Source organism: Columba livia, chromosome 2 (assembly GCF_036013475.1).
Source record: "Columba livia isolate bColLiv1 breed racing homer chromosome 2, bColLiv1.pat.W.v2, whole genome shotgun sequence".
In the NCBI taxonomy this organism is placed as follows: Eukaryota; Metazoa; Chordata; class Aves; order Columbiformes; family Columbidae; genus Columba; species Columba livia.
In genome coordinates, this window is record NC_088603.1 from 38,351,760 (window position 1) to 38,495,938 (window position 144,179).

Sequence of the window (144,179 nt, forward strand, 5' to 3'; positions counted from 1 at the left end):
CGGGGGGAAAGAAAAGGAACTTTAAATGGAGCAAAACCCCAACATCCTCTTTCCCCAGAAAGTGACTTTGTTAAGTACTGAAATGACTGATGTCAAATAGTCAAGAAGGATGCATTTAGGCCTCAGCTCATTCTGCTGGACAAACTGCATATGGAACATATCAATGTTAGCAATTAGTGTGAAAGAGAAAATCCCTTCTTCAGCCTGTGTCTATTACTTCTTCTTTGCATCTGAATGTAAGGAGCTCTTACATTCATAATAATTTAATGAGATTGGTCTAGTTTTCTTCTTCCCCTGTACAGTCATAACCCTTGACAGCAAAGCAGGTTCTTTGAATTTTATTGTAATATTGTATCTCAAGACATTCTTTGCAATAATGTATTTTTCTTCCATCTGATCAACTTTTTTTTTTTTTTTTAATTTTCTCCTGGCTTGTCTTCAACCCTCTTTTCCAGTGGCTAACAGTTCTTACTCCCTTTCTCCTACCATGGCTTTTCATTTACCTGTTCCTTGTCTTTATCTCCCTCTCCAATTTCACCTTGCCCTTTATCTCTCAGTTCACTCTTTTTCCCTGTCACTACATTAGTGCTATGCAATATGATGACAGTAATTCTGAAACTTGTTATAAGTAAATGTTGTTAGTTTTTACCATTATGTCCTTTTGTTCTTCTCTGCTGTTTCCCCTTTCAATTTATTTTCTTTGTTCATCCATTTTCCCTAAATACTACTTTCTAACATTTCCAGGGTTTCATCCTTTTGTCCTTGGGCAGTGATTTAGGAATGCTCAGAGGATTGAACTTGGTTGTAGATTATTATCTTAGCCGAAGAAGGAAGACGCAATTTGTACAATGAGTTCAAGAAAAGTGAAACATATAGATCCCTAACAGAAAGGAGGAGCTGACTGGGAGAAAGAAGGATGGAATAATTTTTTCTGTACAAAAAGAAGTTAGAGCCAAGTGCCAGCTGTAACAACTTTGTTTTCCCAGTCTCCTGATACATACAGGCAAGAAAGGTGAGAGAACTAGAAATTCTTCATGTCCTGCTTAGTCTCACCATTGTCCCACTAGAGATTCTCCCTTCTGGCAGCTCTTCTTCCAGGAGTACATTACAGAATCACACAGAATTACAGAGTGTTAGGGATTGGAAGGGACCTCAAAAGATCTAGTCCAATCCCCCTGCCGGAGCAGGAACACCTAGATGAGGTTACACAGGAAGGTGTCCAGGTGGGTTTTGAATGTCTCCAGAGTAGGAGACTCCACAACCCCCCTGGGCAGCCTGTTCCAGTGTTCTGTTACCCTTACCGAGAAGAAGTTTCTTCTCAAATTTAAGTGGAACCTCTTATGTTCCAGTTTGACCCAACTACCCCTTGTTCTATCATTGGTTGTCACTGAGAAGAGCCTGGCTCCAGAACAGAAGTGGGGCATTTCCCTTCTATTTTCTTGGCAGAAGAAAACTGGTTCTTTCTCCTTACTTTATCTGCTGTTTAGTCAGAGGATGAAGTCGCCAAATATTAACAGTGATGTTTTATATATATATATATGTATATATATATATATATATGAAAATCCAGACAATACAGGAAAAGCTACATTAACAACCAGTACCCTGATTTTAATGTATGGCTTATACAAAACATAAATGTTTCAGAGAAAAAAAAGGAGAGTATTTTCTGCCTACTGCACTCCTATCAGTTTGTGATAATGGCACAACAGATGCTTAGTTAAAGTCTTCTGACCAGATGTTTCAACTATAAAGCTATTTCTAGTAAAGAAGTTTTGAATATGGATGTGAAAGCATCTATAAATACTGTAACTTATTAGCATTTTTAGATCTGAAAATAAAGAAAACAAATATAACTGTTGACTTACGCTTCAGAAGTTGAAAGATTAGGTAACAAATGAAATGTTGAGGTTGACTTCTGTTAAGACCTGTGCTGGTTAGTGCAACATAGCCAACCCTACCATCGCTATGGGACAAGTGCCAATGTTAATTTTACATATGTGAGCAATAAGAAAGAAATCAATGGGATTAAGGAACTGCATTACAAGCTTTGCTACAGAATACTATCTCACTGGCTGTCATGAGGCATTCCTGCAGTCTCCATGTCAAACAGCATGAAAAACTATGTTGCACCATGCGTTAGTAACCCTTTTAAAAACTGTTTCAAATAAATTATACTCTGTGATTTTTCTCTGATTACTAAAAGAAAACACATTTGTGTCTTGGGGTATGACGAGTTTAATCAGCTCATGTTCTCCTTCCACCTATTTTTGTTGGCATATGTTAAAAATACTATATGATTTCTTGTAATTCAGAAAAGTTACTAGGCTGAAGTGAATAATGTGGATTTTGACTGCCATTCATTAAAAGAATATTCCTCTTTTATATAGATCTTTTCCTCTTTCTGTGGTATTGTCTGTTGTAAGCTTTCTAACAAGAGACACTGACACCAGCACATTGTTAACTGTTTATCAGCAGAAGTGTGTTCATGTTAACTTTCTTACTATATCTTTATAGTGAAGACATAATACACTTCAATTCCAACTAAGCCAGTGTAAACCCAGTGTTTACCCTCTTGCACATAATAAAATAAAGACAATTTTAGAAGGATCTTGGCTGATAAAAATCAACTTATTTCCTTACTCGTGTAATGGAAGAGATGCAATTTTCTTCAAAGGAGTGAAAGTGTTTAATAATTTGCTATGAAACGATATTGCAAAGCATATAATCCTGAAATTACAAACTGAAAGCTTTTTTTTCATTTTTTTTTCTTTTTTTTTTTTTTTCTATGTGAGAAATTATTGAAAGGTTCAGATCAGTATTAACAATTTGGTTACTTTGCAAAAGAAAAGTTTAGGTTTGAAGAAGTTATAAAAGCTCATTGTGGGCTATTTTCTTTTCATGCTCTTGTCATAATAGAGTCAGATGCCTCAAATCACAAAAATAGATGACTTATGAAATGCCTTATGTCCCAGAAGTCATATGCCTCTGTATATATCCAATAGTTACTAACAAATATAAGGAGGGACAAAATGAAATCCAATCCTTGCAGAATTCTGGCTCTCAGCCCATTTTGTAACTCTGTAACTTCTCCTTAGAGGGCAGAGTACAACACCAGGAGACAGCAAACACTGTTTGTGTGCTCTTTTTAATGATGCATCGGAAACACTTCAAGAACAGGTTTGTTGTTACAGTCTCTCTGGTAAAACATGTGTGCCTCAGCCGAAATGCACATTATGCAAGTCTTATCCACTGCGTCTGCCTTTCCTAGCAGAAGAAAATAGAAATTTTGCTCCACAGAAACTTTACCCAATATAACCTCCAATATTATTGTTACAAAATATGTTTTTTCCAAATGTGACACTAAAATTAAAAAAATATTTGATTCTCAGCCTTTTCAACAGTGGCAAACAAACAACATGTTATTAGAGTATGATCAACTCTCATTTCTGGTTAAGTTAACTTCAGAATACCCAACAGAATTATTCAAAATTACTGCCTAGGTCAAGACTTTCAAAAGAGACTTACTTTCTAGTTTGCAAACGGAGGCCTTAAGGGAGCCTGATTTACAGAAAGTCCTTCATGTCTGCTCTTTAGTTTTCCATTAAGTGTCTAGTTCACTGTTTTAAAAGGTAGGGAACACTGTTGCTCAGATTAGAAAAACCTTGACCTTTTTAAAAAACGTATAAACAGTCTTATTTTCAAAGCAACATGATTTTAAAGCTACGTTGCAACCAACTAACCCCACAGCATGGTAGTCTTAATAATAGACAGTTTAGAGAAGAACTTTTGAATGATCCTGACTTGGAAAAACACTCCTCCAGATTCAATCGTCTGTAGGGGAAGAGTTGATTTACAGTTAAGCTCTTGTTAATCCTCAACAGTCAAATTTAGTAGGCTGGTAGCCAAACTAATTGGCATGATAGGTAGGGTAGAGAGTAAACAATCCTTAGGCTGCAACCAAGAGGCTAAAATGGTTGATCTACTTGATAAAAAGAAATCCTCATACTAGTATAATGAACTTTCCAAAATTAAAAACATAATTAATTTAAAATACACAATGTTAACAAATGCTTTCTAGTAAACACATCTGTCAATTTAGCCTATGTGTGCCTACCTACATTTTTTCTGTCTTTAGCACGTATCTGTTCATATTCTCCCACTTGTACCGTCTGCTCTTTTTATGTGAGTAGGATACACCTGCACTTTACAGATGTTGTATACAATAATGCATTTTTTAGAGCTAAATTTTGCTTTGGATTAATTATGAATTGGATTCCAACTGTAATGGGACTGATTAAACGTGTACTTAATTATAAACAACTATAATAAACAAGTACGTGCAAGCCTGTGACCTTAACAATCAAGCCAGGCAATTAAAAAAATTATCACTGGAATTGTAGAGATACTTATAACAATGAAAAAACATATTTCAAGCAGAGATGTCAGAAAAGCAACATTTAAACAAGATAATTGCTAATTAAATTTTTAATGTTTGGAATAAAAATATTTAGGATTAGTAATAATCTGGTGTTTTTTTTATTCAAATACTGGTCAGTTAGTTCAGGGGTTTAAACATAGCCTGTTTCTTGGCAGGTTTCTACTGCCACACTATTTGAGTTAGAAAAGATCAATGGGTAATATTAGCTTAGCTGTGGAACTCTGATATTTAATGAGATTTTATGAAAATAGCATGACAGCAAGTTCTCACAGTTAACTATTGTCACAGAGGTCTTTTTTTATTCCATTATAATCCTTATTTCATTTAAAAATTAAACAAATAGAGCCTATTGAGGCCACTGTTGAATGATGAAAATGAGAAAGTTTCTTCACCCCATGATCTTCAAAAAGTTGCGGCAAATAAAGTGTGTGGTTTATATTAGTATATACAACTACTGTGGAACCATGAGCTCACTGGAATAAACAAGGTGTCTACAGAGTAGACCAATCTTGGTGGCCATTTCTGGGACTTCGGTTTATCAGAAATGCTTAATTTTGTATAGGGAAGTATTTTTCAACTTAATGCATTTAAAATTCATCTGAATAAGCACTTTGCTTTGTAAGGAAGTTCTGTAAAACAGAACGGGGCAATAATAAAAATCAGTGGATGGTCATCACAAGAAATCTCGGAGTCAAATAAATAATTATTTGCTATCTCTGTCTTTCTAGCACAATCTTTCTAGTTTAGAATCTCATACCATGTTTTTATCAGTAACTAACTTTCAGTAATTAGAATAAGCATAATGCTTATCGACTGATGGGCATGTGTCCTTAAGATGAGGTTCAGAAGTTTTACTGGTTCCTTTGTATTAAATCATCACTTTTACAGCAAGAAGTCTGGCAATGTCTGCAGGTGTTGATATCATTCATTACAGAACTGCCAAGGCTAAAGCTAAATGATTTATTTTTCAGTGGTGTTATCTTGTTTCTATACAAGTTGGACAGATAAGCAGAGTTGAAAAGGGAGGGCTTTTTTCTTATTTTTTCTCTGAGACAGGACTGATCAAATTTTGCTAAAGGCCTTAAAAATGGTGGTTTAGTATGTGCATCTTAAGTAGCAACATGACAGATCGCACACATCATCTTCCTCACCAGTTTACTGGAAACACTCTGTGACAAATGATTCTAATAACATTTTGTACCTGTTGCGTGTAAATCTCATCCTCCAGAAGAAACAGTGATGATCCTAATGACAAAGTGTCTCTGTAGGGAGGGTTTGTGATGCGCACATCTGCAAATACAATACCAAATGTTCCTTTAATATTCAAGGCTGTGTCTTCCTACTTAAGTGGTGAGGCAAGATGGTCAGGCAAGAGATGTTCAGATAAGGACAAACGGTAAAATCACTGTATCTCCAGCTAATGAAAACCACAAACTTTGGCTATTTAAAATATTAAGTTTAATATTAGTGTCTCTCAGTGTTTACAGCCTAAATCCTGAAAATGTCTAGGTTTTCATTTAAACTTAAGCACTGTTAATTGTTTGATTAAAATTGGGACTATATATGTGAGTGATGTAGCACTGTCAGGTTCTGAAATTTCTTGACCCACTAGAAATGACAGTGAACAAGTAATATCTTCCAAATAGGTTCATACTTTCTTCTAAGCTGGATCATACTTCATGGTCCCTTTTTCCTACAGTGATGAACACCACTGTCCAGACTTGCAGGCAGAATATTGTCTCCAAGTCATGGACCAGAGATTAATCACAGAATCTTGGCTTGGAAGGGGCCTCTGGAGATCATCTAGTCCAACTGCCCTGCTAAAGCACAATCACCTACAGCAGATTGCACAGGATCACGTCCAGGAACATTCTGAATACCTCAAGAGAAGGAGACTCCACAACTTCTCTGGGCAGCCTGTTTCAGTGCTCTGTCACCCTCAAAGTAAAGAAGTTTCTCCTCATACTCAGGTGGTACTTCCTGTGTTTCTGTTTGTGCCTATTGCCCCTCATCCTATCTTTGGGCATCACTGAAATGTGTCTGGTCCCATCCTCTTGACACCCACCCTTAAGATATTTATAAGCATTGATAAGATCCCCCCTGAGCCTTCTCTTCTCTAGGCTCTACAGATCCAGCTCTCTCAGTCTTTCCTCACTAAGAGAGGTGCTCCAGTCCCCTAACAATCTTCATAGCCCTCCACTGGACTCTACAGTAATTCCTTGTCTTTCTTGAACTGGGGAGCTCAGAACTGGATGCAGTACTCCAGATGTGGCCTCACAGGGCCGAGGAGGGGAGGAGGATTACCTCCCTTGACCTGCTGGTCACATTCTTCCTAGTACACCCCAGGATACCATTTACCATCTTGGCCACAGGAGCACATTGCTGGCTCATGGTTAACTTGTTGTCCACCAAGACACCCAGGTGGGAGCTTCTTTCCAGCAGGTCAACCCCTAACCTAGGCTGATGCATGCGGTTATTACTGCCTAGGTGCGGGACCCTACACCTGTCTTTGTTGAACTTCATTAGGTTCCTCTCCACCCAACTGTCCAACCTGTCCAGGTCTTGCTGAAAGGAAGCACAGCCTTCTGGTGTATCAGCTGCTCTTCCCAGTTCTGTTTCACCAGCAAACCTGAGGAGGGTACGCTCTAGCCCTTCATCCAGCTCACTGATGAAGAGGTCGAACAAGACTGGCCTCGGTACTGAGTGCTGGGGACCATCATGACCTGCAGGCTTCCAACTAGACTCTGCACTGTTGATCACAACCCTCTGAGCTCTCCCATCCAGCCAGTTCTCAGTCCATCTCGCTGTCCACCCATCTAACCCACACTATCTGAGCTTACCTATGAGGATGTTGTGGGAGATAGTGTCAAAAGCCTTGCTGAAGTCAAGGTAGGCAACATCCACTGCTCTCTCCTCATCTAGGCAGCCAGTCATGCCATCATAGAAAGCTACCAGATTGGTTTATAATTTATTACTTGTAATTATCAGGCATCTGAAACAGATTTATTCAGTGGGAGTGGCGTGGCACTTATGTGATATAAGAACAAGTGGGTTCCTGTACTAGATCTCTCGCCTCAAGGGTGGGTTGTTTGGTCCTTTCCTTGTTCCCAAGACAATTATTTAATAACACCCATGAGCAGATTAGTGCTAAACTGTGGTCACAGTCCCACTTGTGCTCTGTCTTCTTTGTGGCCCAGTGTCTCTTTGCTTCCTTTCAGTAGCGTGGCAGAGTTTCCCGAGGAAAATTATCTCACCAGACGCAGTGTTAAGTTTGTGGCTGTCTAATGGCAGTGGGGATGTGGATGTGCAACCCTTCCAGAAGAGAGGGAATTGAAATACAGGCTCTCACGCCCCAAGTGATCTAATCACTAAACATGGCTAGAAGAAGACATCACCCCAGCGGCTCTCCGTGTTTCAGAGGAGTGAGCTGTCCCTGGGTGTCCTAGAGGAGAAGATGGAAGTGCCTTCCCTTTGGAGACAGCTCAAGGCTGTAGGCCAACAATAGATGGAGGCACAGCTCTGCAGTCCGTGGTGAGGCCTTGGAGCTAAGGGACAGGACTGGAAATGTACTCTTCTCTCCAGCCTTTCCACTGCGTGACTCTCTGCACTAGCACACCGACAAGGGGCATTTATGCTGCTGTATACCAGGTATCTACAATAGGTGTCTGATCTCTCGTGCCAAGGCTCCAGACACAGTCAGTGATCTCCAGAGGGCAATTGGGGGAATCAAAATTAAAAGCCCATTTCTCTCATTCGACTACAATTCGAGTCTAGCTCCTGCATTAAGCACCTCAGCCAAATGCCGAAGGTCAGATGGTGTGGGTCGTCTTAGGTGTCTCTTTGCTCAGGATGACTCTTCGTGCTCCTATTTCTGCGATTCCTAATTTTGCCCATGCTCTCGATGCAGCACCTCCCCGTCTGACTCAACTGCTGAATTTCAAGCGGAGGGCCAAGTGCCTCAACTGTGGCATTTCACTTCCCTTTACTCAACTTAATCACGAAATATCAAGCTATTGCAATACACCGCAGTGTCAAGATGTAAAAATAAATGTGTGGCTCTTTGAATTATTCCTCATACACGAAGTTACTGGTGCTTGTCTCACAGCAAGCGTAAACAAGTACGTATGGAGTATGTAAGGGCACACTGGCCGTGTTCGCTTTGTTGTGGACACACTTGTAACTGTCTGTCAAGTTGCGCCTTCTTCCCTTTATTAATTAGTGTATCTAATTGAGGCCCTGCCGGCCGGGCGAGGTCCCCTCTCCGGCGGCCACAGGTCACCTCCCGCCGCGCGGGAACGACCGTTGGGCCGCCGTTCCCGCGCGCCCCGCGGCCCGTGCGATGGGCGCGGCCGCAGGGCGGGTGCCGGGCGCGGGGCCCCGACGGGACGGGAGGGGCGGGAAAGGCTCGCGGCGCGGCGGGAGCCGCCGTCCGGTGCGCGCAGCGCCGCGACGCGCCGGCCTTGGCGGGGAGGGGAGCAGCGCGGAGGATGCGGCGGGGAGCGGGCGCTTTTGTGTTAGCCCGGAGCGTCTGCGCGGGGAGGCAGCGTGTGGAGGAATCCAGCGATAACCCCGGGGCGCGGGAAGGGGCCGGGCGGCCGGGCGCGGGTCCTGCCGTCCGGCGGAGCGCCCCGAACTACCGGAGGGGGTGCTGGCGGCGTGGCCGCCCAATCCGCACGAGGCCGGCCCCCGTGATTGGCAGTGGCGGGCGGAGGGGGGGCGAGCCCGGCTCGCTTACTCTGCTTTCCCCGGAGAGTTTCCCAGCGAGGGCGGCTGGGGCTGCGTCTCCCTTCGGCGCTGCCGGCATTTCCCCCCTCGGGGCTGCTGCCGAGCGTTGAGCCGGGGGAGGCGGCGGCAGCAGCAGCAGAAGAGAGCGAGGGAAGCAACCACTTGAATCAGTTTCTCTCTGTATCCGGCTCCGGGCAGAGGCGGCGACCATAGCGGGGAGGAGGGGAGAGGGGGAAAAAGCGGCTACCGCAGCGGCAGCGGCGGCAGCATGGGGGCTCCCCGTGCCACCTTGCCGCCGAGGTGGGTAGCGGGGGCGCAGCCCGCGGGAGGGGGCCGGCTGCGGGGTGGAGGCACCGCTCGGGAGGGCTGGGGTGTTGCTGCTGCTCGGGCCGCGGCTGGAGCCGCTGTGAGGCGGCTGGATGCCGGCAGGCAGCGGGGAGAGGAGAAAAGTTGCCGATGGCGCCCGGGAGGGTGCCCCGCGGGGCGGCAGCGTTGATCGTGTTCCGCCGCTTCTCGCCGTCGCGCGTGGCCGGAGAGGGGCTGCGGCGGGTCGTCCCCGCGGTACGTGAGACGGGCTGTTCCCCGGGCTGGGGCCAGCGGGTTTGGGCTGTGTTGTTCTTCAAGTTCTCTTTTCGCTCCCGCTTCGTTGGTCTGCGATTTCAAGTTTCACTGTACCCGTGAAAACACCGCCATCAACGCCTCTCTTGTTTTCCTGGTTGAGCAGCCCCAACAGCGCAGTTCCTCCCGTCCCCCTCAAACCTTTCCCCTCCCCGCCGCCGGTGTCGGGCAGCGGTCAGGGCGGGCCGGCCCCTCTCCCCCGCGGCGGGGCTGGGCTCCCTGCGCGCCGGGTTCCCGCGCGGCGCTGCCGGCGTGCTGCGCGGCCCCCACGGCGCTGCCCTGCACCGGGGGAGCCGCCGGGTCGCGCGTGTGCCCTCCCCTCCCACGCGTGTGTGTGAGCGTGTGTGAGGGTGTGTGGTGTAACGCTCCCCCGCCCGCCGCCGCCTCCTGCGAGGGCAGACTGTCACGGTTGGTTTCTTTTTCTTCCCCAGGTGCTGAAGGACTGGTGCTCGCCGAGACGCCACTGAGAGGTTTGTCCTCCCTTCGGGAGCTACGCGGCCTCAGCTGCCAAATGTGCGGAGGGGAGAGACTTTTGCTGAAAATCCCCCGATCGTAAATACACAGAAAGCGGAAGAAGAGCCACCGCCGAGAGGCTGGAGGAGGAGGGGAGGGGGACAGCAATATTGTTTCTGCTGTAGTCAGGGAGGCTGATGGCGGAGTTTGGCAGCGGCGGCGGCACCGGCGGCGGGGGGCTCCCTGCCTCCCCGGGGCCGGTCCAGGGGAAGGTGGCATTCAAGGCAGGAGACGGGGAAGGAGGAGGCGGAGGTGGCGGCGGGAGATCCAGCTGTGACAGTGCAGGCAGCCGGGTCTCCAACGGGGACTGTGCCTTGGCGGGAGCCGGCGAGGAGCCGGGATCAGCTCCTCCGGCAAGCCCGGAGAGCAGCGGCAAGGAGAAAGGATTTTCCACCAGTCAACAACGAGAAGGCAAACCCGGCATCCCCCGGAGGAGCAGCATAATTAAGGTAAGAGCACTTGCGCCTCCCTATCGGGGTCTCGGCTTTTTCTCTGTGACAGAGGCAGGGAGATGGGGACGATAGATTTGGCTCACAGAGCCTTGGCTCTAGATGAAAGGATAGGCGGCTTTTTTTTTTTTTTCCCCTGTGGTGGGAAGACTTGATTTTTCCTTTGTCAGAAGTGGACAACGGTGAGAGGATGGCTTTATACAGATCCACGCTTGAGGGTTGGCGGGGGGGTGTCATGTTTTAAGGCTTATTAGAACAGAAGGCTCTAACTCCTGTTGGAGAAGGCGAGAGGAACTAGCTGGCTTGTAAAAAGACAACATGGGCACCAGCTTGGCAGGGAAAGACATGGATTACACAGTATCCTTGTTGTTTGGGATGCACCTGTGCAGAGCAATTTTTGTGGCTCCATTGGCTTTTGTGTGTGACAGGCACACAGCAGGTGATGAGAGACTCGGGATCTCATTGGGCTGGGGGTGGAAGAGGTAGAATAGGGAGCATTCGTCTTGTTAAAAGTGACAGCTCGTTTAACAGCAGGCTGTGTTGCACTTCACCTATAGAAACATCTTTATTTATACTTAGCTCTGCATATTCTGAATGCTAATGTTTCAGCTTGAAAAGTAGGGGGAGCATCAATGGTAGAATGTAGATTGGGGAAAAAGGAGTGTTTTTTAATACAATCATTAACACAAATACAGTTGTTCTCTTTTCTTAAATTCACAGTTCCTGAGAGATGACACTTTGTCTTGGGTTAGCTTTCCCAATTCAGTGAAAAGGTTGAGAGAACACAGAGAAATTACTCCATTGGTATAATGGCTGTACTAGCTGTAAAATAAAGTGCAACTTCAGGTACTTAAGAACTGAGTTTAAGAAAGGTCAACTAGATCAAAATCGAGCTAGATTTTTTATCTTCTCGGATATTTACATACCTCTGAAATCAGCATATGAAGTTGTGTTGGCTGGATGACAGAAAAACACGTGTGGAAATTCAGGACTAGTGGTGTATCTCAAATTGTGTTACTGTCTCCTAGGCCTTGCTATAAAACCCAAGGGGAGAGCAAGGGCAGGCAGCAGTGGAACACATTTGACAGCCGGCACCCACCCTTCCTGTTCCAGCAGTGATGCTGGGTGTGTACGTTTGTGTGTGTGTGTGTGTGTATGTGTTAAAGAAATTATAACAATAGACAAGGGGCAACTGAGCTTGGTGTTGGATTGACGTAATGTTTACTGGATTTGTCAGTGATTTTTTTTGCAGGTCTCATGTTTCCTAACACCATTTTGTTTCTTCTGTGGTAGCCCAAGAAAGATACTAGTGTTGTTTGCAGTGTGTATCATGCCATCATACTACTTGGTAGTGTGTGATTTGATTATACAGCAACCTTCTGCCTCTCTGGGGACCAAACAAGGATACAACATGTAGGGATGTGATGTATTAAGATGAAGAGGCATGAGATGAGGAAGTATGTTTTGAATTACATTTCATGAATATCTAAGTCAAGCTTCTCAGTTTCTACAAAAAATGATAGCACTTTGGAATATAAAATTATGCAAAATTCTGGTATTATTATTGAAAATTACCATTTTGTAAAAGTCAACAGTAATCTGTTTAGCTGCCAAGTACTGATTACTACAACTTTGTGTTATTGTTTGAATAATTATGACATGAGTGGAAAAATCTGACACTACTACATTTAAAGTTTTGTAGTCCATATTAATTTTAGATGTGACTATTTTAATACTTATGGGAAGAATCTCTTGTCTTCATATATACTGAATATTCTTCTGCCTGCTTAGTTCGGCAGTTCAGAGGTAGTTTGAATCTGGTTGTGTAGGTGTCTAGTTTTCAATATGAAATCCTTTGGAAAATCTGGCATGAGTAATAAACCTTAAGATGCTTCTTGGTTTCTGCTTTTGCAGAGCAAAAGTCTGTAAAACAGAGTGGAAAAAGTAAAATGTAATCTATTTTTGGAAAATGTTCCTGGAATTTTAGTACCTTAGATCAGTGATGTAAAACTGCTCTTAAAGAATATATGGAATAACCTTAGGAAGCAGGTCCGTGCCATGCAGATGCAGGTTTCATACCTTCATGCAAAACATGACATTGTTAGTTGATCTGTAAAATGGATGCTTATGGAATATCTAATACTTTAAATGCTTTGCCTACTGATTACTGTGTAGGCTTTTGAGTCACAAACAGAAAATTGATGTTTGAATAATAGTTCCAGTTGAGATGAAATTCTTTAGAACTGCCTGTTTGTGTGTGAAAATCAGGAGCACAAAAATGTATTTTATTTTGGTTTTAGTCTGTGCTTCCATTGGTTGTCTGTTTTCATAACTCTTCTCAGCAGTGGCTGCCCTTTTTTTCCTTTCTTGTAGTCTCTGTTCTTTCTCTTCTTTCAGTGGTTCCATATTTTTTGCTTCCTTTTTTTTTTTTTTTTCTGTGCACCTGCATGATATTGTTTTTTTTTTTCTTGTTTGATACAAGAGGATATACTCTTTGAGGTTGAGGTGTCATCTAGGATGATGACAGGTGGTAGGGCCACTATTACTGGAAAAGCTAATACCATTTTCATACCATGGTAGTTTCCTTGACCTTTCACTCTCGTGTATAAGCTACATTTAGGCTGCAAGTGTTAAAGATTGTACCCTTCATTTGTAGCAATTTTTATGGAAGAGCCTACTTCATTGCTTAACTTTGCTGAACCAGATTTGAGGGCTGCAGACTGCATATCAATGTTTATAGAAACTTTACCACTTTATGTTTCTTATTGTCCGTATTTATGATATTCTGTTTTTTTCAGAGGTGATAGTGACGACACGTTGTGCATTCATGGGATTTAGGCTCTTCAGACACCTGATTTGTGAACTAATTTATGTACCATTTATTTGTACATAGTGGGTTTTTTGGTCACTATTTTGTTTTTCCTTGAATTTACAGTGAGTCTATATTGCAGCTCAAAGTGGATTTAAGCATCTTGTGACCTTCTCTTAGCTGCTCTAACAGTTGGCAGTGGGCTTGCTTTGTTTTTGTGTGAGGTTCCTTTGCATCTTTCTTAAAGAGACTTTGATATGGTAGGAGTTTGAGAATTTTTAAGGTGTCAGATGACTTGTGGTGCATATTTTTCCTCAGATCTGCCTGCTTCCAGGGGTCTCCAGTAACAACAAATGCTTACAGAACCTCACGGTTTGTCAAAACTATAGACCTTCAAAACTATAGACCTAGACAGAAGAAGATCCAGTGGGATAAATATGTTTGTATTAGGAGAGATGTTACAGTAATAAAATGAGAAGAGATACACTTAGGAGAGACTGCAGTTATTTAGGAAGACAACAAAGAGAAATAAATGGAGAAAGGTGGCTTGGCATTCTGTCAGCAGGATTTTCTTGTCAAAATGTGTCTGGAAGCAAAGTCCAGTTTGTTTGTTTGTTTTGCATATAGTAATACTGATGTCAGTGTCGATAAAGTTTTTGGCCAATAACTTAAATATTCCTTTTTTATACTGCATGTAAACTCAAGCCTTAATTTTCTCAAGTCATACACTTGCTGAGCATTGCAATGTCTGAGTTCCAAAGTCTGTGAGAAGAGACGAACCAAATTTAGCAGGTAGATATTCTAGGGTATAATTTTCAGCAGAGATTTGCTTTTGAAAGTAAATATTCTTATATCTGTGTCTTTCTGCAACTGGGGAGTTCTACAGCATATGCATCGAGACCTTTTTTCTTATTGCAATGCCAGCATACATTAGTTTTCCTGATCGATCTTCTATGATCTCTAGTTCATACTGTATACCTGTTTGTATGCAGTGTTTTCTACCACTGTGACTGTTTTAAAGACTCTAATAAAGCTTTTTGGGTTCCTCTAAACTCTAAACTAGTATTTTTGGTAGATCTAGGTTCTCTGCAGTCTTAAACTACCTTAGCCACAATGTTATGTTAGCAGGTCTTCATGGAGACCCAGGAATAGATCATACATGTTCATCTTCCATCTAGAAGGATATAAAGGAGTTAAGCTGCTGGAATCAGTTTAAAATATATGAAATTACCTAATTTTCAGTCATCTTTCATATTGGGAAAGAAACCTGTGTCGTGATGCTGTTGAGAGAGATGGATTTGTACCTGAGTAGCTTTTTAATGTGCTAGACATTTTGAATTAAGCTTGACTGAGCAGTCACAGGCTCAAAGGTGCTAAGGTTCCTTAAGTTCAAAGAAAACAGCCTTATAGAGGAATGAGGGAGAAAACTAGCAGGTGCTTTCTCTATGCCCTTTCCTCTTGGAAACAAAAACCTACAGTGTGAGCTGAATTCTTCCTAGTTACAGAAGATCTCTGTGGAAGAAAGACATGAATGTCCCAACAATATAAGATACTTTGCTCAGAACACACAAGCTGATGCCAAAACTGACATCACAAAAAAAAGCAGCATATATTTAGGAAACAAGGCTGTGATAGTTGAGCTACTCCTACGCCTTACCTTGGCCAGGCTTTCAGCTAGACAACCAAAGCACAGATTTTTCTGGGGAGCTGTTTCTGGATTTGTTTTGTTTCTTTCTTAGTTTCTTCTTGGTGATGTATTGTAGATCTATCTCATTGTTTTGGTTTGTCAGATAGTGTGAGAGACCTGAATGGCTAGCTGCAGATTCATAAATCCTGGAGCTTTCTTTTAGAAGATACTTTCTCTTTGATTTGTTGGACTCTTAGCGAGACTATAGGAGGTTACCAGCACCTATCAGTATTTATATTCCTCTTTCTTCATCCTCTACTACTTGTTGCATACTGGCTCCCTAATTTTTTAAAAATATAATCTATATTTTAGAGCAATACTTAACAGCATATAGTACCTCTTCCTAAGTAATGTATTCTGTCATACAGAAGCTGTATACCTTAGATAGTTGCATATAGCATCATATATAAACATTAGACATATCACGCATTTTACTACTTGTTGACAGTGACACTGGGCTGAGATATGGGTTATGTCACACCCACTGAGTGGTTATGTTGTGCATTGCATTTGCTATATTGTTATTTGCATTAGTACTTTCTGCAGATTGCAGTAATGAAAATTTTGTTTGGATACAGGTAACACAATTTAAAAAAAGGTGTTTGTAGAAATTTATACACAAGGATGTTCACTTTACCCTGGTTCAACATGTAATTTAGTTAGCTTATGTACTATAGCCTGTGAAGAGAACGTAATTTTTTCCAAAAGGTGACTTGGAGCGGTAGCTTAATTTGGATGAATTTCGCTTCTCTGACATCTCTTCTGGAAGAGTTTATCTGTCTATTTCTGAAGAGCTTGGCTAGTGTGAATAATAACAACTCTTTCACCCCCTCCACCCCCAAATCTTTAGAATATCCACAAAACATGTAGTCTGTTCAGTGGGGAAAAATTAATTAATGGCATTTAAAAATCATTATGAATACCTGATGAGACTTTTTAATGCCGGTTATCAGGCCTGATCAAAGATAAGAGTATTAGTTTAGACTTTTTTTAAAACTAGGAATTAGAGCAGTGGTCTCATACCCACGGCTCACAGATAATACGTTGCTCCTATGATTTAATTGCACTTATGGAAGATTAAAAAATTTAAACTGAGACTGACAGGACAAGTTAATTGCATAGTTTCCCAGGCTTTGCTGGTCCATGACTGATATTGGCATAGATCTTTGTGTTATTCCCACTGACTCTATTGAAGAAACCTCTTAAATAAAATTTGCCAAGTGTCTATATTTAAGTGTCAAATGAAGTTAAAACACGTATTATGATACTATGACATTAATTCTAAAATATTTATCTTTGCACACAAATGTGGGATTATGTTCAAAATTCAGAAATCTAAATCTAAGTAAATGAGCAGGTAAATTTTGCGGGGAAAAAAGGTGGATAATAATTTTTTTAACCTACACAGGGAAGAGGGAAATACGATAAAAAGCAGCAGTGTATTTGTATTGAAGAATGTTTAAAAATAGGGCTAGAAGAGACCTCAAGAGGTCAGTCTCCTCTGCTCCACAGGATCAACTGTTAATAAATTTCAGTATGATGCTCTTTGTCTTTTAATCACCTTTTGTTTGTGATCCTTCTATACAGAATGGCTGGCTGATTATTTCTCTTTGTGTATGGGCAAAAGCAATCATCTGCAGAGTTTAAAAGCTTGTACTTGTCCTACTGACTGCATTCTAATTATGTCAGATCATATCTTCAATTTCTCAAGTTCCTTCTGTTTTCAACTTACCTTCTAACATGCATGCTGCTCTTCCATCTTCAGGTGAACAGCCAGTTTTAACTATGCTCTCGTTTCAATCATACAATGATACATTATTTTTTTGTTAAATGATTATAGGTTATGGGTTTTAAATATTTGATCAAATTCTATACTCCATGGTTAAAATAAAAATCAGATATTTTTACTCTTTACTGCCTGTAAACTAGGCAATATAATGTTGCAGAATCTAGTTCAGAAAGACAATTTAGAAGAAAATGCCTGTCTTTCTAACTATATGAAAATAATAGATAGTAAGTGCACATTTCTAATGTACTTACTAGATTGCAGTGTTCGCATAAAAAAGGCTGCACTGAAAGAGATGGTTTGTTTGTCTTTAAGGAGAGTAAGTTGCAAGTGTTGTCTTTCTCTGTTTTGCAGTTATTTTATAAAGGCTATCATTACTGTTTTACAGTCAATTTTCACATCTGGTGTGCCATTTAAAGACGGGGTAGTGCCATCGCTGCTCTTAATCTTCCTCTTGTAGGAGATGACATCTGGAGTGATCCTTTGGAAGGCTCTTGATTGTAGTACATCTCTGAGCTTTTACTGACTTAGATTCTTTTCAAACCTGTCAGTATAAACTTACCTGTCCCTTGCTTCTGAAGAGGAGCACGCCCAAGTTCACCCACCTCTTCCCTCCTAGACCTTGACCTTACAAAGCGGTGACGTTCAAGATAGTGAAGGGTGCAATACAGCATGTGACTGGAAATCAGCAGTGCTGAGGCTCCCTGTGTTAACCGCTGCAGCCTTGGGAAAGTTAAATAGATGTGATTCATTTCTGCCTCTCCTGGGATTCCTTTTAATGTCATTTGACCCTTTGGAGTAAGTAATAAAATATCCCTGAGTGCTTCAGATTGTGTACTGTGTTCAGGGATCTTTTCAGACACCAAACTTTCATGTCCTGGAAATTGTAGGACATAGTTCATGAACGCAGGCAGATGGGAAGTGCTTTTAAACAAACAAACAAAACCCTTTGCAGAGAAGCAGCTGAGAGTTTTATAAAATGAAGAATATGAAATAACATGATATTAAGCTGCATTGCCAAATTTAATGTGAACATATCTACTTTAATAAAAGCAACCTATTTGCGGGTTCTATTTTGGTATAAGAAATCGGTACTCTACAAATACATAGCGGATAATTGATATTATACGTATTAATGTCATGACTGTGCTAATACCTTTGCTAAAATTCCTGAAAATGGTTTGATATTTCATCTAAATTATGAGATAATCAGTATTGCAGAAGGGAAAGAACTGATGCTCTTTAATCAGAAAGCACTTCCACAGAATTTTCAAGTTCTTTTTATGGTTAAGATTCTGTGATTATAACTTATTTTTTCTTTCCCTATTTTTTTTTTTCCACTTGCTTTTTAACAGTGTTATTTTGCCTTCACTAAAAAAGGCAGAGTGTTACAAGGTTCTTCTATGCGTGCTTCGATGTCGTAATGTGAACATATCCCCATCCTTTAGTGCTGTTTTTAGTGTAGGATAGGAGAGGAAGATTGATTGTGAAATTCTGCAGCAGCTGAACAGTCTACATGGTTTTTGTTTTGTGAAGCAACTCTTATGATGTAAAATCCTGGATGCTTTATGTATTTCATTACCCAGTTCCCAATGACAAGAGTGTTTGACATTCTGTCAACTGTTTACTCTAACTGCATTCCTTAAAATAAAGTGTAAATTACTGTTTATTTACATAAAACGAAAATAATTTAATTGCATTATTGAAGTGTAATTTGAACTAAAAGGATAAGAATTCAGCTCACTGTCAAATCTTTTGTTTTCTTCCTACAAGTTATTGTTGGTGCTTTCAGGATAGGCAGTTTTTTACTGTGTTTAAGTAATTCCTGTAAATGGTACAGGAAAAATTGATTTTTAGGAAAAAAAAAAAGCAAGACAACCATTTACATACTCTACCATGCTTTTTCTTTTACTAATTAGAAGCAGAACCAGTATATTTCATGTACATATTGTAGGAGAAGTTAGTTTCTGAGTTCCCGAAATAGTCCTTGCATCCAGTGCAATATTTATGTGTTTACAAAGACATACATTTTTGCTACATAAGTCGGGAAAACATCAGTAATAGTGGGAAATAAATCACTCCAGGAAATAGCTTAAATCAACTGAAATGTATTTTGCCATTTACTGGGAATGGTCACCAAATCTTTTTTTTTTAGATATGTTGATGGTAAATTGTTGCAAAAAGCATTTGCAGTCTGAGTCTTGGAGTTAAAGACTAATATTAATGTGAAATGGGAATGTATTTAGACATGGCACGTTACTACCACATAGTGGAGAAAGCTAGAGCAGACGTAGGTAGTTTGAATTCAAATAGTGTTATGTTTTCTTGCCCTTGAAGAACCCCCAAGAGCATGTTATGGCTTATTGGAAGTACTTATTTGTTAAACTCTAACTGTCCTCTATTTTCTCTTTGTTCTCCTCAACTGTAATAGTTGCAGTGATGCATCTCATAAAGTTGACACTTTTCAGCTTTATTTGTTCCTCATCTTAAATAAGGCATCCCGTGTGCCTCATGCTTGGTCTTTCTCCAGGGAATGGCCAGCCTGATTCGGAGTCTGCTCTGAGACTGGTGGGATAGTGTGAAGTCACCAAGTGCTTTCGGTTGTGTTATCTTTTGGTATTTTGTAGATTTGGAAAGTAAGGCTGTGGAAGAATTCATAACATCAGTCTTCCACTATCGTGCTTGTCCTAGCTCTGGTTTGTGTCATCTTGTCTATTGTGTCTCCCTGTCTGCTTGTTTGTCCCCTGCCTTGGTGTCTCCCCATCCCTCATACAGTTTGTCTTTTCTGCTTTGGCAGCAGTGAGTCCACAGACTGCCCATACTCTGCTTTTCTTCTTGAGCAGCTAGTGGAGATCTTCTATTCCCAGCAAAGTGCTAGAGCAGAGCTCTCCGTGTGGTGTGTGCAGTACTGCCACAGTTTGTGTCTGCCTGGGAAGCCACAGAAAAGGAGGAGCAAAAAGGGAGTTCAAGTTCTAACGCAAGGCTGTTCACCTTCACAGCAGGTTTAAGTCCCACAGGGTTTGAGGCCTGCACCTACGATGAAGGCTGATGGCACAGCTTGGGGTAGATACATCTGTTTCCCCTCAGTCTTCAAAAGCTGCCAGACCTTGTGAATTTAAGAAAGGCTGCCCTGGGTCAGACCAAAAGTCCATTTGGCTCATTAGTTTGCCTCCAACAGCAACTGCTATGAGACAGAAAAACAGAAGAAGCCTCCTTTCCGGACATCTGTTCCCAGCCTTAAGTGATTTGGACCTAAGACATCTTTGTGTTTAATAATCCTTACGTGTTTTTTTCCATCATCAAAGGCCAGTTTGACTTTTGTAAACTTTTTACCGTGGTAACTCTTGTGGCAGTTTCTCAACTGTGTGTTGTGTGCAGAAGTCCTCTTCTGCCTGGTTTTACCTGGCAGCCACTTATCGTTTACGTGCTATCCTCTGGTGGTTGTGTTAGGACAGGTAACAAACAGTTGTTTTGTACTCACTTTCTTTGTGCCACAAGTTAGTTGAACAGTGTTGATCACATTTGCTTTGTGTCATTTTTTTTTTCCCCAGGCTGAAGAATTTTAATGTACTTAGTTGTTCCACTTATTGAAGCTTTTCTGAGTTTTTTTTCATTCTGGTGCCCTTTTATGCATTTTTTTCCTTCCATTTAATTAATTTTTTGCAGTGCAGGACTAAAATAGCATTCAAAATGTGTGCCAGACAAATGTGTAAATCCAGTATGGCAAAATGAAGGTTTAGCAATATTGTGATACTGAGTTGGACTGTAATTTATTTATTTTTAGTATTGTCCTCATCAAATATTTAAATGGTATCACTGTCACTAATTGGCAATGAGAGAGTGCTGTTAAAAACCTTTACTAAATATTTAAAACCTTCTCTTTGAGGAACTGTGTAGGAATGTCTGTTGGTGATGATGCCTGTGTTGGAAGTGGCTGGCATTAACATCTTTGCAGGAGGCTGAAGTTCTGTTAGAAATCTTTAAACATGTTATGAAGTCTTTTTATGGTGCTGGTGACACAAAACATTGCTGATTAGTACATCTAGCTTCTAGCTATGGTACAGTACATTTGCCTAATAGCAGAATAAAATGGCACGGACATTGCATAAAGCTGAAAAATACAGTACTAATAAAAGTGTTTTCATTTTATAAGAAGCTGTTAAATATGAAAGAAAGAGAGCGGACCTTGTTTTTGTAAATACAATCTGATAGTATTATGGATGTCCTAGATTTTTCAGTTTTAAGGTTCTTACCCAGCACTCATGTTAATGGATTATTTCAGTCAATCTTACATTTCATTTGCTTTTATAAAGTGTAAGGCTCTTCAGGATGCCTGTGCAAGAGTCCAGAAGAGCCAAGAAGGCATTTCTGGACTTTAGAAAACTCACACAAAGTGTATAACAATGAGGTCAGATAGCATCCTGGAAATAGAAGAGTATCTAATGTTTCACCTCAAAGAAGAATTCATCTGAGGATTAAATGCTATTAAGTGGTTGCAGTAAGCAATGAAGGATGAAAATAGCTGGAAGTTTTTAGGTCCCACAAGATTAGTACAACAGCATTATCTTGGAAGGAAATCCCAACACTTTGTCACTTGAGCTGTCGAAAATAGAAGTGGTGTGAGGTGTCTGTTAGGATGCTCTCTGCTCTCCTGAGATATTTTCCCCCTCTTTCTTTCTTTCTTTCTGTCTTTTTTTCTTTCTTTCTTTTTATTTATTTATTACCTAAAAAAAAAAAAAAAAAAAAAAAAAAAAAAAAATTCTCCTTCCTTTGAGGAGGGAAATTGACTTCTTCTTATTATTATTTTTTCTTTCTCCTGCTTCAGAATCTTCTGGCTGGTGACAAGGGGCATAATCCCTATTAGCCTATTCCTGTTCACTCAGTCTGCTGTGTTGAGGTGGGAGAAGACACTTTCGTTATTCCTGAATTCCTGAGTATTCCTGAATCCTCATGCTTTTGTGTGTCCACTTGTGACAGAGTCCAGTGCCCGACTCGCAATTTTTTGAACATCACTCTCAGCAATATTATATATTTCTTAAGCTTCATAGCTTTAGATAATTCTGCTACTTGTCTGATTATGTGTATTTTTCTTCTCTTTGAAAATGATATACACTCGGAGTAACAGGAATAGAATGGGAGATAGATTTACATTGTTTTACATGTGGAAATTCATATTTTTGTCCGTAAATATTGAACTTAACCTTCCAGAATAATAGTTCAGGAGTTCCTACCTTGCCAGGAGAAAAATTACCTTTTTTTTTTTGTCCTGGCAATTGCTGATTAATTTTTATAGTAAGCAGAAATCGTAGCTCAAATATATACTTTCAATGCTGTCACCTACAACAAATGTATTTTTTCCTTCCACATGTAATCACAAATTCAACTCTGTCTTTAGTGGATATGTAAAATTTACAATAATAATTTGAGGGAGAGCAAGGTGAAGGGGATAAAAAAGAGCCTTGTGTTTAAAACCTTGGCCTGTAAAAACTGATTTGCAAGATGAACCACTTGCCACAGACCTAAGAATCTTGAATTAATTTTGTTTTATAAAAAAAATTAAATTTTTATGTTTAGATTTATAGTACAGTCTGAAAACAATCCCTGCATGTATTGAAAATATTCTGAAGTGAATAATTGATTACTGAATTTATTTCAGGTCTTTCTCACTTTTTCTGATGAATTTAATAAAATTACATTCTGGAATACCATCAACTAAATGCATCTTTTACTGAGAAAACATATCACCTTGTGATTTAATATGATTCCTAATTCTCCACCATGAAACAGGTTTTGTATTAATTTGGTAGATGCTCAGAGTACTTTATTAAATGGTACTTGTGGCTAAGATAATGGAAAAACAAGAATTTTCTGATGTGTTCTGATAAAATACAGCATAACTGTTAAATGTTTAAAAAAATGTATAAAACAAATACAAGGGAAATTATTTAGTCCATGAAGCGGAAATGTAGAGCAACATTATGTGTTTTTCTGTTTGGTTCAGAACCTACCCGTATCTGCCATGTCACTACATTTTGCAAGAGTAGAAATCAGTAATGGGGAAAGCCGCTCCTTTGTTTTCTGCTTACTACTTAGAATATTTAGAATAAAGTTCTGTATTCTAGAAATGCACACCTCATAATCCTTCCACATTTTAAATGTCTGATCTGCACCAATTACAGTGGTTGATGGGTATAAGTCATGGGTTTCTATTGCAAACTTCTGTTTGCTGTTTTGATCATAAGCCAGGTGGACGCTTGTGTTTATTTACTTCTTTATTCCAGGATTTTTCAAAAATATAATACAGGTGAACTCTTTGTCCATTGATTTAAAAATCTTATGTAATTGTTCACAATGCAGCTGTATGAACACTTGTCTACAAGACATCACTAACAAACTTTTGGAGGCCCTTGCAGGACAACATAAACTGTGTTGATCTTGCACTGATCAGCTAGTGGTGATGTTTAAAGCCATAACCTTCCCTATCCTTGAATTCTGATTGTATTCAGGATAAAACCAATATTATTGTATATTCCTGTCCATGAAGCTGACGTACAGTAAGTCCTCATGAAAAGCATGCTCATAAGCATAGTAGTAATTTTTTCAGCCTTATCCTTGAACTGAATTTTCCTCCTTTGTTGATCCCCCAGTTGCTTTAGGCAGTGCATACTCTTTTGCTTACTTTGATAGCCCTTTTCTTTGATTTTAACTGTACTGAAACCTTTTGAGGTGAAGTGCTTGAAGTGCGTCTTTTGCATTCCTGTTATGTTTACCTACAGTATTGTCTAACCTTAACATTCAAAAATCATGAGTCAAGTCCTCAAACTCTTGATTTGCTTTAAAAATCATAAGACATGAAAATTAATATGTTGGTTTCCTTTCAGTGGTCCTTTGACTTAAGCCATTATGCAAAGGTGCTGTGTTTTCCAGTTCTTGGAATAGGAATGTGTGAACACATAGAAAATTTGGAAATTATGAGGTACAGGTATCCATAAGGACTTTAAGAAAGAAAACACGACATTTACCATACATAGCATTTGGAAGACCATTTGATTATTACACAGACTGCCATTATGTCGGACAAATAACAGTAGATAACAGAATGTGATACTGATAAGCCATTTTACTTTTTATCAATTTACGTGCTTGGTCTTATTATTTTATTTCTTTAGTTGTTTTTTATTATCGAGATTAGCAAGGTGCTAATATATATTTTAAGTAGTTTCAAACTCTTCCTCTTGGCAGAGATTTCTTGAGTTTTGTTAATCATCTAATGCTATGTTTAGGAAGGATGTTAACTGTTGTTTAAATTGATCCTATATTTAAAGTATTTGTTTCAGTAATTTGAGAGCAATTACCATATATTTCTGAATTGTGTTAGAATAGAGGCCTTGCAAGCTTTATCCACATACTGTGGTGATAAGAGGAATCAGATGCTCACAAACTTCTGTTTAGCTGACTATTTATGAAAATGTCTCTGGAGGAAAAGAGAATAGGATAAGTAGTTCTACAAAACTCTCAAAACTTCCAACCAGATACAGAAATCTGAGGACCTGAAGTATATCAGTTAAAAAAAAAAAAAAAAGTTCTGATAGTTAAAATTTCTTAAAATGCTGTTCTTGAGAGGCAAAGCTTCAGAGTGGGGCTTCAGTTCAAAACTTGTAATTTGTTATCCTAGAAAGGAAAAAAAAATAGTTCTGTATTATTTCAGGCCAACAGCTTGGCAGGAATTTAAACCTGAGTCCAGGGTTTCTGAAACTGGAAGCTTGGGAATGTTAGCAGGTTTCAGGGCTGGTAACGAAGGGGAAATACAATGATTTCACAGATAGCTGTGATATAAGTAATTAGTCACAATGTTTAAAGGAGTTACTTGAAAAATGTAGGTTTGCATATGATAACAAATAGAAAGAGGTGTGTGAAGTGCTGCAGATGTTCCTTGTTGCTAAGTAGTTTTTGAGAGCCAGTGGAAAAGAAAGAATTTCTGGTCATGGATTAAGATGAGTTTTATGCCAACAGTAATGCGACTGAATGAGGTAAAATATTTTTGAGTCTTACATACAACTTTGGCAGCTTATAAATGATTTCAGTATGGTATAGCACTGTGGAAGGCTACACTTAGTATTTTGTGGTGGTCTTCCTTCCCTTCCCTTCTTCCCTTCCCTTCCCTTCCCTTCCCTTCCCTTCCCTTCCCTTCCCTTCCCTTCCCTTCCCTTCCCTTCCCTTCCCTTCCCTTCCCTTCCCTTCCCTTCCCTTCCCTTCCCTTCCCTTCCCTTCCCTTCCCTTCCCTTCCCTTCCCTTCCCTTCCCTTCCCTTCCCTTCCCTTCCCTTCCCTTCCCTTCCCTTCCCTTCCCTTCCCTTCCCTTCCCTTCCCTTCCCTTCCCTTCCCTTCCCTTCCCTTTTTTTTTTCTTCTTCTCTTTCTTTCTTCTCTCTCTTTCTGGGATGCCAGTTAATTTCTTGCTGGGAAATGTCTTGGGAGATCTTATTGTGAGAGGCAGTTCTTGAGCAGCAGCAAAATCCCTCTGTGACTTGACAAATCATCTTCTCTCAGCATTACAGTGTATGAAATTAATGTGACATTTCTTAACACTCCTTCTGGAAATACGGTTCTTTTTATGGTGGTTCTTAGTTTATAAGATTTCTCTATTAATATAGGTTGAATACAATTTTGCGTCTAACATATTTTTCTTTTGTTTCTACCCTTCTTTTAATGAAAGTCATTGTCATCCTGGGGGGAAGCTGCATTTTCTCTCCAGTGTTCCAGTGAGAAAACAAACAGGACTGCCATTCTTGCACCTGCTGCATTGAGAAAAGGGAGAGAGGCAGCACTTTAGAGAAAATAAAACATGTTTGGACCTCTGTCTTACATTGTACTACTGCTCAGGAAACATTCTCATCCACCTATGTTTATGTAGATGATGCAGGAGAATTCTCTTCACTATGACTGTGGTCATTCTGTGTGTTACACTGGCTGCTGTTCTGTGAGGCAGAAATTATACTGCTTGAAACTTCCTCATTTCCATCCCTGTTGTTTTTGTAGCTTGCCAAACTCATTATTTGTTTTAAATTGGCAGTGAAAAGCCATTTCTCCTTGCCTTAAGGAAATCTTTGTTTTAATGTAATTTGTTACTGTAAAACACAATAAGAAATGTACTAAAACTGTAGGAGACTGTGAGCCAAACTGTTACTGAAAAATGTACTTATATCACATTTTTCATTTTCTTTCAGTGTTCATAAGAATTATTGGGAGAACTTGACACCTGCTAAAATTTTATGGCCCTGTTTGTTTACATGTGATAATTAAAAAAAAAAAAGCTCTAGTTTTAAGCTGTAACACAAACCATGAATACTAGAAAAATTTCCAGGTTTTTCTTCAGTTCCTTGACCAAATTATTTTGAGATTTCTTATTAAAGGTATTTGTTATGCTCAACTTCTCACAATCTCTTTTCCTCCAGTACTTGCAAAGCTTGTTAGGACGGAGACACTTGTTTGCACTTCTGTATCATAAAGAAACAAGGTCTTTGAAATCAATGTGAGGGACAGAACCGTGATCAAGAAAATGTTTCTTAACAAATACTTTTGAAAGAAATCTAGCAGTTTATCAAATAGAAGGAAATAAGCACTTGATACAAAAAGCTGTGTTTTAAAATGGCATCGTGTAACTCCATTTTTAATTCCATCCACATGTTACCTTTTTTGTTTGTATGTTTGTGTATGTGTGTGTGAGACTGAGGGGAGTCACTTCCCTGGCCTGCCTGCTATTTGAGTTCTAGCAGTTGACCTATGTTGGTAGCTAAGAACAAAAAAATAATAGTGTTATTTTATTTTTCTCTACTATATGCATAAAATTATTTGATTATATGCATTTCCTCTTCTCATAGCACTCATGTCCATTGTGTATCACTTCATATTTTTGGAACCTTTTCTTTTAAAAGGTAGTAGCATAAAGTTACTGTCATTTTCTTTGGCCAAACTTGTATGTTTGTTCTATTTACTTCAATGCGCCGGTTTAATTGAATAGACTACTCTCGTTTTGGATGTATATATGTATTTTAAGGGGAAGAATAGTTTACCAGGAAGACAAAATATCCTATTTAATATGAGTGTCATCAAATAAAAATTGTGGGTTTCATTGTATTTGTTCCTGATTCATAGGAATTTTCTTGATTTATGGGATTAATTGGAAGAGCCAGATGTGTGAATAAAATAGAATTCTACTTGCATTTAAAATTGTTGGTACAAACTTAAAAGCAGAGATATTGAAAATATTCCTTATTTAATTTCACAGTAATTAAAAATACTAGTTTCCCTTCAGGTTTATTTTGTGGCTTGGAGATGATTAACTACACTGGAAGAGAATGTTGTATTGTGATGGTGTTCCAAATGCGCCAGCTGGCTTCTGGTCACCTAGGCGAAGTATGAGGAACGGGACAAAATAAACTGATGGGCGAGTGCCCACTGAATAGATACTAGATGGAGACAGCCTGCTCAGGAAAGTACAGGGAGTGAAGTTGGCACAGCATGGCAAAGGCTTAGTAACTGAAAAAGACATTTTAGTGCTGAATGTCCAGGCTGCCCTGTCCCTAATCTGCAAGCACTGCCTGGATTCTAGCACAGGGAAGGACAGGTTATCACACTGGACCTCCTCCAGCAACCCAGGTGTTTCACGATGAGGTCACCTGGGGTGACACGGTCACGCTAGGGCCAGTGCAGCCATCACTGCTGCCTTTGCCTAGGCTGAAGCTGGGTGAGAGACACAGCAGAGCAGCTTTGTGAAGCCAAACATCCAGCTGTGTGGCCTCGTCACCTCTGCAGGGTTTGAGAGGCCTCAGGGGGTGTCCAGGTGCTAGAACAGCCTCTCAGGCTCCACAGCACTTGGGAGCAGGGACAGCATCCCCTGTTGTCTCAGAAACCTCAGTGTGGAGGAAGGAGGAAACAGCCAGTGAATACCTGGTCTGTGCTTTGACTTCAAGAATAAAAAAGTTCACAGTTCCTCCACTCCACCCCCAACCCCACTTTTTGCAGAGAGATGTACAAGGATGAAGTAAATACGTGTCATTATCCCTCAATATTGACCTAGTATTTTTCAGTGACCTATTGCTCAAGGGTTTTCTGAGTCAGAGGTTGTATTCTCTTATTATCTACATTCAAGGACAGGTTTTGCTCCCATTATTTTTCCCAACTTTCTTTTTGAATCCCGTATGTTTTGGTGTCTGTAGCACGTATTTTGGCTCTGTGTGTGGCTCAGAGTTTCATGTTTTAAATGTGTTTTTAAGGAAAAAGGTGCCATCTCTTTATTTTGTGACTACCACCTGCTAGTTTAATTCCATGTCTCCTTAATTCTTTTTATAGGATGAGATGATGAGCAATCATTCCTTATTAATATTATTTAGTTCACTTTTTAATTAATGTTCTGATGTCAAATTTGCTCTCCTGTAAAGTAGTCATGTATGGTGTATAACTTAGAAGATTTCTTGAGATCTTGGAATCATATTTTTAATATAACAGCTGTCCAGTCTACTTGGAAAGGATTGAAGTCTTTTATTAATAATGTGCTGTGTCCTCAGCCTCTTTTTCATCAGTATATGAAAGTATCTTGGCCACACCTGGAATCTGAATTCATAAGGATCTTGTGTGTTGACAGTTAGTGTATCTGATTTAACTGTGCCGCCTTTCACTGACAGCAGAACTCTTCCATGCTAACAGCTTGTTCTGACTTTGTGAACTTGTGTGCTGGTAGTAATTTGCCACTGCTTATCTTCATTGCATTGCGTTTCTGAAACATCTGTCACATCAACATCCCCATTTAAAGTCTGGCATTCCTGTTTCTCCATCTTGTTTGTCTGTTTTGTTTAAATGTCTCTGTTCTGTTTTATCCTCATCCACTATCGAAGTGTAGTCACTTTCTATCCTCTTTCTTATTTGAGTATATACAGTATTACTGTGATTCTTCCACAAAGGATTAATCATCCTAAACTGTGTGCTATTCAATCCTTAACGGTTTTTCTCAGCTATTAAAATTTAAAAGGTCACAGAAAAGTATTGAATTAAGTTGCTGACACTGTTTCTTTTTGGTTTAGATAAAGCCTTCTTCCAGTATGTGCTCACTCTGTTTCTTCTAGTTTTGGCAAATCTGCTTGGAATTATTCTTCCCCAAATTAGCCTCTCCAGGGAGATACAAGCTCTATATTAGTTTATTTGTTCTCCTTCCCTTCCATTCACCTCTTTTACCCATACAAAAAAGAAAACCCTTCTTAGTTCTGAAAATGATTGGAATGATCTGATGACTTCTGCCTGTTGGAGAGAGGAAGGTTATTTTCTTCATTCACGATGCCTTTTCAAGGAGTTCAAGCTGGCCTTTTGTTAGCAGAAATTGCTTGCTGGTTGAATCCATTAACAAAGTTCTTGCACTGAACTTAAGATACCTGTGGCTATCTCATGGTGGGTGCTGGAATTATTTCTTCATGCTAAGCAGGAGGTAAATATGGTGTGTATGAAAGATGAAAATGAACAGAAAACTGCTCTGTGATTGTCCATAGAGTTTAGTAATATACTGATGGGCATTGATAAAATTCAGTTGATCTGGAGGGTCCTTAGTAGGTCAATCTGAATCATTTGAAACTGGAGAGAATTTTGCAGATGTGAAAGTGACAGTTCTCAGTGTTCATCCCTAAAAGCTGAGGCTACAGGAGAGGATTTCTTCCACAGCTCATGGTTAGGATTCAAGCTTTGTTGCTGCCATGTTTTTTATTACTGATTGAAAGAAAGATGAAAACTATTGGTATTACTTGCTTGCTTTTAAATAAATTATATTTGGATTTTTTTTAATTGTAGATTCAAGTTAGAACACGGAATTAAATGCAAACCCCCAAAACTTAAGGAAGATGACCTTGTAGCTCTGGTTGCTCAAAATGGCAGAATCTCCACCTGGAGGATTCACAGGAATTTTAGTTTTGTTTTCAAGTGACAATTCTTTTGTTACTTTTGATACTAGTTGGTGGCTTTGAGGTTTCTGTCAAGACCTTTGGGAGAAATCTGCTTTTCTCCCAAGGGATATATGGAGGGTAGGTTCCTCAGAAGATTGTTGGACACATTTTCTGTCTAGAGTACTAGAAGCCACAGGTAACTTGGAAGTAGAATCTAGAGAAAGCAATCTAGACTGTGACTGGTTAGACTAAACAAATGGCAGTTCCTGGGGTACTGAGAAAAATTTGGCATTACTTTCAACACAGCTGTTGAACAGTGTATTAAAATGACTCTTTCTAGCTTAAGAATCTAAAATTGCTCCTGTGACGTATAGAAGTGTATACAGGTTTAGTAGCAAAGTAATGAGAATACAGCCTCAGAGGAAATTGAATTGGTAAGTTTTCTTAGTCAGAAATGTACCCATTTTATTGCTCACTCTGCAGCATTTTTCTTGGCTATTTTTTCTCCTTTTCATTATTTATTTTTCTTTTTACCTCCATATATTGGTCTTTTAAAGACAGCAAGGACAGAGTTGCTACTTCCAAGAAGGTGCTAGTGATGATCCTTTTAGCAGAAAACAGGGCTGGAAAGGATCTTGAAGTTACTATGTGTGGTGAGTTGACCTTGGCCAGCAGCCATGCACCCACATAGCCGCTCACTTGCCCTCCCCTCCCACGGCCAGAGGAGAGAGTAGGAACAGCAAAAATAAGAAAACTAGTTGTTCAAGATAAAGACAGTTTAATAAGTGAAGGAAAAAATAAGAAAAAAAAAAATGATGCAAAGGAAATCACTCACCACCTCTCACAAGCAGACCGATGACCAGCAAGTCTTTGAGCAACAGCCACATGGGAAGACAAATCCTCCCTTTCTGCTACCTGAGTTTTATTCCTGAGCATGATGTTATATAGTGTGGAATATCCCTTTGACTTGTTCTGGTCATTTGTCCTTGCTGTATCCCCTGCCAGCTTCTTGTCCACCCCCAGCTTCATAACTGGAGTGGGAGCCAGAGTGAAGAAAAAAAAGCCTAAACACTGCACAAACATCAACCAAAACGTTGGTGTGTTATCCACACTGTTCCCCCTCCCAGATCCAAAACACAGCTCCATACAGGCTGCTATGAAGAAAGTTAACGCTTTCCTAGGCAGACCATGGTTCTTCCATGTCCCAGAGTAGAGTCATCAGAGTAAAACACTTCTCCCAAATAAGTATGGGTGTGTATGCTTTCGAGTTTTTCCTTGTGTGTATTTTGGTTTTGTAGGCTGATGTCTTCTGATTCAACCACGTTTTGTGGTTTGGTGTTGACGAACATAGGGAATACAACAGATTTGTGATCAGAAAATTTGCATACAGCTAGTATGGCTTTGAAAAGTGATTTCCTTTAAATGCTTAGCAGCTCTGTAGAGTAGTTAATTTTTTAAGTATTTGATACATTAATTAGAAAATTTGGCTCAAGCTGTGATAGAGATTGAACCATTGAAAAACTGGCGCAGCATGCAGACCATCAAGACTGGCTTTACAACTGCTTGGCCTTCAAATTTCCTTGGCTGCTGCTAATACCAGTTTCTGTCTCTTCCACAATTGTCCGTGCCTTTTCCCATCTCATTTTGCCAGCTGAGAACAGCGTGGTGTTAATAAAAAATCTCAAGGCCATAATGTGTTTTCAGTCTTAATGAAAAAAAGACAAACACTGGTAATTTGGAAAAGGGTGACAGTTCAGTGCCAGAGAGCCAAAATCTTCATGAGTTTTTCAAAGTACAGTTTAATTTTAGTAACAGGGAGAGATTTTGATCAATTCTAATTTTCATCTGATAATCTACTCAATGCATCAGACTTCCTTATAATTTCAGTAATTGTATGTCAGTTTTTAGGAAAGATGTAGTACATGCAGGTCAAAAAGTCTGATAAGATAATAGTATTTTAATAACTTTTTAAACAATTAATTGCTCCTGAACTGTCAAAAACTTTTCTTGAATTCAAAGAGAAAATGCTGTGGCTTGTGAAACAGTACTAATATATTTGAGAAAAGGAGGTTTATCTTTCACATAAAAACTGTCACACAGAAACTGTAGAGAGATGACCATAAATATTGTTCCATTGTTCAGACTGATTTATTTCCTTTGTTACAGAGGTGAGTAGCTTAACAAGAGTTGGTTTGAGAAACAGGTTCTAGATTTTGTGTTGCCTAATCTTCTTTTTCTGTGTGTAGGTATTATATTTAGAACAGGAACTTAACTGCTCTTGGAAGCCCTTGCTTATTTTTGTTTGTATAAAATTTTGGTTTAGATGGTTGACTTAATATAACTTAGAGGTGAGCCTTAAAGTTCTTATCTTTGTGTAAACAAAATCAAAGATTTTTGATTCTCCTCGTTGTTCTTCAGTTTATGTAGGGATATTACAAAGTAAAGTATTAAATGCTTACAGAAAATGCAAAGCTTGACTTTAAGTGTTTTCCTGTAACTAGCTACATTGGCACAAATAGTTGTAATTTTATATATGGATGACTTTGAATTAAATGAGAGATACACCAAGTGCTAAATTAGCATTAATTAAATTGGCATACATGTATTACTACTTTCTGTAGCCATCAGAATATTGTAGCTAAAGTGTTTTTTTGTTTGACGTGTGAACATATATTTACATTTGCTGACTAATGTTTCTTTGGCTATTTTAAAAAACAAGGCAGTGTTCATTTTACATCTGTATTGTCACAGAGCTTAGTATGTGAGTGCCCTTAGTATCTCAGGCTCTTCTTGTGGTTTTATGCAGCATCAACAGAGGAATTGGGAAGAAAGACCTTCTGCTATAGAAGTTGCACATTTTTTTACCATGGAGGGTGTTGGCCTTGCATGCAGCAGCTGAACATGCCAGCAAACAGGTCATGGGAAGACTTGAGAAACAGTCATAGACCAAACTGTTACTAGTGGAAAAATAACATTCCTGAGCTTGGCATCTGAGTCTGCCACTGCCGAAAATATCTGTGAATGGTCTGTACTGAAACACATTAAGGAGAAAAGGAGGAGGAAGCAGTGCCAGGGTAGTGTTGGATTTATTCTCTGGCCAGTTTTCTTTCTACCTGCAGTACGGCAGAGACCAAGTGTGAGCTGCAGACTGTGTTTCGTTCACACCGTATAGAAGTTGCTGAGAAAGGACTCCTCTGCAAACAGCCACTATCAAACAAGCTTCCGTCAGCTGTTACTGAGATGCCAAACAGTTGTTTTTTTTTGTTTGTGCATTGTTAGATAAAGTTCATTAGTCCTATTAAGGCATATTAGTTTTATTAAACCTGATATCTTCAAACAGGAGTGAGAAACTTTTCGTTTTGAGATTTAGGAATAGAAGAGTACTAGAGTTGTTAATGCTGGAACAAGGTTATTATGCTATTAAAAGCAATTGTTCGAAGTGGGTATTTTTATCTTCTTTTTTTTTTTTTTCTTCTTAGCAGTCTTACACTCCTTAATTGTTGAAATGTAACGTATAAAACTGGCCAAGGTTAAACAGAATGTGGGAAGAACATACTTGTTCTTAATTAGCATCCATTTAGAAGTTGGGGCATGGTGGTGGAGAAAAAAGACACTTTACAGAATCTAATATTTCTGCTAGATTCTAGTACTTCTGTCTGTTACTATGTTCTCAGTTTTGAAATATAAAATTATTTTTCTTTTTTTAAAAATGTTTTAAAGCTTGGGAGAAAGATGATGTTTAGTGGATGAAGGCAGAAAGGAAATGTGAAATGTCGTAGTATGTTAAAGAGCCAGTGGTGCTGAAATGAAGAAGCCAAACCATACTGGTATCACTCTTTGCACTCAGTGAAGTGTGAGTAAGCAGCTGTTATATAGCTCAGTGTTAAACACAGGAGTGCAAGGGTCATACCAGTAAAAGCAAAAAATTAACTTTCTGTGTTGTGCTGGAGAGCTTCTGCCTGCGCTGTTCTATGAAAATAAACCTATGAAATAGGTTTACCTGTGAAAATAAACTTTCTTTAGATTTTGTGGTCAGCTGAACAGCATTGTTTTCTTGCCTTGAAATCAGAAATAATAAGAAAATAGCGGATGAGTTTCAGTACTTCGATTTCAAAGCAAATGGCATGAACAACACCATCTCTCTAAATTGCAGGAGTATATTGTTTGAAGATACTTGAAATTAAAAATGTAACTTTTCCATTTCATTTTAATTTGTATCAGAGTGCTCATAATATTCAGGCAGGACCAGTGTGTTAATAAAACACAGTAAAATAACAGAAAAATCACTCAAGCTTGAAGATAAATGAGTTATTCTTAAGGTGCTTGCATATAATTCAGAAAAATAAGATACCAGAAATACACAAATGGAATGGCCACTTTCAGATCTTTTGTAAAAAGATTTGTACTTTTATAGAGGCAGTAGCAGGCTGGTGCAGGTGAGTGATTGACCTGATATTGTCTGTTCTTTGTCACTCTGTAAATGTACCTTTCAAAGAAGTAAAAAAAGAAATTGTAGTCTTCATTTGTTGCAGAGTTACTCAGCTAAGATGTACATGTTCAGAACTACTGATTATTAATGAATACTTATTCTGAGAAGTAAGTTTGAAAGTAGTTCTACGTTGCTGTTTATGAGTGTGCCTGCAGAGCACCATTCTAATGCTAGTGCATTTACCTCTCCAGGGACTTGTGTGCTGGAGAAGTGGTATTATCACTGTTCTAGAACACAGTTTCTAAAGATTTTCATTCTACCGTTGTGTTGTTTTTCAGTGGAAAGTGGCCCAAAGGTTAGGTTAGTTACCATGTGAAACATTGCTGAAGAAGTCACCAATTCCTCCCTTTCTTCCTCTCTCTTCCTTGTGAACATTTCTTAAGGCTGCCTTTGCCTTTTCCTCTAGTTTCATTATCTCCCAGGTCAATCAGAACTGCTTTCCTATCTTCATCTACTTGCACGGAATCCAGTCTTAATTTCTTAAAAATGAATATACAAAATTAATATGGCTTTTGTTGTCTTCTTCACCAGTGCTGTGTGTTTTCCTCTGCTTGCCCTCATCACACTACTTGCTATAGTGATAAAATACCTTCTTGTTTCCCTCACTTCTCTATGCATCATTGTCCTTTTATTTTATTTATCACTTCCCTAGTTTCTACCAGTCCCAGTGGGATACCATCAAGGACTCTTACCTCTCTAATTGTGAATACCTTCTTTGTTATTTCTGGGAAGTTCATTCTGCATGCCCTATAAGCAATGAAGGGACTATACCTCTGCATGATTTGATGCTGAAGGATCTGATCACTTAATGTATGATAAAATTCCTCATCTTGAATGACACACTCAACCTTATTGTTTAGCAGTTTATAGACTTCTGATTTATTTTTGTAAACTCGGGGACTGGCAGTGTCTAATACCTATGTTCAGGTACCTCTCCTAACTGTACATCTAGGCACTATCACAACATACTATAGTAATGGTTTAGCCGATTTAGTTTTGCATCTACTTCTATGTAAACTTTGGAGGACAGTGTAGAGGTTATGTCTCTTCCTTCTGCTGCCATTCAGGAATTAGCCAAATGTGTGCAAACATTTGTAATCTCTCACCCAAGAGCAGAACAAATTTGCTGAGATAATTCTGTAGTCAGTATGCTTGCAGTGGCTGTTAGTATTTGCTTAGATTTTAGAGCATGGCAGCTAGAAAGGGGAGTATGTAACTAACAGAAATTAGTTAATTACAAAGCAGCAGCTTGTACCAGTTGTAAATAATGATGGGCACAGAATGTACCACTAACATTAGCAGCTTGTTTTTGTACTATGTTAATGTAAACATACTGTCTAGATTTTAGAATATAATACAGCTTAAAAATATTTGCCCTATTGACATCTCAGTTTTCTTCTATTTATTTTGGTGTATCTATGGCTAAAACAAAATTGCAAATATGATTTGAAAATACTCTCACTGTATTAAACTATGTAATTGAAAATGTTGTGTTTTGAAAGCTACTCCTGCTATTCATATGGAATATCCTCCTTCACTGAGGACCTCTTAAATGGAGAATTCTAGTGTTATGTATTACAAGCTACTAGAAATAAGGATATGAATTTGACAAGGTAATATACAGCGTAATGAGAGAAAAATGGGTAGGAAATTGACTTTAGAGTTCCCAGGTACAGATGAATGAATGTGAATAAATGTTGCCCATTGTTATTAAGTTCTGTAATAGAAAACGTCCAAAGCAATACACATACTTAAATACCTTAATTAAAAATTAGAACTTGAAAATGATTTTTGAACTGGTGTTAACATTGTAGACATATTGGTATATGTCTACTGATTTACACCATGTTGTGACAGATTCTCAGTAAAATACGGGGTTCAGGCACACTCCTCACTGCTTTACTAAGAAACATCATTTTTGTTTGTTCAATTGTCAGGAGTCTCAGGAATAATTTTTTCCTCCCCTGACCAAACCAATTCCACATTTGGCATGGGAAGTCATCTGAGTTGCCCCAATGTCTCAAAGACTTGCACACCCTTTGATACTGAATCCTTTTTTGTCTTTCAGATCATTAGGAAATATATCACTAGAAAAAAATGATGTATTTGTTTTCACTCATTGATTGTGGCTGCTGCCCTTGTATCAGTACAGATAGGTAGTGTAATAATGAAAATGGAATGTGTGAACTACTGATTACTTAATAAGCATTATTACTTCAATTACTTATGTTTATCTGGGTACTTGACTGTGTTTGCTGATGCAATCAGAAGTTTCAGAACAGCTAAATATGTTGACTTTTTGTGTAGTCAAGTAGTAAGGGCTGGGAGAAGAGATCTCTGAAAAAGGTTATATAAATTAATTGCTAATGCAGGTGTGGAGGTTAAAAGGGTTATTAGAGTTCAGTTGATTCTAAACTATTTTGGAAGTATTCTGAAGTGTTTCATGTGCTTCTGAAGTATTGATAGGTATTGCATTCTGCTGCAGCCATCAAACCCTGTTGGACTGGGTCATCTGAGCGAATATTTTGCAGATGTAAACATATACCAGAAGGCGAGTCTGTGTATTTTTATGTTTCAAGAAATGAGGTTCCTGGTCAGCAAGAAATCTTGATACTGATGTTGTTCTTAGTTGGTAAAGTTTTCTGATCTCATATAAGGGTAGATGAAAGTAAAGTTCATCTTTGGCCCCACAGCCGAGGAAATCCCAGAACTTGTTGCCAGAAGAAGTAATGACAGCTGTTGACTTTGCCACATTCAGGAAGTAATTCAAAATAACTTTTTTCCTAGATTTTCAGAACATGTTGTCCTTATTTGCAAATTAATTTTAAAGAGAAGAAATAAATGTTCCTTTTTAATACTTGGAAAGTAAAGTTGAGAGAGCATTTAACAGTGTTGTGATGCAAGATTTCAGTTGCAGGTTTTATTTTTTAGAAGCCCTGGACATTTATGTGGATTCTATACAGTTGTATGTGCACAGGAATAGACAGAAATTAATAGAAAATACACAAAAGCTATAGTCAACATAACAACTGTTATTAGCTGACAAGAAACCAATGTTTGGAGTCAGCTCCTCCTCCTCACCCTTGATAAAGACTAAAGTCAGGAGTAATAATGCTTGATTATTTGTTAAGGGACTCATGCTGAAATGTTATTGAAGATCTCTGGAAACAAACCAGAACATGTAATTGGTTTTAATATATCTCATTTACCTATCACTAGTGTTCAGATGTCAGATGTACCATTTTCTGCCTTGAATAAGTAGCACTAGCTCTTAAATGTATAGAACTAATTTGTTCTGCAAATCAAATCAGGTCATTAGTTTTCAATACTTTTAGCTGACTACAATTCTGTAAAACTCAAAATATGCCCATAATAGCAGTAGTAACACAAAACATGCTTTAAAAACTGCATTGGTAAATTAGAAATTCTAGTGTAAAATGGCAATTGCATAAGCTTCAAATGGGTCTGTCATTTTTCAAAACTGCATTACCTTCATCATAAAAATACTCCACTTCAAAAATATGAGATGTAAGCCATTGCGGCATTCTGTAATCCAGAGAAACTTCTGATATTCCATAATCAGTTTTACAGCCCAGGGGGAATGGGATATGCTTTATTTATAGGAAGATACACCAGGAGGATATTCTGGGGCTGATGAGAGATGTCTGATTACCATCTGCTGCAACTACTCAAGTTTCAGAGTGGATTAACTATGTATACCGAGACCATAAGATCCTAAATCCAGCTGTAGGCTGTTTATCAGTAGTGGTAGACAATGTAAAATCTCCTTGAGCAGAATGTCTGAGCCCTTGTCTACAGCAAAAGAAACTTGGCACTTGGAAGTCACAGTGTTAATGAAATGGTTTCTCAGTCAAACCACAGATTTTTTTTCCTTAAATGCTACTTCTCCATTTTGGAGAAGATGAAAATGGAAAATGGCTCTCTTGGGTCTAAAGGTGAGACAGTGGCCAAAATGGCTTTGTAGCAGTTTGGCAAATCAGCAGCTACAGTTTTGCTGTCTAAAGAAGCTGAAGATGAGGTAGAATATACTTTTGTTTGAAATTCTAAATCTAAGACAGGATTCAATGCAGATCTTAAGATTTTTCACTACTTCTGTGCATCTTTCTGGTTAGGGACACAAGGTGTTTTATGGGTAGTAGAAAAAAATGAAGCTTTACATATCAAACTTTACAATTATAATTGTATCTTTAGAAAGTTAAGAACTTCACAATAACTATGAGAAAGTTAAGAACTTCACAATAACAGTAACTATTGTGAAGTTCTCCTGTTACGCCTCATTCTTGAAGAGGAAGCTGTGTAGGTAGCTATAGATATGCCAACTGGATGATGGGTTTTGATAAACAGCTTAATTTTGCCCACTTTTTCTAGTGAAAAATACTAATTTGAGTCTTCCTCCTCCCACTGATTTTTAGGACAACTGCTGGAATAAAATGATGTTAACAGATGTCTGTCTCTTTTTACGAATTTAATTAAGATAGGCTAATACATTTAAAAGCCGTGAGTAGGGGACTGTAAGAAGGAAGGAATGACAACTAGGTGAATATTTAAAGTATTTACATAATGTACATGATCTTAGAGAAAGGTAGTTTAAAAATATAGACTTACCTATTTCTGAAGGAAGAAACTTAATTACATCAGGAAGGATAAAACCCCTTTTTTAGAACAATGCCAAGGCCTTATGTAACTTTTGTTGTGCTTCATTTGTCAGTCTGTCATAATTTTCCTGCTTGACAGTCTTCTATGGAAATTTTCTTTCTTTTTAGGGAGTCTTTTTACTATTGACAGGTGATAGCAATGTAGCTCTGATACTAGTGAAGCTAGCTATTTTTCTCATGAACCAGAGTTCTTCATTGTAGCCTAAGAAACAATTTCTTACTTGAATAGATTTTGCCTTCCTGTAATCTACTGTTTCCTTACTAACTCATGATTCCTGGTTGCTCTGTTAGTTGAACCCTACAGCCTGAAAAGGGAGCAGGGAATCTTTTTAATCTATTCTTAAAACAGCTGCAACAGGAAAGAGAATAAACTGTGCTTAAACTCTTTTTGGCTCAGTGTTTTTCCAAGCTAATTTTAGTAAACATGTGTTGTAAAGACTGTAAAATCAAAATACATGCTCTGAGACCTGTCTTTTTTTTTGTATTTTTCTATTACAGTGGCTGATTAATGAATGTTTGTGGTATGATCAATGGCGTTATGAGTTAGAGGCTCTCGTGGTTGAGGACTTGACAAAAACTTTTAAACAAAAACACTGGCTAGTTTTTGCAGAATGAGCGGTAATCTTTTGACAAGCTGAAGTAGCATTAGTGGAAGAAGAAACACATTTTTGCTGTTGACTACAGAGCTTGCTTTCTAACTTCGTGTTATCACTGAATTAATGAAAAATTGTTTTCACTCTTTCTGTCCTCTTAGTTGCCTAGGAGCATTTTGGTTTACAACATTGGAAAGAACAGAATGGTAGAATTTCACAAATCAGACAGTACTGTGTTCAGGAAATGATGAATAATTTTGGCTTCTGTCATGATTATTGTTGTTGGGGTGCATACTTCTTCGCTGTGAAGATTTTTGTAGTGTCTGCAAGGAAAAAAAAAATACCCATGAAAATAAAACTCGTACATATTAAAGCAAATTTCCTACAAATACGAGGAAGGCCTTGGAGACTGTGATCAACAGAATAATCAGTTAATTTCTAAAAATGGCCAGAGCAAATTAGTTCTACTGTAATTTAAAGGCTGTTGAGTCGAATTCTGCCTAGTTGCACTGCATTAAAAATCCAGAATGCTTGATTTTAATGTTTGATTTGAAAGCAGATCAACAAGGAGAATTTGGATGCTATTCGGCAGCTAGTAGTTAGAGAGTGGTTAAGCAAAGAAATAGCTTCTGTTGGAATTAGAGACAGGGTGGAGTATAAATGTCATTGATTTTGAAACAAAAAGTTCTTATTAAAAAATTGTTGCGGATTTTTTTTTAAATTTCAGTTTGCCTGGGTTTTTATTTTTTATAAAATTGTTTCATGTGCTTTGTGGTAACTCCTAGAAGACCTCAGGTGAGCTTTCATTTTGCAAATTGCTAGCACTTAGCTAAGAAATTCAGTTGAAGGCAAGTATTATATGCAATAAGAAGAGAGGAGTAGATCGTTAAGTTTGATTCGTATCTAAAAATGTAATGTATTTGATTATAAGTGCAACCTTTATTATTTGCCTTGTAACTGATAATTTTTTTCACGTGTAATCATTCTTTTAAAAGAAACCCTTTCTTATTTCACTGTAGTTTGTACTTATTTGTGGATGTTGACTTTACAGGACTAGAATCGGTTGCAATGATGGGTTGCATAGCAGACATGATCTTCAAATAGCTTTGTTATTGTCTGTTTTATGTGAACTGGATAAGATTCTTAATCATCAGTAATTTTCCTTTTTTTCCTGTTTTTACAGATAAAGTTATTTCAGGTTAAACCTATAGAGTCATGTGTTAAACGAGTTGACATACAGAATTAAAAAATTATCTGTATCACAGAAGTTCCAGATCAGTCACTTACGTATGTGTCTGTGTATATGCTGTGACTTTCTAAATGCAAACACTTCTAGAGGATATTAGAAAACAGTTGTGATTCTGAACATGGATCAAAATATCTCTTCGTTTTCCCAGTCAGAATATGTGGCAAATACCCTTCAAAATGTTTGTTCCAACAGTACAGGACATTCCTTTGGCAGTAATCTGCTACTCACTTTATAGTAATTGAATATATCTACAAATATATACAGTAAAATGTGAAGGGCTAGCACTCTTGGGGGGGACTTTCAAAACTTCGAGAATGTAGAGAATGTCACTTTATGTGACAACAAAGGTGTTTCTGCTTCCAGTCCATGGCTATGACCACTTGACTGCGTATTTAGAAGTGAGGAAATATGCGGAGAAGTTTTCTGACTCTTGATCCTTGTGTGTTAGTGAGAACAATGTTAAGTATCTTCATTATTATAAAATTTAGAGAATGTATTGTACAGATGTAAAGATGTAGAGAATGTATTGGGTAATATTTTGAGACCAATCTAAAGAAACATTTACCATCTAAAGAAACATTTACAATTCTGTTTTATTTTTCATTCCTTTTTGGCATATTTCACTTTGCTTTCAGAATGAATACCAACTATTCTTTTTTATTCACTGCATATCTGGCGCTCCGATATTCTATGCATAATTTGGGCCTCAGACGTTGTGGGCAAACTTTGTAATTCAAATAACATTTTTCACTGGAAGGAAAGCTACTGTGTTTCTAGAAATCCATGTAAACTGTTTTTTACAGAGCTTACATCTATAAATTATTGAATGCACTCAAAGTGTCCATAATCTACAGATTGGATAGTTCTTGCTAGTTGCAAAGCACTGAAAGATGAGCTCGAAATGTGTTTTGATTAAGATTTTGAAAGCCTGTTGCTCTGAAATCAGGACACTACTACACGTGACATTGTATGCAAACATTCTATAAAACTCTGATGCAATCATATTTGTGTCATTAATGCCAATGAGGAGAAAGTATAGCAGACAATACAGGTGGCAATGTTTGGCTTTGGTTTGCCTTGTGCTTCTTTTCAAGGCAGAAACTATGTGAGACTGGAAGATGGATATTCCCCATCTCCTTTTATTGTTTTTGTGTTTGCGTGCTTATATGTCTGTACATGTACACACCTAGAAGCCTTTAAATTTCCCTCCCCTCCCAGACAGAATTACTGCTGTTTCATTGTACTCTTATTCGTTTAGCACAGAGAGCATGGTGTGCTATCCTTGAGAGTCATGGTTTGTTCCCACTGTAAAAACAGGTCCTTTTCTTTTTAAGAAATGTGAACCTATACTGTGAAGTGGTTTTAACTCTAATAAATAAAATGTAAATAAGAGATTATTTAAATATTGAAAATAAAAAGTATAAGAAAGCTAGAGTAGTTTATCCCTTTTTTTTAAATGTTTAAAAAGCATATTACTTTTTTTAATGAATGGAAAACTTCCAAGAGAGTCTTCACTCCTTTTTAATATCAGTTTTTAATTTTTTATTTTATTTTTTAATATCAGTTATTGAAGAGAGTGACCATCAGTTTTTTCTCTGCTACCACTGAGCTGAAGCAGAATAGGGTCAGCTATTTTGAAAGTGGTTCCAGAGCTGTGCATCCTTCTGTCTGCAGTCCAGAGCTCAGAGAATGATACTGAAACTTACTGATTATCTCAATGTATTCTGTTGGATACTTTTAGAAATAAAAGAACTCCACTGGATTTTTCTACTGAACTGATAGAAACTTCTGCAAATGAGCTTTTTTCTTTATCCTGCAGGCTTGCTTGGCTAGTCCCCTTCCAAAAACAAGACATAATAAAGAGGTGATATTGTTCTATATTGCTGGTTAAAAAACTTAGCAAGAGGCTTCTAAGCGAATCTAAATATAAAGCTGTGATTCTTTCAGAGAATAGTGCAAATTAGTTTGAAATGTAGGACTGCATATAGTAAACAAATTAGAAAGTTCTGTGTGGCAGTGTGACGTACTGTATAAACACTAAAATATTTTTGATAAATGAGAAGACACCCTGGGTTTTACTGTGTTTTCTCGAAGTCTCCAGTCTCGTCTCTCCTATAAAAGCTATTATCTGGTTTTTATACAGCCAGCAGGAGGCTGATGTTTTGTATGGGCTTCCTGTCTGAAGTGGTCAGAAAATGGAAAAATAATTTGATTTTTAACGTTCTAGGATGCTAAAGTAAACCCTTAAGATGATTTTTTTTTTTTAAAGGGCAAATGATAGTTGGAATGTATTTCCCATATAACGTGTTTTCCCTTTAATGATTGGAAGATCCAGACAGATTACAGCTCTTTACTTAAATGGAAAAAAAAAAGCTGAAAGACAATGAGATGTGTAACAAACTAGTTACCTTGATATTAGAGTTTAATCCAAAGATTCCCAGTTGTATTTATAAAATTTAGATTTGAATTCTATGACGAGATAATTTTTCCAGCCAAGTTTCCTGAGTAAGTCAGTTGCTGCATCTGCCTGCCACTGACTAATTTCTACCACACAAGGCTAACGGATAGAGGTCTCGGACGTAATTAAGTTTATCTAAATGTCATGAACATTTACAGCCAGGTGGAGAAGAGAGACACTGTTTATTCTTCATTACAATAACTGGGGAAGTGCAGCACTATCTGTTCACTTAGTAGTAACTTTCTGAGGCAGCAACACACCTGTATTACCTCACCTTCAGCACAGGTGTCATTCGTTCCACATGAGTTGTAATACAACGCCACCCTGCAAGCCGCGTAAGCAGGGCTCAAAAGGAAAGGATTGGGATTCACATGAAGTAAGAGTGTTGTTGGGATTGGGAGGGAACTACAGAAAATGGGGAGAGGTAGAGGAGAGGATTGTGCGTGATTGCGAAGATCAGAGATGCAACTAAAAATGAGACTTGCAGCAGTTGTAGAAACTGGCAATGTGAGAAAACGTGGCTTCAGGCTGTGTTCAGATGTGTTGAGGCTGGGAATGGTTGTTTTCTCCCTGTGCTCCCCTCTGTCAGTTGTGTTCAGAGGAATTCTCTCTGAAACGCCCTTTTGGGCTTGGGCTGGCTTCTAGTGCTGCAGCAGCTGTATGGGCTCGGTCGGTGCAGTGGGCTGCATTCATGCATGGCACATGCAATTTTAACAGAAATTGAAGTCTCTTGAAACATCTGTAATTTACAGTAGCTGACGGTGACTTCAGAGGTTGCCCCGGTAACTGGTGTCCCAGGAGTCTCCATAAATATACCCAAAAAGTGGCCCAAAGTCCACATGCCAGTGCAGTAAGTCTAAAAATACTGAGTAATTATGTTTATATTTTAAATGGGTTATATCAATGTGGTTTTAGTAGCCTTCTCACCCAAATATAAAAATAAATCTTTAAGATAGCATGCACTTTGAAATTCTGTGGGTTGAAAATTCCTAAAAAGACATCAGTGAGCACTCTCCCACATTATGAGCTGTTATTTGATGATGCCTTCTACTTTTAGCATAATGACATAATTAACAAATGAAGTTCATTTAGTAAGAATTATATTTAAGTCATTAGAAGAATGACTTCTGCCTTCATATGACATAAAATGAAGAGGTATGGATCAAGGTACTTTGACACTTTGGCCTCTAGATGAAGAAGCAAAGAAGATAGAATATTTTAACTGGGAGACACAAATGATATTGTTGTAGGTGGTTCTTCTATAAAAGCTTCAGTAGAAAACAATTATGTGATGGTGGGGATGTTCAACTGAACAAATTCCCCAGAATTCAAGTCCATTATATAGTGGTCAAATTCATTAACAAAATTGATGAATTCATAAATAATTAATCTTTACATTAAAATTAATTAATTAATAAAATTATTTCCCCCCATAAGGAAAATCCTTATGCATTAGTATTCACAGTTGAATGTTTCATACTTTAGCAGAGTTTTGGTAAGTGTAACTTCTAATAAGGGAATAATTATCTTCAGTGTAAGTATTTGTTTCCCGCCCTGTCTTTTAGTTGTGAACCCTGAGCAGGAAGCGGCTTATTAGTGCTGGCACCTTGTTTATGTCGTTCAGAGGAAGAATCAACTGTGTTTCCACCAACTTTCAGTTGGAAGATGCATAGTATCGCCTAAGTCATAGTGGAATACCTATTCTCTCATAGTTAACCTTGTCTTCTGAAATGCTTTTTCTTTTGTTTTGTGGATTTTCATGTCCAGCTATAAATAGGAATTGCAGAAAGCAGTCTAGTTTATTCCATTTAAGAAAAAGTGGGACTTGTGAATCCTTATTTAAATCTTGACATGTGGTGCATATTTAAATTTAGTAGCTGTTCGGCTTGGTTTCAACACATACCTCAATGGAATTTTCCTAGTAAAACAAGAATTGAGACCACTGTCATGAAGACTTCCTGATACTACTGTAATTCCATTAAAATAAGAAGATCAGAATTGTATACACCAGTGACATAATTATTGGATGATGAGTAATAATACTCAAATTACTGAAATTACCATAGGTTGCAGCCAATATGAACTCTCTGCATAATTAATTTTCATTGAATTTATTTCACTGGACACATGACCTTCAGGAGCAAAGCTCCTAAAATGGATTGTGTGTAAAACAAGCAAGTGAATAGATATGGTTCTCACTTGTGATATAAATAATCAATACTATGTATATCTCTACTCTGTTAACTCATATGTTATTTTTCCTCTTTACAGTCCTTTAGCTGTTCTTATCCTTTTAGTCATCTGTCAATGAAACATAAAAGTGTTCGTACTTTGCTGATAAGGACCTTGGGATCCTGGTGGATGAGAAGCTGACCATGAGCCAGCAATGCACCTTTGTGGCAAAAAAGGCCAGTGGTATCCTGGGGTGTGTTAGCAATGGTGTTTCCAGCAGGTCAAGACAGGTAATAATTCTCCTTTACTTAGCACTGGTGAGTCCATATCTGGAGTAGTTGGTCCAGTTTGGGTCTCTCCAGTACAAGAAAGACACAGACTTACTGGAGCAAGCCCAGTACAGAGCTACAAAGAGGGTTAAGGGGCTGGGCCATCTTGTATGAGAAGAGGCTCAAAGAGATGGGACTGTTCAGCCTGGAGCAGAGAAGGCTCAGGGGAGTCTTAACAAGGTATTAATACTTGGTGGGAGGGAACGAAGAATAGGGAGCCAGACTCTTCTCAGCAGAGCTCACTGACAGGCCAAGAGGCAACAGGCACATATTAAAAAACCAGGAAATTCCATTTGAACACAAGAAGACATGTTTTTACTGTGAGGGTGGTGAAACAACAGACGAGGTTGTGTAGAAAGGTTGTGGAATCTACGTCTTTGGAGATACTCAGCATCTAAGTGGACATGGTCTCTCTATGTGACCCACTTTGAGTGGAGGGGTTGGACTAGATGATCTCTAGAGATCCCTTCTCACCTAAAAAGTTCTGGGTATCTGTGTCAGGATGGCACTTTAGTGATACAGAAGTTGAAGTTTGGTGTGAGTCAAAACACAAAGCTTTTCTGGACCCTACAAACAATCTTAGCAGTCTAATGAAAGAATTCTTATTAGTCCAGTTATGATAGTAACACGGTTCAAATGATGTACAGTTAAAGTCCTTATAGGCACAGTTTCTGGTACATAACCCTTTTTCTGATGTTATGGTCTGACTTTCACTGCCCCTATGCATAGCTGCTACAGTCAATGGTTTCATTTGGGATGAGGCCAAGTGTCAAGGCAAATTTTCGTTGTGAGCCTTGAGTTGTTCTGTCAGCAAGCTGTCCTTTTTCAGGAAGAATACGGTGTTGGTGTTTTGTTTTGTTTAGTCTTTCTTTTTTCCTTTTCACCCTGGGATCTCCTTGGGATAATTTTAATGTGCTTTCAACATGCTCAACATCTTGCTCATACCTCATTGTGTCAAGTTTTCTACCTATGTGCATATTTGTTCTTTTTTACTTTAAAAGTGTTCTTAGCCACTTTCCAAGGTTGCATTCCTTTGGCTAACAGTAACGACTGTTAAACTCTTTAGATGTCCTGTATCATCCTGTGTGTGTACTTTCAAGGCCCCTGCTGTCTTCCCAGCTCTCTGTTCTATACTTTGTTTTTATTCTAGGGTCACAGAGTTTGTTCTACTTTATGTCTACTCCTTATTACTGTCTGTTAACAACAGAAAATATACAGTGTTACATTGTGCAATTGGCCAAAATCTAAAACAAAGCAGGTAATAATCACCTGGTTGTTAGATCATTGCTGTTACAGCAAGACAAACTAAAGCAAAGCTCCAGGCAGACCAGGGCAAATCCAGAAAAAAACTTATGTGCCTGAGGCTCTTGGTATTATTTTAGAGCAAGACCTTTGTCTCTTTAGTAGCAGTGTCTACAGAAGAACAGTTCCAATCTTACGAAGCTGTGCTCTCCCTTAAGAAAATAAATGGAGATTGGGGTAATCCGTACTGCATTAAGACAGAGAACTTGTTTCTGAAATCTCATGGTTTAATTTAGATGTTCTAATACAGACAAAAGACTGTCTTCATAAAAGGAAGTTTCATGACTCTTGTGTGTGTATCTGCCATTTGTCAGTACCTGCTAAGGCCAGTGAGATGGGTGGTTTGGTTTAGATGCAATTTACCACTGTTTTGGTAAAAAAGAGAGCTGGTTTTAAGCACATCAGGTAATACATGAATTTCCTACATTGAAACAAACACCTGTTTACCACAGTAGGGATTCTCACACAGTTTAAGGTCTGTTCTGAAACCTTTACTGTTCTGTCTCAAAATTGCCAGTATCTGCTGTGGGAAGGCAGCAGGTCATGCTCCCATGAGACAGGCTTCTCGGTGGTTTCTTACTTAGAGGAGATGAGGAGTCTTAGTGTCTGTAGTAACAGAGAACATTGTATTTGAAGAGGCAGGTACTCGACACCTGCCCTTCTTGGAGCAAGGTTTCATTAGTAATGTTCTACAATGAGATTTTGTTTTTCTTATCAAGCCCTCAGCAGTTGTTGGCAATGGCGTTATGTCTGCTGAGGAAGTCTGAGCAAGCGGCAGTACAGGAAGGTAGTTCAGATGTTTAGGTCTGAGTGCTGTATATCCTTTTCCTTTATGGGAAGTCAGAATGAAAAAAAAATGAAGGGGAAAAATTGTTCTTTGGGCTAAAATTTTGCTCACCTGTGGAAGAGAGGGCAGTGTGGAAAGTGGCAGGATCATTTCTCTGCTATGGACTCAGTTGTGTCTGCCACGAGGTTAATGGAACATGGTGTCCAGTGGGACTGTATCTTCTTGGTTGACTTGGTGATCCAAGGAAGTGTGAACTCTTGATGTATTTTTATTTAATACTCTGAATTTTATTGATTCTTTTTTTCTTCCTGGCTTCCTGGTTTTGGAAAACTTGTGGAGCCTAGTTGTCTTTAGATCTTCTCTTTTGTCAGATGTAGTTGAAATTAAAAAAAATAAATTCTAAAGTTAGGAGGAAGGATACATAAGGAAACACACATAGATTATGTGATCCCTAGGATTATTTTCCTAGGAAACCATCTAAAACATAAAATATGGTTCATTGGTAGCCCTGGAAACAGCCTCCTTCTATCTCAATCACTTTTATCATCATGAAGCTTACTGTGCCATCATTTCCCTTTCATAAATATGTAGCTTATTTTTAAGAACTTTTTTTTAATTGTAACTATATGCTGTTGTGAGAAGTGTGCAAATACTTGTATTGCAGGGAACCTGCAGGAAATGAAGGGCATTTAAATGAAAGGTATTTATAATAAATTACTGAGCCCCAAATGAGTCTTTTACCATGTAATGTGTACAACTGCAACTATTTAAAAAATGCTTAAGTAAGTAATCTGGTGCAATAGGCTGCGACCAAGTTGTTGTAGATCTTCCGAATCTGTGAAATTTGTGAACTTTTGTATTTTAAATTTGTTTCCTATTACCACATGTTCGAATAGCTAACTTATGCTTTGGTAAATGATTGAAATAGAATTGCAGCATAGAGCATGTTACTGAAATAAGGATTCAACATATATTTAATGTTACCAAACATCAGTGAAATGGTTATACCACTGTTTGTTCTTTCCTTCTAAGTTACACTTGCATTTAAAATCCAATGATATAGAAAAATTGGCCAGCAAGAAGTTACTACAGATATGAATAGACAGTTCTATTGATATTACCAGAATGCTTTTGTTGTGTTCAGTTAACTTTGTACCTCAGAGGATTGGTTGATTTATAGCATTTTCAATTATAATGTAACTAGTTCGGAATTTGAAGTGGTTAGTAGATAATGAATTCTATATTCAAATGTACAAATATGGAAGATGCAGTGTTCAAATAATTTAATAATTTTGTTAACTTTTCAGTTAACCATTGCATCAAATTAATTAAGCAGATTATTTTCCCTTACGTGTATTCTTTCTATTCTGTCTAGTACAGAAATCTAAATCTTTCGAAGCAGCGTTACACTAATGGTGCATCTGCTTCCTCTCAGTTTTTATGCTTCCCTTTGGCTCCTCTGTCATTTCAGACTTAACAGGGCAAGTCATATTGCAGCCTGAATTTACCAAAATGTGTGGAAATCTGGGTAGTTGGTTAAAGATGTGCTTTTGAAATGTTTTACATACAACCTATTTTTAAAGCAAAAAAAAAAAGCAATAGTTTTCAATTTTGATGCCAATGCTTTTCATTGCTTTTTATCTAATAATAACTCTGGCTTTGTAAGAAGTTAGAAGATTTACTATTTTAGTCTGTGTATTAGTTAAACTATTTTGAGAGGTGTTTAATATACAAAATGTAGTTCCTTCAGTTTTTTATTATAGCACTTGAATGCTTGCCTTTATTCTCAGGGTTCAAATGTAAGTATTAATACTGAAGGCTTGTCTGCTTCTGACTAGATTTATTGGTATAGATGACATGAGGGGCAGCTCTATATTTAGGGACTACCCACACTGCAACAGCAGACTTATTTTGCTGGTATAGTTTAACTAGGGAGAGCAGTAAGCTAGGTTACCAAAAGGCGCATTTGCAGATATAACAGTGTCTATTCTAGTACTTCTCTGGTGCACTAATGTAATTTACAGCTGGGATTTTCTTTATGTTACTGTTCACTGTAGAGACAAACTTTCCAATATGATCTAAATATACTCTCCACCACATATTGATTACACTATCTGCATACACTTTATGTATAAAAGTAGTTACTGTGATTTACTTTCAGTTCTGATTTACAATATTAGGAAAAGAAAACATTTTTTTCTGTAAATGTTTCCATGTTTCCATGTTGAAGATGAATATTTAAGTAATTGTGAAATAATGAAATATGAACTCTTGAAATATTAAAATGTGTTTGGAAAGTTTTATTAAATCAGTAATTGTAACAAAATAGAAAAAAACAGTTGAATGTAGTAAGCTGGGAGAGTGAGGGGCATGACTCTAATGGAATTGTAATTTCTGTCTCTTCGCTACATTGAACAAGAACAAAACTTCTCATCATGAAGTCATTTAATCACTGTGAAGTTGCATTGTGAGTGGTTATCAAGTTGAGATAAAGAATATGAATATAGTTTCTAAGTATTATCTAAACTATTCTTCAGCCTTTTCTTGACCACATTCCTTTTTTCCCTAAGCACATTCCTTTTTTTCCTATTGGTTCAGGCAGATGTGCCTTTGTGGTGGGACATTGGCATAATTTTGAAGGACAGGGATGTCACTCTTTGCTGAGAGCAGGATCAGTGGAGACCCTGGGTTTCAGAGTGAGCAGGCAGTAATTCAGTTCAAAGTAAACATATGAGAAAAATGTTTTCCTTCTATGATTGGTTTCAGGTTTTAGATGTCGTTTGAGTTAATTTTTGTGCACTAAAATGTGACTTTTTGAGTATTTCTGATGTGTAAGAGATTCAGAAAACTGTATACAGGGTGTTGAGATATGGTACATTAATATTTTAATGAAAAAATGGTATTTCATTAGTATGTCTTAATGACTTAAAAAAAAGAGTCCTGTTTTCCTAGTAATTATCTTTTCATCCACAGAACACAACTATGGTATTACCATATCTTCATTATTGCCCATACTAAGTATTAAATACAGTGAGCTCTGAAAACTAAGAGTTGGATTATCTTTACCTGCCATATTATCCTGAAGTTTGAGTGCATACTGGATCCGTAGCCCTCCACATCTAGAAGGGCTGTAAACTTTATTTTAAGATATTTGAAATCCTTGCATACCTTCTACCATCCCAAGTGCTAGGATTCTAATCTGTATTGAGAATTTGAGTTAAGATCATAAACTGCTTGCTGTGATGCTGCTGTTGTAGATGGGATTTCAGAAATTCAGAAATTGTCTTATCTTGACTTTAACTGCTCGAAAGTGTAATGTCCTGTAGTAATGTTTATTCAGCATTTCTCGCAAAAGAACCTTGTAGCAAACAATCAAAATAGACCCCTTTGAAATAGTAAAAGTCTGGAGAAAACTACTGTACTTGCTAATTTTTATTTGTTTAATTGTAATTGTTTGGTAAAGGATACAGATGACTTACTAGGTTTGGTTTGTCAAAGCTATGAACATTTATATGAATTTAAAATCTAAAGAGTGGATGCCTTGCTTATTGTTTGTCATCTTAGGATAAACAAATGCTTTATACTATTTCATTTTTGTACTCTCTCTCATGTCTTTCTGTTACAGGCATCTTTTATTAAATATTTATAGTTCACTGTTCTTTTCTAAGTGCTTGTAACTGTTATGAATGATTAAAGAAGAGAGTTAAGGGGGAAGAAGGGCATTGATGTAGCATTCAGAATTAGAATTTCCTATAATTTTTTGACAACTGTAAATAACATGCATCTGAAAATCAACACGGAAAATGTATCAGAAGCAGCAGTATGTGGTTAGCAAAGGTACTTGGGTTCACGTCTTCTCTGCTTGTGTGATTGCTGAGCAATGGTAACCCAATGAATATTTTTTGCCTAATTCATAATAATTGTCCTCCTTAAGAATAAACAGTTAATTATCAGTGTTTAATTATCATTGCCATCTAAGTAATGAGGTTGAAGTAGCCACTCAAAGAAGAATTTGCAATAGCATACTTGTTTAGCAAGTAGCTAAGTTTTAAAAAGTTCCAACTTTTGTAATTAATACTGAATTAGGTACATGACCTCTTCATGGCATTGAAGAGTTAATATCGGTAATGGTCGCTTTCCTACTTGACAAAAAGTAACTTAAACCACAAAAGCAGAACAATTGATCTTGTGAAGTTCCACCTCTTTCTTTAGGGTTATCTTAGGAAATTTGCTAGTCCAATTACTATTAGTCAAGAAGCAGATCTGAAGACACCATCCGTCACTAGAATGAAGCAAATCGGTTGATGAATAGAAAGCTGCAAGGCAGAGGTAATGGTAGTCTTTAGAATAATAAAAAGAAAAATATATATTTTATTCATTTTAAGCCTGAATGTTTACTTGGATAAAATACCCTTTAGATGGTAATTTTGCTTATGTGTCCTTCCTGGTAAACACTTGCTATCAGGAAAGGACACAAAAAGACACGGAACTTTGCAAGAGGGCAGATGACATTTGAATTGAAATTTGGATAAACTATATGAACTGGCAGTACAGGTGGAAATGGACATTTTGCCACATTGCTGAAAGTCAAATTGTGTGATTTAGTAATAACCTTGTGCTGAGCGGTTGGATGGGATGTGTGCAGAAAGTCAGTCCTTTAGATGGTTTGAACATGTCCATGGTCAATTTGCTGCTCATTTTTTGTGAGCAAGAGTTGTTTGACAGTTAAGGGAATATAATGTAGACTAATTATCATAGTAGAAGAGAGACAATGTACTTTTATGCTTTCTGACTAAATTAGTCATAACAAACACAATTGTTTTCATTTGCAGCATTGAAAAATATGAGTCTTGCCTGGATGGAGTAAGGTGTCCTTTTCCGTATATTTATTTATTTATTTAGTATTTAAATGTATATAACTTCAGTTGCATTATGGAGTATGTGCCTATGATGGCACCCCAAGATACATGCTCTACAAGCTTGTTTTTGTCAGGTGTTTTATCCTCTTGTCTCCCTTAGCTATGTGTGACATGCAGAACATCGGAATGTTGATATTCATAAAGTGACACTTAACACAGTCAATTGCAGAAGGGCTTGGGCACTCCAACTCTCACTGAAAATAGCTGCCCCCTTGGCATTAAAAATGTCCTTCAGCATGATATACCTCAGAATAATTCCTCACTTGTCTTATGTGATTCCACCATTTAAAATTATACAAAAGTGTGAAATATACCTCGTGCATATGTAGAGTTAGGTTTGTGAACTGATTCTCAAAGGTAACAGTTGCGAGGCCGGCACATTTTAGCAGTTTCCCTATTTTGTGAACAGAGGACTGCCACCTCCATCTTCGTGTTTCAAAACACCTTCCATGAGGCTTGCTTTTTTGGCACATTGTCAGATTTTTCAAAGGCTTATTTAATTCTATTTCGCTTATTGGGAAGTAATGTAGAAGCAGCAGTCTTTAGCTGAGGATCAACACATTTTGCTTGCACAGATCTGCACAGAAGTTGCCTTGTGAGTTGTGAATCAGATAGGAGAGTGGGCCCATTAGGTGGGAAAGCTGGTAAAAAACAACCAAGCAAGCAACCAAAACAGACCCAATGATTATGTCTGTGGGAGTCTTTGGAAAAGCTGCTTGGAAGACTTTACCAACAGAAGTGGGAAAGGGTGGGGAGGCTTGAGCCAGTGCTCACACTCATCTCTTGCTGGTCCTGCTGGTGGCTTCTCTTTCCTCTCTGGTGCTGGAGAGGAGCAGCCCAGGGAGAGGGGAAGCAGCTTTCTGCAGAGCCTGCGCTGCATCTCAAATTACAAACGTTTTAAATGCGGTTATTGTGTTATCTTTGTAAGTCACCCACATGGTGTCTTTTTGCTTTAGACTGTGAAGCCTGACAGCTGTGTTACAGAAGTTACTTATTTTGCCAATTCAGTCAAATTGTTGTTTATGCCTGAAATGGGAAATGGAAAAATGCTGTGCTTTCCACCAGTGGAACTGACTTGCAGCTATGAATATTTGAAAAAATCCGAGATTCATCTTCAGAATGATTGCTATACTGCATATTAAATCTTATCAATAGGTCTTGATTAAAATGTTCATGAAAGTGTACCTTACCTATATAATGTTTGCACATTTAAAACATTATTGAAGAACTGAAAATGGAAATGCTCAGAGTTAAATGGGTGGGCATGTATGCAGGAAGAGTGTCTTGCTGGTTTTAAGGGTCACAGGAAAGGCTCAGAGACTTATTCACTCCTGAGCGCTACTGAAATCTGTTAAGCCAACTTGCCTGTTGGAATCATTCAGTATCTTCTTTGGCAGTGTCAGCTTTGTCATCTGCAGTTATCTTTCAAGCTGAAAGCATATATAACTATGATTCCTTTTTCTGATTGTTGATGACTGAAAAAATAAATGCTTGTAGTAAGCATGAGTTTCTCCGTAGCAGTTGGAATCTATTTGCCATACTTCAGATATAATTTCTTAGTGCATGAGAAATTAGGAGTCTGACACAGTTTCTACATGCTTATCTAGGGTTATTAGCCTTTTCACTCCATTAAGTAACCTTTAACAACTCTATCAATGCAGTTTCCTCAGTTTAAGACTGAACAGTACATAGTAGCTACTGTTTTTCATAAATAATTCTTGTAGTTTTTATGAATTTGGTTAAAATCCTGCTTGTTTGGATCCGAAATATACAAGTTTTGCTTTTACTGAGTTTTTGAAATGTGGATACCTCTTTTGCTTCCATTGGAAATAAAACCCAGAAGCCTGAACTGTAACTGACTCAATAAAATCAAAAACTTGGACATTCATGCCAAGCGTAACTCAGGCTTTGGCTCTCTCTGTGCTCACAGCAGTCTGGGCAGTTTCCTTAGATACTTCTTATTTATTTTCTTTTGAGCTAGACTTTTCTTCTTGTCTTTCCCTTGCTCATTTGTGTTGCAGATTAACTCATGAAACCAAATGCTCCTTTATTTTACCATCATAAATATTCAGATATACTTACATATGAAAGAACACCTCGGTGGTGTTTGAATGTCATTTTTAGTATTGTATTTTAATATTTATATATAGTATTATCAAGTTCTCTCATTATGTGTATTGTTATATAAACATAACTGCACTTCTGAGTTATAATAGTTGCTGCTCTAAGGCAAACATACTTGGCAGCATGAAACTGCAGAATGGCCATGTCTTGGTTACTATATATATTTTTTTTAAATTTAGGTCAAAATCAAACAGTATAAACAGTTACAACTCCTTTATTTTCAGCAGAGTAAGCAATATCAGATTGTTTATACATGTTTGAAAGATGTGGATTTGTGTGTGCTCATTTAATGTATTGAAATATCACTTCGATTTAATATTTTGTTTTTTAAATGCTGATTAATTGATCCTCAAGAGATATGGCGTATGTTTTGCCATTAGATACATGGCCCTAAGAAGAGATGGCTAAAGTATTTTGTTATCTAGCCTCTGTTATGATTGAAACTGAGGCTCAGAATTAAAACTTCAAAACACCTGTTGAAAAGGTAGAAAACCTGGAGTGCTCTGTCTAATCGCCGTTCTGTCATCTAACTGAAGAACATTTTCTAAGCAAGCTGTGGTTTCTTTTTTATTTTTAATGTAGAACTTAACCAACAAGACTTGCAAATGCTAACAGTCAGGAATATAATACAGTTAGCGCTTCGAGACATGAACTGTGTTCATGCTGCTTTAGCGAGTTTTAGTGCTAGAGTTGGGACATTCTCTTACCTTGCTCAGCTTGTGGCAGCTTGAAGAACGGAGCGATGGGGAGCAAGCAACAGCACGAGTGTGGATGTCACGGGCATCTTGGAGGGACAAGCCTCTGTCTCGTAGCAGAGGGTCATAGGAAACTCCCTTGCGACATACTGCGAGACCATCTGAACTTTGAAGAACTGAAGGATACTTTAGACAGCAACATAAAAAACATATTAACAGAAAAGTTTCTTTACTTTTGGTAAACTGATCAAATTACTAAATAAGCACTTCCAGAAGAAGTTTTGCAAAGAAAGCCTTAGTCTAGGCTTTATTTGCAAAGCCATATCCTGTTATTTCCTTGCTCATCGCAGTCGCCGTCTTTAACTGAGTTAAATTATCTGCTCTAAAAGCAGCAAGAACAATACAGTCTACCATTTCTCTCTGCTCTTTCTAGTACGTAGTGTAGTAGTGATCTCTCTCAAATAATATAATATACTTGTACATTTTCTGGTCTCTTGTTTTCTTGAAGTGAGGCAGAACAAAATGAGCCAAAGGAGCCCCGAGAACCTAAGTTCTGTTATTTCATGGTGTTTATGGTACTTCTTTCTTATACCTTGCCTTTATGTTGAATATGCTTATGAAATTGTTGATGTACATTCTGTGAGGTGGATGAAGATGAGAGATTTTGTTTTTCCTAATGACGTTCGGTTCACATAGGATCTTATTTCAACAGAACAGTTTTTACTTCATGGATTTAAAATGAATTAATTTCTTGAGAAAAGTGAATGATTATGTTCTTTCATCCTATTTTTAGTCTCCTCTCTGTTTCTAGTGGTTATTTTCAATCAGCTATGCTACTCGCCTGATCACATTACAAATGGTTTCAGCTCACTAAAATTGCAGAAAACTTAATTCAGCAAAAAGGGATTTTTTGTTTCTTGAGGTGGTGAAGGGAGTTCACTTACTGTGTGTCAGACGGGTGCTAATACGGGCTGGAGGAGCTGGGGTGGGGAGAGGGCAGAGAGGTGCAGCTGGGACAGGAGGAGGAATACACAGGACAGAAGATGTTTTAAGGGGGTTTGAAGAGGAAATTGATTTAACTGTATCATGAATGTCATGGTTTGAGCCTGGCTGGATGCCACGTACCCACCAAAGCCATTCTCTCATTCCCCCTCCTCAGCTGGATGGGAGAGAAAATACAATGAAAAGCTCTTGTGTTGAGATAAGGACAAGGAGATACCATCATGGGCAAAACAGACTTGACTTGGGGAAATTAATTATTTACTACCAATCAATTCAGAGTAGGATAATAGGAAATAAACCCAAATCTTAAAACACCTTCCCCACACCTCTCCCTTCTTCCCAGGTTTAACTTCACTCCTGATTTTCTCTACCTCCTCCCTGCCAGTGGCACAGCAGGATGGGGGAAGGGGGTTGTGGGCAGTTCATCAGACACTCACTGTCTCTGCAGCTCCTTCCTCCTCATGGGGAGGACTCCTCACACTCTAATCCTGCTCCAGTGTGGGGAGAGAGTTCTCCATGAAATTCTCCAACATGAGTCTTTCCCAGGGGCTGCAGTTCTTCATGAACTGCTCCACCGTGATTCCTTTCCACAGGACGCAGTCCGTCAGGAGCAGACTGCTCCAGTGTGGGTCTGCTACAGATACACAGGTCCTGCCAGGAGCCTGCTCCAGTGTGGGCTTCCCATGGAGTCACAGCCTCCTGGTGCATCCACCTGCTCCAGCCTGGGGTCCGCCATGGGCTGCCCATGGATCTCTGCTCCTCTGTGGACCTCCATGGGCTGCAGGGGAACAGCCAGCCTCACCATGGTCATCACCTTCCCTCCTTCTTCATTGACCTTGGTGTCTGCAGGGTTGTTCCTGTCACATACTGTCACTCTTCTCTCTGGCTGCTGGTGCCCAGTTTGTTTTTCTCTTTCTTTAATGTGTTACCCCAGAGGCGCTACCACTGTCACTGATGGGCTCGGCCTTGGCCAGTGGTGGGTCTGTCTTGGAGCTGCTGGCATTGGCTCTACCAGACATGGGGAAGCTTCTCATAGAGCCACCCCTGTAGACCCCTGGCTACCAAAACCTTGTCATGCAAACCCAATGTAATGAACCATGCAATTAGCTGATCTGAAATAATATAGATAATTTTTGTTTGAATGTTGAAGCTAAAACTTCCCCCATATCCATATTTCTTTAATAACAGAATTCCGTTAGTTTAAAAAAAAATAATAAAATAGTTACCTGTGCAGCTAATCTTCATATTTTTCTTTCCTTCTCACTGTTATTTATAACATTGAGAAACTGGGTCTGGCTGGGGTCAACCTACCACACATTGAAACAGTACGTTTCTCTTAAAAGATTTCTGCAAACAGCAGATATGCTGTGAATACCAGTCTGGAAAAATATTCAAATGCTGAGCTCAAACATAGTGATTCACGAGGTGTGGGAAGCCTCGTGTTTTCCAAATAGCTGATGTTTTGTCTCCTCTCAAATGCCTATTATTTCAGCTGAGGACTCTTTACTTTGTCTTAAATAAAACTGTTCAGTGCTGTGTACCATTAAACAGTGGCTGCAGTTCCATTCAGAAACTATTGTACACTATGTGATTTAATATGTGCTGTTTCTGAAGTGTTTGAAATTCTGTCAGCTGAACTGCTAATTACTTTGAGACTTTTTTCTTGTTTTGATTTCCACATGCTCTGCGAGCTTTGGACAGCTGTGTTAAAGCATTATATAAAGTACGTGCTTTCTAGTGAATTTGGGTCACTGTGTTAGTCAGAATCTCCCAGTAATGGCAACTTAAGAGGTACTGACTAGGAAGAAGATAGATACTTGACTAGAGGAGAGAGGCTGAGTGGTGGCTGTCAGCAGATTCTTCTGCCAAGTTGCTGATTCCAGGAGAATTAGGCTGAGAGAATTAGGCTGAGAGAGGGTACCCCAAGGGTGTAGCCCCCCTGCCTTTGAGGACGTGGCTCCTCATGCTGAAATGCCTTTCCTGCTCTACCTTCTCTCTGCTTTCCCTCCCCCTTCTCCCACCTTCTTCCAAAGAAGAGTCTCACTCTGCCTTTAACTGCATGTAAGTTTTGAAATAAAGGCTAAATTTTGTGTAACAAAGATGAAATGTTGCTGATTTTAGTTACCTGTTATTTTCCTTCCTTTTTTTTCTACTGACTCTTTCACACAAAAGCATGCTTAGCTTCTTCTAGAATGCTGCATGTCACACTCTGGAATGAGCTGGCAGCTGTAGATAGGCAATCTGCACATAACAATTAATTTTGTTTTGTTTAGTGTGTTTGCAAAAGTAAGCGGTCCTGTTTATTGTTGCCCTGTCAGTTAAAGATATTGTTAAAGAAAACTCTTAAGTATTTTTGCAATGAAAATATTTCTAAAGAGAAGGTTAATATGATGCTGACATTGTATTTGTAACTCATTTGCTGATCTATGGCTGCATTTATATCTCTAAAACTACAGGTGTAACCTTGGAAAAGAACAAATTACCAATATAATATTTTTATTAAAATGCATTTAGAAATTGAATATTTTAAAATACTGTCTTAATATCTGTGGCTTTTTCATTTGAATACATGTAGCTATACATAGACATACCTGAATGCTTTTTTAAATGTAAAGAAAATCTATAAAATTCATGGGGTTTTGTTTTGCTGAGTTCTGAACAAAAATGCTTAGGAATCTTAAATAAACAAAACTTTTTTTTTTAAACCACTTTCTGAAATAAACTTATGTCATACGTTGTGTTGTTAAGCTAGGTGATTTTGCAATTACTGCTGAATTGCATTTGAAGAAGACAGGCAGTTTTTCATACTCAAATTGGCTACTTAAGTGTCACATGCACTATAAAACCAAGTTGTCAATGAGTTCTATAGCGTCAGAAGAGTAGTTCACTCTGTGTTCATCATGAAGATCATTAAACTGTCCTCATCATAAAGTTGTGAATTGTATTGCAACTGTTGGCTACAGATGTACCTTAAATTACTTCTAAAACAGCTTTTACACTAGTGTGATTTAAAAAAACAAAATAAAATTAACCAAACTTAGGCATGGCCTGTGTTCTCACCTACTCATTAGTAATTGTTTAGAGCATTGCCACAACACTGACCCTCAGATTCACAAGCATCTCTCACCGCTGAGTAATTGGGCTCTGGTCTGTCATCCTGGGGAATTTTCAAATGCGCAGCTCCTCATGTGCTAGCCACATGCTCAGAAGATTAGCATGGAGCTGCCTTCTAAGCTTCTGATGAACCTCTGGTACATAAGCACGAATGGAAGTTTTGTACAGTTAGAGCATAAACAAGGAGCAGCAGGATCTGTCACTTGAGGAGGTGAGTGTCCTCCAAGAGGGTTAAACTCAGTGTTCAGGTCCCTGCTGTGTGGACTGCATTGGTGCCCAATGATAGGATGAGGAGCAATGGGCACAAATGGAAGCATAGGAGGTTCCATCTGAATATGAGGGCAAACTTCTTTACTTTGAGGGTGCCAGAGCACTGGAACAGGCTGCCCAGAGAGGTTGTGGAGTCTCCTTCTCTGGAGACATTCAGTCCCACTGTCACGGTCCACTCAGTGGTGGACTCGTGATGGTTCGTTTACCTTGATCTCAGAGCGCAAAATCAAGGCAACCAAAACGCCAAGGGGTTATAATTCAATCAAACAGTGTTACTTTATTATTTTGTCCGTAAAGCGGCACGTGATAGCGAGAGAGAGAGTAAGAAAAAGGAAAGGGGAAAAGAAACAGGGAAAGAAAAAAGTGGGAATGAGGATGCGTTTACCACCAGTCAAGCTTCACAGGTGTCCCTCTGGTCTCCGGTCCCGTAGAGTCCTGCCTGTCCTCCGTCATGGTTCGGGATCCTCTGGTGGGGAGATCTCAGTGATGTCCGGTCAGGAACCATCTTTATGCTTCTTCACCCCCCCCTCGCTCCCATTGTTTGAGGCCAGTCTCCACCTTGGTTTCGCAACCCAGGCTTAAACTGTGCAGGCTCGAAGGATCTTCGCCTCTCTTGCCAGCACTTACGTGGCCAGCATTGGCCATTGTTTGAGGGAGCAGGTGGGGGACAAGGTGTGACTGAGGCAGCAGGTGAGAATCCATCTTCTGGATGGCAGCTCTTGTCCCTGGGTTGAAGAGACCCACATAACAATCCCTTTCAGGAGGCACGGTCTAGCTTGGCTGAAGCAGCAGGTGAATTCCATACAGCAGCCATTGTTAGCAGTAGCCGTCCGGGTCAGAGAGACCTGTGCAACACAATGCTTCTCCTCAGGCCCCTCTCCAAGTCATTGTCCATGCGTTCTTTCTGTCAGGGCCTCAGTTCTCTCAGTTCCTGATGGTGATGTTCAGGCAGATGCTGTTCTTTGGACCGACTCTCACACCCACTTGGACACATTCCTGTGCGATCTGCTCTAGATGAACCTGCTTTAGCAGGTGGGTTGGACTAGATGATCTCCAGAGGTCCCTTCCAACACCAACCATTCTGTGATTATGTGACTGTTAGTATGTTTTGCTTCCAGGGTCACTGAGTGAAATGTTTAAGGGGTAATGACATCAGGGACTTCAGCTTCCCAGATGAGTGCTCTAAAAACATGTCATTTTGCCACTCCCTCTTGTTACTATTGTCTTTTCTTTTTAAAGTCTTCTGCTCCAAAAGGACTACCTTAGTGGGCTAGATGCAGACAGAGGCCTTAATCTTCAAATTCCAGTGAGCATAACTACCGCATCAAAGCTGCAGTTAGCTGCTTTAGTGATGAAGAGAGGCAGGATTACAGACACCCGTCTCTGAAGTTTGCATTGGTGGCTGTGAGAACTGTTCACTGTTGGCTGGTGGAAGGACTGTCCTGCACAGTTGCAGCCCCTCACTTCCCACCTCAGGGGAGTGGCAGGCCAAGTTTCTTCGCATGATTCATTTGGGCATTTACAGGTCGTAAAGTTCACTCTCCTTTCGTAGATGTTTATAAACCTTGCACTTTTCATTGTTTCCTCTAGCAACCCTGGAGAAGAGGAGACTGAGAGATTACCTTATTGATGTTTACAAACATACAAAGGGTGAGTGTCACGAGGATGAAGCCAGGCTCTTCTCGGTGACAGACAATGGTAGGACAAGGAGTAATGGGTTTAAGCTGGAACATAAGAGGTTCCACTTAAACTTGAGAAGAAACTTCTTCTCAGTGAGGGTGACAGAACACTGGAACAGGCTGCCCAGGGGGTTTGTAGAGCCTCCTGCTCTGCAGACGTTCAAAACCCGCCTGGACGCCTTCCTGTGTAGCCTCATCTAGGTGTTCCTGCTCTGGCAGGGGGATTGGACTAGATGATCTTTTAAGGTCCTTTCCAATCCCTAGCATTCTATGATTCTATGAACCTCATCTGTTTAGGTGATCAAATCTCTGAACTCCACCACTGTCCTTATCAGTACCTGTGTTTATTGGAACTTCTGTTTAAGTAATGTTATGATAAAGTTTCATGTATTAAAAGCTTTGCTGCTTGGGAACGATGTGCATATCTCTCAGCATCCGATTCAAGATCTTTGTCATCTCCATAATTGTTTTGTAGATAGTGCCAAGTTAGTCATACAACCATTTTTTTGTCTGTACCTTGAGAGGAATAATAATAATAATAATAAAATATTATAATGGAAAAACTCTTCCCTATTTGTTCTTTTAAGCTGCTTGCTGCTGCTGTGTCTGTCTCTTAAGTGCCATAGATGTCAGCTGGGATTATTCCTGGTTTTTAAACTGCTGGTTACTTTGCTCTCTGTTGCTACAAACTCCTGGATAAACTAAACTCTTTGTGTTTTCACTTGTAGTGGATATTAGCAAAGTATCTGTGGTCTGGTCTATTTCTCAAAACTTATTGCAGGTGCTCTTGGATGTGTCACAGATAGTTTTAGGAAAAGTATTGATAATGTGATCGTTTCGGTTTCAATGATACAGTCTTCTGAAGAACAGGCAGTATTTACTTATGAGTACCTGTTGTAATGTGAAGATTGGCATAGTCTTCATTGTGTGAGAGATCATAGAATGGCTCTGAAAGTTGTTTCAGCACAAAAATTGTAGCTTCTGCTGTGGACAGAATTATTAATTTGTACTGCACAGCCAACCTCACTTCAAGCATCTTGAACAACATTAAGACCACTGTGAGTCTCTTGTATGCTGCAAAGTTGCTCCAGTATTTGTTTAGATACATACCGTTTTCTGAAGTGACAGGCTTTTTGATTCAAGGCAAACTTAAGGCCATGAGAGACCTGACCATGATTCATGAATGCCACCCCACTTTCAGGGTGAAATCTTCCACATCGTACAGCAGAATATATCTGACTCTCCATGCCACACTATATCTCTGAGGCTCACAAATCTATTTCATACAGTTTGTGCACACTCTATGCAATTACATTCTCAGCTTATGAGTGAGAGTTTCTTTTCTGTTTCTTTTCAGACAGGTGGATAATTTGGGAAAATATCTCTAAGTTCTTCCATTTATGCAGATTGATTGTCACTGCCACGTCTGTCAGGATGGAGACTTGCACAGGCAATCTGGTAGCTTGGGGTCATTGATCTCTGGAGAAGCAAAAACTAATGAAGGGTGTTCTGGAGTTCAGAGCTTTGAGAAACTCACAAGAGTATTTTAAAATTTGTCTGCATGGTCATCACATTCAGACAGTGATGTGTACCGCCAAAAGGCTTTATATGAATAAGCCAAGAGATGAGATTGCCTTAGCCTGCAGAAGTGCAGAATATTGTGAAACGGGTTTCAAATTCATCTGGCAGGCAAGCAAAATCGCCTTACAGGTGGTATATTGAATTATTCCTCTGATTCACATGTGTAAACTCCAGTTCAGTAACTAGAGTTGGGAATGGTGTTGCCTTAAGGTGGACCTGTTTACATCAGATTGCACAAGAAACAGCAGATATTTGTCTCCCTTGCTATTTAGTATCTTGGTTCAGACACAATGCTCATCATAGGGAAAGGCACAGACCTTCCCTCTGTTTGGTAAATACTGAGCATGGTCAGGCAAGGGAATACTTCCCAGGCCTGGAGGGTGCTGGTGTCAGGAGGTTATCTGTCAGCTGGCTCTCGCTGAAGAGTTCAAGAAATACCTTCCTCTCCTAGATCTGTGACTGAGCAATCTGGAGCATTAAGGGGTTTCAGCATGCTTTATTCTAAGCCCCAAAGCGCTGGGCAGGGATGTCGTTCCTCATGTCTGGGGGATGTCCCTTGCTACTTTGTCAGGTTAGAAAATAGATAGACAGGTAGCCAGACAAGAAGCTGGGCTTAAAATAGAACAAAAATATTTAAAAAAAAAAAAAAAAAAGGAAATTTGCTTTTGTTTGAAAGCAGTCCTCATGCCCAAACTACATGTAATTAGATTCCAAGAGTCAGCCCTGTGCGGTATCCATTGCAGATGTTTGATCTGGAGTTGGAAATAAAACAGTCATCCATAGGGTTATTCACTTCTACTGGTCTCTTGAGAACTTGTGTAAAGCAAGTTCTGCTGTCATTAAAGGTGCAAGAATTATGTGGTTGATTAATTTACTCAAACACAGAACAGCAAATATTAAGTCTTCTTACTTTACTAATAATTGTTTTCAATGAAAGGCTTTTCAGATGCTTATAAATTAAATTACAAAAGCAGAGTTCTGCATTTTTAATGTAATGAAATTAAACATACAGCACATATGCCCTGAACTGGAAATGCATTTTGTAATGGATGGTTTTTACTTGAACATCTGTTCAGCATAGCAATCATTCAAAGTTTTCTTTGCCTCTCCTTTCTGCCACATAAGCAATGCTGATTTGCACGGGAACATACTTCAAATCGAAAACTACTAGAGGGAAAATCAACATTCTGTTTTTATAAAGCTGGAAAAGTAATTTTTTTGAGCACTCTTGGAATATGAGAAGAATGCTTCTAAATAGGATACCTAACACAAAAAGATTATTTCATGGAAGTATTATTTTGGACTAAAAGTTAGCTTATCAAGACACATGATGCTTTTAAAAAAAACCCCAAACCACAGCATTTTTCAGTCTCAGAAAATGCAGATAATGAAAGCACAGAGGTTTCTGAAATTCATTTTTTTTCTCATGAGATTGATTATACGTAAGCAAATAGAGCTAGCTAAATTACATTAATTTTTCTTTTTTAGTTATTTTCTTTTAGTTTAATGGCCGTGTCCTATGTATTTCATGTCGTCAAGTGTGTATTAACATTTGTCTGGTGTTCATGAGGACCCTGTCAGCGTGGTATTAAAGCCTTAGATTCTCTACTGACAAAGTTCAGCAAGTATCTGTAGGACTGTGTAAGGACTCAGAGGAAATCTTACTTTCTGCTGTCTTAGCTGTAGAACCCTTTATCTCTGTAAGTAGGTTGTTACTGAAAAAAAAAAGGAATTATACAGCATTATTATTTCGTTAGCATTCAAAACTTGCTTTGTTTAATTTCTTGTTCAAACAAAATATTAAAAAAAAAAAGACCCTGGAAGATCAGTTACCCAACCAAGAACAAACATTAAGCCATTATCAGGTTGGTGGCTTTTTTATTTTTAATTTTTTTAATTCCAATAGAAATGCTGTCTTGCTGGTCATCACACATATGCTAGACCTTTTTGATTTACTTAATGAACTTTCAGCTGTAAGTTGAAACCTATTTCAGTGTTGAGCAAAATCATACTGATACATGTTTTCTTTTTTCTCTCTCCTTGTTTACCAGGATGGTACGAAACAAAAGCGAGAACGGAAAAAGACTGTGTCATTCAGCAGTATGCCAACTGAGAAAAAGATCAGCAGTGCAAGTGACTGTATAAATGCGATGGTCGAAGGCTCTGAGCTCAAAAAGATTCGATCCAACTCCAGGGTGTATCACCGATACTTTCTTCTAGACGCAGATATGCAGTCTCTACGCTGGGAACCTTCAAAAAAGGATTCTGAAAAAGCAAAGATTGATATTAAATCAATCAAAGAAGTAAGAACGGGAAAAAATACAGATATTTTTCGCAGCAATGGAATATATGACCAGATATCAGAAGACTGTGCATTTTCAATTATATATGGAGAAAACTATGAGTCACTAGATCTTGTTGCTAACTCAGCAGACGTTGCAAATATTTGGGTTACTGGCTTAAGATACCTGATTTCTTATGGAAAGCATACTCTAGATATGATAGAAAGTACTCAAGATAATATGCGGACTTCATGGCTTTCACAAATGTTCAGTGAATCAGATGTAGATAATTTGGGACATATACCCCTGTGTAATGCTGTACAGTTTATAAAAGACTTAAATCCTGGTTTAAAAACTAATAAAATTGAACTAAAATTCAAGGAGTTACATAGATCCAAGGAAAAAACTGGTACTGAAGTAACAAAAGAGGAGTTTATTGAAGTTTTTCATGAGCTTTGTACCAGACCTGAAATCTATTTCTTATTAGTTCAGTTTTCAAGCAATAAAGAATTTCTTGATACCAAGGACCTCATGATGTTTTTAGAAGCAGAACAGGGTATGGCACACGTCACGGAAGAAATAAGCCTTGAAATTATTCAGAAATACGAGCCAGCCAAAGAAGGCCAGGAAAAGGGTTGTCTTTCTATAGATGGGTTTACGAATTACCTTACGTCACCAGACTGCCACATATTCGATCCAGAACATAAAAAAGTTTGTCAAGATATGAAACAACCTTTATCTCATTATTTTATAAATTCATCCCATAATACGTATTTGATAGAGGATCAGTTTCGAGGGCCTTCTGACATCACAGGTTACATTCGTGCTCTTAAAATGGGTTGTCGTAGTGTTGAACTGGATGTATGGGATGGTCCAGATAATGAGCCTGTGATTTACACAGGACATACAATGACATCGCAGATTGTCTTCCGTAGCGTGATTGACATTATTAACAAGTATGCATTTTTTGCTTCAGAATACCCTCTTATTTTGTGTTTAGAAAATCATTGTTCTATTAAGCAGCAGAAAGTGATGGTACAACACATGAAGAAAATTTTGGGGGACAAACTACATACACAGTCTCCAAACATTGAAGAGACTTATCTTCCATCACCGGAATCACTGAAAGGGAAAATACTAATTAAAGCAAAGAAGCTTTCCTCTAATTGTTCTGGACTAGAGGGAGATGTTACAGATGAAGATGAAGGAGCAGAAATGTCACAGAGAGTGGGGAAAGAGGGGGTAGAACAACAAAACTCGATGACGGGGAAACGATTTCAGCTCTGCAAAGAACTTTCTGAGTTGGTAAGCATTTGTAAGTCAGTTCAGTTCAAAGAGTTTCAAGTTTCATTTCAGCTCCAGAAGTACTGGGAAGTGTGCTCATTTAACGAAGTGCTTGCTAGCAAATATGCCAATGAAAACCCAGGAGACTTTGTAAATTATAACAAACGTTTTCTTGCCAGAGTTTTTCCCAGTCCAATGAGGATTGACTCTAGTAATATGAATCCCCAGGACTTTTGGAAGTGTGGTTGTCAGATCGTAGCAATGAACTTTCAAACACCGGGCTTAATGATGGATCTTAACATTGGTTGGTTTCGACAAAATGGGAACTGTGGCTATGTCCTTCGTCCTGCTATCATGAGAGAGGAAGTGTCCTTCTTCAGCGCGAATACGAAAGACACCGTGCCTGGAGTTTCACCTCAGCTGCTTCATATTAAAATCATTAGTGGGCAAAACTTTCCTAAACCCAAAGGATCAGGTGCCAAAGGTGATGTTGTGGATCCTTATGTCTATGTTGAAATACATGGAATCCCTGCTGACTGTGCAGAGCAAAGGACGAAAACTATGCATCAGAATGGGGATAACCCAATTTTTGATGAAAGTTTTGAATTTCAAATAAATTTACCAGAACTAGCTATGGTGCGTTTTGTAGTGCTGGATGATGATTACATTGGGGATGAGTTTATCGGGCAATACACTATTCCCTTTGAGTGTCTACAGACTGGTTATCGGCACGTTCCTCTGCAGTCTTTAACTGGTGAAGTTTTAGCACATGCTTCCCTCTTTGTGCATGTGGCCATTACTAATCGCAGGGGTGGTGGGAAACCTCATAAGCGGGGCCTCTCTGTAAGGAAGGGCAAGAAATCGCGGGAATATGCTTCTATGAGAACATTGTGGATTAAAACAATAGATGAAGTGTTCAAGAATGCTCTCCAGCCCATTCGAGATGCCACAGATTTGAGAGAAAATATGCAGGTACAGTTTTAATGATCAGTTCTTGTGTGTATTTTTTGTATGATGCTTACAGAATATGTATTTTTTAGAGTCTTGCTGCATTTTGTAAGTTACATTAAGTCTAATGATGAATAGCTTAAAAAATGAGTTGTATCAAAGCAATCTTTTAGGTGATACCATCTGCTGAAGTAACCTTGGATGCATGTGCGTATTTTGTTGAGTGCAAGTGGAAATACAACTCTGGTGTTAGAACTCAAGCCTGTTGATTAGTCCTGTGTCTAAAGGAATACTATATACACTAGAGGAAGGTATGGCAATATTTCAGTTTTAGAAAATTAAGTTGAACAGGAATGCAAGAGGAAAATGTAGCTGATAGAATAAGGAGACTTTACTACTTATTAAAAAGCTTCTTATACGTGAAAGTGTGTTTAGCATAGTTTCACTGAGGTTTTGATTTTTCCTCCTTCCCAATAGAAGGCAGTACTTTCAGAAAGACCATTTGCTTTCCATGATTCTTCTGGCAACAAACATTAGAAATACTTGTAATTAGCGCTAAGATATTAGAAGGCATCCTCTAGAACAAATTACCTTATCTTAAAGGTCATGTGTAGTAAACACATTGAATTTCAGGAAAAAGTACAGGCTGAGGTGCTTATTTTTGTGGAAGCCAAGAGATCCCACTTGAAAAATGCCCAATTTGGATCCAATGAAGATTCTAGGCAAATAAACCCTTTTAGACATAGATTAAAGTGATCTTTAAAGTTGTGGTTTATTTAATAAAGCTTTTAACTATCTATAAACTTCTGATGGAATACTAGCAGTGATCAATAAAATTAAGCATAGTCATTTCAAATGAAGTGACCTATTAAATCCTCTTATGTAACCTTAAGGGGAAACCTATTAAAGGAAACGCCTGAGACTTGATTCTGGATTTTAAAGGCACATCAGTGTTGAAAAATATTCTTCATGAATGATCTTATATTGGAGAGATTTTAATAGTAACTCAGTTTTAAAACAAATTTTCTTCATATAAAAGAAGGAATTAGTACAGCATTATGGAGCTCTCCCATTCCATTTGGTATATGAAATTGCTGTTCTAAAAGATTATTAAAAAAATACAGGGATGATATTTTGACTCATAAGTTTCGTTTTATGAGCTACATATTAAGTGAACTTTACCTGTAGTTCACCTATTGAAGGATAGGCGTCCGTCTTGTAAAGGATTCTGTATTTTAAGATAACTTTCAAGTAAGAGCTTAACCTAAGATTTGAGGAAACAACGAAAACATACAGTTTTTGTAGCTTCTTTACTCATTACTGTGTGTGCTGCAGTATTTTTCAGAATGGATATAACAGAAAAAATGCTTTACAGTGTGTTTTCTTTGAACATGAGTTACTAAAAAGTATTTTATGTATTCCATCAGTTTGAAAGTTGTGCTGTTGACTAAATCCATCATTATTATTTCTCAAAATGCTATCCAGAAGATATTTTAGAAACATGGGAGAATATTAGTTTTGCATAGCTTTACTGACAGATTAAATAATGTGTGCAATTTAAACACTGTGTTACTAAGGGTGTACAGCTAGTAACAGTAAATAAACCAGTCAAAATAAATATCAACTTATGTCAGGGAATGTGAGATTCATCTAATTTCTGTATTACTGAAATTTCGCATTATAAATTGCTATGATTTTTATGATACAGAAATACATAATGTCCCCATAAGCCAGATTATAAAGAGCGAAGGTTTGTTTTTTTTTTCTGATACAAGGTGGAAGAAGAGAAAAAAAGAAAGCATGCAGCAGTGAGTTCAGTGGTTTCTCTAGATCTTTATACACATAGCTAGCCTGTTTTCTTCTTTTGGTTAGGTACTACATTATCATGACAAAAGCTGATGTCATAACTTGTTATATATTCATCACTGATGAAAGTATAACATGAGATGCTACTAAATGTTTACTAAAGTACACTGTGACTGTAGTAGGTGTAACTTAGTATTCAGGCGTGAATATGTAAGTCTGCTTTGGGTGTTTTGTGTCAGAAAAGGACAGCAAAACGCTCCATGTGTGGAGGTTGACATTATCTCTCTCTGAGAAGTTTGTCCACAGAGGAGTCTTTCCATGCCAACAAGATGGAAAGTGGTTTGATTAAAAATGAAAATCTGTGTCCTAAAACTAGTCAGATACCCTACTTGGTTAAGACATGAGAGAAAGGAGGACTGAGCACATTTGTAACTTAAATATACCATGTTTTTGTTTTTGTTTCCTACAGGAACACAAACTCCAGACCTGCCAGAGATCACCAGCTCCCACTTGGTATAAAATCATAAATTCATTACAGTGCTGAGAATATTCCCATCATGGAATTTCAGTGGCTGCTTGGAGTCACATTGTATTTCTAATACTGGAAATTTTCTTCACGTTTAAACGTATGGTCTTATATTCCGCCATATTGGATATAAAATACAACTATAATAAATTTTAGGGAAAGGTACAAAATTGGTATTTCTATTAAAATACCTTCAAAATTCACTTAAGTGTGATGCTGTGATAGGAATGGCGTCAGTAATGGAGTGCTGGGTTTGTGAATCACACCAAATGGGAGCCAGCAGATCCACAGCACGTCTGGACTATAGTTCAGATATGTTTAAAGTTACAAATGGGCTTAATTCCTCCTTCCACTTCACTTTGCTTCTTTGGAACATTCAGCACCTAATTTTTTGTTTCTCTTGGTGACATTTAAAGAATTACTTTGCAATGTCTTTTAGAATTTTTCAAAATATGTAACCAGTGTGTGTTAGAATTCCTTTATTTGCATGGTTACTTTTAGTTGTGATAGAGACCAGGCGTACTTGTTCTTAATAGACTTTTTTTTTTCCCATGGCGAGTATTCTGTTTGAATTTTTAACATTTGTGGTAAAATAGATGTGTAATACTGGTTGCTTTGGAAAACGAGCAGTTCTTCAGGGAAAATCTGTGGTGATGCCACATTGTAGCTCAGCTATAACGATGAAGTATTTTATCCTGAAAGAATGAGACGTTAAAATTCATATTTAACTGTAAAGGAAACTCTTTCTTTCCTTTTTGCAGAATGCAGTAGTTTCATTCAAAGAATTATGTGGCCTCTCTCCTGTAGCAAATCTTATGCAGTGCATTTTGGCAGTGTCTACGCGCTTGGTTGGGCCGGATAATACACCCTTGGTAGTACTGAATCTCAATGATCAGTATCCGACTATGGAGCTCCAAGGGATTGTTCCAGAGGTCTTGAAAAAGATTGTAACAGCATATGACATGGTGAGTAGTCCTTTGCGGTTATTTTATATGCTATCTGAAAGCCTTTCTTTTTGTAATATACAGTACCATGTCTATTTTGAAAGGTCATTTTAACCTGTGACTTCCTACTTCATGCTTCATTACATAGGCTTGAAAGTCATTCCCATGAATGTACAGCAACTGAGAGTGTTTTCATATTGAGTAAAACATGGAGATTAATATACTGCATGAAAATATGTGTTTGTACACTTCAGAAGGCAAAGTGGTTATAATGAAGAGGATTTAATGTAAAGAGGATGTATTAATTTACCTATTTTGCAGTAACTTGAAGCTTTTTGCATATCAATAAACCTCTTATATTAATTTGCTACTTTACATTTTCCAGTTTGTGGACCTTGATTTCCTTTGGCTTTGACTCAACATAGAATAGAAAAACGTCAGGAACTGCTTTTAGGAATTTTAGGTTTATAAGCACCTTGAAGTGTTAAATTCTACACATGCTTCTTTGTTTTTCTTTGTTATATCTTTCTTATAGATCTTATTTGATTAGGCATTTTTACATCTGTAAGCATTTGTAATGTTAACTTCAGCCCTTATATTTCAGTAAATATGTAAATTGTAGAGAGTGGAAATTGAAACATCTTGCAAGAAGGCAGGAAGAACTAAAACACTAAGTAAATACTGATTTACATCTGCCTTGCATTAAACTGAAGTATGGAAGAAAGATCCAGACGAGTATGATTTGAAATGTCCTCCTTACTTGAACTGCACTAATCTGGCACAGAGTAATTGAGCCTTTATTTATTTATTTAATGATTTCTTCAAGTTAATATATCATCTGATAATAAGTAAACATTTCTAGGAAAAATTTGCATTAATTTTGTGTGTTAAAATGAGAAACCTCACTTTGCAGGATCAAGTCACTGCTTTAAAAACAGTCCTTGCTATTTAAAGAAAGAAAATGAAGGAAAAGAAACCAGTAGCCCAGTTTCATATATATCTTCTAAGCTGCGTGATAAAAAAGAAGCAGCTTTAGAACAATTCTAGACCAAAATCCAAAAAGTACTCATTTTTAATTAGCAATTTAGGTAGAGTTTATGTAGTTTGGTGATTATGTCAATACAATAGAGTTTGATTGGGATGGTAGCACAGTTACAAGAAGACAGTGGTATAGCCTCTCAGTGGTAGCTTGCAGGATATCGCTATAATTAGGATGTGAACAAGCTTGATTGATGGGATTACACCTGTAGCATGTATGTAATGAAGTTCTGTCTTGTTGATGGAGATGTCTTTGCCTGCCGTTTGTTCTGATGTGGTGATCCTGTTGATCAGTTATTAAGCTATTCCAGATACTTAAAATCCTTTTGGAAGTCTGGATTAAATTTTTTGTTTGAATGTCAGTTAGAGGTGCTTCATGACTCCAGAATCCTTTACAATCCAAGACTGGTTTGCTCTTTGTCTCTCACATATGATTTTTTTCTCCCGTATCCTGTAGTCTAAACATTATTTGAATGTTTGTTTACTTTTTTCATATGTAAGAATAATAGAATATTTATTTAGTGACATGTTCAAAGCATTTTTACATTTCCTCTTCCCTAAAGGATAAAGAATTAATTTCAGAGACTAGTGCTTCTAGCTCTAAATTGTATTGAAGATCAGCAAAAATTAATATTATTTTCATCAAATAAAACTTATAAATTAAAATAATGAGGTGCATTTCAATTTGTGAAATTTGGTCTTGCTAATACTCTGTCCAGTTTGACAGAAGGTTTTAAGCAATTAAAATTTGTAGGGTATATTGGAAAATGAAGTAAGCCATGGCAGTTGTAGTGGTAGCTCTTGTTTCTGAAAACATTGTGAACCAGTGGCATCCTTCCCTCAAGGAGAGGAGAAAAGATGTGAAGCTACTTAACTCTTATATTGATATTTACTATAGTGGCAGATGTTTAGAGTCTGATACTCTCACAGAATGTGTTCTTTTTGTGTGTTTTTGGTGTAAATTATTATAGCGAGCCCTCAAAATGACACATTTTATCTCAATGGTTGGTTTTGGCTTAGCGATTTTTTTTATATGATTAATTAACAGGTGGCTGTAAAATTCAGCTTCATAATGAGAAGCCTTATGCAGAATTAAGGAAGGGTAGATACACCATCAGAGTGATTATTACCTCCTTGTCTTATTTTCTGCTGGCTTAGGCCTCAATACAGGTCAAAATTATATAGCTATGCTCTTCCAGTGTGTCAAGTACTCTTTAAGTATGAAATCATGTTGAGAACAGAGACTGTTTTAAATATTTATTAAATAAACCTTGGTTAGTACCATAAATGCATAAGCTGTTATTACCTTGTGTGCATGCTTAATGTGGGACACATAATGATATTCTCTAAGTACTGCTGTTTCAGGATCATGATATTTTTGGCTAACGAAGGGATTCTTCTTAGTCAGAAATACTCTCCTTTTTATAAAATGATAGTAAACATAGAAAGCAATATTCAGCCAAGATTTTTAATAATTCAGAATTTGTTTACATTGGGAGTGCCTAAAGGGCTCCTTGTTACTCTGTTAATTGAGAAAGGATGTAAGATCTTTACAGTGGCACAGCTGGTCCACATTGAAATAATTATAAATTATGCAGTACTGTAGGGGCATGTGGAAAAGTGAGAAGTCTTCAGCATGGCACAGGTACATATATATATATATATATATATATATATATATATATATATTTAAAGAACCAATGAGGCAAATGCTAATAAGTTAATTAGGTTATCACTAGATAATTGTTTTTTTTTTTACGTGTAAACTATTAGCACATAATGCTTAAGTTGTCAGCATTCACTACTATGTTAATGGAGGAGCTATAAGTGATGATAAAGGCTAGTTCTGTTCATGGGTTAAAATCTTGTATTTTTGAATTCAATAAGTAATTTGTCACCAGTGTTATTGGAACCAGAAGTTTACCCAGGAAATTTAGTGACATGAAATACAAGGATTTTCTGCTTTCATCCATGTTGCAGGAGCTGAGGTGTCTTTTCAGAATAATGAAAAACAAATATAACTAGGAATTTTTTAGAAAGACAAGTTATGTATTTTGCTCTAGCTTCTCCAGGCTCCTGAGTATTTTTCACCCTAACACCATTTAACAATGTTTTATTTCTCCCTCTCGTTCATGAACTTTAGCTTCCTTTATGTGATCCTTCAGCATGCACTCTGTTGGTGTCATCACACCCATCACTGATCAGTGCTGCAGACTGAAGCTTGGAGTTAAGGCAAGTGCCTCTTCCACACCATTGCATGTTTTTTTGAAATGTCTTATAACCTTTAAGATAAAAACAGTAAGTAAACCATAAAAAGTTATGCTATGACAAGAGAAAAAAACCCACAACTATCTTGTCCTAAGTCTGCAGCATTATTCAGTGATGAGTATAATAGCACTGCAAAGATGTGCTAGAGGATCGTACAAATGAAGCAGATACTGTTGAGAACTTGGCTGTCTCTGTCTGCCTGTAGTGGAGGATGCAGTGTCCCTGCTGATGAAGACAAGGTTTTCTGAACTTTGCAAGCACGTGTTTGCTTCTAAGAGGAAAGCTAAGACAGAAAAGTCAGAGAACTCTACCTGGGTGAAAGAAGATAAAGTAATGCTGTTACAATAATGAAGATTAAATATTATTAAACCCTAATTAGATAATGCTGCTAGGTCTATTTTTTCACAGTTTCTGATGGTGTTTCTGTGTTGTTGTGGTTTTGGTTTGGTTTATTTTTTTTAATGTTGAGGTTATGTGATTCAAAATGTCTGCAGACTACAGAATAGGAGGTTTGTGTTTGATTCAAATGAAATCAAGTAAGATTAATAGATTTTGTATACATACCTTAAGGATAGGCTCGAGAGCAGAGATGTGTTTATTGGTGGTGGGGGTTGTGAGGTGAAGACAATGGGAGATGTGAAGATACAGAAAAACGAGTAAACTGGAAAACAACATATGATTGATGATTAGTAGCTCTATAGTAGTATTGGTAAAATGTTAATAGTCCTGCCATACTTCAGCTATTGCTCAAACCCCTAAATATTCTTTACCTTTAAAACTCATCTTGATATCTATAGATTAATTGGGTGGGGCACTTCTGTATTTGGCATGGTAGATTGAAGTTCGTAATTTTGAAGGAAGCAAAGAATATATCTATTGCCACTTTCACAGGGCCTGAAAAAGAATGATTAGCAGATCTCTTTTGAGTTATGCTTAGCTTTTAAAATCTGTATTAGTTACATTGTTGTTGGTGTAGGTCCATGGTTATGGTTGCTTTGCAATATGGTGACAGGGATTTCAGTCATTCTGCTGTGGTTATAGAGTTGTATCTTGAGAGAACAAGTAGATGAAGACTTTACTACTTCATCTCAGCTTACTAATGTGCCACAGATGCTCAGCTGAGAAGCCTTTATTCCTCAAGTTGCTGTTTGAGGTTGCAAACCGCTGGGGTAACCAAAAAATATAGTACTAGATACAGTGCTGGTAATTACCAGTTTATCTCCAAAAACTGAGTGAATGAATAGGTTCCTTTAACTCTTGAGTAACTTTGTTTTGATCTGAATGCTTAATTTCTGATTGTGGCAGAGAAGGCTGAGTTCAAGATGGTCACCAATCTCCTGTAATCAAACTCAATCTTTGGATCTCGTTATTTCAAATCACGTGATACCTTCTGACCACTGTCTGCTTTGTGCACCCAAAGACAATACAGATTTTTCCATCTGGTATATTTTCTGAGGAGTACGTGACTGGTATAGGCTGTGACAGCTGTGTTCTGATTCCTGGTTGGCTCAGAATGTTGTTCTTGAGCCCATGTCTTCTGGAGTCCAGCTCCGTGGGTGTTCCATCCTACAGTTTAACTCTTAGCATCATCTGACTTACAAAGCAAAGAACTTGGCCTTTGCACAGAAAATTAAAAAGCTGTTAATTCCTTGCTTTTATACTTAAGAGCATAACTACATTATGATGAAGAACTGCTAAAACAAAAAGGTAAGAGAAGTAGGCAAAAGAACAGACATTGTAGACGCTCTGAAGATACTTCACAGGGGGTTTGAAGTAAATATATACCACCTACCAAAAAACACTTGAAGAGGACAAAAAGGGGAGGAAGTGCTGTTCAAAAGAAGGAGGCATCTTCCAGAAAGCTGAAGGCACATGCAAATAAGGAAAAGAGGTTAGATATTTAGCCCTGGCATGGTTAAATAAAAAACAGAAGAAAGCCAACAGTGAAGAATTTCAGGATCAACCTGCAGAGACTTAAAAATAGCAGTAACTCTTTTCTGAAAATACTGGAAACAGGAAGCCTGTCAAAGAGTGTGTATGACCACTAGTTGATCAAAGTATAAAAGAAAGCTCCAGGAAAATAAATAATGCCACAACACTAAATTAATTTATTCGTACATTTACCTGTGGAGGTTAAGGTTTCACATGAAACACTTGTTTATGAAGGACTTGTAGTATTCATTGCTAACTGAAATGCCAGTAAAAGATATTACACAGGAAAAGCAAAATGACTGAGAAAAAAATTAGCAGAAAGAGGTGATATTCATTCAAGAGTTCTGAAAGATCTCAAGATATATCCAAACTGCTAATTGTTGTGTGTATCCTCTCACTTAAAACTGACTATCAAAGTTGTTAGTGTGGTGCCAATGTTTTAAGAGGTTTCCAGGGAAGATCATGAAATTACAGATCAGACAGGCTGACATCTGTACTGTGAAAATGGGTAGAAGCTGTTTTGAAGAAGAAAATGAGAGGAAACACGGGGAAAAATGTAATGTTGGGCAAGAGTCAGTACAGCTTTTATAAAGTGAAGGGCTCTTTAATCTCTTGGTGTTCTTTGAAGTCAAGAAGCATGGAGACATGGAAGATTAGTCTGGTTGGATTTTCCAAAAGCATTTCACAAAGTCCCTTTTCAAATGCTCAGTATAGAAATAAAGTTTCTATTAAATTTTTAGCCTTTTAAAATTCTCAGCTCATTTCTGATAGCTGGAGTAAATGTTGAACTTAACTTGATGTTCCAACAGGAAAAGAACTGTTAAATACAGTTGCTTGTGTTGATTTTTGCATTAGAGTATATTTTTCCAGTAAGTGGATGGTAGCATAACTCCAGCAGCTTTGACCTAGCTAAAATAGCCAAGTACTCTTAAAGATGGAAGACTTAATGATGCCCCCAGATTTGCAAAGATCATCAAGGTGTGAGGTATGTGGATGCTTAGAGTTTAAACAATTTTCTCAGTCTTAGTGGTAGATTGTTATAATGTCTGTTAAAACAGTAAGTTTCAGAGTTGGCAATATAAATGCAATATTTAAATACTGATAACACACACTGTCTCACTAGTTTCGTTATTGCCTCTGGCTTTGTACAGTATGTTTACTGTCATTATCAAGTCTCTGCAGAGTTAGAACTGTCTTTATTTAGGTAATAAATGGATGTAGTTCAGTGGTGAAGGGATCTAAAGGAAAAAATACATCATTCATTGCAATTTAATATTGCAAATAGCCCAGGTAATGTTTTTTCCCATGTTTAATAAATTATAACAATTGTAGATCCTGGGTTTTGAGATTAATTTAATAGTTACTGATGGTGTAGTTGTTAGTCTGTCACAAAAACTGATGGAAAACAAACTATTGATGGAAAATATAGTGAATAGCTTGGGCAGTTTCTTCAAAAAGGGTTATGTTGCTTATTATCAGTTTTTATTTTCCTGTTTTATAACAGGGCAGTCATTCTAAACTGAAGGTTGCAATTATGCTTACAAAAGCAGAGCTGCAGATGATAACCTCAGTTAATGTTGGGCTTTCCAGTCCAGAAGGGCAGAAACAAACATCTAATTTTAGATATTCGGACTCCAGTGCCAAACGTTGTAAAGTATGAGCTGTTTTACATAGATTGAAAAGCTCTGATAATGACAACTCGACGCTTCTGGGAAGTCAAGATTTCTTCATTTTTTTTGTTAAGAGCGTGAAGGGGGAAGCTTTTTTATCCTCTCGCTGATCCCATTACGGCTAATGGCTGAGTCACCGTATTCATTAGAGCATAAAATAATATGACTACTTAGGAAGAAGAGTTCATCTAGCTTGCCATCCTGTTTCAAATGTAGTCCAATGGAATGTTTATGGAAGAGCATAAAAATAGGTCAGATGCATAACAACTTCTCTTAAATGTACTCCGTATCTCCAGTAGTAGTTCTCTCTTTCTTTCTCTCTCAATGAATTCCTAATTTTCTGTTTGTCGTTTTGACACTTTCTGGGTGAAAAAATTGTGGTTATTGCTACTGTTACTGACGGATTTAGTTTCAAAAATAACACTACGTATTATTTTTTTCATAAGGATGATAAATTTATGCCCTTCACAGATACAAGATATTTTCCTTTCAAATGTATGTGATTCCGTATTGTCCACTGTTTACATAGTGTTTTAATTCTATCAGCTTTAATTTAAAAATGTTAAAAATGATTTTGCTGTAACAGCCAGAGTGTCATGAAAGCAAGGAGAAATGACTGCTAGATTTAAAATAGTTTGATGTCATTGTGTGCATGGAGAGCTGGTAATTGTTTTATTTACTCTGTCTTCAACCTAGTCTTTCTCAAATACTTCACTCATGAGAAATTAAGAAAGAAATAAGACTTTTTAATGGAGAACTTGTGGACTGTTTGTTCCTTTGGTAAATTTTCTTGAACTGTGGGAAGTCGAATTCATTTTGGGATACTGCAGAATTAAGAACAGATGATGTCCTATTTTTTCTTGGGCCTACAAGAATTAGTTTTGGTAAGTGGATTTCATCTCTTATGCTCCTGCACTGCATTATGGCATAATCTCAGTTTGTTTTTTTCTGAAGACAAAAAAATCCCTGTTCCATGTGTGTGTTTCCTATAATATAAAACATCTCTTGAAGAAGTGAGAGAGGAAAGAAGAGCTGAAAAAGTGAAAGCATGAGCCCGTTCCTATGTTTTTCCCACTTATGAGGGTGTACTGCCACTGTCATTAGACACAGCATTATGTTTATATCATAATATGCCAGTGAGTTAAGGAAGCATAATGGAAATTTCCTCTGCCTTGTCTCAGAAAAGGACAGTGTTTTGAAGACTAAAGTGAAACATAGTACTTAGTGATATCATAACATATATGTTATGGTTAAGAGTGGTGATCCTTCCCCTCTGTTCAGCACTGGTGAGGCCACACCTGGGGTACTGTGTCCAGTTCCAGGCTGTCCAGTACAAGAAAAACGTGGACATATTGAAGGGAGTCCAACCAAGGGCCATGAAGGTGATGAAGGGACTGGAGCACTTCTCCTGTGAGGAAAGGCTGAGAGAGCCAGGACTGTTCAGCCTGGAGAAGAGAAGGTTTGGTGGGCCCCCTCGTCAATGTGTGTAAATGCCTGAAAGGAGGCTGCAAAGAAGACAGAGCTAGGCTCTTCAGTGGTGCCCAGTGACAGGAGAAGAGGCAGAAAATGAAACACAGGAGGCTCTAAACATCGTTAAACACTTTTTTACTGTGAGGGTGACAGAGCAGGGGAACAGGTTGCACAGAGAGGTTGTGAAGTCTCCATCCCAGCAGATATTCAGAAGCCATCTGGGCAGCCTGCTCTAGGTGACCCTGTTGAGCAGGTGAGTTGGACCAGATGATCTCCAGAGGTCCCTTTCAACCTCAGTGACTCTGTGTTTCTATGCTACATTTATTTTCTTGCATAGCTAGAGAGATAATTTCTAATTTAGATAATATGTTTGCTAAAAAAATGCTTGGAAGCAAATTTTAGTTTGATGTGAGGAGTCCTCTGTGTGTACAGAAGTAGCAGATGGCATTTTCTTACTTTGACACTTTGGACTATACCTGGATACTAGAAAGATCAGTCATTCATTATAGGGCAGCTTTAGACTGTCTGGGCAAAACCACACCTGATTTTTATGTATAATGAAGTTATTATTGATGGTTGTCCTAGGTCAAAAAGCTCAGTTCTAAAAACTTCTTTTGATCGGAGATGTCGACTTTGCCGAAACTCTTATTTACACAGAATCACTGAGGTTGGAATGCACCTCTGGAGATGGTCTTGTCCCACTGCCTTGCTGAAAGTAGGAGTAGATAGAGCAGGCTGCCCAGAACAGTGTCCAGTTGGGTGTTGACTGTTCCCAAAAATGGGGACTCTACAACATTTCTTAACAACTCTCTCTACTCCACGCTGAACAGTCTCTGCTCTCTCACTCTCTCCTTATATGAAAAATGCTCCAGTCCATTCATGAATCACCTTTGTGGCTCTTGCTGGGCCCTCGCCAGTATGACTGGGTCTCTCTTGTACTGAGAAGTCCAGGCCTGTAGGCAGCACTGTGGATGGGACCTCAGCAATGCTGAGCAGAAGGGAAGGATGACCTCCCTCGGTCTTCTGGCGATGCACTGCCTGAGCTGTGTTCAACTTCTTGCCCTCCAGGACACCCAGGTCCTTGTCTCTGCAGCTGTTTTCCAGCCAGTCGGCCTCCAGCCAGCACTGCTGAGTGCGTGGGGTCATAGCTCTGCATGTGTGGGACTCGGCACTTCCCTTGGCTGAACCCTTTTCATGGACTTGCCAGCAGCCCCCTTCTCCAGCCTGTCAAAGTCCCTCTGAGGAGCAGCACAGCCATCTGCTCTATCCACCCTCCTCCCAGGTTTGTCTCTTCTGTCAGCTTGCTGAGGATGCACTTTATCCCATCATCCAGGTGATAAATGATGATGCTTGAACAGTCGTAGCTGCAGGATCAGCCCCTGGGGCCCACCAGTAGTGACTGTCCTGCGGGTGGACTTGGTCCTGCTGATCCCAATGCACTGAGCCTGGCGGGCCAGCTGGTTTTCAGTCCACCTCAGTGCCCACTTACCTGACCTCTACTTACTTCCTGAGTTTGTGTGTGAGGATGTTACAAGAGACAGTGTTGAAATCCTCAGTAAAGTCAAAATAGAAACCATACACTGCTCCTCCTTCCTCCTTCATTGTAGAAGTCTATCATGTTGGTTAGGCCTGATGTCCCCTTTGTAAATCCGTGGTGACTTTCCTCCATCACCTTCTTGTCCTTCTTGTGTTTGGAAACAGTTTCTATGAGGATTTACTCCACCACCTTTCCAGGGATTGAATTGAGGCTGACTGACCTGTAGTTCCTTGGTCCTCCTTCTTACTCTTCTTGTATATAGGAGTGAAATTTGCTTTCTTCGTGTTCTCAGGAATGTCCTCTGATTGCCATGACCTTCCAAAGATAACCATCACATCAATCTGCCCCCTCAGGACTCATGGTTACATCCCACACATATGTCTCTGTGTTTGATGAAACTGGCTTTAAACCAGACTCTGTTGCCAATCAATACTTGATTTACTTAACGTGAATTAATCAACTCATGGACCAGCTGTGATCTTTCTGTGTTAATTTCTGAAATTCCTCTGGGATTTGAAGAAAAACTTTAAAATACAAACAATAATGTGTTCTGCTGGGGCCTTTGCAGGTTTTTCTCATCACTCGTCAGTCGTAGTCATCAGAAAGTTGTAATCGCTAAAAACTGTTCAGCTATCTTTTTTTCAGTTATTTTTTTCCATGCAACTTAGCAAGGTGTTCTTCAGATACTTTAAAGCTGTGCTAAGAGGTCTCCTGGAAAACTGCAACTGGAACTTGGGACAGAGAAAAGTATGTTGTCCCTTCTGTTAAGATGCTGCTTCGTAATCGCTGCAACATTTTTCTTTGCTGTATATCACTCCGTTTGAACTTGAGGACCTTGTGCTCTTTGAAAACTGAGTAGCACTGAACTTGTGGTGATTGCAGTCTCAAGGGTGGTAGGTGTAAGGTTTTTATCAATGCTTATTGAGTTTTGAACTTGGCTCAGTAGTGTGAACATGAAACTCCTGATTGTTAGAATTCCACTTCTGTTTATGGTGGTGCTGGTTAAAAGTTGGACATTTCAGAATGCTTTCAGTGTTGTATCTGCATCGTTGCAACAATTCAAGTAGTGAGGTTTAATATGAGTTTGCAATCTGATTTACCATTCGTGTCCTTCCTTCTTGCTATAACACCAGTCTTCTGCAGTCAAAATCAAAGGCAGCATATGTAGCTTGAAACAGTTCTTCACGCAGCTTCAGAGCAAGCCGACCATGGCAATTGTCACTGAAAGGTCTAAGAACGATTCCTTTACCTGTTCCAGTATCCCAAAAATGCCTTCTGGTGCATTGACATTGAACACTGGACTTCTTGGATACAGTTTATACATATTTTTAATGTGAAGTGAACTTATTCTGTTCTGGTGCTGGTACATATAATGGTTCTTGAGAATTCCAGTGTTTCTATGCTGTCTCTACCAGCATTCCTTCCCTTGCCGGTGTTGCTCGGGGCAGTGGTGGCAACTTCTGACCCTCTCTGGTCACACACATTTTTTGAAATGGTGCAGATACTATTAGCAGTTTATGTTTTGTAGTAGTTTGGGATGCCCTGTGCTTGGTTTCTGTTTTGTTTTTTCGTGGTGTTTTTTTTTTTTTTTTTTTTTTTTTTTTGTGAAGGGCTATTTGCTATTGGTGCTATTTGTACTGTTATATACTTAAAATGTAATCTGCGTTTTCCAGACATTTTATTATTACTACTATTAAGAGCATCGGTTTGGCCAGTGAATACTAAACTGTTTGCAGAAATGGTGTAGTTTGTGGTTTCAGAAGTACATCTAATATGCTGAGATTTGAGACAAAAGGATAATGTGAACATCATATTGTGGAGAGTGCCAATTTAATAAAGGTTTGGTTTATACCTACTGTAAGTATGGTTTCAGTTTTACTGTTGGAATGTAGGTCTAGCAGTATTGGCAACACATATTCACAGATTTCGAAATGTAAATGTGTAATGTGCTTTACTTGCTAAAAATAAAGTTCTTCTTCGGTGTTGCAGCTCTGTCAGTGAAGGTATTTTCTCTCACTGAGTTTCATTAGCCAGACTCAGTTTATTGTTGGCTGTTTTTTCCATTTTAAAGTGTGGCTAATGTCTCTCTTGCTGTGCTACCAACCAGTTCCACATGCAGAGGAATTAATAAACCCTGTTTTTTTGTTTGTGGGTTTTTTTTGGTTGGTTGGTTTTGGGTTTGTTTTTTTTTTTTAAAGATTTCTTTCTCAGGGTCTGTATTCTTAGTTAAATGTGATGTTTAAAGTATTTAGGGTTGAGTTCAATCTATATCCCTAAGTTGTGGGCCTAAAGAGGATGTTCTGTCTTCTACCAGAAGAGCTGTCTTGTGAACCTTTTAGAAATACATCTTCACTTGTTCAGATTCAACTGCAACTGAATTAATGGTCTCAAATAGGTGCAAGTGTACATACGTGGAAGCACTTACATGCATAGACATACGTAGCATTAGTTCATAGCATTTATCTCTGTTAAGTCTCTTTTGTTGTTATTTTAGGAATAAAAGCTTTGCAACATAAAAAATAAGCCTAAAGGGTAGTCTAGACATATAATTTTTTCTTAGATTTTCTGTAACTGTCTCTCTTACTGAGAGAATTCTATTTTGTCGAGGAAGAGGATAGATATATTTTATGTATATGACTTTTTGTTTGATTTGTGAAGACACAGTCACATAAGTGGTAAATGGTGCTGTTTGTAACACAGCTCCATCAGTTTGAAGCAAGAATCACTTTGATTTCTAACCATTGTCATAATGCTTTTTAAGGCAGGGGCAATATATAATAATACGGGTTTCTAATCCTTGTTGAGAACTCTGGACTAATCATTTAGTGTTTATTTCTAAAACCTCTCAAAATAATTTATATATTTTTCCATATTTCTTGACATTTGTCCTTTTGTTAGAATTACTGACAATTTTCTTGATAACTGGGTAAAATGGTTGCATGATTTAACAAATAGAGTTTGACGAATAGATCAAACTGTCAGCCTGGCCTCTGCAAAAGTGGGATGACGTCAAGGCTCATAAAGCATACCATTCTGCATTTCCCATTTTCCATTAGCAAAACAAAAAAAACCCAAACCAACTAAAAAACCCACAAACAAACAAAAAGAAGATAGAAGATAGCCCAGTATGTAATGAGTAACAGAGCAGCTCACTGGTCATACTAAGTTTGTGGTGGGATGGGGAGGCAGAAATCAAAGTGAGAGATGAAGCAATTCCAGCAAGTGTTATGTATTCTATATTTAAAATACATTTGTTGGATATTTTGAATCTTTACTCCCAGAACAGAGCAACATAGGTTAGAGATGGAAATTAATATTTTAAAATACCTGCTAGAAAGTATAGCTAAGCTTCATGTAATATCTGTTCTTTTCTTGGAATAGGCATGGGTAATTTGCAATACATTTTTAATGATTGGCTGGTAGCTCGTCGTTCCCTATTAAGTTTGTTTGAATTTCTCTTTCCAGTTTTGTCACTGATAATATTCTTAAAGTTGGCTGTCATTAGCAAATACCTGCTTATTGATTGGCTTGTTCAGTATAGGCTAGTCAAATATATACTAGACTCTACTTGGTCTTTCTCCTCAACTTCTACAACTAATTTGCCTTGAGAATTTAATTTCTCATTCTGCTGCTGACATACTGTTTTTCACAGTGAAGCTCCTGCTTACTCATCATTTCCTACTTCACTTTTATATTGAGCACATACAAGTATCACTTGGATCAGGCTAATTTTTTGTTTAAATATAACCATTTATACTCAGTTGTTCCATATGCTGTGTCTACCAAAAGTCTTTCAGTCTCTGTTAATATCTACATGAATGTTTTCATGATGTTATAATTTTGGCTTGAACGCCAAAAGGAATTTATATGTTCAAACACTCCATAAGAGTCATGTAACAAATATCTGAATGTGTACTAAAAGGTGCCTACATGGTGAAGAGCAGTATCAGAATAAAATTATAATGAACTAATACTATTACTTTATTAATCAAACAGAACTGCAAGGTGACACCTAGAAATGCACACATGATACTGCTCTCTTATTTCCGTAGTGAAGGACATGAACAAAATTAGGGTGTAGCGTAATATTGATTGAATGGTAGTGGCAATCAACCCCTTAATTATTGCTGACTCAGCCAGTTTTGCTTAGTGGTGCTGTTAATCTTAAATCCACCGTTGTATGTATTTTAGACATCAAAGATAAAGAAAGTAGTTGTTACTGGCCTTGGTAATACAAAAATTGTTATTAGAATAATTTCTGTCACGTGGAACCCACTGATATTTTTCTTCCAAAGTTGGAAAGAAGACGTTGCTTTTGATCTGAGAGTATTTAGGCACAGCAGCTTTCCATACCAAAACTGTGTCTGCACGTTATAATAAATTATTCTTCAGTGTTAGCTTTGCTAACATGAAAGAGCAATTAGTTTTGTTTCCTTTCATCTGCAGAACTAGCACAGCTTTCTTGCTTGTCAATACAGAAAGTAAACAAAGAAGTAGTGATGTAAGCATTTTTATTCATTTTTGAATTCTCTTGTTTCTGAAAATCAGTGCAAGGTCTCAAAGTAAGTTTTCTAAACAGCTGAGACCTGTTCTCTCCGATTTATAAATTATGAAATGTGCATGTAGAATGTATTGTATGAAGGAAACAGAGCAGATAGAGATGTTCTGGGTCTGGAATAGGACCTAACTGAGATCACTCAGAAATTATCACATACATGGGGTCAGGAACACAGAATAGACTAACATAGGGCAGTTGCAGTATTTCTTACACTTCTTCCAGAACAAATACCTTGAATAGGCAGCACAACTGGTCTCTTTCTGCTGTGAAATCCAGTCAAATGCGTTCTCAGGTGAAAGGATTCTTAGTAACAGAGAATCCCACTATAGTCCTCATTGTGTGTTAGCATCCTGACAAAACAAGAGCCATACATGCTCAACATTTCATATTTCAAGGTGATTTTCAATGCAGCAAAAGCTCAGCGGAGGATGCTTTGCAGTATCATTTCAGCTAGTTAGCAAAATAACATCAGGTATTGGAAGTATTATTTATTTTAATTGAACCAAATTGTGTTTTGGTTCTCCTCATTTGAGTGTATTACAGAAGCAAATGTGTTCTATGGCATACATATTGAAACAGGTAAAATCCTTGCCTTTCAAGCAAGTTTATAGTGGCTTTATTTCAATTTCTGAATACTGTTTTAAAGACCAAATAATAATGAAACATGGTGAATTGCAGCTTTTTCCTTGACGCATCAGGAATAGTCAGTTTACAGTGCTCCCTAAGGAAGCCTATCTGGGCGAAATGTATTCCCATATTTAAGTATACTTCTCTTTTTAAAATGGTTCTTTTTATTACACCTAATCATTAATTGGCATATTTATAGACAGCTTTTGCTTGAATGAATATTGATATTTATACTCAAACAATCCAGTTAAAAATGGTAAGCTGAAGTATTTCACTTGCAGCTTAGCAACCTGATCAAGTTATTATTTTTTCCTAATTTATTATAATTTGCCTTTTTTTAAAAAAAAATGATATAAACCAGGGTAAATAGATACTTTGAAATTAAATAAAAGTTAATCAAGATATGAAGATTAAATTAAACTCTCTAGTACAGCGACCTCCACATACTCTAAAGTTGCTTGTTCGTATGTGGTTTGTACGTAGCATAAACATAGAATTGTGAGTTTGCAGAATTTTCTTTATTCTCTCATTTTATATTGTGATTATGGGAACAGAATTGTTTTTAAATGCCTTGTAATTTAAATAAACCAGATCTTTGTGTATCTGGAAACAAGAGAAGTATCTGGAAATAATAGAAGTCTGCAGAGCATTTTACATCTGTGCAGGTATTCCTTCTTGCTTGCACACTTGCCATCATCAAAAATCTGAGGCTTACTTGCTTTTCCAAATTAATTTATGCCTTAGAGCAATGTTAAGAAAAACAGCCTCAATGTCACTCAGCTGGAGAACACTTCTATTACGTGTGAGGAAGGACTACTGTAGTCATGCCTCCTGAAGCGTTATTTCTCTGAGGAAGTCTTAGAGAAGGTTGTGGTTATTTTTTTTTTCTTTAACATGGAACATTCCTGCTCATAACAGCAATTGTGGTCTCCAAAGGAAAAGCAAGTTCTACGTGAACACCCACATAAGTAACATGTCAAACTTTAGTCATTGTTTTAGTGATGAGAAATCCGTCTGCTTGAGCAGATAGCAGAGATGTCAGTGGTAAGGCGTGAAACAAAGTCGTTACTTCTCAGTACATACCCTAGGCTGAAGAATCTGCACAGTTCCATCTTAATCTGTGTGCTTTCAGCTGAGCTTCCATAAAAGGTTTTTTGTTTAGAAAGATCAAGTAAAGGAGGTGTTTCTTATTTTCTTATCCTCCAGTACTAGCTTGCAGTGATTTGTTTTCCTCTGTAGAGTGTTGTCTCATACATACGTACAGGTCAAGCCACAGAAAGGGAAAATGTAGAGGAACAGATCTGAAAAAGCAATGAGATGATCCCTAGGAGAAAGGAAGCACTGGGTGGTGAGTGGTCATCATCCCAGATGTCAGAGTGAGGAAGAAGAAACCTGCATCCAGGTTGTCTTACCCAAGCCACCAAAAGCAAATTACCTGGTAAATAACTGTATAATTTCCACTTGCTTTGATAGGCAGTGAATTATGTAGTAGACATTTTACTTCAGGGTTCACAGATCCCAGCCAAAAAACATAATATTTTTTTATGTCTTTAGGTCGCATTTAGGACACTTCTCTGTCTGGTCCTGACCAGGAAAATGAATGTATTCATTATGTTAATTATTGATTTGAGTTCAGATTTTAACTTTTTTTACAGATTAAACATTTTCAGTAAAAATCGAATTTTACTGATATTTCTGTCTATTCTAATTTATTTTCTCTACAGATGATACAGACCATCAGGACTCTAGTTGAAAGTACAGATAGTTTATATGAGAAGATAGTACAGTGTCAGAAAGCAGGTAAGTACAAGCTCTTTTTAAAAATGTTATAAAGAACTTACTGCATTTTTCTTTATTTCACAGAACTATTAATTGAGTTTATTTATTCAACCATAGGAAAAACAACCAACACCTGCTCCTCCCCCCCAAACAAAAAATCTAATTTGGGCACATACAATAATAGGGAAAAGGACACATCAAATCACAGAAATAAAAGATCCATAGAATTACAGCTTGACTTTGGAAAGTGTCAGCATTTTATATATGGACAGTAGCTTGTCAGTGTAGTATTTCCACAAATGTAAACATATGTTTACAAGAGAGAAAGTGAATTATCTTCCTTCACAGTGAAATCTTTTAACCATTTACTCAGGTCTCCTCTTTTGCTATGTGATAACTTTTCCCCTTTTGTCATGGTAGGCTTAATGTCTTCAAGAGCCTTGGTAAAGTGTCTTGACTTCTGATAATTGCCTGACAATAGTTCAGATAATTTGTCCCTGCATTTCTCTGCATTTCTCTAGATCTGCTGGGTGGATACCCTCTGGTTCTGCTGATTTGTTACTATTTTATCTATTCAGAGTAAAACTGGTTTTACTCTGACAATTTTACTCAGATAATTACATGTATCTTCTGTGGCAGGCTTTTCAAACCACATGGATGCAGAAAGTCTATTTTTTTAAACTTTGTTATGACCCATTGGTCTCACAGATTCTTTGCATTTTTTCCTGTTTCTGATATATATTTGAAACAGATTGTACCGTTAGTTCTTAATCCCTTCACAAATTGCCTTTTTTTCACCTGATAATATTGTAATGGTTTTGTCGTTTGAACACAACTTTAAATTTTTGAAGGTTTCTTTCTTACTATGGATAGCATCCCTAGCCTTGCTGTTTATTCGTGTTTCTTTTCTTTTGGTCTTTTTAAAGTATTTTTAAACGATGTTATAAATTTACTCAGGGTAGTGATGCATCACATTTGCATCAGAAACAGGTAGTCTGCCCAAGAGTCACTCAAAGTGTCTACAAACATGCCTTGTGTGACTCAATTGATTCAAAAGTTTTTATATACAAAACATTTTCATCTATCTGATATTCAGCATCCTGCAGCTCCCATCATTTTCCATTATTTTCATCCATTCTTTGATCCACTTCTCTGCTGTCCTATAAATTTTGGTCCCTTTTCTTTGTTCTCTTTTCCTGAAAGAAAAAAAGAATGCTCGTCCACCCTCACCCTCCCTTTACAAACTCTTTTCTGTTATCAGTGTCTTCCAACTCAGATCAGCAGCAAGAAGGCTCAGCCACTCTGAATTTCTAGATCTCCCCTATATTCACAGCACACATTCCTCAGACTATGTGAATTTGAGTCAAACCATAGAACTGTCGAAATACTTAAAAATTTTAATTTTTCCTATTTACTTCAAGCTGTCAAACATAGATAATCATAAATGCCATGAGTGACAAAATATTATTTCATGTATCTTGTTAGTAGATGCAAAGATTCATCTAAAATACCAAACTCAAAGTACATCATGCTGCCTTAAGGACATTGTCTTGTAGACTTACTTCTTGAATTGTCTTCCATTGTTGTGGTGATGGTGTGCCAGATTTTTTTTAGCTTCATCAGTGTCTCAAGCTGTTTAGTGCCTTGGTTAGAGGTAAGGCAAAAGCTAATTCCCTGGTTTACCTCATATACTAGAATTGTTGCCCTTCAGAGAAGATTGCTTTATACTAGCTCATACAGATTCAACTAAACTTCCATTTTCTTGAGTCTTACAGCCTTGTTTTACATGAAGTGCAGCTGGGTCCAAGAATCCTTTGTTTAAGAATGCTAAAGACTTAAAGCCTATGCTATATAGTGGAGATTTTTATCTCATTTAAATGAGAAAACTCCAGCATGGTGACATAAGCCTAAGTATGGATTACGTAATAGATCCTGCTATTTAGGGCAGCTTTAGCCCTGCAGGGTCAAGGTACTTTTTAAGATGAATGAGCTGAATTAAATTGCCTTTTAATATCAATGGTTTTTGAAGATTTTCTTGTAATTAATCTCATGATCTCAGTACATGCTACTCTATTTAATTCTGAGTAAAAGATTATACATTTTTCTATGTAGTTTCTTGATACGGAAAAAAGCAAAATTATGCCCTTGTCTGGCTTTTTTTTTTTTTTTTTTTTGTTCTGGGGCTCAAAGATTGAAAAAGCTGCTAAAATAAGAAGAAATACTCAAACTGCCAATAAGCAGTAAATTATTGTTGTCATGAACAGGCTCGTAAGAGAATTCTCTTAAATAAGCAAAGTGGACTCATTCTATTAAACCATTTTCTAACTGAAGCTTAGTAATAAGACTTTTGGCTTCCTTTAAAATTCAGAACTAATTTTAAAATACAGGCACTGCTATTTCTTTCTAGGTTGATGGCCTATTGAATAAGCAAAGATACAATTCTTGAGGTGGCTTTTTTTCAGGATTCAGGTTCTTTACTATTAATATTCTCTGAGAACATTTAACTGTAAACTTCTCTCATTTTGATTCTTTAAAATTAAACTATATAAAAACTTATCTTCATATCATTATATTCATTTTAGCTCAACACAGTATGTTCTTAATTAAATAGCTATTGAAAGCATTTTAGATACATTAATTAATGAAAATGTATGATAACATAATATTGCTTTGGTTCCCACTGTACTTCTCATTCTTTAACAGAATTAAGAAAAAAAATCTGCATAACTTCAAAATGATCGCAGTGTCATTTATTTTGTTGATATAAAGACAGCTAAAGATCCTGCAAGAAAACAGAACATAGGTGCTAAAGGGAATTTAGAGATAATCCAGTGCACCCCCTTAATCTGTTAAAGACCTAAAATGCTCCTGCATCTTCTCTAAAGAATTTGAATGTCCAGGTCTCCTTAACCATCCCTAGTTGCCTTTGTACCCAACTCATATAATTCTTGTACTTCTCCTTTGAATCTTCCTTTGCATTCTTTTGCTTTATAATTTAATTACTGACTGAGCTAATCACTGGTTAAGAGAGAAAAACACAGCTTAGAAATTAATTTTGGTGTTCAGCAGTGAGAGCTCAAAAGGGCTTGTGATATTCCAAGTATTCATTACGTGATCGGGGAGCAAATAATGAGCAAACAGTTTGCTGGCGACACAGAATTATTGAATGTAATCAAATGTAGAGGAGGATCTTGTGACACTGAGAATTATAAAACAATGTGTGAAATGTAACATCAGTAAGGGTAAGTTAATGTGTGTAGGGGAAAAAGTAGCCGTGACAATACCGACAAGCAGTGATCTCTAAGGTTTCTGTTTTAATTCAGGAAATTAAGCTATTATATACAGGTCTAGCAATGTCAATTTGCTGCTAATATGCATTCCCGCGTGCTGATAATTCAGATTGCGTTTTTCTGTATGGTTTTAGAGGTGTAACCTTCTCTAGTCAGCTGTGCATCCAGAACTCTTGTCCAGGTTCTTCTGAGATCTCAGCTACACAATCCTTTCTCTGAGTTTCACCATTATAGTGTTGCTTTATGTACATAATTTCCCTGGCCGTCATTTTGATGATGTCTGTCCCTATATTCATTTCTATGTTTTTGCCTCATTGGACGTCAGGACTGAGCTGCTTTCACTTTTCTTACGTTTGCTTACTTGGTAGCAAGAGTTTCCAGTGCCTGGTAGATTGACAGCCAACGTCATGCGTTCTATCATGTTGTCCCACAGGCTCACTGCAAACATCCACCAGGCTACTTCCTTTGAATTGGTTTTCAAAATTCTCCCACAAAGATAGCTAGATTGACACATGTCCTCCTACCACCTTCACCAAAATAGTTTTCAATGCTTCCTTGTACTCCCCACTCTTTCTTTATCCATCTGTTCTCTTTTTCCCTTTGATTCTAAGTTTTTGGAGCAGGGGTTGTTTTATTTATTCCATCTGTACAGTGACTGAAAAAGCAGGAACTTCGTTTATCAAATAATGCAAGTACTAAAAGACATTAACTGAGTATATTTTCTAATGTGTACTCTGAAGTAGTCCTTTGGCAGTGGCGGAAACAGGATATGGTTTCAAGAAAGGGAATAACCAGCCATTCTGGATGCTGTTGAAGATAAACACAGTGCACAATAGGATCCATTTTTTTCTACATTTTTTCTTTCTACTTGTCTTTCTTCCCCAAGCAGTTCCACTAAGAATCTCCAGGTGCAGTTCTACAGCAGCTTAAGTTATCCTGGCGTTGCATATACTCCCTCACTCTGTAATCTCTTTCCTCTCCTGTGCCTTGAATATTCTCAAAACCGCAATCTGCCACGGCAGAGAAAAAGAGGAAGAATTGCACTTAAATCAGCATATGTAGCGTTGATGAATTGCTCCTTGTACATAGCTCACTGTGATACCTTGAATGTAGTAGTTAGTTTGGGGTTCTTTTTAATCTGATATGTCATACACAGTGGTGGATGCTCCCTAGGATACACCTCATGTGCTTTTAGATGTTCTGAATTATCTAATTTGCCGCTCCCAGTGCAAAGACTTAAACTAACATAGACATTTGTATTGTTTTCCTGAGTTTGCCTCTTCACATTAAGCCTTTACTTCCCTAATGTTAATAGAATTCTACCCCAGTAAAAGATTGGATCATATTAATTATGACTATCTAGAGCTGCATGTTCCACTTTTAGCAACCTCAGTCAGCAAAAATGACTGGAAAATTTGGTTATGTAGTGGAAATCACAATAGCATTGTAAGAGGCTAAAATAGAATTATTGATTTTAAATAGCCTTTCCCAGTACAGAAGTATTTATAAAATCAATCTGTTATTATATATTAGTTTGTAGTTCATATTTTTAGCAGTTGCCTTGTACCTCCAAAAGTAATTGAAGAGACGAGTTAATGATATCTCTTAAGATATAGAGAAGTATATTAGAGTGCACAAATACAGTGGGCATTTTATGTAGTAAGATCTGCTCAACGGTCACATGGTTATCCCAACTACAGTCTCATCCAAAATGGTAGGAAAGGATGAAGAGTTAGTTTATTACCCTGGGGGCTTTCTATATATACACGTGACAACGTAACTAGTACAACAACTGATGACTGAGACTAACCAGCAGTTCCAACCTGTCCATAGATGGGGGTTTAGCAAAAGCAGAGGTAGTAAAATGTTATAATCAGTATGGTTGAAAGACAAATTTTGGAACATGCTTTATTAGCTGAAGTGTGGAGAAGTTGAACAGGTTTTCAGATATACATTCCCTTCTTTGTATTTTAAACAACTACAGCTGTTAAATACAGGTTAGGGAAATGACTCTGAGTTTAAATTAATTGTCTTAATCAGACAATTTGAAAGAATAAGGTACCCAACTTATCTGGTGCAGAAGGTGTTAGTAAGGAAAGGGGAAGTTACATTCCCACAGAAGTGAAAGAGATAGTAATTACTATTGCCAGTGAAACAACGTGGGCTCAGCAGGATCCAAATATTTGGAGAAGTTATAATGTGCCATAAATCAATGTCCTTACTAAATCTGCTTTCTAGCATTCAATATAATCAGATTTTTTTTCCTTATGCTTTTGTTGGTGTCTCTTGAGGTCCAAGCCTGGTAAATAAAAGAGGGAAAGAGCAGTCTGTTGAAAAAGTCCTCTCTATTGTAGCTCTTTGTTTTTTCATTTTATTGACAGCACTGGTTCATTCTCATACATAGTAGTGGCTTAACTTCAACCACATTCAGAAATGCAGCTTGTCTTCATGGAGAACTGTTCTTGTGGATGAAAATCCTCTGTACATTGAGGGTGGAATGCCATGAGTCTTCAGAGCAAAAGTTTTGATATATGAATGTCTGGTTTTCTGTGTATTTTGTAGGACTGCTGTTTTGGAGGTGCAGAAAAAGTGTTGGTGTGTTGGGTTTATGTCTTGTGTAGCTTGATACAGTTTTTGTTGACTTTGATGTCTAGAAAGTTAATGTTACACAGGAGCGTCTTGAAAGTGTTTGAGGAAGGCAGAGCTGGTTACTTAACTCTTGAAAGAAACCGAGTTTTAATTAAATCAAGGCCAGATGTCACAGATTTCCTCTTTGTAACATCATAACAGTGTAAGCTTGGAGCTGCAACTACTTCGAAGATGATCTGACAATGGTTCAGAAATCAGTGACCATCTTATGTCAGAGTGGTTCCCCAGCATTAAAGAAAGTGTCTTATGTTGAAAACGGAATTATTGTGATTGCGCATGGAACTGCATGAGTCCTGATTGGAAGACTAACTACTAATTTTGCTCTTGCAGAGAGAATGGCTTTTGGCAATCTGTGATGCCATTACCATTTGGGATGTTGGGATAAGAAGGTTATCTCAGGCATAGAATTTGCGTTTGCTACTGTTAAAGAATATAAAGGGGCAGCAGGCACCACAATGTATTTTTAATCTTCTAAGTTCAGGCAGTACATGACTGACTGACTGACTGGGAAACATTTCCACTTACTATAGAGATACTGCACATTGTGAAAGAAGTTGAAATAACTAAAGAATACTGAAAAACTAGTTCAATTAGTGCATTATTTCATCAAGTATTAATCTAAATATTTTCAAGGCAAATAATTGATACCTAGAGCCTCTTGAAGCTGAAGCACAGCACACTCAGAATCTGCAAAGAAATTCTAATTCTCTAGTTATGATGTCAAATGTTTTGAGTTACTTCAGTGGGAAGTAGGTCCTTGGAAGTATTTGAGAATCTATAATAGTGCTTGTTCCTGTTAAGACTTAGTTTTTGCAGTTAGCTAATACAGAGATGCTCTAAGTACTGATTTATTATGGTTAACTTTAAATCTTTGTATGAGAGGTAATCTGTAAACAAAATGTGTGAGAATTTACAGGTATAGTGATTTCTGTTGTTTCCCTAACCTGATGTATTGTTGATGTGATCTGGTAGCCAGATCACTTTTCTGATAAATTTTGTTTGAGGAAAATTGTTTGTCAGGTTGAACTACCTGAGTGTTTAAGGAATGTAATCTGAAAGAAAAATGTTGAGAAACTTATTTAATTCTATAAAAAATTAAAGCCCTGGCTTTTAAAGATGTGGTCAAGTGTAGTGGTTGTATGTGCAGATGAAATATTTATGTGTGGAAATGAGTACTTACAGCTTAAATTCTTTCCTAGAATTCTTTCCTTTACTATATTAGCATTTAACTTACGCAGTTTGGGAAGAAATACTTTAATGTATGAAGTGCTTTATTGACTTTTTTCCTTGTCAGGAACAAATCTGTGTGTGCAAATTATTCATAGAAACATTTGTAAGAATTTGAGAATAGAGTATGTAGTAATTGAGCTGCAATATGTAGTAACCTAATCAATAGCTGTATGATATTATCGTTGCATTTTAAGAATATATAATGTTTACTTATTTTTTATTATTTATTACTCTTTTGCAAAGTATTTAATTTGCCTTTAAATCAAAGTTCTCTATGAAGAATGAATAAGATACATTTGGCTTTTGTGAAGTTAAGTGCTTACCTGCAGTATTATCAGTGTCATTTTATATAAATATGGACAAATATTTGCTACCCATTTCATATTAGGCATACTCAGTGTAAACGTTTATTGACAAAATTTTACCATCCTTAAATTTCATTGATAAAGGTCTTTGTTAAGGCAAAAAAACAATACTGAGAGGAGCACACCTGCTGTATAATCGTGTCTCAACTAGGTTGTAAATCATGCTCTTGTCAAGAAAGCTTTCATCAAGGAAAACAAAGGAGTATGTTGAGTAGGTGTTTGGCTTTAGAAATACCATACAGCAAGTGTGGTGCTCACTGTTCTGCTAAAGATTCCTTGAAAGATGAGTATCTCAACTCTCAGTTAAAGATGTGAATTGTTTTCCTATAAAATGACATGCTTTGTGATAGTAACTCTTACAAAAGCAAACAAATTACAGATTTCCAAACAGTCTGAACTCCTGCCTTACACACACGCTCCAGTTCTCCTTGTTACAGTCTCACGTCTTGATTTTAATAAAAATGTAATTATCATCCCAGTTTTCCAGCGAAGATATATGTGTTGTACAGTAAAAAGGCAAAAATATAAACACGTGCAGCTCAGTGACTTAAAGCTACTTGTGTAATATATGCAATATATATGCATCAAATAGTTTAGAAATAGCAGAATCACTTCTGCTGCCTTACTTGTCGCATTTTAATCAACATCCTAAGTATACTACCTTGGAACTATAGTCAAACTCTAGTAGTGGGAGGAATTGCTAACCAAATTTCAAGAGGTGTAATTTCTGATTAGTACTTAAGGACAGTGAATTTCATAGGAGGTTGTTTCATTTTGGAGAAATTAAGAGACTATTTTTTCCAAGCTAAATACAGTTGGAGATGAGTAACTTGTAATAGTATGTATGATGTTGTTTCTGAAATATATCACCAAATAAAACCTTTTCCTGGAGGTATGATATTGGCTCTACAAAGCTGACATACCCAGTATGCAGAGCAGCAACAGAAATACATCTTCCTTGTTCCAGCATTTCAAGCATCAGCAAAACAATAACATGCATATTATAAGCTCACATGCTTGTAAGTTATGAAAGGTTTCGTATCTTCTGAGCATATTCGTGACAATTAAAATATTGATTATAAAGTACTATAAGCTAAGATTCTAATCTGGAAGTTATTCTGACAAGTGATGGGTCAGGTTTCTTATCAGTCCAGCAAGGACTGTTGTATTGCCTTGCATGTTTTATTTAGGAAAGAGATTTTTGTTATTGAAGTATGTCATAGGGATCGGACATCCCAGTGTCTATACTGTCGTATCAGTTCTTGATTAGTTTATAGACATGAACATTCCATCAAAATATGCTGAGCATAAATTAATGCGGGTTTGAGGTCTGCCATGTAGTAGTATTTAAAGGATTCATCCTGCAGCTGGTTGAGGAAACACAGGACTGGAAAGTCCTGAAGTTCTGCTCTCAGGTGCAGTTTTTGGAAACTGATCATGTTGAGCTCTATTTTAAAATCAATATGAGTTGTTGCTTTAAGTAATTTTGTCCCTTTCCAGGCTGCTTACAGAACCACATCTACAATGGTTATAAATTTTACATAAATTCCAATTTTACTGATGCACATTCACCTTAAATATTGTCCTTTAGCTGAAATAATTTTGATGCCCTAGGCCTTACCTGACTGATGTGTATGTAGAGAGCGGTTACTCCCCTTTTGGTTTTCTTTTTGCTAGATTAACCTAGCAAATTTTTATTAGTCTCTTCACATGCTGTATGGTTCCTATTGAATTGATCAGCTTAGAGAACTTCTCGTTTCCTCATGCTGTTTGAAGTTATTGCAAACAGGAAAAAATAATTGTACATAAAATTTCAGAAGAGCATCTTGAATAATAAGGTATTCTGGGAGGGATGAAGAAATATTAAAGCCATCTAATGCATTCCAGGGTTGGGGAGGGAGGGTGCGAGAGAGGGGAAAGCTGAGACAATCATGAAGTACAAGTTAAACTAATCAGCATTCGCTGAGGAACCAGAAAGTGATTCAGCACTGAAGGCGAAAGTAATTATTTGGAAATACTGAAGGATTGCTTATGAGAATGCTTTTAAAAAAAAAGTAAACTGCAGTGGAGAAGGATATGCTGTGAAATCTTTGATTATGATTGGGAAAATTTGTTGGCAATATTTTGTTCAGTTTAAAAACCTGCTGTTGAATCCTGTTCTTGCTATTTTGTTACATGTATTAAAATGTATTTACATGACTTAGGGTAGTTGGGGTGAACATTTCACTGCAAAACTGGCCTTTAAGATGGAAGACTTGAATCGTATTATGAAAGTTGGAAGTTGTTTTGCAAGCACATAGGAAGTGGTATAGCTTCTGTCAGCTAACCGTTACACGCAGTGGTGTAGGAGTGACCAGACTTCTAAATTCTGCTTATGCAAACTAAGTGCCCTAGTATTCCACAAGCAAAAGCTCAGAATGGAATCAAGTAATGGCCTTTGAAACCTCATCATGCTGTCAGAAGCAGTAGAGTTAGCACAGTTCAACAAGTTCAAGAAGGGTAAAAAGTAGGACCATGCCAGTCAGCCTCACTTCAATCCCTGGGCAGGTGGTGGAGTAAATCCTCATAGAAACTGTTTCCAAAGACAAGAAGGACAAGAAGGTGATAGGTGAAAGTCACCATGGATTTACAAAGGGGACATCAGGCCTAACCAACATGACAGACTTCTACAATGAAGGAGGAAGGAGGAGCAGTGTATGGTTTCTATTTTGACTTTACTGAGGATTTCAACACTGTCTCTTGTAACATCCTCACACACAAACTCAGGAAGTAAGTAGAGGTCAGGTAAGTGGGCACTGAGGTGGACTGAAAACCAGCTGGCCAGCCAGGCTCAGTGCATTGGGATCAGCAGGACCAAGTCCACCCGCAGGACAGTCACTACTGGTGGGCCCCAGGGGCTGATCCTGCAGCTACGACTGTTCAAGCATCATCATTTATCACCTGGATGATGGGATAAAGTGCATCCTCAGCAAGCTGACAGAAGAGACAAACCTGGGAGGAGGGTGGATAGAGCAGATGGCTGTGCTGCTCCTCAGAGGGACTTTGACAGGCTGGAGAAGGGGGCTGCTGGCAAGTCCATGAAAAGGGTTCAGCCAAGGGAAGTGCCGAGTCCCACACATGCAGAGCTATGACCCCACGCACTCAGCAGTGCTGGCTGGAGGCCAACTGGCTGGAAAACAGCTGCAGAGACAAGGCCCTGGGTGTCCTGGAGGGCAAGAAGTTGAACACAGCTCAGGCAGTGCATCGCCAGAAGACCGAGGGAGGTCATCCTTCCCTTCTGCTCAGCATTGCTGAGGTCCCATCCACAGTGCTGCCTACAGGCCTGGACTTCTCAGTACAAGAGAGACCCAGTCATACTGGCGAGGGCCCAGCAAGAGCCACAAAGGTGATTCATGAATGGACTGGAGCATTTTTCATATAAGGAGAGAGTGAGAGCAGACCCTGTTCCTCCTGGAGCAGGGAAGGCTCAGTGGGGATCTTGTGTGGTCAAACACTGGAAGAGGTTGTCCAGAGTGGTTGTGAAGTCTTCATCTTTGGGGACAGACAACACCCAACTGGACACCATCCTGGGCAGCCTGCTCTATCTACTCCTGCTTTGAGCAAGGTAGTTGGACTAGACAATCTCCAGAGGTGCCTTCCAGCCTCAATGATTCTATGTAAATAAGGATTTGGTAAAGGTGACACCTCCAATCAAAAGAAGTTTTTAGAACTTATGTTTCTGGCCCAGGACAAGAATCAATAATAACTTCATTACATATAAAAAATTTTGTGCAATGGGCCCAAATTATAACTCAGGAGCTCCATCTGAACCCATGAATAATACACATGCTATATAATATTTGTGGTCAGTCAGGAAGATGAAGATAATAACCTTTTTAACATCTGCCAGTATAAATGGAAAACATGAAACATGAAACTTGTGCCTTTTGGATTAAGCAGGTGGTATATACAAAAATAGATTAAGACTGATAAATCAAGTTAGTATTGTGTCTGTTATTATCTTAAGAGCTCTCAGGCAGTGCAAAATTACTAATGGACTAATAATTCTAGAAGTAATTAAGCCTTGTAAAAGCAGTTTGCTTATTATATCTTAAGGAGAGTGAGAACTTAATTTTTATTTGCAAGGAGATAGAAAATTCTGTGTATTTATTTTATTTTTTTCCCTTTTTTTTTTTGTTATTTTCTAAGAAAGTTTCATTTTGGTATTTAACACTTTGCCACTGGTAATGCATGGAGTAGTTCCGAAGTAAAATGCAAGAAAACCAAGCAGGGGCATAGAAGGGGAATACTAAGAGAGATGTAGTCAACAGTGAAATGCTGTGTTGCATTCATACTCTACATCAATCATGCAGGCCCTTACCATTATTCTTAATATCTCTCTGAATGGCTTCAGTTCAAGGTTGTTATCGATCACTGCTGCCCGCGGATTTGAAGGGCAATATTTGTAACAATGGAAATGAGTTACAGAAGTCCAGAGGTTTAGCAGTATAGTCTCAGAATTCATGGTACAAATGAGAAAATTTGTATTTTTGTGGTAGCTCTAGAAATGTAATGTTATAACTAGGAACATGTGCATAATCTTTCCATGATCATATTGGGAGTTTATTTTTTTGGATGATGTGAAGAGGAAATGGATACTTGGAAACAGTGATGGATGAATGAACATTTATTTCTCACCTGGTTAAAAATCTGTTTTGGGAAAACAGAATATGAATGGTTTACTTGAGGCTGTACTCTAGAGGCAGTCAGAGTTATGGAGAAGTGTTTAAAATAAAAATGACACAATAGTTTAATTCAGGGTTTCCTTGTAGTAAAATTTAAAATAGTGAGAAAAACTAAAAAGAACGATCTTGTTTTTCAAATGAATTTATGAAGTAGTTCTTAAAAGAGATGTGTGCATATATATATGGGAGTAAGGCAAGGGAATGTACAATGAGAACGTTCAGTTATATCTCATAATGGGACTTGAGTGTGGGGTAGACAGTTTATGAAGAACAAATACTATAATGTCCTTGAAAGTCAGTCTGCTCTAGGATTGACAGACAACGCAAGTTTGTCTGGTTATTCCATGATAATTAATTACATGTAATTTTTGAAGCACATACACTCACTGAGCAACTAGAAGATTGCAATTGATATAATTAAAATGATTATTTGTTATTAAGCTGTAACTCAATTTTATGTTCATAGGTGTATGTCACAACCACTTGCCAGCTTTTGCCGTCAAAATACCTTTTATGTTATTACTGAGGGTGATCTTGAGAGCACAACTTAATGTATGATTTTCCATAGGATAATTTGTGTGATCCATGTTTGGTTGATGTGTGTACTCGTGGAAGGACATTTTACTTCCCCTGTAGGAAGGAGAATTTCAAATTTATTTTTATATGACTTGTACCAGCACAATGGAAAGCAAATTATTTTTCTTAGATCTGTGCAGTGCGCTGGGCTAAAACTAAAGCTCTGGTCACTCTACTCAACGTTTAGCTCAAGCTAATCTGAATTTTGCCCAAAATTTTTGTTTGGAGTTTGTCAGGTACAGGTTTTGTGGACACAGTAATTTACATGGGTGTGGTTAAATGTCCTTGGCGGTTCACTTGGCGCTCTTTCTGCACAGCAACACCTTTTCTCCTCAGGGTACGGTGAGAAGGTTATTTTCTGGACTGGCCCCATCATGTAAGCTGTTATCTGGACAACTGTGATATAAATGTAGTGCATAAAAGAGCAGGGCACAAAATAAATTTACTGGGATAGAGTATTTTGTTAAGTTACTGTTTCCATTCTATAGCAACTCACAAAGAGGTTTTTACATGTAGTGCAACAAATCTGGCTGTGCTTAAAGAATATTTTTGTGTAGTAAATATTTGCTTGGCTCTTTCTGCATATAGCAGTGACCCAGCAGGTACTTCAGTGTGGATTTTGGCTTAGAGGTCTGTATATATTGGCATGTTGTACATCATTGCACATTACTGGGTCAGATACATTTGTGCTTGAAGAAGAAAATTTCAGAAGCTTTCTCACTGTCCTTTTGCCTTATGAGTTTCAAATCTCTCTGCGATCACAAAAATGTGTTACAGTAGTTACTATATTCTTCCCTCTTTTATTCTCCACAGCAATGGAGTTTCATGAAAACCTGCACAATATAGGAGCAAGAGAAGGCTTAAAAGAAAGAAAACTGCAAAAATCAGTAGAAAGTTTTACGTGGAACATTACAATTTTAAAGGTAATGTGTCTTCCTTTGGTTAGTTACTGTATTTTTCCATTCACAACTGATATTCTAATATTGTTACTGGTCATTATTCTGTGTCACGGTTCAATTTGATTTATTCACTTACATCATCATATTCAGTTTAGTTTACATAACTTGAAAACACAACAGACTCTCAATGAGGATTTTTCTTCTTTTCTCTTGTTGTAGAGGGTTGTTTCATTTAGTTTGTCTGACAATTTCTTCTTACAACTTTTTAATGTCAACAGGATCCACTGTGATCTGGAATACATGGGTGAAACAATGAGTATTGATTTCTATGAAGTGACTGGGGCTGGGAGGAAATGATGCTGCCGCTTAGATCCTCTTTTGTGATTTGAAAGGGAGCAAGAGTGTTAAGGTTAATGCTGTTACTAAAAAAAAAAAAAAAAAAGAAGGGAACGCGTTGCTACTTCAGTCAGTGGGGAATGATGATTAATGATACATACAAATTGTATTAGTAATTCAGACTGGAGTAAGTTGAGTGTATATGGACGGGGAGATTCTGTTTGCATTTTGTTGAGTGCATTTGCTTACCTGTTGATACAACAGTAAGTTCTAAAGTATAAAAAAGCTTTCAGGCAGAAACCCTCAGGAAGCTAGAATATGGAACAGTTCAGATTCCTTATTGCTGGTCTTTCATCTCAGCAAAGTATATAAAAAGTTACCAAGACAGCAAAACTGCCTTCCTTAATTTATTCCCTTGACACTATCCTTCTAGCCCAAATTATTCAAGTTTTGTGTTTACATCCACTAATGAGTTCTTCTCTCCCACTCAATCAAATATTTCATCACAACATTGAACTAGAAAGTCTGTTTTAATTATAGAGAAAATTATTTTCTCACATGTATTTTTTTTATTTTCAGTTCTTACTGAAAGTAGAATTCCCTATCATCTCTTTTGACAGTGAACTACTACAGAAAAGCAGTAATACACATGTATTTCTCCAGCTTTCCATCTTGGTTTTAAGTGTTAAACTTTCCACAGTGTTGCTTGGTGCTCTGGTCCCCCTTGTGTTACGCCACACAATTCCAATGCAGAAGAGAATCAAAAAGAGGAGAAATTTGCATGTATAGTTAATATATTCTAAAAATATGCCAGTGGGTTCTGTTTATAGGTAAAAGGTCCAGACTATCACTTTTCCTTTACTAGAATGGAGTTCCCTGGAGACCATGTATGGGACGTGTTGAGTACCATTCCTGTGTGACCTGGGGGATAAGAGTGGAGGGGAGTCAGTTCAGTGGGTTTGGAAATGTCAAAGAAATAAATTGTTATCCCTTCTTCACTTTTCTGTCAAAGGTATCAGATATCAGCCTGGATAAGCATAGCTATTGTAATGCTGGCTGGAACAGCCGTCTCTCTGCTTCATCTCTGATTGGCACCTAGAACACAAGGGTTGTGGGAGGGGGAGGTTTGCAGCTGATGAGCAACTGGAATGTGAAGTTGTGATTTCTGTGTAGGCCAGGAACTGGAGAACGCGCACGGCAGATCTGGCTCTTCAAAGCACTGAAGGGCTTTTATGCATATCCTTGGGATTAACATAATTATGAAGTAAGAAGGCCTTCCTTTTGAAGAGATTATTGAGAAAATCTCTTCAACATTGACTTGGGTTTTTTCCTACTTGCTGATTAAGGTTCTTTCTGTAGGAGGTACAATTAGTCCCGTACTTGATACTTTATCCAAAAAATTGATGAGATGTCTAATCAGCCTGTTGCTTAAACTTTAACAAGAGGTGTTATTAGAGAAAATTCTTATGTGTTGGTAGATCTTAAAAGTGATTTACAAATATTACTGTTCACATAGACATCTATTAAGTATTGTTATTCACATTTAGATGTACTGAAGTTAGAGGTTGTGAATTGTTTGAAATAAAACACATTGTGTTTTTTAACTGCAGACTCTTATCTATAGGCTGTAACTATAACTTGTCTTGCCTTACATAATAAAATAGAAAAAGTTTATCAGGTTCTAAGACATTACTCTTCCTGTCTGTAGAAAAAGACCTAGAGTTATAATTTCAATCTAATGTAATGTTTTTCCATTTCTGTCTTTCCAGTTCTCTAAAAAGTATGTGAGGACAGGCATGGAAGGTAAAAACCCACAATTTTAGAGTAAGAATTGATCAGGAAAGTGACAATCTGGCCCGCTTTAAGAATTTCTTTTTTCTATTGAATTCCCTGCCTATGTGAAATTAACTTCCCTCTTAAATACCACAAAAATAAACCCCTGCCTATTCAGTGTCCCCAAATTTTGCTGTTCAATAAGCAAGACGCTTGAACAACCAACACACCAAAGGCAGTGCCATGCTTAGATATATTTAACTTTTCATGCTTTCTGTAATTAGGAACAGTATTTTACACGGTCTCTTGTCTACAATTTAGGAATTGCTGTGTGGCTCCGGACAGCATTACTAAATAATTCTGCACAAGCAACATCCTCAGCTCCCTCACAGAGGAATCACAGAATGCTCATAGTGTGGCTGATGTTTTTTCCGAACTGATTAAGTGGCATTTTACCCTCAAGATGCATATTGATCTTTTTTTTTTCAGTTGGGACATTTTGACTACAGTTGATGCAATGGAAAGTTTGATAAAATAACAAAATCGACAGCTTAATTGTAGGGGAACTCTTTGTTTAGTACATCTGACGTAGCTATTAAATATCTATACATGTGTGTGCATGTTACAGTTACTGTTTTCAATGATTTTATTTTTCCTAATTTGAAGGCATGTGGCCAAATTTATTATTGGTATAGTATGTTTGAATTCATCTTAAGTATCTCTGTTCAATTTCTGAGTGTGTATATGCACACATTCCCATTCTTATGCATCCCATATATGCACACAGAGATATTTGTTTAACTTCAGGGCATCACTTAGAGTAAATTTAGTCTGTTTTAGTAAACTTTGTTGCCTGAGAGATTTAGAGATTGTAGAGTGTTAGAATATTGCTCTGTTTCAAGTAGGCAGTTTGCAAGATCATTTGCGAGTAATTTATTTACTATTACTCAGACTGATGGCACTCTTATTTTCTAAGCATGGATAATCACACTTCCTGCCAGGAGTACACAGTTGAAGAAATAAAATCAGTGTAAGTGCTGTTGCAGACAAGCAAAACTTTGAAAAAAACTTACATAGGCTCGGAATTTGAGATACCCATAGGAATTGCATAACAGCGTCTTTAGATGAGTCTCAGCAACAAAGACCTGTTCTAAACACTTACAGAGAATTCAGTGTAAGTCCTCAGAATGAAGGTGGGATTCCTAACTCCAGCATTTGTTAGATTCTTCTTGTTGGCTCTGAGTTTTTAGATGTCGTGTTAGACAACATCAATTAACTTGACTTGAAAGAAATCCCAAGGCATGCAGTTCATGGCATCTGTTGTCTCTGTAATGACATGGGTTCTGCACCTAGATTATTTTTTATAAATGCATTTAAAAATGGAACACTCTATGCACTTATAGGGGTGCAACTTCTTCAATCTATATATTAATCTGAATTTTGTGGAATAAATCTACAAGTGGATTCAGGCTCACTGTTGTCACCGTGGGGCATTTGTTAAGCCTCTCATAGCTGCCGCCTATTCCTGTAGGCACTCAGGAAACCTCCACATTCCAGTTCCATTTCACTGTCTAAAACTACTGGTCTCTTGATGTTGCTGGTTTGATGGGACTTTGGCTCCTAATTAAACCCATGTTTAGAAGTCAAGTCCTTTATGTTCTGATTTTGTAAATGCAATCAGAGCACATCAGGTGGGCATGGAACACTGCAGTATGTCCTGTTGTACTTACCAGCCACCATTTAGGGAAACACTTTGAGAAAAGGATGCTGGCTTCTTACATTTCCTGATAAAAGCTTTGGGTACCAGAACCCGAGCTAAAGCCCAGTCATTACTGATAAGAGTTTCTTGGGATTTTTGGGGGGGGAAGACTGCTCGTGCAGTTATTTCAAATGTCATCTCTACAGTTTTACTTTCATGTTCACACACTCACTGAAGAACCTGTTAACCAAAAATCATGAGTGAATACATACCAAATTATAAAGGCAGCTGTGCTGAGACATTCTAGTTGACCCTGAAATTATATGTCATTTTGTATGTACGAGAACTGATAGGAACCATTTTGGTTTTGCTTTTAATTACATTTCAGGAGCTACCTTTCAGTGGAAACACTGCCTTTTAGCCACAAGTGTCAGATTAACATTAACAAGTGTTAATGTTGATTAAAAAACCACCACCACCCCCCCTCCCCAAACAAACAAACAAACCCAGAGTAGTTTGCTCAGGCGTATTGGGTCAGAGAGGTACGAAGGGTATTGAATTTGGCTTCCACATTAATTCACATCCTTCATTGTTGTTGTTTATTGAAAGCTTATGAATGGATTTCAGTTTTGTTCTTGGTTGTTATTTAAGGTCTTTTTCATGTCTGCCTACAAAGCAGCTTGATGCTTGATTAATTTTCTGAAGCTTGTCAACATCATTATGTGAAATAGATATTAAAGTTCCATAGTGCTCAGTTCTGTTAGTGGATTTTGAGCACGGTGGAGGGAGCAGGGATTGCCGTCTGCTGCCATGGGGACAGTGCTCTCCCAGTGCTCTGCAAGGCCTGTACGGGTCCTGTTCCTAGATGGGAATTACCACAAAATGCCTTTTATCCACAGTCCTGGGAGTAAATTTGAGTTTTGTGGTGTGTTTGCCAGACAACACTAAAGTACTGAATTCATTCCCAGTTACCTGCGGTGAAAGGCTGACAGAGCCAGCCCTGCCGTATAGTGAGAAACATCATCTGGGTTTGGTTCTGCAACTGCTCCAGATTCCAGCATTGAGTTGTCTCTGTGGACCAGCTTTGTATCTTTGAGTGTAAATTTTTCTTTACTTCCTTATGCTAATTCTGCTTGACTAGGGTTTGAGCCATTCATAGGTATAGGTTTCTTGTATTTGCTTTACAATATGCATTTTAAGAGCATGTAGTGTATGGCCCTTTGGTGCTGTTAAGAAGGTGAAAGGCCTCCCAGTACCCCATAGATGCAAGAGGTTCTTGTGTTTCAGCTTGTAGTCAGCTGGCTGTACTATTAATTTACTTATTAAATCAATGGCACAGGATCTTGTGCAGCTACAGAATGCATAGAATATAAAGAATTGCAACTGAATCTTGAGAGCCCTTAGACAAGAGACATTTGATATGTAACTAGAAGGAAGGAATTTGAGTTCTTTTAACTGAGTGTGTGGGGACAATTTTTTCAGATTTGGATGACTGTTTTACTTTTCTGCCTTTCAGATGCTTTGTGTTCCTGTTCAACAGCATTCACTGTGACTAAAACTTGAATTTTTAAGAGGCATACTGCTTATTTTCTCCAGCATATGGCTTCATGATGGTCCATCAACAGAGCAAGGCTCTTTACATCAGTTGCACAGACCTCTCTCACTTGAGCTTGTGCCATATCTGGTAGCAGTGGAGCAGTGGTTGGCTCTTTTTTTTCCTTTGCAAACATGACATGCCAGCAGATAATGACAACACAGTTGATTTCACAAACACTTCTCTGAGTTCAGTGGCATTCAGAAATCAATTGTTTCATTCTAAGTGTTGGAGAAGTGTCTGATGTACATAGATTCATTTTTCTGTTTCATGCTGGTCTAAACTTGGTCCCGCTTGGCCAAATGTGTTTAGTCTTAACTCCTATTGTCTGCAGTAAGCCAGCCCCTTATCTAAGAACCTCTCTTGTCTACAAAGTTAATCTTCCCTGATCAGTTCCCTGCTGAAAATCCAGCCATTCCAGCTAACCCCTCCTTACCCTCTCTCCGCCATCCAGTATTCTGTTCCTCCTTGCTGCCTAATTTTCTCTTCTGTTAGTTTTGTCCCATTGCTTTGCAGTTCATACTGCCCCCTATTCGCCTCTTTTAGTGATCCTTCCTGATGAGTCTTAATTTTAGCTTTCTCATCACCTTACCTGATTTCATTGTAGTCTGCAGTCTTCTCCCTGCTTTGCATTTTTGCTTGTTTTTCTCTCTCAAAAGTTTTTAGTCTCATCACCAAGCTCTCTCACTCCTTTTGAGTTGTTAGTCCTTCTACTTGTCTGTTATTTTCAGGCTTCTTTCAACATGGTGGATTTTGTCGATCTGCTTTCCTTCTGTATTCAAATCCCAAATGCTGCCTCAGTCTTTCCCTTTCCCTGCTCACTTATGTGATCCAAATTCATCGTCGCACTGTGTTCCTTTTCCATTATTTCAACGTCCTCTTTCGGTGACATCTAGTCTCTACTTCATGTAGTACAGTGCAGCTTCCCTTTCTGCAGTCACGGACCTCTTGCCAGGTCAGTCCCAGAGATCACTCTTGCCCTCTCCTTCTCTCCATCTGCCTCCTCACCAGAGTCTCTGTCCCAGGCTCTTCCTTCCCCTCCTCCAGTCTAACTTTGGACTCCCTGCGTTGGCAACTAAATTGCGGTGGTAGTACAACTTGGAGAAGCCTTACAGGAAAAACCCAACCTTTTCTTCTAACACATATTCATTATTGCATGGGAATGGAAAATGCATTGTCTTGCCCCATGCTGAAGCTGTCAAGAAGTGAAGAATGATTGAGAATTAAATCCTGAGTGATTTCACTAACCACGTTCAAAATCTGATTTTTGTTTATTAAAAACTCATAACTTGGATCCACTACTCTGAGGCCCTGAAGTCATTTGAATTACAAGTCCCTACCCCAAGTGGGAGTGGGGAGGGAAGAGTGGAAGGTTGTTAAAAAAATTCTTACAGCATTTTCCCGTCTTTATTTTCAGAACTGAATGAACCATATGGATGAGATTAAATAATAATATTAAACAGTAATAATAATAAAATCTGCCAAAGGCAAAAATCCTGCATAGAAAGTATCAGCTTGAGTAGTTAAGGTTTGGCAAGCATATAAGCAACTGAAAGCAGGGGGGGGTGTTAAATGAGAAGTTTTGGGCAACCTTATTAATAGACTGTTGCTAGCAGCTCTGCCTATAATAAACAACTTACTTGATTAAAGTTCCAGGACTATATTCTACTAATCCATGTAAAATGGAACTTGGTCTAGAAACAGATGCACTCCAGATATGACTCATTTAGTCTGCTGTAGTGTTTTAAATTAGCTTTTAGTTGTTTGTCAGTTTGAAAAAAATATGTGATTAAAAAAAAGAAGTACTCACGGTTTTCTTTAGAAGAGAATATTACTGAAGCTTGTGCTGTGATTGGTGAACTTCTGGATTTTTTCCTCTCTGGTTGTGAGAAAAAAAGACATTGACTGTTATAGTCTAGGATAAGGGGAGAAGGGGCATTATTTCTTTGAAGAAAGCAATATTTGCTTTTGATTTGTGTGCCTCAAATGCATAATTCCACTTACTTCATAGGCTACTGTTTAGGTTCTGAGTTGCTGAAGAAGTAAGGCTGAAGTATCACACCGTGAGTGCACAAGCTTTTGTCTGACTGCCATTCTACCTCTCCTCCTTTCTTTTCTAAATCAAAAAGTAAAGTTGGATTTCAGTCTTATTTGGGGAGGAGAGGCAACGTGGCTGTTATGCCTCTAGAAGAGACGTCAGCATCTCTTGAAGAGAAGTGTCTGTCAGGAACCAGAATTTACACAGGCCAGACATGAATACCCCAGTTACAGGAAAGGGTGCAGTCAGTGCTCATACCTTATTAGACGTTATAGGAACTGACAGTCTCAAGGCACTTCAGTACGTGGGGTTGGTTGGTTGGTTGGTCTGCGTGTGTGTGTGCTTTCCCCTCCCCTCCATTGGAAATGAAGCTTTTGCTTTTCTGTAAGCTGCAGGGCAGTTCTCCCTCAGGAGTGCAGGCACAGCGTGGTCCCTCTGGCCCTTGCAGACTTTCTGCACGTTTGTGAACTTTGCTGGGTGAACCAGAAAGACACACGTGCTCACCACGTGCTGCAGCTTTGCTCACTGCCTGCACATGGGCAGGGCAGGTAACAGGAAAGGCAGCCCAGTCTGCTATTGAGAGGCCTTTAATCAATACAGAGAGATGGAGTAGCTAATACTGCAGGACAGAGCCAAATCACCCAAGTCTGGGACAGTTTCACTTACAGCTTTACTTAAACCTTAATTACTGTGAAGAATAAGTGCAAGTAAAGAGGGACAGTGACAGCGCTGAACTGCAAACAATCCTGTGAAGTTTTTGTCATCGCTGTCATTTTTACATGTTGCTTGCCAACCTGTGTTTTTGTGTATCATTCTTTGACAGACTTTGATCCTTTACCGTGCTACTATTGAATGAAACAAGTTGCTAGGATAAAAAAAATCTCAAAGAACAAAAAACCTGGAATAGTTTAATGGCTTCCTGAAGTATTAAAATCAGCCTTTGCCATTTTGTCTATGCAGAAACTCTTATAGTCTTGGAATAAAAATACAGCATAGATTACTTTTCCTGAAAGCTGTTAGGTAGAAATTATCCCTTTCCCTTTGTTTATGCAACCAGTTGGCTCCAGAGAAAGCAAAGAGCTTGGTTCTTACTAACTTCAAATAATCCATTTCTTAGTTTTGTTGGTTGACTTTGGTTTGTTTTGGATTTTTTTTTGAGTTTTGTTTGTTTGTTCATTTTCTTCTTTTTTTGAGCAGGACGACTGTACCATTAATCTGAAACAAACAGAAGGGGGAAAAGGATAGTCTTGTTATCTATTGTGTATACTGATTGCATTTTTTTCTTACAGGGACAAGCTGATCTGCTCAAATATGCTAAAAATGAAGCACTGGAGAATCTGAAACAAATCCATTATGCCACTCTTACGTGTGGACTCAATAAGCCAGGCACTGAAAATGCAGAAATCTCAAAGCCCCGTCGAAGTCTGGAAGTGATACCTGAAAAAGCAGGTGATGAAAATGGAGAATGAGAGAATGCTCTTCTCGTAATTATGGAGTTTATAACTCTGTGACCAATTGTAGCTGCATAGGACTTTTGCTTTGCACTTACTGTTGGAAAATATTTGGAATTTTTAAAGCACAACTGGAGAAGCTAATTGCAATCTGTTGAAACTGTGAATGTATGTAGCAACTCTGCTTGTGAAGGCAATGATATTGTGTAACATGGAAATTACATTATTGGCCAAAATATAGTATATATGTAAAAGATACTGTAATTCAGTAATAGTGTGCTGAAAAGTTCATTATAGTGCCATAGGGAAATGGACGTTTGTTGAGTGAGCTGTAACTAGAGGGGAAGTCAGCTGACAGAATTTAACAAGATGCCTTGATTTTCAAACAAATTGGATGCACAGGTTCTTTATTTCTTTGCACAATTTGTTAATTGTGCTGGTGAGGGGAATTATTCTTTTGAAAATCAGGTCCAGAAAAGTAGAATCCATGTGTTCCACACTATATGTAATTCAGCCGCTCAGATATTTGGGTTTGAAGTGGTATTGATTTTATTGTTGAGCCATAAATTAAAATGAGAATGTAATTAGACAGTGATCACTGACTTCAGTGCACTATAGGAGAGCCATTATGTAAAAGGAACGTGCAATCAATCTGATAGCCTATGTCAGAAGAAGATACATACCTATTTTGCCTAAGATCTTCTGCAAATGTGTGTAGATAATGTGACCAAACTGCAAGCAAAATGTTGTAAATAGTTTTTCATTTTGTGAAGTGAAGTGCTCATATTAAAGAGTTTTATGAGATTGCTCCCAGACAGTAAAGCTTTTAACTAAATTTTAACTTTTTTATTTTTCAAGTATTTTCTTCCTTACCGAATAGATGATATCTCAATAAGCAGGTTTGTCAAAAGAAAAAATTGTTGTTCTGGTTCTGTTTTGGTTTTCTGACAACATTAGGTAAAGGTATTGTAGCTGATATGCTCATTGTAAAATGACTATACCAACCTAGAGTGTTCTCTTACTGTTTCTGATTTAACAATAAAATGGACTATATCATTACAGAAGCTAATAAATTTGAAGAAAAACAAGCAAAGCCCTACAAACTGCAGATTTTGTTCAGTTGTGGGGAAAAAGGGAAAGACGGTGATGTCTGTTGAAGAACATTGTTTTAATCGGAGGTCTTCAAGACACGCGTTCTACATTTTTTTCAACCAATTCAAGATGCTGTTTCTGCATTCAGATTGCCGTGAACATTAACATATATATATAACGTCCTGTAAAAGTCAATGGAGCGCTGACCAAGAACATTGGTATACTTACACATAATTTGAATTATTAGGAACTTAAATTTATTTTCTAGTCATTATAAAATTAAAAGGGACAGGGAAGATGAAAACAATTTGTATAGTAAATGTCACATCTAGAGACTGCACTTTTAAATGTCAAGCTGCATGGGTTAGAAGCAGTTTTAGAAGGTGCTAAGCAATTTCAGTGTCTAGTGACAGATTGTATACCTCAATGTTATGATCCTACCAGGAGCGAGTTATATTCCGTGTTGTACAAAATGAAACATTTAACCTGTTGTAAACACCTGCAAACATCGCTTTTTAAATAGTCCTTCTCTGTGTTGTCAGCTGGAAGCCTTCCAATTGTGCCTGAAGTCGATGGGAAGCAACATGAAATTCACCGTTGCTAACTATGCTCCAAGCCAGTATGAAGTCTTACAGGGCCAAATCTATCAGATCTAAATCTGATTTATCTATTGCAAAATAACTGTGTTAGATCAAGATTCAGCCAAGCTGTAAATATATAAGGTTAGTTTCACTTTATCAGAAAATCCTAAACCTAGACTGTTGGAATTTTACTATTGACTTTTAGTCCTAATTGAAGGGCGTAGCCTGTGGGAAAACGTCGGTATGGTTAGCATGACGCTTCAAAGAGGCCTAAAAGCTGGGAAAGCTCCATTAGTGGTCCTGGCCCACCCCTGTCTGCATGGCATTTGCTGAATGATGTCATTTATATTACACATGAAGCATTACTGTGGAGTCTCTCCAGGCAGGTTATTCTTAGCATTTGTATATTTCTGTTTAGCACATTACAACCTGGAAGGAGATGAGGAAGCATTGAAAGGATTAAACATAGTTTGGTGGGGTTTTTTTCCTCATTTTAAGGAAAAAGGAAAAGTAAGTGAAGGATGAGTATCACATAAGCTAGAGCCATCAGATTTTATATGTTCAACTCTACAACATATATAACAGCTTACTCTGATTCTGTTCTTTCTTGTTAGAAAGGAAGAGAATACATTTTTTTGGAGTAATATCCTTGCATAGTATCTGCTTAAAAAAAAAAAAAAAAAGTTAAAATACATGCATTTAGCTAAGTGACCATTTAAATATGTTTGGATACAAGTATAGTGCTGATTCCTTAAAATGGAGGTCACTGTTGTGCATTATTCATACTCAACCCAGATCTGTATGTACCATAAAGCCTTAAAATGAACTCAGTCAAGCAGCTGTTTTGAAGGATGATGTGTAGCTAAAAATCCTTTAGGGAGTTTACATGTTGCATGTTAAAAGAATGCAGGATAAACACCTGCAAGCAAAGTATCAGGCTCTATTGTTAACCCAGTGATGATAATTTCAAAACCAACTTTATTAGCGTATTTTTCTCAGTTGCACGTTCTTAAAGCGTTCTTTGTGTTCTAGTCCTTTTTACAGTGTTCAGTTTAGATTAGACAGAAGAAGAAGCACCCAAGAGCTGGGAAGTATTCCAGATAAAATTAATCACAGGTTGACTTTACACTTTTTTTTGCCTTTATTTTGTTAAATGTGCCGTAATACAGTGGAACTGTTTACATAGTTTTGAACTATGAAAGATGGAGCCAAAACACAAGTGACTGTTTATCTGACTGCCTTTTTGGCTTTTGTTTGGCTCCAGTAATTAGTGAGTGAGTATGGGTGTGTATGGAGATCTGAGTGAACATATTGCTAAATTTAAAATAAAATACTAATTGGGAAAGGAAAAGTTCACACACAGATTAACCATGAGGATGCTAATAGTGAATTCACTTTTTGAATGCAAGAAAAAGGCTGAACAGTGACTGCTAGAAAAAGGAGCATCTCTTTAAGCCTCATCTGCGTTCTTCCTGCCTAAACTCTCCACCTTACCGGTTGTGCTTGGTGTGGTATGTAGCCATTGAATAGTTAATTACAGAGCCCAGGACCATGTCCTTCATCCTCTGACCTCACCAGCCAGCTACAGAAGACAACTCTGTTCTCCAGGAATTCCCACAGCAGCACTTAGCCAGGGGCACTGCTGAGCCCGTTGATGCCACTATAAAACAGCAAAAGCCTTCGAAACAGAGCTGGGGGCGAAACTCTGGTCCTTCTGCTGTTGGCGGTAGCCTTCTACTCCAGTCAGTGGGATCACGATTTACATGCAGTGTTGCAAAATTTCCCTTTTTTCTCAGGTACCTTCATATTCTCAGGTTACTGCAGCAAGGAGTACTAGATTGGTGCCCCACACAATTTCACAAGCTTGCTCCTGCAGCACGGTGGGGTGCTCTGTGACTCAAGCCTTTTTTCTGCTCCTTTGTACAGCACAGGAACATTTTATAAGACTCCATGCCTGGTTACTGTATTCACTTTTTCCTGTTTTGAAGTTGAAGCAGCAGAGAGATGATTCAGAGTTGCCAGCATGAAAAATGGAAGTGAGTTCCAAGATGACTAAAGATTATAACTCTGGTCTACTAATCAAATGAACTAATCTGAAAGGACTGAATCCTCCACTCTTGCAGTGTATGATTTCCTAGTTTTCTACTGCATGAATGTTATTTTATTGCTAACACTGATTTCTTCTTGCTGTGTGCATTGTTTACTGCACAGATCAAGGAAACTCCTGAATGTCGTGTATTCAGTATCATCGTCTTTCATTAAGCCTTAGCCTACCTAGGTTTACACTTGTGTGAGCCAAAGGTTCAAAATGAATGTAAAGAGTAATATTTGCAAAAAGGCCACCATGCAGCCATTTTTATGGTGCAGTATGTACATGCAATGACATTTATTTCACTGTGAAATTATTTTATCCCCATAGAGCTAACAGTTGGAGAGCTGCTGCCGGAGGATGACTCGCCCATGGGGTTTTAATACCATAAGCAAAATTCTGAAACTGGGGAAGTCGCCAGTTTGCCACTTTTGACTGTAATGGGTGTAGAACTTCACCGCTTTTTTTTCTTTTTCTATTCACACCTACTCATTGTGACCAATGAAGCTTTCTAAATGGAATATTTAATAACTCAGTTTAAAAATTAATAGATCTGCATGTATTTTATAATGACCTCCAGTCTTTTGAACTCCTGTAAGCATTAAAAAAAACATCTCCACAGTTCTTACCACCCCCCGATTCCTTCTGCTCTCCGTATTTTGAAAGCAGCTGTGGGACAGGCCAGTTTGATAATATTCAATACTAAACCATGTGATGCTCTTTGTTCATTACAACTTGTTTTCAGAAAAAGGCAGTAAAACTCTTGAGGTTTTCTGGTTATTTCTGTTTCTGGACACTATTAAACTTCCCTTTCTGACTCATCACTTCTGTTCTCTGGGTGGCTGTGAAAAGACAGGGTAGCAGAAAGATTAGAAACAGGACTTCAGTACAAGAGAAACAACAAGCCCTCAGAGGCTTAGGTGGAGCATCCATCGTAGTCAATTGAGTTGGATTTTCGGTTAAAAACAGAGATTTGGCTGTTGTGAACATCTCCTGCTTTGTGAAGGGCAACCCAATCTTGCTAAGCCACCTGCAGTCCATACAAGAGCCTTCTGAGATGTTTTATTAGTTGTCTGTTTCCCATGGAGATAAATGTGGACCAGCAGAGGATCTTCTCGCTGGGTGCAGCGCTGACCTGTGCGGTGGTGACCGTCTGGGAGAAGGAAAGTGGCAGGGCCAGGAAACAGCGCAGGAACTCAAAGGCCTGAGCTTTGTTCTTCAGCCCTCAACTTCCTGCATCGATAAATTGGAGGAAATGACACCTACCACTTTCTGAAATAGCAGAAGAAACACACTATGTCATCGCAGAAAAAAAATAACTCCCACAGAAGGCAGCTAGGAGTGACATAAACTGACATAAATAGTACATTGTGAGAAGGCAGCGCTTTTTGTGTTTAAATGCCACGTACTTTAAGTTTCACTAGATTCTGTTTTCCAGTGTGCACTGATCCCTACATAGTTTTTCAGTGGCATGTACTTAGCAGACATACTCAGATGTGCTGATTGGTTTTGAAATACAAATCCTATCAGTTGATTACAAATAAGAATGTCTGCATGGGGTCCCAAGACCTGGGGAGTTCAATATTTTTTCTGTCTAGTAAGAGCATGAAAAAATTTTGTTACATTCTTATAATATGGGCTTTATGCTGTACTTTTTATTTCAGACATTGTTTTATTAATAAAAAAAATACCCTCCCAGAAATCTCAGAAAAAGCCATAGGGTTCAGCTCCAGATCTGCCTCTGTCCCGAATGCCAGAACTGTGATTTTGATACAGCCCTAACCAAATAATGATTACATTTCTCAAGCCTGATTACGTAACAATATCTTCAAATAACTTTTTCTATAATGTGCTGCTACTTGTGCCAGGATTACTGAAGGAAAGACAGAATTTCTTTGGATGGAGAAATAAGGATCACCTGTTAAACCAGGAATCTGTAATTAGAGACATACTTTTTAGCAGGTCCTATTGTGATAGAACAAGGGGCAATGGTTTTAAACTAAAGGAGGGGACATTCAGGCTAGACATGAAGAAGCAATTTTTTGCTATGAGGGTGGTGAAACACTGGCCCAGGTTGCCCAGAGAGGTGGTAGCTGCCCCATCCCTGGAGACATTCCAGGCCAGGCTGGACGGGGCTCTGAGGAACCTGATCTAGTTGAAGATGTCCCTGCTCATTGCAGGGGGGTTGGACTAGATGACCTTTGAAGGCCCCTTCCAACCCAAACTATTCTATGATTCTGTGATTGTGGAAGTGGGTAGGGAGCTACCCAGGAGAGAAGTGACTGTCCCTCCATTTCAGAGACCCTCATGCCTGTGACAGGGAGCAGTCAGCAAGCAGGGCTGGAAATATTATTTCCTGAACATGCTTCTCAAGGGTGCAGTATTTTGTGCTTACATTTATTTGCATACAGTTTTACAGAACCATACATTTTTTTCTGAGCCTTGTTTCACGATCAGTGTTCAAGGTTTATTCCCTTGGAGAGTGTTATACTTATTTGCTAAGTGTGTATTTTTCCAGCATTCTTTCCAACATGATTTTAACCGCTAATGGTTTACAAACAGGAAGAGCCTGGGAGCATGAAGAGCACCAGTGGTGTCAGCACTGTGACAACACATCATTTTGGACTGGAAGTCTGGTCACTGTAATGTGAGTATAGCTTAACACTGGGGGAGACCGAAGTGGAGCCAGTATTAGCTGAGGAGACCTCTTAGGAAGGGAGAGCAGCCGCAGTTACAAGGTTAAGCACAAAACTGGGTATGAGAGGATATATTCAGTCCCGGAAGAGGAATCAGCTACTAAATCCAGCTCCTTCACCTCCCCCGTGTCACAGGCAAGGCTTCTCAGACGTGACAATTTAAGATAAAAACTCAATTTTGTATTAGAGATAAGTTTCTGTAAGTGATGGTCCGTCACATGTGATGGAGCACTCTGACAGCATCTCCCCAGAAGAATTTTGGCAAAAGAAAAATGGCATTTTCTACCTACATAAAATCTTTGCCACAGCTCAAAGCCTAGAGGAAAACTGCAAGAACAACGATCAGATACGATCAGTGTGTTTCAAGCTAATCAGGAGCGCCATTTGTAGTTGCAGCTTTGTCTGCTGCAACTACATTACTGAAAGTAGTATGATCCTAGGAGTAGGACCCTGAAAAGATAATATGCACCTGTGCTGGTGGGAATGCACAGAAGAGGCTGGATCACTATATGTCCTATAATCAAACAATTCCACTATTTTCATAATCGAAACAGAAAAAGACATCCCCAGTCCATTTTCCAAGCCATGCTCTATTTTTTGCATACTTACTTTCTTGTACAGATACAAACTAGTAAAACAGTTAGTAAATAACACTGTTATGAGCAACACTCCAAATGCAGATTTGCAAATTGCCTAAGTATATAAAATGCAAATGACACTGATGCAATTCCCCCAAGTGCTGAATTTCTCTGAAAATCAGACCCTCACGTTTAAGATTCTGTTATAGACTTTTCATCAGAAGAGCAAGATTAAAATCATCTTGTGATCTGCACTGCAAGTAATAATACCTATAATACCGTAAGAGTGGCTATATTTGATATTCAAATATGACTGTTTCTAAGTTTTGCTGAACTGTTTCAAATACTGATTAGGCAGGTAAATCGTGAACCCTTTAATAAGACAAAAGGCTGCAAAATACAGAAATCCATAAAGGCAAATGTTTTCTCTTTATAGTGGCGAGTAGTCACAGCCACAGGATTTCATTGAGGCAGACTTATTCAGCAAGCTCAAGAAGGATACCTTGCAATTTATATAGAATGTCAGAGTTACGATGTGTTGCACTAAACAAGGGATGATTAAATGCCATACATCAAGGCGTAAAATAACCTGTTTCATAATGTTTGAGAGAACTTTGAGCTATCTACTGAAACAACTGGTCCAGGTAAATGGCCAACACAAGCTGCTACAGTAGATCATGCATTTGAAGCCACAAGATAATTCCTGTGTTTTTGAGTAAATTTTAAAAGATATCTGTTATATATTTAGGGCACATGACTTACAATTACCATTATTGTACCACAAGAATGTTAAAAGCAGGCCTCCCCCCCCAGCATTGCTGACACTATGAAGGGACCAGACACAGATTCAAGGGCTATTCAGACCCACGTGGTCGCGTTGAGTCCCACAAGCCCCGACTATAAACTGGAATGGTTATATATCTAAATGGATTTCCCAGTGGTGTAGTGAACTATCCATGAAATACCCGACATCCAGAGATGTCTTTAGCTTAGCAAAGCTGCTGATGAACACTATGTAAAGCTGGAGAGCCAATTGGAAAGGCAGAGGACAACAGCAGTGGAAGACACTCAGCTGGGGGCATCCAGGCTGGCTTTCAAAGTCCTCATTGTATTTGTCAGCTCATATGATGATGCTCAGAAAAAAAATAAATAAATCTGAGTCGATTTTTCTTGGTTAGGCCTGTGATGTTTCTTCTGTTTGCCACCAGCTATGTGTAACACAAAGGTGCTTACCCCTGGCACCAAGAAGGCAGCAAGCATGGCTTTACTTGTGATACTCTGACAGACTCTTCCCAGGGAGCCCAGAAATGTGTTTTTCTCACACCTGTGTTTCCTGGTGCTGGCAGCTTCCAAACCTGCCGCTTCCATCACAGTTACTGTCCTCTCCTGCCACTGCTGCTGACCTGGGGGGGGCTGCAGCAGGGCTCAGACCGCCCCACAGAGCAATTTTGAGGCAAGGGTGAAAGAGTCACAGAGATGAAGACCTACAGCTTTGATGAGCTGCTGATGGAACTGCAGGACCCAGCAGCCTTGGTGTTATCAACTGTAAGAAGGACTGTTCTGCAAGATGTGAGAATAAAAGGGGCTGGGGCTAGCGGTGAAAGCCCTTCTGAAACAGGAGTGAGGGAACCCTGCAGTGTGGGGAGCCAAGGGTCACAGAGAAAGGCACTTGAAAAACTGATGTCCTGCAGAGCTGTTGTTGTCACTGTCAGTGAGGACTCTCAGTTTCCAGTATGTCTCAAATGACTTGTCATATCTTTAATTAGTCTGGAAGGAAGAGTAATCATTTCTGAATAATCACGGTAGAAGAGAAGCAAGTGATGTTTGGAATGCAAAGAACAGGATCAAAAAGATGGTGATTCTATAGGGATATAGTGAAAGAAGGCATGAGAGCTCTCCTGAACATCCATCTTCAGTGTGACGTGGCATGTTCATACCTTGTACTTAATTATGGTTTAGGGAAAGACAGGCCCTAAATGGAACTTTATCACATTCTAAGTCTTCCCAGCCAAAATCAACAGCTACATGCAGATAAGCACATATATTGCCCAAATTAGACAACATCTTTGGCCTGGTTCATTTCTGGTTTATTTTAGACTGAGTGCAGAGGAAAAAAATGAATCCTTCTGCAGTGATTGGTTCTGCTACTGTACTTATCCCCAATTTTCTGAACTGTCAAGCCTCATTTCTTCTGTTATGTAGATTGACAGTGCTTTCAATAGTAATTCTCATTATGGTTTGAAGGACACCATGGCCTAGTTTTCTGGAGTAAGCACTGAACGAGGGAAATGTAGCCTGCTATTACTTTGTCCATGGTGTTCTGTAATGCTGATGCTGATATTGGGTTCCTTCTCATGTGCTGGCAATTTGCTAGACAGGACGATTGACAGAGCTGTAATTCATCAGCCACAGGCCTGGGTGTAATAGACTGTGGCAATGTGGCAAGTGTCCCAGTGTAGATGATTCAAGATGAACAGAATGGGGAGATTTCAAAGGTCCAGCTGCTGTTTTCATGTATTTTGATGCAGCCACATGGAATAATAAGTCACTCAGGATTACAAAGGGAGAGAATGGGTTGCTGAAGAGAGAGGAGGAACTTCCACTAAACTGTGTGGTGGAAGGCAGGGTTTTCCCTGTGCTACTCAGTCCTCCTCTGAAATAATATCTTTCATAGAATTCTATTAATTCATTACCAATTTGATATGAAAAAGGTTATGGTTCCACCAATACTTTTATCCTTTAATTAGATTTTTCTGTTACTGATGCTCTCATAATAAAGGTTATGTTTGAGTGGAATTTATACACTTACATGACATTTAGAACTGCACAGAAACACTGTGTGAAGTCATTGCATGCGAAAGTGCTATTAAGTGCGTGTCAGCATCCAATAAACTCTCTGCACTTTTAATCCTTTTTTAAGATTTTGAAGCTTATCTGATGTTGTGACATTTTACGGCATTTAAATGTCTCAGCAGTGGGACTTTGTTCTTCTCCTCATTCACGCAGCTCTTCTAAGACTGGAAGAGCTCTAACATTGCAGAAGCAGGGAAGATGACAAAATGCCAGCTATTTCTCAAGTAAATTGTTGTAGCCAGCTGAACTGCAAACACAAGCTGAAAGCTCAGACTTTTCCAGTGTTTTGTAGCATGCTGAGGGGATTTGGAGTTGGAAGGATGCTTGTGCTGTAAACAAAAACTGAAATTCAGCTGGAAGGTCTAAAGGGAAGAAGTACAAAACACTGGTCTGGTATCATAAAGACATATTACCACATACTGGATGATCCATTGTGAAACTGTTCTCAAAAGCTTCAAACTGCCAGCTTGTTTCAGGCACAACACAAGGGGTTTGTAAAATGAAACCTGACACAAGTGAAAATAGTTTAAACGGCTGAGTAACAGAGTGTGCTTATTTCATTAACCGTTTCCCCTGCAGTGCCTCAAAACGTCGTGTCACAGCAGCGGGCAGGCAGCAAGCAGCCCAAAGCCACCCCTGATTCAGCAGCTGCCCCCATGTGCGACACAGAGTGAGGAAGAGGATGGCGGAGCAGGGCAGCAGTCAGGTCTCTCCCTTTTGGTAAAGCAGTAAGGGGATCAGGCACTTTGCAAGTTGTTATTCTCTCATGCACTCTGCATGAGGTGTGAACGCACGTCCCATCAATGCAACAGTTTTTGGCTTAATGTTGTCAGCGGCTGACACACACATGTGGCCTGACTGTCTGTCACCAGGCCTTTTACACTCTCGGGTAAGCATGTGACCAGCCACAGCTGCATTCATCCTCTGCCGCAGACTGACCACGCAGACAGACAGACAGGGCTCAGCAACTGATGAGCTGATAATAGAAAGTACAATAAATCCGAAAGAGCAGCAGCAATGGTAGTCTTTATTGCTCGTGTGCTTGCCTTGGGTTTGCCCTGCCAAGGGGGATGCTGATGCACAGCACTGACAAAGGAAGAGGATGTCAAGTCTTGCTGGCGTATAAGAGAGGGCTGCCCTCACAAAAGGAGCTTCTGATGTATAAATCTTTAAATCTATGCAAGGACACAACAGCCTCATACAGGTATGAGCAGACCTTGTCACGCATATCGGGTGCATTTTGAGGTGAAATCCAGTATGAGCTCTTCCTAGTTTCAGCATCTAAGTCAACTCATAGCAGATCTGTCTGTCTCCAGAGACCTGTATCAAATGGTCACACCAGAGGTGGCTCTACTGCTCATTCTTTTACGGAGACGGAAAAACTCTCTGAAATCAAGTGGCTTTGTCTTGCAAAGAGTGGCCAAGACCCTTCTAAGAAACACAGTTTCATCTTTTTCCAAGTAGCATAAGGCTTATGCTTGCCAAGTTTTAAGGGAGACAAATGCAACTTGTATATAGGGGATCTCTGTCCTTCTGCCAGCCAGAAGGTGTACATACCTTCAGAAGAACTGAGCTCAGCCTCCAAATTACTTCCCTGAGGAGGCAAACTACAAGTAGAGGAAAAGTTGTTTGGTTTCCTGCAATCCAGAACAGAAATGAGATCTCAAGGGTGTTTGGAGACTGAGTTGAGGTTGGCCTGGCCTGGCCTATTTTGAGAGAGAGATATATTTTTGTAGACCTCAAACCCATACTGCATTCTTCAGCCCAGCTGAACATATGACTAAGTGTCTGTGGGACTGAGCATAGGTGTGCTGCTTTCCTGGGATCTGGCAGGAAGGCTCTGTATGGTTTATGTGTCACATGTTATTGGGGTACACCACAACCTATTTCTGGCTATCCCGTGGCAGACCTATGGATTTCCTCTCTGAGGATACTTCAACAAAACTAAACTACTGCCAAGCTCAGTGACAGACCTCATGCACTGTTTAGAAGGGACTCAGGTCCAGGTGAGCAAAAGTTGGGCCAGATGAATGTCACCACCGCTCCTGGGAATGGCAGACCCATTTTGCTAGACCACAATTCTCAAAATAGAGCTGCACCACTAAAAATCAAGATTTGTTGAGCTACACTTCTGGGACCCAGTCTTTGAAAATGTCAGTCAGAATGCAAACAATCATCAGACGTCTTCCCTGGGGTACTTTAATAATGTAAAACATCCTGCCTTTAGTCACTGACAGCTATTTATATTCCAATTCCTCCACACATTTTGTGTAAATACTAGTCTGTGGTCCAGGCTGAGGTTGTTTCCAACTTTATCTCAGTTGGTTTGCCTGCCCTTATTTATAACACTCTTGCCACCTTTCCTGAAAGTTGCCATGCAGCTACATTTATGATCTCACCAGCCACTGTTAATTCTTTACCTCTGCAGAAAATGAAAGGAAATATCACTGCTCCATCTCCTTGGCATGAGGGATGCCACTGTGTGGGCTTAAGTTGGTCTCAGATGCACTTTACTGAAAAATTCTGGCAAGCACTGTTTCAACACATGAGAAAAAGAGGCATTCAGAGATTTAGGTGGAAACACTTCAGATAATTTAGTCTGCCTAACACCAGTTATAAACACTTATTCACCAAGTGCCTCCTACCTAGATCTTTCACCTGCAGCAGGTCGTTATATCCACATCCCTTCCTTCCTAAGAGCCATAAAATTACGAAAATTAAAAATGAAACCATTTTCATAGGTGATATTTTTCAAAGGCTATTTTTTCTCATGGTAAAACTTGCACTTTATTTCTAGTTTGAGTTTTTCTGCCTTGAGCTTTCACTCATTCACCAGAAATCTTTCTTGTAGTCTAGTCATGCTGAAACATGAACTATATTATGCATCAGTTTGAAGTATCTCACTGAGGTGCATTGTCAAGACCTCAAGTCATTCTTTTGCCTTCCTTGTTAATAATTTTTGACCTCTGAGCATAAATTCTGGTCTTTATGCTCTGAAAACATATACAGCATTTCAGGAATGACGGAGATGTGATCCCTGCTAGTGATACATCACATGGGGTCCCATTGCTAGTCACACATTTCTTCTTTTCTAAATGTGTCTAATGCTGTCACATAGCTGAGTGATGTAAATCCATGTGTATGAATCACTTCACCTCCCTTTTATTTATACTTCAGTCATATGTGTCCTCTGTAAATTGTATCCTTAATTTCTTCTTTTTTTTTTTCAGCTCAGGATAAGGAAATTGAAAGCAACAATCAGACACCACATGGCTCCACTAGAAATGCTTCTTCAGGATGGTGTCTTCCCATTCAAAGTTAATTACATGTGAATAGAATTAAGTTAATTTTAGGCATTTTTAATTATTTTAAATCGAAGATATCAGGCATGACACCGAGTCTCAGTATGCAATTATGAACTTACAATCTCACCAAATAAGACGTTAAACTTACTTGACATTTTGCTTAGTAAAATATTTTTTATTGAAATATTTTAAATCATCACCCTTTGATTTCTCGCACTCTCACTTCCATTTTTGATTAGTGTAAGTAATGTATTAAGCTTTTTTTTCTGAGACAGCAGAAATCATGCCACCTCTCTCTGTACTCCTTTAGAATAGTACTGGTCTTCTGGCTTTTCTGTCCTGAGAACTTTCTCAGTTTACCATGGTTCATTGGAACAAAGTCAAAGGTTCAGAAAGTTTCTGATCAGTTCTTTTAATATTTCTGCATGACAAGGGGGATTCAAATCTATCCTTTTTACTTAAGGGTACCACTACTTTAGCTATAAACACTTGGTTGAAGTAATGTTGTACAACTCTGAAACATCTGATGGACACAGTAACAGCAAAATGTCATCTTCAGTGTGAAACGGGGGTTTGTGCTCAGTAAACAAAGCACAGACCAGGGCTTGGGTTTCGTTACTGAACATCATGTGAGTGTCAACGCTCCCCAGCAGGAAATATGAAACATAACATTGACTCACTTCGGTGTCTACTGCAAACCCACAAAACATCATTCGTTGAATCTCACAAGTCTCAGGCTTGGCAAAGACCATCCATTTATGCACTTTTTCTTTTTTTTTCTTCCTTTTAAAGTATGATTTCCTCTGAAGAAATTGGTAATGCTTGTGCTTGCACAGTACTAGGACGCTGAGAAACCTGACATAACCACCTAATTGCCTTGGCTACCTCCCCTTACAGCACCTTTCTGCTCAGTTTAAGGATAGATTCATTGTACTGAAATCTGCCCCTTTGGGAGGACAGCAACAAGCAATCCTAAGTTGTATTCATTGCAAGTATCCATCCCCCCTAAAAAAAGTTTTTGAGCTAATTTTTCAGATTTTGGAGCAGACTTGAAAACAAATTTTCAACAATCAAAACACAGCAGTTACCAGCTGTTATTTACTGAGTGGCAGGTCTCATTCAAGCTAACTCGCACTCTTTTTTTCCTTCTTTTTATTTTTTTCCCCCACCTTCTTTTCTGGCACTGAAATATAGAGCCAGACTCTTTATGATAACTCTGTTTTGCTAATTAATCTAATTAAGTGCTGTATGTAATTTTGCAGAGTAGAGCAAGCTATTCAAGATTATCATCATTAGGTTAAAGAGCTGACAATTGATGGAGATAATTTTTTCTTAACAGGCTGTAACCTTTCCGCAAGCAACCCCCTCCCCCGGGGGAGTTCTTCATTTAAATCAATAATGCTTCTGGGGAGAAAGAAGAACTTTGCTTTTTAAGAATCGTGTAAACAGATCTTCAGCAGCTTCTTGTTGCTTTGCTTGAGAGGAAAAGCAGCAGCTGGTTATTAATACCCGCTGTGCTCAGCTTCGACAAGCTTACGTTTAAGAATAGCGGCCACTGTCTAGCTATGGTGCAGGTTGAGAAGTGAGGGTTTTGAAAGTGTCAAGTGGGGTCTGGAGAAACTTCGGTAAAATAATACAGTACCTGGATCGGGTAAGTGAGACTTGAAGTGGCTCCTAGGCAGGGGGGGAAATGAGGTTTCAACTGCTGATATATTTGTTATTGTTCAGATACAAGAAGACCTGACAGGAAGATAAATGTAACTAGAGGAAGAGGTAGGAGGTGGGGAAATCTCATAATGATGACTCTTGCCAGCCTCAGAACTTTAATAAGCAGGACCTAGAAGGATATTTTGGGCTTTTTTAACACCATTCCCAAATGCCAATGTTTTGCCTGCAGAGTACTCAGTGGGCTCTGAAGCCCGGGAGTGTACCTGTGTCCCTGTTGCAGGGAGCCACTCAGTCCTCAGTGGTGACCAAACACTGATGTCCCCTGCCTAAGCAAGCTCTGGGCGAGCTTAGCGGTGACTGCATGCAGCCAGGACAGAGGTCTGCCCATGGAGCAGCCAAACTCCCGTGGGTCCTCCCCGTGGCTCTGAGGACTCTGTAAATGGAGGCTTCTGCAGCAGCCAGGGGGAGATTTTCTAACGTTTAATTTTGCTTCAGATGCCTGGTGAGCTTTGAAAGCAGGGCGTGTAGCAGCTGGCTGTGTCTGGGTCTCACCTCTCTCCCTTGGCTCGGCTTCTTCCCTCTGCCTGCTCATGGAGTCCTGAGGATGCGGCCACAGAGATGCCTCTGTCTCCCTTCCTGCACAGCCTGACCTCAAGGCTAAAAACCTGGTCTTTGTTAGCTCCTGGTTTTGTGTGAAGAATCTCCTTGTTTGTTGCAAAGATGGCTGCTTTCTGCCTTTATTTTATTGCTCAGCCCTGACCCTTTAACCACGGCAGTTTGGAGGAATGTCCACTGCAGAGCATGTTCTCCTGGGTGGATAGGTGCCAGCGCTGTTGCACAAGGATCTGGCTGGTTTGGGGAAGCACATGGGAAACAAAACTCGCATGAGGTAATATAAAACAATAAACCCAAGGCTTCGGCAAGAAGGAAGCCTGGAATATCTCAGCAGTTTTTGTGTTTGGTGCATTTCAAGCTTTTGTATGATGTTACGGATCACTCTCAGTGTGGCTGAGGCAGTTAATCTACCTCCACTTAGACACTTGATTAAAAACTCCAACAATATGTGTGGTGCTTCTTCTCTACAAAACGTCTCCAAGCACAGGTCGCCAGTGCTGATAAAGGAAGGTTAAATTAAAAAAGTCCAGATCAGAACTAAACCAGTGGTCAGGGATCCCCTCAAGCAGGGACTATTTGGACAAAATAAATTTAGGGAATATTCAATGTGAATTGAGAGATTTTTTCCATTTGAGTCCTCCTGCCTGGATCCACTGAACTAATTTCTAGCAGGTACCTCAACTCAGAAGATGGTATTTTTTTTGCTCTGGCTTGAGCCTTTAACACTACAATGGGTAAAATACAGCCATAAAAACATACTGTGGTTTCTTCTTCATTTCTTAAATGGGAATTTGCTACTGCTACGGACTCTAAATGTATTCCATTCCCTATATCACACAATTACAGCACTTGAGTTTCTGTCCTTGGCTCTTAGAGCCAGGAAGTTGCTTAGTGTAATGAAGGAAGAGAAGTACAGTTTTTATTAAAATGAGAAACCAGCTTTATAGGGGGGTTGGAGGTTTTATCAAAATCTTTACTTTCACCATCTTTGCAGTATACAAAGTTCTCCCACAGGTGCACACAGCAGGATGCTCATATAGAGAAAGTGTCCCAGCAAAGCTGATTGTGCCATCAAGAGAGGCAGATGCACAATGTGACTTCTATGCTATGGCCACAACTGAGAGCTTTCTCTTTGCATCAAAAGCAATGTCTGCTCAGAAATATTGTGGGGGGGGGAGGGGGAGGAATATTGCTTTTGTGTGTTCAGTGTGGTTTTAGTGGCACAAGAACTATTGACAGGACTCAGAAGTGATATCACAAGAGGCTCTTCATGTAGCAAACGTAGTACCATTATTTAAGAAAAATAGACTGAAGCGTAAAGTCTTTGAAACTGAAAAATGGGAGTGCGAGTTGTGCACCGGATATTATTTCTCCTGTGGGTCATTTACACTAACTATAACTGTAACTAGACTCAGCGTTACTTTTGAGGGGTTGAATGATGTGCTGATCAGCACACGAGTGCTGCTGGGCTATTTATGAAGCTACTTGTCTGTAACCGATGCACTAAAGGAAAGGGGCTGCTTTGACCTGAGCCAGCGAGTGCAGAGCGGTGAACACACAAGACCTGAGCTCCCTTCCTGACACTGTCATTCAGCGCGTCAAATTACGCGTGGCAAATCAGCTTCCTAAGCTCTGTACCTCAAAAATGAAACACATGGGTTGTATCAGCGTCCTCCCACTGTTAAATGAGGATGAAGCACATATTGATGAAAACTCCCCGTGGCAGATTGCTCTGAGGTCTACAGGCTCCAAGGAACACAAAGGATTAACCTTACTGAGGGGTGACTTTTTCCCATGTTCTGGTTTTAGAGAGAAGGGAAGTTTATTTTTAATATTTTTCCATTTGGATTTTGTCTTAGTTTAGTTTTTGAGGGTGGATCTAAATTAACACAATGTTCATTATGCTCACTGCACAGATACAGGCACACAGACAATTTTGCCTTTAGGAGGGGGAAGCACAAAAATGGCAGCACCATTGATGTTATAAAAGCAGAAAAAAAGAATCCATGCTTCTGCTGATCCTGCATGTGATTTAAAGGGAACTAGATGTACATTAATTTTAAAAACCCAGTTCTGTGTAACATATCATTTTTGTAAGAAAATAACATTTGACACACATTCACCAACCAATTTAAGTCAAAATTGGACTAGAGATCATAGATCTGTGTTACACTGTGATTATCAAATGGACAAAGCAGCAGTGTAGGTTTATACATTCATATATCTTGCTTAACACTGTTTACTTCCTCTAATGACTTCAGTTCACTCAATCAATTTTCCTCAAGCACAGCTCATGGCTGGAGGATATTTTGGACTTTCTCAGGCATCTCAGAATGCTTTACAAATAAAACAGAGGCAACTGACCATAAAGCATATGATATTACCAATGGCATTATTAACATTTTCTCAGCAGAAGTGACCGAGGAGAGAAAAACTCACTCCCTCTTTGGGAAATGAGAGCTACATCTCTGGGGGATCGAAGAAGGGAAATGAGCTTGGAAATAATCACTCTAGATCCTTATTACATTGATACTATTTCACAGGACAGGAATATGTTTTGGGAAAATTACTGCGAGACTGATATGAGCCTTCTTTATATTCCCTGTGAAATCATGGAGGGGTTAGATCTATGTTGTTTGGGATCACATTGAGCAAAGGGTGCTGTGCTAAGAGTGACCTAAAGAAGCTTCTTGTGATGGGAACAGGAGTGATCCCTTCCTGTGCCGATGAATCTAGGACATGGGATGGCTGTATTCAGCACTGAACTGGCAAAACAAAATAAGGAAAACTAAAAAAGTCAAATGTAGCACATGAATGAAAGAGGGGACTTGAAGCAAGAACTAAGAGATTGCTGGAATCTGGTCTGTTTTTAAAAATATAATCTTAGTCAGAGCAAGGGGAAAGAGTATATTTAGAGCCAGCAAAACAACCTGGCTTTCCTGGCTCTATATATACACTGTTTTGCCAGGCTCCAGCTAAAACCACCCAATTTTTTTCCTCAGAAACAAACAACCCTCTTTGCTCCCAAAACTCAAAGAAAGCTTAATTTGCTTTAAGCTGCTAAAAAAACTTCCTGCATCTTGTGTTAGCATTGTGTGCCAGGTTTCAGCATGCTGAGAAATGAAAAAGTGCTTTGTAATTGAAAAGCTAGTTCATTCCTTGCTACGTGGTGCCACAGTAATAAAAAAGAAAGTTGCAAACCTTTCCCTTTTAAAGCGGCCAGAATGAACAGGGGATTAATTTAAAGAGTTCAGACTCAAGATCACTGTGATGAAAACTATATTCTCCAGCCATTTTCAGCCTCGGAGAACAGTGGTTTCCTCGGATATTGGGTAATTCAGTGAAGTGCATGATAGAAAGAGAAAGCTGCGTAAAGCCACTCAGTGTTACAGAATGGGAGGTTAATGAAGTTCATTTAACAGACCAGTGGTGCAAACCTGTTATCAGATGGCTTGTGCAGATCCCAGATGGCTTAAGCAAAGCTGGGAACTTAAACAGGTACCTCACATTTTGTCATGGGATTAATAAAGCATCAAGATACTCACAGCTCTTCTGCAGCAGAGTTAATGATCTTCCATAACCATGTGCTTTAACTGAGAAGGAACACATTTTAGCACTGCGTACCTCTAAGTCGCATTTGTTCTGTCGGCTAATTGAATTATTTTTGTCCTATCAGAACAACATTGGAAAACTTCAGACGTCCTCAGTTGCTGCACCACTTTGTGGATGAAGCGGCACCAGACTGAACATGAAGTGCTGCTCTTTCTCCTCCTCTGTCAGACGAGGAGCCACATCTGGCTGCTGCAAGGGAAGACCAAGTAGCCCCCCACTGCATCGCTTGCTCTGCAGTGCCTAACCCTGTAGCACCAGCCTTTACACTTGAATACACCTAATGTATTTATATGTTTGTAAAACAATTACCACTAGTGCAGACTTTGACTCTGTAGTACAGTTTATTCTGCTGTTGGCCAGTTGGTGACCCTGTGTAGATACACCAGCAGCCTTTCTTGACGATCTTGAATCCCCTCGTCATAGTAGATGTACAGCACATTACTGTTACCAGTTGCCATTTGCATATGGCTTTCATCATCCTTTTCTGCAGACCTGTAAGGAGTGTTTTTACAACACAGTTCTTCCCAGAGCCGGAAGACAGGACAGCAAATGTTTTGTTGCCCTTCCAGGAACAAAATCCGAAGCAAGGTCTTGCAAGAGCATGTTCAGTTCTAGTTCAGGCACGTGATTTCTGTGAGATTATGAAAAGCTTCATGAGGTACACACTGTGTGTGTAGATACATATATATAACTCCTCTTCATACTCCAAGGCTATGTTTACTGTAAACACCTACAAAGCCCTGTTGACTTCACGTTTGTCACCTACCGCCTAAATGCTTTGCTGTTCAGCACCCTGAATGACTACCTCTGATTGTGTGCACCTCCATTAGATGCATGCTTGTGGATGGCTGTGGGAAGGTGCCCCAAGCAACACCTTCAGGAGGGACACCAACCTCCAGCTCCTTGGACCACCCAGCAAGAGCTTTCCTGCATGGACCCATGTCCTGCACTCACCTGGACACACAATGCGTGGCCCTTCCAGGGACCTGGGACAGCAGTGGCAGGGAGAAGACTGGGTTGGGAAGGCAAGAACCCTGTGACAACAGCTTCCTTCCATTTCCCTGCATCTATTTGCAAATTTTCTTGGCAGCCGTTGAAGGACAGAATGGCAGCCACCAACCTCATGGGCTGTGTCCCTGTAGTTTAAATGCTTTGCAGGATGCTCTTCTTCCTCCACACTCATCCCAGCAGGCCATGGCCACATCTTCCCTCTGGACAGAATAAGGCCCTGTCCATGCCTCTCCCTGGGAGCCTGGAGCCAGTACACCCACTCAAGGACAGAAGTGCAGGTGCTATGGTGAGAAGAGAGACGCTGCTGGTGCCCTGGCCATTCTTCAGGGCATCAAGCTGCAAGGCCTGATCTCTGTGGACCTCAGGAAACATCGCCTCTGAGCCCAGCCCAAGAGCAAGGCACACACAGGGGCCTCAGCACCACCCTGTCATGCCATGGGACCGGCAGTGTCTGGGTGCAAGAGCAGATTTGGCACAGATCGGGGGACAAAAGGGATGCTACAGGTACATAACAAGAGCATTACCTTTAATAATATGCTGTTTTCACTGCCCCAAACACAGCATTTTAGTTAAGACGCTGCATTTCACTTACATCTGGTGTTTACACAAGCCAGTGATTCAGTGCCAGACAAACCCTGCATAATGTCTTTGGTAAAGTACTGTTAAAATAGCTGCCTGCAGCATTTCTTCTCTGTCTTCTCGCTAGAGGCGATGGCTGGTTCTGCAGGCAATAAAAACCAATGACACTTTCAGCCTAATCAGTTCATTCAGGAGAAATGCCCTGAAAACAGCAACAATTTTATGTATCTCCAAAACTGGATGACTCAGTATAGTAATGTCTTCAAGGTGGCTCTCTAATCAGCTCTCTTTTATATATATCAAGAATGACAGCATGTGGCATCTATGAAAGAAGAGATTTAAAGCTATGGAAGTTAGTTTTAATCTTATAGAAGAGTACAAAAGGATGTCTCAGCAAAGCTTTATGGAGGTCACTCAAAGGACTTCTGCCAATGTTGCTTAAATAAGAGTTAACTGAGTTATTAATTCCTTTTTTAGTCCCTGTTTTCTTCAAGTTCCCTGCTAAAATACCTTGATCTTTTTTCTTTACTCTACCCCTCATGGCTTAACAAAATTAGTAGCTTGGAGTTTTGGAGTGGGGTGGGAGAGGCTGTGTTATGCAAGGAGCTTAAGGTTGGTTTTGGGGTTTTTTTTATCCTTTTCAGAAGAAGTCTGTTCCACAAAGAGACAGCCAAGTTGACTTTGTGCGTTCCTGCATTTATGAAAATAAAAATGTGGATATCAGAATGAAGGGAACTAAAAAAGAGCCAGAATGAGTTATCATACACTCATTCACAAACCCTCCTGGAAGTGAGGTCCTGCTTGAAGATAAAACTTTTCTTTTTCTGTGGTGCCAGTGTATAAAAGTAAGTTAGCATCCTTTGCAGAGATACTTAGAGTTCACTCAGATTCTTATTTGGAGGCTGCTTTGGAGCAGAGAAAGATGGGATGGTGTGGACAAGATTGGTGGATTGAGGTTAGTCCAGCCAACCACATAAGAAGACTTAAATGAAACCATTTTGTGTATCCAAAGATAATTCACCAGTAGAATGCAAGTATTTTTCTATACTACTCAACAGAGGCAGTACATTATGCCTATACAACATGCCATACTAGCCAGAGAGGGAAGCATTTGTCACTTGTTTCATAAGTGCTTTCTCTTAGGTTGCAGGCATACTAACTAAACTTTATTTTGGAAAGGTTGGAGAAATAATTTGGGAATGAAAAGAATCTGTAAAATCCTGAATGGCTGTCACTGTCTACTAACAAAACCAGGACAATGGCACAGCCAAGGATATAATTTAAATTATCCCATGTTATTGTATATCTGCATTGTTCGAGGAGTGTGAACTTGACTGCTTGCTGTTGCTTGGCTTGCAGTCTCAAGGATACTATTGTGAGAGAGGTGAAGCTAGTTCTGGTATTCTTCACTGTATTCTTCCTCCTCAGGGCAAAAATCGGTACCAGGCCCTTGACAGTGGACTGGGAAAGACAACCTTTGACGGGGAGAGGGGGAAGAAAAGGCTTACATTTGCCTGTCCACTCTCTGCTGGAGGGGGAAGCACCAGCCAGCTGGCAGGTTCTTGCTTCTCCATTCTAGCCATACCTATTTGCAGGCAGCTCCTAAATTTCTTGTGGGATTCAGCCCAGTTTTTCTTGAAGTACAGAGGATGTGAACCACAGAGCACTAACTCCTGCTAGTAATAGCTCTATAACTTGCCATACACAAGGTTCCTGTGCCAAAATTAAATATCCTGAAGAAACACATCAGAGTTTTCTGCAAGAACAGTAGCAGCACTGTTCAGAAGCATCACTGTGCAGCAGATAAAAACCTTTCAAAGGGACGTAGTAAAACAACAATAAAGTAAAAGAACACGAAAAGAAAAAGCCTGTCTCCAGCTTCACATTAACCTGCCCCCGACTGCCTTCATCATGTTAATTTTACATTTTAGATATGTTGGATCAACAGGGAGCACAGGTGGCTGCACTCACATGTGAGACTTCAGACACCCACTGGGGCACCAGCAGCACCTCTGTCACCTCCCTGTAATGTGGGGAGGAGGGCCCCTGCCAGCCCAGCAACAAGAGTAGGTCACTGAAGGTTAATAAAGGCAGTAAGCACATAATTATCACTTCCTCATTAGCCTCAGCCTCTCAGGAATAAATTAGAGGGACAAAGTACAGGGAAGCTATGAGAAGATCAGAGTGGGGTGGCACCTCTTTGTGCTACAGGAGATGAGAGGCACCTTCCTGGAGGTCCCTGCTTCAATTGACCAGGGTATTTTAGATGCAAATACATCTATATGGGGGAAAGAGCTAATATTTGAATATTTTAGCTAGCTACATTAATTTTCTTAAGCATTTAATATTGCTAAATATTAATCCAGAGAAAGCATTTTTTCCTTCCTCCTTTATGCACTGGCTGTAGGCACACCTGTCAGATGGATTGTTTTCATCCCCTCAGTTTCTTGATCAATCTCCGCTACTCTGGGCCTACAGTAAAAGAGTCGCTTTAAGATGATTAATAGTGCTCTTGAGACTACAGCTCCTGCATGCAGAAGTCTAATTTGCAACAAAGATGACAAGAGCTCAATTAGCCAGGTGTAAGCAATGAAGACAAGGCTTTCTCTGTATCAAGTTAAAGCAGAAGATTAATTCCCAAGGCAGAGGAGTTGCAAAGCAGGGTTGTTACATTTGCAATCAACTTACAGTTAATTGTTTCATCTCAATGCTGTCAAATAATGCATAAAATAGTTTGGGCTAATGCACAATCAGGAAACACTGGTCACAGCCCTAAAAGGCTGTAAGTCACAATTCTGACTGACAGCAGAGCAGGACAAACTGAAGGAGCATAAGAAGTCCAGTTTTTAGGTAGGAGGCAGAGTGATGTTACAAAATAGAAAGTGTAACACATAGGGCAATTCTGCCCATTGTGGGAAAACTAAAAGTCAGAAAAATAACACTCCTGGTGTCACTTCCGCACTTTCATTATTAAACGCTGCTCTCCACGTAGTTGTTTCCCCACTCACTGGTAACACATACTAACTTCTGAACAGTAGCAACAACCATAAAAAAAAACCCCAACGTGTAACAAACCTCCTGTGAAGGCTGCCATAATGGGTGAATAGTCGTCTCTCTATGGTGTAAGCAGTGGCAGAAGACCTATTGGCTGGGTTCCACTGATAGCTATGCAGTCTGGAATATCTACTACTCCTTTACTTAAACCTTGGCAATCTTTGCTATGCATGGACCAGCCACAGGGACAGCTGCAGGGCAAATTTCCATGAGTGGCACTTAAAAACTTACTTGATCACCACTAGTACTAGGGGAGGTAAGCAACTCAGAACTGGCATTTGCCCGTCCTCCTCCAAGCAGACATGTCCTCCGTCTCTGTGTGTTCTGCGATGGGACAACTAACACATGCTATTTGAGGAAGCTGGCCTCCATGGAGCAAAAGCATGCAGCTATCAAAGCCCACCTGCTGCTGTAGCTAACCAGTCTTCTCAAGGTAATGAGTGGCTGGCCACTGGGACTGCCCAAGTATCTCTTGGGTTTATCAGGCACCTCCTCTTTTTCTCAAAAATAGATTTGCTTTGATGCCAGCTGGTGGTACAGGTCGTGACCATCCTTGGCTGTTTATAGGTGTTGGCTTCTCCCCCTGCAACCCGCACTGGAACAAATCCATAGACAGAAGCTGTTTACTGAATAAATAATTTAATTATGATCATGCCTTCCTATGTGACCCGACAATTTTATCAATAAAAAGAAAAAAGCAACATTGAAGGAGGGGGAAAGAAGTCACAGGATGACTTTGAGCGATGCAATTTTAAGAAGATGGTACTGTGGCTGCAGAATACCTTCAGCCCCCAAAGACTGAATATGATGCCAGTGTCAACTAGTTTTACAGTGCAGTTCCTTACAGCTGAATTTAGCTGCTCCAGGTGCTTACACCCAAATGCCAATCAATCATCTAAGTTAAACTTGCAATGAAGGCAGCTCTATAAAGAAAGCTGGTGTGGGGTTCCTAACCCCTGCATCTGCATGCACCAGACTGCAGGGCTCCTGCTGCTGCTTGGCTTCTGCTAGACCTGCTGCCTCACCTGCATGGCATACAGAGGACATTTTCCTCATGAAAAGTCCATGAGTTTAAGTACAGGGTCCATGGAAGTAATATGCAGATTATACAGTAATATATCAGAGATCTGATGTACATCCTATGTGTCCCTGCTCTGTAATAAGACAAAGATTTCTAAAGTGTACTCAAAACACCCAAAAGATCAAAAAAACTCAATTAGTGAAATCATACCAGACAGTAGCCTCTCAAGTAGGTAAGTTTTGAACCATGTCTACAGGTCACTCTTCTGTAACATTAGTATTCCGCAAGTCACCAGAGCCATTTTCTCAAGCCTCATGTGTTACTAGTAGTTTGTCTGTATTTCCCCCCCAACATTCCTAGGTTTCTCTTCTCAGACAATTTTCCAGCAATTGAAAATAAGTAATTTCTGCTAAACAAACAAAAGTTTTGATTTATAGCAACTGCAATGATCTCTGTGTTGCCTTGCCAACTGCAATAAGAAAATGATGGACACAAAAGTAAATAAGAAGGGAATGGGGTGAACAGATCCCTTTGTGGCTGCAAGCTCCCGAACTCAGATCCATAGACTGAACACAAAGGTAGGCACCTTGATGAAGTCAACAGAACAAAATCATTTCTGCCTTTGCATATAACCCTTTAAAATAATCTCTGAGCCTCAGAGTGACACAGCAATATAGTCTGTAAAGTCATTGCCAGAAACTTCACAGGTCTCCATCTCACTATGGTGAGTACCAGTTCCCATCTTATGTTGTATTCTTAACACTGAATATAAAATGCTTGAAAGCTGTGTGTTCAGGACGTTCTGTGAAAGTTGTTCCCTTATATTACAAGCAATCACTTGTCTATAGGCGGGTGCTGCTGAGTAAATCTGCCAGCCACTTCCATAAAACACCATTCTGGCCAAAGAGATTTTTCTTTTCCCATGAGAAAACCTTAAGAGAACATATTCTTCTGTACAGCACAACAACAATGAAAAACCTTGAGCAGGCTACGCTTCTTTTCCACATTATCTGTACTGAGCTGGAGCGCAGCCTTGCAAAGCTGAGCACCAGTGACTCTCACCCTGATCCACAAGGACCCCAATTTTACCACCTGAACAATGACCGGCTTTGGCAGTGTAGTTCTTGTACGAAGAGACTCTGATAAGATTTTACACCACATTGCCTCTGTCCTTTGCTATACTACTTTTGAAAGGTGATCCAAACTCCATCATGAGAATAAAAAGTCAAAGATTTTGTCAGAAAACAGCACCCCCCCTGTACCACTGCTTTGTGGAGAGGTGGGATAATCTGACTTGTGTTGCTTAGTCATTTAACAGGTTTTTGTTTGGGAAAGACTCCAGAAACAGCTGTTTCCCCAAGGACTCCGTAGAAGGCTATACTATAAACTAATTCATGGGAAAACAGCAGCTTCATGGTGTTCAAATGTGTTTTACCTGTGCATTGTCAAAAGAAAAAAGACTTCAGAAAATCTACCTGAACACTTTTTTTACCATTGCAAAAACACTGAGCCCTTTCTCCCTCTCTATCTGTTAAACAACCTAAAAATATCTAATTGAGTACAGTTGTACAGCAATGTGACGTTTTTACTGCCAGCTCCTTTCCTCTGATTACTCGTTCCTGTGGCTGCCCTGTTTCACAACAACTTCCCGTGGCTCACGCTCTGCACTGAGGCCTGGTTTGCATAAAAGGTTGTATACAGTAAGTACAGCAGGATCAATCCATCCCAGTGCCGCCTCCAGCCACTCCTGTTATCCTATTTTTGCTGAGATGTACAAAGCCGAAGTGAAATGCGCCCCTTTCTGTGTTGCAAGGATGCCTGCTGTGAAGATGCAGTGATGTTGGTGCTGAATAATTAAGTGACAGTGTAATAACTGTGGGTTTGTGCTCCATTAAGTGAGATCCTGCTGATTGCTTAATGAGCAAACAAAACCTCAAACCCCATTAATATTATTCCCGTTATATTAAACATAAAAAAGAAAACTTGACTCTTTAGCAGTAACCACATGGGGGTCATCTTCTGAAAACACAGACCAAGAAGAAAATAATGAACTATCCCATTGATGCATTTCTAAAAGACCGCGAAGTTTATTTTCTTTTCAGGAGGGTGGAGAATTAGGTAACAATACTGAAGGGTTTGCTATTTCCTCTGTGCAACATCTGAATCCTTTGTTGCAAAAAGAGAATCGATAGGACTCCTCTTCCTGTAACAACGCTGCAATGACTGTATCACAGAGGCTGTGAAACATGCAGTTCCTTGGCTTGTGTACGTCAGTAATATGACAAGAGGCTAGAGGAAATATCCTTATTTATCGATATAACACACAAGATTTACAAAGGATCTAAAATATTCAGTGGTGTTTATATGGCTGCAGTGTTTGGGAAGAAGGAAGTCCAGAGTCAAAGTTTCCTGCTTGTGTTTCTCCTGCCAGGGCTGTGAGTGAGTGTAGCATCTTTTCGTGAGGAGTTGGGTGAGATACGGTCACTGCGAGGAGACCCATAGACCACAGCAGCCTCAGGCAGCTAGAACCTCAAGCTTTTAAATCAAAACTGCTGCTTTAAAAGGAAAAAAAAACCCAAAAAAAACAAAAAGAAAAGAAAAAAGCCTGCATGGCTCAGAGATTTATATGAAGTTTAGTCTTCACACAAATGGTGACAGTCTCAACACAACAAAGCAAGTGATAGCATTTTAGCTTGCACCATTATCTTGCATATGATCTATGGAAAGACAGCAAAGCCTAGATTCTATTATCTTCCCCAGATGGTCTTAAGGAAAAAACATGATGTGAAGTTTACAGCTCAGTGCCCTAATTTCTGGAGGTCTGTTAGCTGAAATGGAGCTTCTAACAAAATATTTATATGCTCTTAGAAGCTTTCTTATGAAAAGGAACAAGAATTATTTGCATTTTCACTGTTTTTCTTTGAGAATCCTGGTCAACATAAATTATTCAATGTACAGAATTTATAATCAAAGCATCAAGATCTGTATTTGCTTAAGAAACCTATCCTAGAGAAACATGCATCATTCCCAAGTATCACAAAGGTGTATAAGACTAGTTTCAAGATTTAGTCCTCTACTGAGGAACTGAAACTTCGTACACAAATAACATGAACTACCTGCTATTTCAACTCATAATAACCCGCAGCAACAGTCTGGGTGTACCCTTGTTTACTCCAACCAAAATGCTGAGCCTCACAGGAAATACAGAGAGATAACATGCAAGAATGACATCTCTCCGCTTCCTGAAGGACATACATTTTAGTATTAATGTATCACCAAGGACACTCTAAGCAGGTGATTTTTTTTCTCCCCTGAAAGTACCCTGATCTATGTTATTTAACACACTATCTGATAGACAAGGTCTTTGTGTCCTTAGTAATAAAATTTGGTAGTTTGTAAGAAACATACCAATGACAACAAAACCAACAAAAGTAGAAAAGAACTGGGGGAAACAGCACGTTGTCATTCCATTTTTATAGTTCTTAGCTCCAAAACAGATCACCAGGGGTGAGGTGAGCTCCAGCTCTGATCTTCAGGGTATGCTTTCCACTGAGCTCTTGGACACAGTTCTATCCTCTAGGAACAGTTCTAACAATGTTGGTAAAATCCTTCTCCATCATAAAGAGAGTTCTGCCATTTCTTCTCTTCCCCAAAATAATTGAAAATCAGTTCCAGCAGAGTAATAGCTGTGCCCTTTTGAGTTATGTCTTTCGCCATATGAAGATTGGGAGATCCATTAGGGATGTCTCTACCTAAGATGCTCAGATATGGAGGGATGGGAAGCTGTTTTTAACACAGCAATTGGCAGGTGAAGATCATCATAAAAGATCAGCTTGGCAATGTCAACCATCTGGCAGTAACTTCTTTGCATCATACTGTATCAGAGGCACACTGGGGGATTTGCTTTTTAAAGGTATCTAAGAGCTAAAGGAACAGTCCTCTCTGTGATTGGGATGACTGTCAAATACCATGAGGTTAATATTTCATTTAAGGACAGATAAACATTGCAGGCTAGTTATTTGTTGTTTTAGCAAAGTTTTTCATTAGATACAAAGGAAACAAGTTAAACCATAGCAACTGCCAAAATGTTTCAAACCAATTGGGAGCAGGTTAGTTTTTGAACTCAGAGAGGTCATTGTGGACCAAAACCCCTTCATCCTTGCATAAAGGCTTGCTTATATTCCCAAAAGATAGTAGGTCCTCTGTTAATGTTAGAGCTTTTCAGCCTAAGGAAGATTATTTAAAGTCATCCCATAAGTAAGAGTTCATCGGTATCCTTCCTCAGACTTTCTAAAAGGAGAAATCTTGTTTTCCAGATTAAAACACCAAAGCATACCATATTTGTTCTGTACAGGCTTCTACAACTCAGGGTTGTGGTGGTGGTCGTGTTTGTTTTTGTTTTTTTTCCTGCAGGAAAGTTCCCCTCCCACAAAATAAATGAACTAATGAATTCAAATAAAGTTCAGCACTTCTATGTAAAAGTAATAAATACCCCAAAATAACAAACCACACATATACACAGATTTACTCCTTCTTTTTTCTTTGCAGAATAGGTTGAATTGCAAAGATCTGGAGTTGTACTGTGTGAAAGACTCTCAGGAAAAGAACCTGCTCTAAATTCTTTCATTCTCTCATGCTGCAGAGAGATTGTTCTACATGATATTGGCTAAATTGGCACGTAACAGTGCAGAGGCTGACGTATCCAACACCCTTTTTTCTCTGTGCTGGATTTACTCCTTAATGAAAGCATAAAGCTAGTCCAGCCTTTATTGTTAGAAACCACATGAATGTTAAAAACAAGCATGAATTACTTTTCCAGTCATTGGCAAAGAAAAGGCACTCTCTATATTCTCTGCTTTAGTGCATGTAGGCAAGTGATAATTCAGAAGAAGTCATGCATCTGTCAGTCAATATTTCCATGCCCAGAGAGTTATTGCAGTCACAGAATGATTTATCAGGACAGCAACTTTATTTAGATATAGCAAACGCAGTCTCATCCGATTACTTTTGTTGCATGTACCTATTTGATCCAGGCTGTTGATCAAACATGGCCTTAATCTTGAATTCTGTAGAAAATCCAAGTGGAAAATAGCAGGTATGCTCTCAGCATATAAGCCATTGCAGCTTTTTTTTGCAAAGTTTCTACAAATAAGTATGTGACATTAGCGATATATTGATAATATCTTTAAACTTACCTCTGCAGCCAACTAATTTTCTGTAATTTCTAAGTTTATAGTCTTCAGAAATGCCATAATCAATAAACCTGCTCCAACTATCAATCCCAAGTAAAGCAGGGTCTCCATATGACTTTAGCAGCAGAGGATACAATTTTTCATACATTCTTTATGCAATATTAGTGAAACGCTATAGTTATAATCTCCAGAGCTTGGGAAGTGGCAAGAGCCACTTGGGAAGAGCTAAGACAAGACTTCCAAAGCTGCCAGCAGTATTGTCAGAAGCGTCAAAACACATCAACTATCACATCCAAATATCTAGTTCAGTGGTATTTAGGCACCTGAGCCATTGAGATGTTAACTCCGTCTGGTCCCAAATCAGCATTCCACCCACTAGCCCACTCTACTCTTGTGGAGCACATGGGATCACAACCAAACCAGAGAGGAACCAGCTCCTGCTCTTCCTCAGTGCAGCTCTGCCCACTGCTCTCTGTCAGGACTTTTAGCTTGCTGATGAGTTGTCGCATTGGTCTTCTCCTACATCAGAACAGAAGTATTGGAGTCCTTGATTCTCTGTATGACACTTGGGTAGCTGGTAGACCTTGACAGAGCACAGCATATTCCCCATTTTCATAATGACTGTAGAGACTGTAGCAGAGACTGCAGTGTTTGCCCTTGGAGGATCTCAGACTTCCTAATCACAGGTCACCTGAGGAAGACAAACAGCATGGGCAAGTGTCCAAAGTGGGGCAGAAAAGGAAGTGCTTTGCCTTGCATTGATTAAAGGATAAGTGCTTGGCAGTTTTCATTTGTTATGAGCTGAATCCTTCTGGCAGCCCCAGTTTCCCACACTGCTCTTACCAAGGGCTGGGTGAAAGTCCAAGCTCTGTGCAGGCTCTACTGTTGGCTTTCATGTCCTCTGTTAATTTACTGCAGGTAAAGTAGCATCTGGCAAAGCACAGATACTAGAGGTGAATGTCTAACTTTCTTTCTCCAATTGATTGTTAATCCTGAAGCAATGATGGTTATGCTATCCTCGTCTTGCTTCCTAAGCAGCCTATATAGTAGACAAAGTAAAACAAGAATGTACTATCAGATCCATCTTAGTAAATTACTCCTGAAGGGATAGTGCTGCAAAGCTGCTATTTCATAAACACTTCATTAAAGCCTAATGTGACTAATGCATTTGTTATTCATGTGTATTTAAATTTATTCGTTGAGCTGTTTGTAAATCTGTTTCGAGGCAACTAGAGTCAACAGTTTTCACATTGCTCTCTCATTCTCCCCTCATTACCTTGGTGCAGTTAGTTTCTTCCTCACTCCCACACCTTTACTTTGAAAAACTCATCTTCAATTTTTAGCTGAGAAGGCAAGCCACAAAATCACAAGGAAACCTGTAAATTTTTTTTAGAAAAAAAGTATTTTTTATGACAAACAAAATGTGTTCTAGTTAACAAACATTCCTAAAAATATCCCCCTAATCAATATTGCACAAGCATTTCCAGTGAAATCTCTTAACCACTTTCATTAAGTGATATGAAATGTAAAATAAGGAAATTCAGGAAAACTGAACACAACAGTAATTATGGTGCTAAAACATGGACTTGAGTTTAACAACAGCCTAATCAGATATTAACGTTTTGTTTACTGTCTAAAAAAAAAAAAAATCTATTCAAATGTAAAAGCCAGCAGTAGCTATGAGCTCATGCTCAGCCTTTCCCCTCTCCCCAGTCTTGTATCTTGAGATCTATTTTGAATGCTGATTCAGGTCAGCGCAGATTCACTCGGCTGTTGGGCATTTGCAGGCCGCAGGGCAGCTCCTGGCCCACACGCTGCTCCGCAGAGGACCTTTGGTAATGGGGTTTTTCATGCTCAGGTTACCAAGATCCTGGTACCACATGTCCCCACAGAAGCAGGGCTCTGAGGCACATCAGTGACCCACGGCCACCACCCACGGTGAGAGGCCACGTGCCCCCTGCCAGGAGGTGGGTTTAAAAGAAAGAAAAAAAACCAACACTTTCCTGAATTTGAAAGAGAGAAGAACACCAATCCTTCCTCCCACTCCCAAAAGGTGCAAAGGTCTTCCTGAGTTCAAGTCCCAAGAACAACTCTGTGAAGACTGTCAGCAAGAAGCTGATTACAAGCAAAACAGAAACATTTTCCCCCCCAGATGTCGCCTAACTGGAGGACACATGGATGCATGAAAATTAAAATACATCAGCCTGCATGAGGCTCAGTGCTTGTTCACGCTGAAAGCCTTTGCAGACTTGCCACTACCAGCACAGCAGCTCTGAAATAGTGATCCATAATGCTGAGGCTGGAGAGCAGAGAATGGGAAGGAGCCCTGGCGGGGAGCGTGCTGCGCACCATGGATCACCCAAAATCAATGCAGCAGCTGCAAAGTGGCCAAGGGCCATGTGTGTGCTGTCCATATGCTGCTAGTGGTCTCGGTGAGGCCACATGCTGGCAGGTGTCCTGTCCTCTCCCTCCTGTCTCCCTCCCACCCAGTGGCTTGTGATTCCTCTGCTAGACTTTCCCTGAACTGAGGTGATGACTTCCAAGAAGTGGCTGCTGCCACCGTCCTCGCTGGGTTTTGCTACGTGACTGAACACCATTAGCAGCTGTGGCGGGAGCCGATGGGGAGGATCTGTGGTAAACTGCTCACAGCAGAGGTGTAAAAACACCTCTAACACAGGTTTTATACACAACCGTCTGAACCTCAAAGTTGAAAGTGTGGGCCATGCCCAGTGTTTTTGAAGACCAAGGAGTGCTTGGGGGCTGTGTCTGCAGGGAGCATTTCCAGTGACCCTGGATGGGACAAGGACCCACATCTTTTCTTATGGGTGTCCTAAATCAGGAAGACACACCTGCCATCAGCAGAGATGAACAAGTGCTAGCACAGAGATATTTCAATTGAGCAGGAGGGGAGAGGAGGCTCTCCCCAGCATCCAAGTTACCTGTCACCAGTGCAGCAATAGCTGGTATGCAAAATGCTCTTAATGAACTTAGTCTCTGTCAATTTTTTTAAAGATCGCAAATTTTAACAGCTCCTTTTATCAAAAAGTCAATTAAAAAGTTCCCCTCGGTGGCTGCTGTGAGGAATTGTTTCTTGAGAGTGTTTGCATTACCTTGACTTGCTGGCTTGCACTGCCACCCCAAGCCTGGCAATGAACCATTGATGCACATGGTTATCCAGGCCAGCAGACACCAGGTGCAAGAGAAATGTACCTTGATCTCAATAAGCTTCTGTGATGGCTGGAGTCAGAAGTGTGATGGTTTGGACCCAGGACAGATCTGATCCAAACAGGCTGGGTCTGTGTTGAGCACTCAGGTCTGTGCTGCAGGCTCTGACAATGAGGATTTACCTCCTCAACAGTGGCTCAGCATGTGTCATAAGGTTTGAGAGTGCCCAGCAGAATGCTAAAAACCTTCGTTAAAATAATGTTCTTTCATCCAAAATATGGTGAATGCCAATCACACAGCTAATGGTTTTGATATTAGTGCAGCATGCTCTACAATACAGACAGACAACTGAGCACGTATAAAGGACAGCGAACAGACACTTCTGT

The 144,179-nt window shown here is 38.9% G+C and overlaps 1 protein-coding gene across 6 annotated transcripts; it reads left to right on the forward strand.

The window, feature by feature from the left end:
• Positions 1 to 8,908: 8,908 nt before the first annotated feature.
• PLCL2 (phospholipase C like 2) lies at positions 8,909 to 111,775 on the forward strand. 6 transcript variants are annotated; one of them, XM_065051479.1, is made up of 7 exons: positions 8,921 to 9,466; positions 10,216 to 10,746; positions 65,441 to 67,927; positions 70,997 to 71,200; positions 88,004 to 88,079; positions 101,706 to 101,815; positions 110,521 to 111,775. In XM_065051479.1, the coding sequence occupies exons 2-7, from the start codon at positions 10,435 to 10,437 to the stop codon at positions 110,698 to 110,700; spliced, it is 3,369 nt and encodes a 1,122-aa protein (XP_064907551.1). In that variant the 5' UTR covers positions 8,921 to 9,466; positions 10,216 to 10,434; the 3' UTR covers positions 110,701 to 111,775. The 6 variants fall into 6 exon arrangements, with proteins under 6 accessions (XP_064907557.1, XP_064907554.1, XP_064907551.1 ...); XM_065051481.1 differs by lacking the exon at positions 8,921 to 9,466 and adding an exon at positions 9,527 to 9,727; XM_065051480.1 differs by lacking the exon at positions 8,921 to 9,466 and adding an exon at positions 9,751 to 10,134.
• The last annotated feature ends 32,404 nt before the right edge of the window (positions 111,776 to 144,179 follow it).

Coding starts and splice junctions, on each gene's coding strand:
- PLCL2 (XM_065051479.1), top strand. CDS start 10,435: ATGGCGGAGTTTGGCAGCGGCGGCGGCACCGGCGGCGGGGGGCTCCCT. Junction 67,928..70,996: donor ATTTGAGAGAAAATATGCAG/GTACAGTTTTAA, acceptor TCCTTTTTGCAG/AATGCAGTAGTTTCATTCAA. Junction 101,816..110,520: donor GGAACATTACAATTTTAAAG/GTAATGTGTCTT, acceptor TTTTTCTTACAG/GGACAAGCTGATCTGCTCAA.